The 144,179-nt window shown below is 37.1% G+C and overlaps 8 protein-coding genes across 10 annotated transcripts in view; 3 read left to right on the top strand and 5 right to left on the bottom strand.

Moving 5' to 3' along the window:
• Positions 1–7,011: 7,011 nt before the first annotated feature.
• On the bottom strand, positions 7,012–10,856 carry LOC145780634 (uncharacterized). The gene is made up of 6 exons (XM_082592259.1): positions 10,532–10,856; positions 9,507–9,659; positions 8,729–9,416; positions 8,356–8,597; positions 8,096–8,268; positions 7,012–7,888 (listed from the first exon to the last, which is right to left on the bottom strand). Exons 1-6 carry the CDS (start codon positions 10,661–10,663, stop codon positions 7,012–7,014), a joined length of 2,265 nt encoding a protein of 754 aa, XP_082448385.1. The 5' UTR covers positions 10,664–10,856.
• On the bottom strand, positions 10,677–16,663 carry LOC145780633 (uncharacterized). Its single transcript, XM_082592258.1, has 7 exons — positions 16,649–16,663; positions 16,293–16,386; positions 15,598–15,707; positions 15,438–15,506; positions 11,245–11,391; positions 11,100–11,159; positions 10,677–10,685 (listed from the first exon to the last, which is right to left on the bottom strand). Exons 1-7 carry the CDS (start codon positions 16,661–16,663, stop codon positions 10,677–10,679), a joined length of 504 nt encoding a protein of 167 aa, XP_082448384.1.
• Positions 16,664–34,031: 17,368 nt separating this feature from the next.
• On the top strand, positions 34,032–47,564 carry LOC145780882 (transmembrane protein 145-like). Its single transcript, XM_082592535.1, has 13 exons — positions 34,032–34,096; positions 34,827–34,904; positions 37,247–37,333; positions 37,514–37,616; positions 39,754–39,849; positions 40,206–40,277; positions 40,567–40,635; positions 40,840–40,920; positions 44,625–44,797; positions 44,998–45,170; positions 45,494–45,614; positions 46,339–46,620; positions 47,080–47,564. Exons 1-13 carry the CDS (start codon positions 34,070–34,072, stop codon positions 47,194–47,196), a joined length of 1,479 nt encoding a protein of 492 aa, XP_082448661.1. The 5' UTR covers positions 34,032–34,069; the 3' UTR covers positions 47,197–47,564.
• Positions 47,565–56,646: 9,082 nt separating this feature from the next.
• Positions 56,647–86,509, top strand: LOC145780880 (uncharacterized). The gene is made up of 25 exons (XM_082592531.1): positions 56,647–57,085; positions 57,455–57,636; positions 63,114–63,183; positions 65,752–65,845; positions 67,106–67,299; positions 67,724–67,885; positions 69,239–69,307; positions 69,434–69,532; positions 69,699–69,825; positions 69,975–70,245; positions 70,397–70,581; positions 70,796–70,854; positions 71,152–71,311; positions 71,532–71,615; positions 76,075–76,292; positions 76,432–76,560; positions 78,409–78,551; positions 79,365–79,454; positions 80,166–80,312; positions 80,650–80,733; positions 81,430–81,528; positions 83,502–83,586; positions 84,152–84,197; positions 84,583–84,662; positions 86,249–86,509. The coding sequence occupies exons 1-24, from the start codon at positions 56,981–56,983 to the stop codon at positions 84,657–84,659; spliced, it is 2,979 nt and encodes a 992-aa protein (XP_082448657.1). The 5' UTR covers positions 56,647–56,980; the 3' UTR covers positions 84,660–84,662; positions 86,249–86,509.
• On the bottom strand, positions 71,850–75,609 carry LOC145780884 (protein STPG4-like). The gene is made up of 6 exons (XM_082592537.1): positions 75,443–75,609; positions 74,820–74,928; positions 73,717–73,867; positions 72,930–73,087; positions 72,661–72,749; positions 71,850–72,189 (listed from the first exon to the last, which is right to left on the bottom strand). Exons 1-6 carry the CDS (start codon positions 75,607–75,609, stop codon positions 71,895–71,897), a joined length of 969 nt encoding a protein of 322 aa, XP_082448663.1. The 3' UTR covers positions 71,850–71,894.
• Positions 86,510–95,885: 9,376 nt separating the features above from the next.
• Positions 95,886–111,589, bottom strand: LOC145780888 (claudin-4-like). 3 transcript variants are annotated; one of them, XM_082592542.1, is made up of 4 exons: positions 111,304–111,589; positions 102,863–103,024; positions 100,473–100,603; positions 95,886–97,026 (listed from the first exon to the last, which is right to left on the bottom strand). In XM_082592542.1, the coding sequence occupies exons 1-4, from the start codon at positions 111,527–111,529 to the stop codon at positions 96,895–96,897; spliced, it is 651 nt and encodes a 216-aa protein (XP_082448668.1). In that variant the 5' UTR covers positions 111,530–111,589; the 3' UTR covers positions 95,886–96,894. The 3 variants fall into 3 exon arrangements, with proteins under 3 accessions (XP_082448668.1, XP_082448667.1, XP_082448669.1); XM_082592541.1 differs by lacking the exon at positions 100,473–100,603 and adding an exon at positions 100,277–100,425; XM_082592543.1 differs by lacking the exons at positions 102,863–103,024; positions 111,304–111,589 and adding exons at positions 103,224–103,382; positions 105,733–106,233.
• Positions 111,590–130,987: 19,398 nt separating this feature from the next.
• Positions 130,988–133,010, bottom strand: LOC145780632 (uncharacterized). The gene is made up of 4 exons (XM_082592256.1): positions 132,795–133,010; positions 132,257–132,352; positions 131,709–131,888; positions 130,988–131,197 (listed from the first exon to the last, which is right to left on the bottom strand). The coding sequence occupies exons 1-4, from the start codon at positions 133,008–133,010 to the stop codon at positions 130,988–130,990; spliced, it is 702 nt and encodes a 233-aa protein (XP_082448382.1).
• Positions 133,011–142,832: 9,822 nt separating this feature from the next.
• Positions 142,833–144,179, top strand: part of LOC145780886 (glutathione S-transferase 1-like) — a 3,204-nt gene continuing 1,857 nt past the window's right edge. Inside the window, exons 1-2 of the mRNA XM_082592539.1 lie at positions 142,833–143,074; positions 143,557–143,704. Of these exons, the coding sequence (XP_082448665.1) occupies positions 142,875–143,074; positions 143,557–143,704 (348 nt within the window). The 5' untranslated portion in view covers positions 142,833–142,874. The remainder of the gene's footprint in view (positions 143,075–143,556; positions 143,705–144,179) is intronic.

The raw sequence follows: 144,179 nt of genomic DNA, 5'->3' as shown, positions 1-144,179 counted from the left end.
AAGAAATTTAAACTTTATCAATCGATGAATGTTGATATCACTGCTGTGCCATAGCAGCCATCAAGGCTAGGTAACGGCATAGCCTACATAGTGGTATTATAATGAAGGAGGTAGTTTGAGTTACGATAGCAGTCATACCTTATCAGGGAATCAACAATAGAGTTTGACGATGATTCACATTACCCAACAAAAAAAAGGCCCTTTTCCGTTGTAATGCATCAAATGTTATATGACATACAATGTTACACAAGACTTGATGTTCACGTAGCCTACGCTATAATGTTTGGGCAAATGGTGAATAATTCTAAATGCATTATTGAATGCAACACGCAAGCGATTAATTCACGTTGGTGATAATTTTCCCATGGTGACATGCATACATTGGGGTACAATATGAACGGAAGAGAACATTTTTAACTTCACTGGAGCTCTTGTAAAATTTTAATTTATTGGTAAAACAGTATAATGATCGTACTTGTCGGTTTATATCCTTGTCATCACACATTGCCGTGTCAAGAAATACACCCAAGTATCTGACGCTATCTACAGATTTGATTTGACTTCCGTTGAGCCGTGAAATTGGATTTAAATTTAACTTTAAGTGATTAGTTAGAAAATACATAGCAAACGACTTTTTGCAGTTAAAAACGATCTCATTACAAAGTACATAATCTTCGCACACACACAGTATATTGCAGTATACATGTAGTATAACCGTAGCTACATCTTTTTTGGAGCACCCTGCATGTATGCACCCACTGCTCCAGAACTAAAAATGCTTGGAAGTTAACATTTTTTATTCTTTCCTACAAAAATTATCTTTTGCCAGCTGAAGCCAGCTAGCAACCCTGCATGTATCACAATACAGAAGGACAAAGACAAAATCTCAATTCTATCACAAGTATAAATGCCCACTGGATGGCAAGTATAATTCAGTTCAATTCAAATTATTTTTCTTTGACAGAATGCAAAAGAAATGATATTGTAAAAAAGAAATACAGTAACAAAACCAACAAAAGGAAAAGGTGGCAAAACCTTAATGGATTAAGACGTGCATGAAAGGATCTAATATTGCGGTATATGCATCGATAAATATAGTTAAGCACGGCCACCAAACCTGACACTTTAAAACAAGTAGATGAATTAGTTAAGAATCAGTCGCCTCCTCATTCCAGAAACAATTGGAGCGCCAATTCTTAAAGCAATGAGAACACGACTGAACCTAACATTACAAAAACAAACAAATACACACACACATATTGTAATTATAACCATTGATCTCGCTCAAGCCATAGGTGCCACATTTACTCTTTGCTACACATTACTGAGCATCACATATAAAGGACAGCGGACCTTTATTTATAGATGAATTCCATTCGGCGACTTTTTGCCATGGCAAAATGGTCAATTACCCTCTCGTTGAAATCTTTGGTTTCAGTTATTAAGCGATTTTCTATTGACACCATGGCTAATGCAGAAAGTCTTTCAGTACACAACTACACATGGTGCTGCGGGAAAAGGTTTTAATCCTTTTCAGTGATGAAAAGCAACGTTCTGGTTCTGCTGTTGACATTGGAGTGGTAAGTAGAATTTTAGCTAGCTTTATTACTTCAGAAAAAGTTGATTGCATTCCTTCCAGGTTTAGCAACGAAAGCAGCTGCACAAGTCCACTCACTGAATGCATGTCATTTCTAGAATAGAGAACAGACAGCTCCGGTTTGAGCTTGTCTTTGATTAACATAGGGTATGCTTCACAACATTTTTCTAAAGCTTTTTCTGGAAACTGTCTTGCATATTGTGAAGCATTTTTCAAATTAAATAAAGTGCTTGCTTCAAGATGATTGGTGAACTTGAACCTTTCTTGACACTGCATTAAGACAACATCACATACTTCTTTAGCATCAATGATTTGGGATTCAGGCATTCTCCGTGTGGGTGAAGGTGACTCATTGTCTGCAGCAATGCCTTCCCTTATTCTTTGTATTGCTGACAGAAAATTATCCAGAGAGCACTGCACTTTGAATGACTCAAGCTCCACAGACTGCAGCTGAGCAAACAGTATGTCAACATGAGGCATGATTTTCGAAAAGAAATCTAACCAAAACACAAATTTTGGATCTATGAGCATTCGTTTTATACCAGCAGCAGCAAAGCCAGTCACCGAAGAGTTGCTTTGTTCCAAAGTTGAGCAGCATTCTATAAGTGCGTCTTTTACCTCCGATACAGCATTCACCGTCCTGCTTTTAAAATTCCATCGTGTTGCTGATGGGCGAGGAATACGCCTTTGAGCAACTTGGTCCAAAGCAGCCATTCTTTGAGGAGATTTGGAGAAAAAACTTGGGATTCCCGAAAGACTGTTAAAAAAGACTCTGACACTGGTATTCTGCGAAGTGGCTTTTTGTATAACCAAGTTTAGCTGGTGTGCATAACAATGGACAAAGTGTGCATTGCTATATACTTGCTTGATTCTTGATTGCACACCATTTCTTGCACCACTCATAGCAGCAGCACCATCATAAGTTTGTGCTACAAGTTTGGATGTATTGCTCCCAAGCAAAACTTTAAGTTCCTGAAATAGGATTGAAGACAGAGCTTCTGCTGTCTGGTTAGCAGGATTAAAAAAACCCCAAAATCTTTCAACAGGCTTCCCATGACTTTCATACCGTAGTACAATCACCATCTGTGTCTTCTCTGAGATGTCAGTAGTTTCATCACACATGATTGCTACAAATTCAGACTGTGATATTTCTTCTTTAATTTTGCTTTTGCAAAGCTCAAGAATCGTTTCCAAAAGCTCATTTTGAATAGTTTTGGATGTACCTTTGAATACCTTTGCAGAATTAAAATGATTTTGGAAGCGTGAGTCAAGATTGGAAGCAAAATCAATTAACCCCATGAACACACCAGGATTTTTTGAGCCTTGACTTTCATCATGTCCCCTTAATGGCAATTCAAATCTGCCACAAAATTTTATACAATCTATAATCTTTGACAATACTGTTCTGTTCTTCGTTACTTCTTCATTATGTTTAGTAATGGAGAGTTGATATCCAGAATCTATAAGTGTAGCAATATTAACTCTGCCAAGCACTGAAAGACTCAAAGTATTGTTCATGTGGAAAGTTGATCTACTATGCTTCTCTGTCTTTCTACTGAGATGTTTCAGGTCTTTCACACCTACTTTGGTCCAGGAATGTTCTTGATCTCCACCAAACAGTAAACAGGGAAAGCAAAAGAAAGCATTTTCACTGTTGCAGCCACACAGCCAGTCATGATCATCATACACATTTCTGTTAAACTTCCTTGCATAAGGGTTACCTCTACTGGTGGATGATTGGGAAATGTCAAGGTTTGGAGTGGGTCTTCCTTGTGCTTTGATGCTAAGTTTTTCTTGCAGAGACAACTGGGAAAACCTAATTTTTTTCAATGACATTACAGAATTATCCATTGTATATAAATTGCAAAATGTTCCAATTAAAGTGTAAATTATTATAGCATAAACCTGTTAAGACAAATGAAATCATTGTCAATTTTTTTAAATGAAGGTAGATTCAGAGTCAAAATAAGAGTATCCATATATATATGATATTTTTTTTTTATTTATTTGCATCAGACTCAAGATGAAAGTAGAAACAAAGCAGATACTCAACTCCGAAGAGCTGAGTCGTAATGTACCAAATACAAAGATTGAGTGTAACAGTCTGTTCGCATTAGTTCATATATCCATTGGTTGGAAGACAAGTTACAGCGGGTTACAAACTGATATAATTTTTTACAAATGAAAGCTTGAAAAATGGTGGTATTGTTATCAACGAATGCAGAGGTGATGCTGCATCGTCTCTGCAGATTAAACAACATTCTGTAACAATTATTGTATCCAACACGTAAGCGATTACTACTGGATAGAAGATAGTTACACCATAGTTGACAGGCATATAAAGGCATACAATAGGAACGAAACAACACATTTTTAACAGCAATCAAACGTTTGGAAAACCTTGCTTTTAACATGTTTTCAAAACAATACAATGACCGTAATTGTCGTTTCATGTCTTTATCATCAGGTAGAAGCGTTAATTATTACTCCAATATATTTCAAGGGTCTCAAAGCAGATACGATTTTTATTTAAATACCGTATTATATATGATCGGATTATAGCCAAATTTCAACATCTAGGCTTTATATAAAACACCAACAGTTTTGTTGCAATTAAATATAATGTCATGAGAAACTACATACATTTGACAAACATTGATGAGTTTCTGGAGTCCCTTGACACTTGATGCAAAACAACACAAGCCTTCAGCATACATTAAATGATTGAAGACAGGAGTTGCCAATGCAGCAGCCAACAGAAAGACCGTTTAATTCAGAAGATAAATCATTCATGTAGATGCACTTCTGCAGCATACCGGTACTAGACCTAGAGGGCAGACACTAGTGAAGCACCTAACTTAACTATCTATCACTCCTGACGGATCACTGAGTGGAAACAATTATCGTTCCTTGCCCTAGAAAATACTATACCAACCCTCAGCAGCATGGAGTCACATGCAAAGATCAAAACTGGGCAAAGATCAAAACCCTAACCTTATTCCTAACTCTAACCCTTACCTTAATTAACCCTACCTAACTTTAATCCTAACTCTGGCAACACCTGATTGTAACTATGGCAACAAGTGTGTAAAAATAGCCACTTTGTAATAACAATAATAGGATGGATAAAGAAAACCGGACATAAAAGAAACCCATCCTCAGGCAAAAGCAGGTTTCGATGTGGCCCAGGAGAGCAGGTGTTGAGCTCTTTTTATGGTCAGACTGCACATCACAGTCACACAGTAGCCTAAGACGATTGAGGTTCGAGATCCAGTGTAAGTTATTGTTTCTTGTCCTAGCACTATTGTTTCTTGTCCTAGCACTGTTGTTTTCTTGCCCTAGTACCGGTACATCCTATAACCTGTTGAATACCCTAATCCTACAGCTATCACATTTACAGTCATGTCTCATCGCTACTCTGCGAAACAAAACTTAACTTTAAAAAGTCTGTAGAATTATTCGGTTAGGGGGGGGGGGGGGCTGTTTTCCATGCAGCCCCAACAGATTCAAAAATTGCTGTTACCGGTATGTATTCTGTAAAATACCAAAAGAGGTGGAGCTTCAAGGATATTTTTTAGCCAATCAGAGCACTTGAAATCCAAAATCTGGGGCTGCAAAGAATGGTAGCCACTTTAACAAGTCGAAATTCTGCCACTGAAATTGACTAGGATGAAACCGCCAACCAATCACAAGCTACGTTACCTGTGACGTCATTACGTGAACAAAATGTCTGCACGAGTGCGCTTGATTCACAGCTGATCATTCACAGATCCAACAATAATGTCGAATTACAGAATTTCAGCAATCAGCAGTAGAGTTGTTCCAAAACTGCTGCATATCGTACCAATAGCACAAATAAACTTTTTGAGATCAATTTTCTTCGTTGATTCCGAATATGCTGTCGTTTTTTGTATAGCACTTCAGGTTTGTATTTTTATGTGTCAAGTCGCAAACAAATGTTTCTAAATGTCACTCAGAATCACAACGCATGGTCAAATCCGCATTGTACAGGCTTGAGGTTAAAGTCGTCGCTATTATGTCAAATTGCGTCGCATTTGCATCGATATAGGTCAAATTTAAACACTGAAACTGCCTGTTCGGTACTACAAATACCAATAACTTTATGCAATTACTTTAATCAAACATATTTCGAGCTGAAAAGTGTTAGTCTGCGGCAAGATTTAACAGTTTAGCTCAATTAACTCCAACTGCCTTTGTCTAAATCAGGGGTTGCCAACCTGTGGTACGAGAAGGTTTTTCCGGTGGCACGCGGGTAGCTTCCGTTTTTTTTCACAAAAACGTGGATTCACAACTTTATATTTTGTTCATCTGATTTTGTTTACAAAAAACGATTGCTCTTGATAGATATCATCTACTGTTTTATAGCTTAAGCTACAAATAGCGTGGAATAATGCTAGTTGTAAGCTAAAACTAGATCGGAATAAAATGTTCAATAACAGTTACAAGGAATGTTCTCCAATGAACTTCTGACTCAGTATGGCCTCTTCATATTCAACGCTAGTTTCCCATGCTGTTCCACAGCTACTGATTTTCGCTTCCACGTGGGAATGCGAGCAGCGATTTTCAGTTATGATGAACATCAAGTCAAAAAAACGAAACCGACTAGGTGCGCCCGGAAATGACTTTTGATGCGCTGTTAGCAAATTTACACCGGGCATCGACCAATTGGTTGACAGTAAACAAAAATCTCATTAAATTTAGTTGTGGTGCTTTAGGGTTATTTTTGTAAGCCAATAATATTCTTCTGAATAAAATATTATTCGATTAAATTAGTTGTTCTGCAAGAAGTGGTACGCTTGGCAGTACAGAGCGACCAAGTGATACGAGATCGTAAAAAGGTTGGAAACCCCTGGTCTAAATCCTGGCTCAACTTTTTGTACCTGTACGTTGTGTAAATATTCAATACACTGTGGTACTTCCACTATTGTTAGGCCAGATCATCATCCATGTGTCTCTCCTCTCGTTGCCTACAGTAGATGAGACCTGGCATTTGTCTGCATTAACTTCCTCAATATTTAATATGTCATCGTTAGCAATTGCGCTATTTGTGAATTCATTTGAGGCTTTGGGCACCGGAATCAATATATTTGAACTAGCAAATTCAATCCACAACACTTTCTATTAGGCTGTTATTTAACACTAAACATACATACGTGCTGAGATTTGTGGCCGTGTTAGCAACTGAAAAAATCAACTTGGTGTGAAGGTCACAGAACTGTTCAAAATGAAAGTTCAGTATTACAGTTTTCAAACAAGTGCTGTGCTTGCAACGTGCAAAACAACTCGGCTCCAGGTCCCCTGCGGTCACAGACACGCATATTATCCCTGAATAGGGGGGTGTCGCGAGTGCCAGTCGCTCATTGTCGCCTGGTTTGATTGCAAACAAGTCAATTCTATGTAGTTGCTTTCCTCATTGCGTCCAGAGATGTTGCACCATAAGCAGCCCTCATTGCATCTGCATGCTCTCCATAACGGTGAGCGTAGGGGTTTGGTTTCGCACGTTTTTGTGGCAGTGGATCACACGCAACATTTCTATCCGATCCGCGCTTTCGTTTTGCCTTCAGAGATTTAGGCCGATTATCCTCCCTTCCGATTGTCAATCCAGCGTCTTGACAGATTGATAGAGCATCAGCTGTTACTGCATCTATCCGAGCGACTGCATCATTTATAAATGCGTGGTCGTTGTGATCGTGAACACGATACAGAACATTACGCACCCGATCTACAGATGCATTAACATCCCGCATAGATATCATGGGTGTGGTAGGTGATTCATTGCTGGGTCCAGGGGCGTCGTGGTTTATGGATTCAACATTGCTGGAAAATTCGAAAGACGGTTGTACAACACTTTCTGGAGAATCTGATGGGCAAGGCACCGCTAACTTACCAACCACGTCGGGATCGAGCACAATAAACACAGATTTGGTGTACCACGTTGGGAAGGATTCCCAACGGACATTTGCCACATTATGAATAATGGCAAACATATGTTTGCAAGGAAGAAAATTGAGTTGAAAATTTTGGCATGTGCAGTTTGGCGCACAGTTGAAACTGCCAAAGGTTGTTCTGTAGCATACTTCTGATGAAGTGCTTTTCACAACAAACGTATCTCCATCTTGAACAATGGAGCTGGCGGTGACGTCTTGTGATGAAATAATACGATTCAAACAATCGTGAATGAAATGTTTGGGCCGATTTTTCAGGTAATCGGGAATCGAAGAGTTATAAGACCGATAAAATTCCGACGAGAACATGTTTTCTTGTTCGTACCTAAACATTGCAAAGAACATTACCTAAACATTACCAACATTACCTAAACATTGCAAAGTTCGTAGCTAAACATTGCAAAGTTCGTAGCTAAACATTGCAAAGTTCGTAGCTAAACATTTGCAAAGATAACAGAATTATTAACAGCAGACAAACATGCAGAAAGTGACAACATTCAAGGGTTACTCTAGAGTCTAGAAAGTCACTAACCGACGTTTGTTGTCAGGGAGAAATTCCTTGTGGAGAAGCGTTACAAGAGCAGATAACGACTTATCTCTTCTGGTGCTGATGTATTCCTTCAGAGTCCTGTTCTGTCGCTCTACTCCATTGTTGGTGTGAAACGTGATGCTGACCTTGTCAGAACGGTAAAACCACACCCAACGCTGAAACCCACCATAAACAAGTTTATTATTTCATTGAACTAGCCTACTATTTATTTGCATTTAGGGTGGTTTCAATTGCACACCAACCTTCTTTTCTGTAAGCCAAACATTTTCAATATAATTCCGGAGTTTCGAATTGCTGACCCAACAATTGCTGTCCTTCAACTCCATTAATGTTTTTTCGAAAGACTGTTCGCTCTCAGCTCTTGCTAGTGCTCGCAAGTATGTCAGTACAATTGCTTTGTCATCACGAACGCCATTGTCACTTTTCCTCATCCACCTTTCCCAGGCTTGTTCGCGATGAAAGGCACAGAGTAAAACGGAGCAATCTGCGAAACAAGAAGTTGTTGGCACTGAGCGGTAAAGTGCAGTAACAAGTTAGCAGTGACGATACAAACGCATGAGCAATGGAAACAGCACACACACACAAGTAATGAAAATGTGAATGCAATTCACTAACTTGAAAAAACGCTTTCGATGGCCTTGATTTCCGCCTCACATTTGTCGGTCATAAAAAACGAAGGATTCCAGTCTTCCGACCACCCTTTTAGAACAGAAAGCGCTTCCGCTATATCCGAAGCTTGTTCATTTTGAATGATAAATGTAGCAACAACCTGGTAACCAACATTCGTTTTGACACAAAGAAAAAATAGAGGAAGGGAATACTTGGACGTCTTGTAAGTTGCATCCAAAAGGCAAGTGCCTTGGCCGTAACGATGCAACAATCGTCTTTGCCAACCCATTTGGTGAACAAATAACAAACTCTGGGCGCATTGCATCACAGGAAGTCCATCAGAATTGGTGCTAATCGACTGTGAACCCCCTGCAACGTAGGGTCGAAACAATATATTGTCGTGAGGCCCGCATGTTTTCTTCCACTCTTCAACTAAAACGTGCAAATTTTCCTGATCCATTTTGGATACCTTTTGCTTCGTATATGCACCAAAAAAGTGATTCTGGATGTCCTTTTTGGTGGGATTATACCGCCGATTAGTTTCAAGGGGCATTTCAACATCTTGAAACAGTACATGTTTAACGTACGACTTCAGACCACGTTGAAGTTCTGGAATGCTACATATTCCGTCCGCCACCATTTCATGTATTTTACCAATTAGCCTTCCATCAATTCTTTGAAGAGGCCCTGCATTCTGCAACAAAGTTGATGGTTAACGCACAAAGTACCTGTTACTTCATCATAACCAAAAAGCCGATCACGTCATGCAATTATGTAAACCAACCTCTCCGACAACATGGCCACTGTGGTCATGGCGATCAGGAAATTTGATGCTCCAGTAAACCTCTTTTTTGACATTTTGAGCATCACCGGCTAACGCATGTTTGAGGCGTTCACAAATGTCACGGCGTGATGCAGAGACAAGAAATGAAGAAATCTGAAGCAAAAATAAAATCTTCTTTGTAAAACAATGATTGATATAGCAAAATGTCAAGTACAAGCGTCGCCAATATTAATAAGCCTACTGTTTGATGTCACTTACCGCCAGGGTTGATCTCTAAGTGGTCAAAACTGGTTTTGACCACTAAGCGGTTTAAACCTGGTTTTAACCGGTCAAAACTAGGTTTAAACTGGTCAAAACCCAAAAAAATATTTTTATGTAGTGAATGGTCGGCTACCTGGGCTATTTAGGAAATATAAAAGTAGTTGTGACCGTTTTGATATGCAGGCCTCGAAATAGCTGGCGGCCATGGCCGCCTGAACTTTCATTAATTGCCGCCAATACCGACCTGTCAGGCAAAATTTAATGGCAAATGTTTTTCATAAAAAAAAAATTTTCGAATAAATTCTTGTACTTCAGTTGGCTGTGCTAATTGTTCATCGTTCTACCAAGCATTTTTTGGTTCATCAGAAACTTATTTTTAGAATTTGAATTTTCTCAATAATTAAAATACCCGTATGTCTGAACAAACAACTAATCAAAGCAATTTATTGACAGTGCGCCTTATAATCGGATGCGCTTTATGGTCAGCAAAATACGGTAACCAACTGATTGAAATATTAAAAATAAACAGAGAAATTGAATATTTTTTGTTCCAAATCCAGCATTTAGGTTATTGTTGATCAAAACAAAATATAGTTGAACATCATTACTAAACATGGAGGGTAATATTTTTAATTCAATTGAAAAGCTACTTGAGTCATACACTAAAGGGGTTTTGACCAGTAATAGGTGGTCAAAACTGCCCGGTTTAAACCAGGTTTTAACCGGTTTTAACCAGGCGGTTTAAACCGATCAACCCTGCTTACCGCAAACTCAGGAAACTTTGTAACTTCCTTAGCATGAATGCGTGCTGAGCAATTGAACTTCTTTGAGCCTTGCGGGCACAGGTTCCTACGGGAAATGTTGTGATCTGATAGCTGTGAAAACATGAATCGCATAACTGTTCACACTTCAATGAACCTGAAAATTTTTATACGACATTTGAAGAACTCTCCACTCAATTGATATTACTTTTACTGCTAAGTGGAACAACCAGTGGAGTATCCTGGTTGATTTTCCTAGTCATGCAATGGAGGGAGGGTCATAGCCAGTGTAGGGGTGTCTGGGGGCATGCCCCCACATGAAAATTACTCTAAGAACGAACACGCTAGGCCTACTCGTGCCAGAAATAACTTACACGTTTCGTAATGGGAATATCCCCACATAGTGATTTTTGTTTTGCATGCAATTTCAAATCAGCATGCCTTGGTCCCATTTGCGCTACTGTAGTAAAAGAGCGGCGAATAGGCAAATTGTATTATCAACGCATACTGATTGGTGAACTGTTGATGGTCTTGTTGGACCCTAGTATATTGCAACTGCAACATCACAAACCTGTACTAGTGCATGACTTTCACTTTCAGTATCATCACTTTCCTTTACTTCTGTAGAGTTCTGAAAATCACATAGAACATTTATAATGACACAATATCTTTTTAACGTTTTTAATATGCTCTTTAACCTTACTGTAGACATTCACCTGACAGTGATGGTTGTGTACATCTACTTTAGGAAAGGTGATACAACATCCAGTTGTACTTGAACTTGCTTTGTTTGTTTTTAAAGCCACTCGGAGTTGTTTGTTTATGTCCCTTTTGGTTGTGGAAGTTTGTGTGGACTTGGACACCTTAAAAAAGCAAAGTAGGTGGAGCACACTAAAAAAACTGAATGGTAAAATTAAAAAAACAAAAATCTTTCTTTTGTGCTGCTAGAACATCATCATTTAAGCTGTGGCAAAGTAGGCTACCATATCATACTGTAGTAGCGGTTTGATTGAAGTCAACCAACATCATTTAGTGTTTAGGTTGAAGATGCTGTATAATGATACAAGAAATGAAAGAATGTGAAGATAGCCTACTTGTAAAGTCACACAATAGTATAATAATCATTCGCTATCTCCGCTTGCAGCAGATTGCGCATCAACATGGGTGGGTGCAACCTAGTTCGTACCCTGAACAGTTCGTACCCTCAGTTCGTACCCTGAAAAGATCGGGAGAAAAAATAAAACAAGCCGAAATCGTTGATTGCAGTTTAATAGCACAAAGCCGAAGTCGTTGATCGGAGTTTCCGCAAACAAACTCGAGGATTAGGGTTAGCGGAAACTGCGATCAGCAAGGTTGAGGGCATTAGGGTTAGAGAGCATAGATTACTCGATGGTTAGAGTTAGGGTAAGCGGAAACTGCGGAATAATGTTTGCGGAAACTGCGATCAGCGAGGGTTAGAGCATAGATTAGCCCACTCTATGGTTAGAGTTAGGGTAAGGGTTAGCAGAAACTACGGAAAAATGTTTGCGGAAACTGCGATCAGCGAGGGTTAGGGTAGAGCATAGATTAGTCTATGATTAGAGTGAGCGGAAACTGTGGAAAAATGTCTGCGGAAACTGCGATGAGCGAGGGTTGGTGTTAGGGTAAGAGTTAGCGGAAACCGCTATCAGCGACTTCCGCTTTTTTTTTCGATCTTTTTAGGGTATGAACTGTTCAGGGTACGAACTAGGTTGCATCCAACATGGGTTACTTGACAGGGTTCCATGTGATTTTATGAGCCGTACTGTAGGGTGGTCCTCAAATGTATGGTAAAATTTTAAAGTTGGAAAAGTTTGGTTCTTACCCTCTCATTTGGTTCCTTTTTACTAAAAAACAGTTCACTAAAAGTTTGAAGTATTTTGATAAAGGTTTAGAGGTGCCACATGACCAGTGAAAATTGACAAAAATACGAAAAATTTGTCAAAATAGGTAAACCGCCTAAATGTATGTCTTAAAAACAAAACCTCAGCAATATACAATGCACTGCAGATACAAATGAAGAAAAATAGGCAACAATCTTGCCATATCCGGCAGTAGCAACTACTCCAGTCTGTAGTGGGCTATAAAATATACTGTAATGATACGCTGAGTGAATATGATTATAAGTTAGATCACACCCACCTAGAGTGGACACATTTACAGGTCTCGTATATCAAAATATAATTCAGTCTGTGGACTTTAAGTGGTTCTCAATATTCTTATTATTGGAATTTGGAAGATGACGCAGAATATACTGCATTTGATCTTCATCCTTTGTCAGCAAATTGTTAAAATTTTGCACCTCTTTCAGCAAAATCGTTGATCATATGAAGAAGACCACTAACAATGCTTTTTTCTCTCTTATAACTTTTATCCAAATCCCATGCTACAACTTCCAGCTTTAGAAAGTCAGTATGGCAAATCCAAAATCTGGCACAATCGCATGGTGTTGGATGTGACAAAGTCTGATAAATCTTTTGAAAAGACATTATCTGGCAATGAAGAAATATGCTTCAATGGTGGACTACTCATTCCTTTATTGGTCAAGGCAAAAACCATAGCTTCTTTTTCAATACTTGAAACACCATCATCAAAAAATACAAGGCCAATGAGTTCTTCACTTATGTACCATAAGTGCATTGAGAATTTTTTCATTGCTTCTTTGGCTATCGCTGAATCATGTAGTTGATATTCCATTAGTCTTTTTAACAATTGCAGATCATTTCGTGGGTCGCACGTTGTTAGAAAAGCAGTAAACCAAGATTAGAAGTATCCATTGCAATGCGTATGCACATTGCAATGGATACTTTCAACACAAAAATGACAAATTTTTTGAAACCACATTGCTCCTTATTGGTCAAATCAAACTGCATTCTGAACAGCCAAATCTTCAATGCATATATAGCAGTGGCCATCCATCTTGCCTGATGAAGGGCGCCGGGATAACAAAACCGAATGCCATGTGGTGGTGCTCGATTAGGAATTATGATAGATAATTCAAGGAACTCTTGATAGTATCTCTTGATTGAGTTTTTTCCAACTGGTCTTTGCAAAAACTAATGATTTCATCAGAAGTCATCATTTTCTAGATTAGCAGAATTCATCATTTTCTAAGGTGATATAACAATTTTTGTCAAAACTATCTCATTTTGCTTTAAATCCCTTGAAAACAAGAATATCCTGTCAGGATGATGACCCAAGACATGTTAAGAACGCTCTTTGCAACACAAGTTCTAGAATATGGTGATAGCAAGCCAAATGGAGCAAGTCCTTGTTTAATTCTTTTGCAATTGAGATGCAGGCACCGGACTTAACACCAATCTTTAACACATACCATTACTCCATTAGCTTGTGCACTTCCTGATGAAGACTGCAACTTTGGCACTCCAAGCAATTTGTTAGTAGTCATTCCAGTGACAATTACTGGTAACCGTTCAACTTTTTTTGTTATTAGTTATATCAAGAAGGAGTTTTCCATCCCAGTGATCTGTGAATATAGACTATAGAGTCATCAACAAATTCATCTCTAATTTTTATGGAGATCCCTTGCCGATGAACGATTCTTGCCCTACGTACGGTATCATACTGATGAGCAATTGAATGCTATTTCATCAAGGTCACATCCCAACTGCTAGCTGTTGCAGCTAAAACAAATGTCGCTTACTGATCACTTAGGGCAGTCTGATTTAAAGCAGATGATAAAGCCTTGTTCATGATTTTCTGAGGCCTCTTTTTGGAGTTGATGCTTTTTCCGTATGAATAACATCATCGTTCATTTTTTCACAATCACAACTGTCTTCGGCACTACTGCTAAAAGCTTCAGCAGTCTTGACTTTCTTCCACAATAGCTGTTTTTCAACGTCTGATTTAGCTTTACGTTTAAGCTATACCTTCTAGACTTTAATTGCATGCTTTTGTCGTGGCGCAATACAAAGTCTTTACTACCCATTTTACCTTGTTGATCTGGCAATCTTTGCATCACCAAACACTGTTTATCTTCTTCATTGGTCATGATGGAAAGAGCATCTTCATGTGCATTGCGCAATGTCAAATAGTCCTAAAATTTCATGTTTAAATTTGTTTTCTTTTTCAATTTGTGGTTTGAATCTTTTTTTGAAATCTTTTTGCAATGATTTCCATTTCTGAAACAGCCTTTCTAATTTCTACTGCCCATTGAACTTTGGTAACAAAAACACCAACTTTCTTAGCCAAATAGTGAACAAGTGCCACTGCTATGCCTTGTATTGATACTAAATAAAGTCATGGAAAGTTGAGGAGTAGAAGCCACATGGTTGTGTCATACTGTGATGGGAAGATTAACTTCGTTTATAGGAAACTACTTCTTTAATAGGTGCATTGGTGCAATTAAATAAATGAATACAATTACAGCCACCGGCAGACAGATACAGGCTGCCTGCAGTAAAGCAAAGATAATTCACTGAAGCAACATAGGGCGAAAAAGTTTGATTTTAACCCTATTTTCAGTTTTTTTGCATTTTCTCAAAAATTAAAGCAGTTAGAGCATACTTTCCTCCTGAGTACAGATAGGAATGTGATTGCTTTGCATCTTTTGACACCAAGCACAGTTCTCTATCTCATTTGGTTCTGGAGTTACGTAAATTTGAGCAAAAATTTCCCGTGACCCCCCAGCTCGATTTTCAAGTTGATTGTGGCACCCCTAAACGTAGTCCAATGGGTCTCAATTTTTTATAGGTTTAGTTTTAAGTCATTTGGAGACTTTTCAAAGGGTAAGACATAGCAATTTCAAAAATTCGATTTTGGGGACCACCCTACCGTACTGCTTCCATGCTGGCTCAAGGCGGATTGGAAGTTACCTTATAATAAGTTATATTATAATATATAATAATATTACCTTATACTAATAAGTTACCTTATATTCAGGAAATTCAGCAATTTTCAGAAGTTTAACTTTGGCATTGCACTGATTTGTCACCATGACCTGTTATGAAAACCATAGGATAAGTTGATTTCATATACTTGAAGTAATGTAAGCGTGAGGCACTATGTACATGCAACGGTATGGTATATACCTGAGTTCTTTGCTGTAATTCAGCTTCTTTTGGTCGACATTTGAACTGGACATATTCCAACTTAATGTATGGTGTATCCTCTCGCCAATAAATCTTGCTATTTGACATTTCTGCAATAATTTTAGCATTGTGTTTGGCATGTTAAACAATTACCATTATAAAAATGTTGCATATCAATGCACTCGATAGTTATTTTTTAAATGTCATAACAAATTATTTTTTGTCATTAATGTGTCCAGAATGAAAAAGATGCTATTAGTTGCAATACATACCGCCTGTACCGGTATGTTAATGAACAGGAAAAGGTGACATGGCCACAAAACTCTGTCCATCCCATTAGCTCAGTGGTTAAGTTTCCGACTCAAGACCAAGCGTTGCTATCGGACTCTCGGCGTATGTGCGCTTGAGCAACGCATCAAAAGGACAACTCTGCGTTCAGAAGAACCTAGTGGATGCTGCGCAATCCATTTGTTTCATGTTTTGATTGTCTATGCGTAATGTGGTGACAGCAGCAACGCTCGAATCCTGCTGAAAGCACTTCTCGTTGAGTCAAGATGCATATCAAATGATTTGTAAATGGACACAATTACATCGATGGTCGCAAGTTAGTACATGGACCGTGGACCCTATAATATTTGTAAAAAAATAAACCCCTAAAATTCAGTATGAACTTAGTAGTTTCTGTGCATTCATACCATATGTATGTTTCTGTGCAACAACAAGTTCTGTTGCTGTTTTGCCTTCATATTCTTCAATGGATTTCATGCCATCTTCCATAGAAGTGAACCACTAAAACAATAATAATTGTATGCGCGCTAGCAAGTAAACACAGTGCAACCGCACGCCATATAGCTGACAAAACAAGTATGCTAAATTATGGTCTAGAATTGACTACAGCATATGGTAAATTATTCCAAGTTTCGACTACTCTATTGGCAAAGGAACATTTATGGCAGTTAAGTTGAGCAAACTGCATAATGTAATTTAATTCTACATCACCACTTTCTGTTAAAATATATCCTGTTAACATCTAAGTGACTAAACTCCTTACCTGAGTTTCATTCATGACGTAATCTAGGCTACTTCTAGAACGCAAATGAAACAAAATAAATTGACTTGACTTGAAACAAAATAAATGAAACAAAATAAATTGACTTGACTCAAGTTAATGCAAGTGCAAAATGAAGTCAATTTCGGAAATTTTCGGTTGCAGTTAATGGTTTTCGCGCGTTTTCAATTTCGGGTTTCGCGCTTTTGACGTCACAGAAAACGTAGCTTATGATTGGTTGGCGGTTTCATCCTAGTCAATTTCAGTGGCAGAATTTCGACTTGTTAAAGCATAGATATCTTAAATATAGATATGCAACTCAGCAATCGTGGAATTATCGTCACGCTCGACTGACTTTATGGACACAATCAACAATCAAGGTTGCCAGCTTGGCTAGCGTATCTATGGTAGGCTATTATTGTACGGTTTGGGCTTGGCGAGTGGTAGCTTTTGAGCTCCTTTGGAATATTTTTGATGGCGTATCATATATTTCAAGTTTTCACAGAATAGCCTACTATGAAAAATCAAGACAATAATCTTTCTTCACGTAGGTTATGCAACTTCTATTTCATGATCGTTGGAACTATCATTTAAGCTTATTTCCAGTGACTCATTAAAGCTTGTTGTAGGCAGTTTACAAACCTGAGATAGAGAGGCGCCGGAACGATTTTAGGGTGAGATATACGGTAGCGATAATTGTCAAACATTTTCAGGGGTTGTCGAGGATTTTCAGGGGTTGTCAGGCATTGTAGAGTAGCTACTTTCAGGCATTGTTGGGAATTTCCAGGCATTGTCGATCAATATCAGTGGTTGACAGGGTTTGGTAGTCATTATGGAACATTTTCAGGCATTGTCGAACATTTTCAGGAATTGTCAAACATTTTCAGGGGTTGTCGAGAATTTTCAGGGGTTGTCAGGCATTGTAGAGTAGCTACTTTCAGGCATTGTTGGGAATTTCCAGGCATTGTCGATCAATATCAGTGGTTGACAGGGTTTGGTAGTCATTATGGAACATTTTCAGGCATTGTCGAACATTTTCAGGAATTGTCAAACATTTTCAGGGGTTGTCGAGAATTTTCAGGGGTTGTCAGGCATTGTAGAGTAGCTACTTTCAGGCATTGTTGGGAATTTCAAGGCATTGTCTAGGATTTCCAGGCATTGTCGATCAATATCAATGGTTGACAGGCTTGTCAACCATTATCAGTCATTGTCGGAAATTTTCAAGAATTGTCGAATATTTTTAGGTGTCAGGGGCTCTCAGGCATTATAAAGTACTTTAGATTCTTTCTGGCAGGCATTGTCGGCAGTGGCGTAGCTAGGGAATGTGCCGCCCGGTGTGGATTCAGATTTTGCCGCCCCTTCAAGAAAAAGCATGTGAAAACAGGCCCGATTTAGGGGGGGCAGAGGGTGCAGGTACCCTGGACCCCCGACTTTTAAAGGGCCCCCCTACGTGAAAAAAATGTGATTTTTTTACTATTAGCTTTTGTGGTTTCTGCAAAATGCTGTGCAGTGCTGGATTGATGCTACTGTAGACGTCGAGGGGGTGTTTCGCGCCGTAGGCGAATTTTTTTGCACGGGGGGCCCTGATCTAAAAGTGCCCGGGCCCCCCATTAGCTAAATCCGGCCCTGTGTGAAAATGAAATGCGTTTTTTATCAGATTATAATCAAAATCAAAAATCGTAGTCTGAAATTGCCGCCCCCAGACGTGCCGCCCGGGGCGGTCCTCCCCTCCTTCCCCCCCCCCCCCCCTAGCTACGCCAATGATTGTCGGACTTCTTCAGGCATTGTCTAGGATTTCCAGGCATTGTCGAACATATTCAGTGGTTGATGGTTTGTTAGGCGTTGTCGAACGTTTTCTTGGGTTGTCGATCATTACCAGGTTTTGACAGGTTTGTCAGGCATTGTCGATACTTATGATAGCCAGGTCATTTAAACGCTGCTGTGTTTGTGTATACCGTAAATACGTTTACAACCTACGCAAAATAGAAAGGGATCATTCTGCTGCGCATGCAAAGCTGGGAATAAAAATGCATGAAAATGTTCGACAATGCCTGACAAACGTGTCAAAAACCAATAATGATCGACAATGCCCGGAAATCTTAGACAATGCTAGGAAATGCCCAACAATGCCTGAAAGTAGCTTAATCTAGAATGCCTGACTACCCCTGAAAATGCTAGACAACCCCTGAAAATGTTCGACAATGCCTGACAAACCCGTCAACCACTAATAATGATCAACAATGCCTGGAAATCCTAGACAATGCCTGGAAATTCCCAACAATGCCTGAAAGTAGCTACTCTGCAATGCCTGACAACCCCTGAAAATGCTCGACAATCCCTGAAAATGTTCGACAATGCCTGAAAATGTTCCATAATGACTACCAAACCTGTCAAACACTGATATTGATCGACAATGCCTGGAAATCCTAGACAATGCCTGGAAATTCCCAACAATGCCTGAAAATAGCTACTCTACAATGCCTGACAACCCCTGAAAATGCTCGACAACCCCTGAGTATGTTCGATAATGCCTGAAAATGTTCGACAATGCCTCACAAGCCTGTCAACCACTGATAATGATCGACAATGCCTGGAAATCCTACACAATGCCTAGAAATTCCCAACAATGCCTGAAAGTAGTTAGCCTACTCTACAATACCTGAAACCCCTGAAAATGTTCGACAACTCCTGAAAATGCTCCACAACCCCCCAAAAAGCCGACAATGCCCGACAATGCCTGACAATGCCCGACAATGCCTACAATGCCTGACAAAGGGTATTTAGAGGTACCCTCTGTGACTGTGATTTGTTTTCAATCGCCAGAATCTCCATAAAGCAGTCCATGCGGAACGAGAATGTGACGTCATCACAAGCAATCCATACGTCAACTTGAAAACGAAGAAAGTTTTATTTAAACAAAAACCAAAAAAATATATTAAAAATAAAGTTGTTTTGCTGTGCCAAGTTTGAAGTCAATGCATACAGCCATAGCTACGCTGTTAGCCTTCAAACATCTTACGCACCACTGAGTTGCATATCTATATATAAGATATCTATGGTTAAAGTGGCTACCGCAAAGAATGTTGTCCCAAAGCCATGTTTCCAAACAAATTTTTAAATATTTTAATTTTCAATCCGCAATCCATAAGTGAAAAAAGTAATCGGGTCGGACAAACACAGAGGAAAACATATCTTCCCTTTTTTCTCTTTCTTTCAGGGGGGGCTGCAGCCCTGCAGCCCCATGGCACGAGCCGCCACTGGATCTATGCATACAAGCTCTTGGTTTGCCAGATCATATACAGTAGAAATGGTTTTATTTTTATATATAATGGTGGTGTCATCTGCAAACATAATTGCAGTTTCGTGTTGAAGGCATTTACGAAAGTCATTTACATAAATCAGAAATAAAAGAGGGACTAAGATAGACCCTTGTAGGACACCCAAAGATATGTTGTTAACATTAGAAGATAGTGTGCCATTGAAAACAACTCTTTGTTTTCTATTACTCAGGTAACTTATGAACCAATCATAGGCCACGCCTCTTATTCCGAAATGATATAATTTATCTAGCAATATTTTATGGTCAATGGTGTCAAATGCTTTAGATAAATCAAGAAAGATTCCTAATGCAAGATGGTTCTCATTGAGTATACTGGTGATACTTTCTATTAGCATTGAAGCAGCATGGCTTGTGGAATGATTTTTTCTGAAACCAAATTGATTGTTATAGAAAAAATTGTGTCTAATTAAAAACGAGTATAATCTGTTGTAGGCTACATGATTCTTTCTAATATCTTTGAAAAAACAGGTAGTAGGCTGACTGGTCTGTAGTTGTTTGAATCTTTGCAGCTACCCTTTTTAAAGATAGGTATCACCTTCCCCAACTTAAATGAATTTATGAATTTTCCACTCGTTAAAGATAAGTTAAATATATGAGTTAAAGCATGCAGTATATTGTTTGGGGTTGACTTTACAACTATGGATGGTATTTTATCGATGCCACTGCTAGTTTTTGCTGGCATAACATGAATAATATTGTTTATTTCATTTAAAGTAGTTTGATAAATATAAATTGTCTCAGAGCATGGAGAATCAAGATATGTTGAAAATATTGTATTTGATTTGGGAATTTTTTTGTAAGGGAATGGGCAGCACAGGAAAAGTGATCATTGAAGTGATTTGCAATAGTTAATCTGTCAGTGACTGTATTATCATTTATTTTGATGCCATGGTTAGTCTTAGACTGGGATTTACCTAATAGATTGTTGATTGTTTGCCAAGTAGCTTTCATATTAAATTTTTGCTTTTCAAATTTAGATTTATAAAATTCCTTCTTTTTTTGTTGAACTGTATGAAAGTATAAGTTTCTTGCAGAGGTGTAGTTCTGTTTGGAGTGAATAGTTTTATTGGATATGTACTTTTTAAACAAACGCTCTTTTCTTCATAATAGATGTACTAGTAGTTCTTTATCAAACCAAGAATTATTCTTTTTTAAAGGTGTTTTTTGTAAAGGAAAATGCTTATTAAATTGACTAGTATATTCTCCTATGAATAACTAATAAACTTCATCAGCATCAGTTTGATTTAAGCAACAAGTGATGTCCACATTTTCCAGAGCATTTGAGAAATTTTGTATGTTTGAGAGATTAAATGATCTGGTAGGCCTATATTGATGACATGTAACTGAGGGTTTTCCAATGTTTGTACAATGCATAACTGGGAAGTGGTCTGAGATTGCATTAATTAGAATTCTACACCGACTTTCATTACCTGTTTGCACATTGGACCATATTTGATCTAAGACTGTTGCACTGGTGTCAGTAATTCTGGTAGGTTTATTAATTAGTGGGTAAAAAGAATTTGAAAACATTAAGTCTGTGAAATTGCCTACATTGATGTTTTCATAATCCAATAAATTATAATTAAAATCTCCCATTATGTAGCATTGTTTTGATGTACCTATGTTGTTAATGCACTCACTAAGAAGATCAAGAAATTCCAAATTTGACAGCATCCAATGCAGGTGTTCGATAAATGCTACCACTGATCACTTGTTTGCCACCAATAAAAATATCAACAAATAGAGATTCGAATACTTTTTCTTTCATAATGGTTATGTCATCACGCTTGGTATACATAGTGTCACTTTTTAAGTATATTCCTACCCCTCCACGGCGACTGTTTATCTGAGCATTTGATATGAATGTATAGCCTGGTAGGTTTAAGTAAGGACCTTTTGAATTAGGCTGAATCCATGTTTCGACAAGAGAAATTAAATCAGGACTAATGGGTATAGACATCAGCAGGGCCTCAAGTTTGGAGAAATTATTTACATTGACTATGGACCGAGCGTTGATACATAATGAAGAGAAGACTGGCCCCAGTGAGCAGTCCATTTTTAGTTTGTTGACAGTTGTTGAGTCTAAATATGTTTCAGATATGTTAGGCATAAAAAGGTCATCTATGTCATTGTTGTTTGTGTGAGATATACTAGCAAACATATCATTCAGATAGTCAGGCTTGAAGGTAAGATTTGATACACTGTGGCTTCCAACCAGTGTAGCTAATTCAGTATTGGATAGATGTGCAAAAGGGGGATTCCAGTCGCTGCACAATGTACATGTCCATTTTTTTGTGTCCTGGTAATTTGCGCTTTTTTTACAACATTTGACATGAGCTTCAATGGGATAAGTTAAGCAGTTAATAAACTTTTGATTTTTTCTGATTGTTTTTATGCAATAGTTACATTTTGGTTTTGCATTCATGCATAAAAACTTGAAAAAATAAAAAGGTATAAAGTAGGGTTGGTTCAAAAGCTAAGCTTTTCAAAGGTTCTAGGGAATGCATCAAGTAAAAGGTTCCTGAGTTTGGTTTTACAGTCATTTATAATAATATGTCATATGGTTTGTTTAGCTTCAAAATAGTTGAAAATCAGCATAATGTTATTAATAAAATAGTTTAAGATGACTTATGGTTAAAGATTTTAGGAATGTCTGAAAAATCATCTATGACTTGCCTTTTATTATCCCAGAAGCACCACACAGTTCCTTTGGATGTCCAGACATCCTTGAAGCCAAAGGCATCTCTTGCTTGACGAAGTAGTGCAAGACGTCGCTTGGTCAAGGACTCTGTGATTGACAGTTTAGGACCATCATCAGTTTTCAATTTACTTTTGCAATAAAAAATTTCATCCCTTGTCATCCTTCTAACAAATTTAATAATTATTGGTTTATTTATATTTTTTGATGGCAAGGGGTGGCATGCATCTATGTCTCTCACTGTTAGACAGTTTGTTGGTTTAATAATTTTATTTAACTTTTTTACTACATATTCAGAATAATCAATGTTACTTTCCTTGTTTGGTGTATCATTGCATCCATGCAATATGAGGCAATTGCTTCGCCCATACTGCTCCAAGTCATCCAGCTTGCGATCCGTCCTGTATGCAGACTGTTGGAGGTGCCAAACTTGCTCTTGGAGAGCATAGACCTGTTTGGATAGCTCCGACAGCTCCACTTGTTGAGCCTGCTGCAGCCCATCTGCAAAAGATGAAGACACAGCAACAGCAGGGGGTGCAGCAGTGGTTAGGTCATTATTGTATTTTTGTTCATACCTTTCTTGTCTTTTCAAAATCTCTTCCATGCCTGTCAGTATCTGATCCATCTTTGCCTTGCTGTCCTCAAAATTCATGTTGCAGTTTGATATTATTTTTGGGTTATTTAATACGATATTATTAGTGAAAGGTACAGGAACCTATACAACACTCTGCTACTCCAGCATTCCCTTATTCAAATCAAATGAATAGGCCTACACGACACCAGATTATGCAATGTCTGAATCTTAACACTGTGAATTCAAGATGAAAAAATTAGCGGTTTTCTTCCTCTTTCGTGATCACACGAGGAAATCTCAGACATGTCCAATGTTTGATTGCTAAGAGCTGTATCTAACGATGTAACAACAATCGTAGACAAGTTTGGATCGACTGAAGTTATCACAGCTTGTTGAACCAGTTGATATAACGCAGTTTTGTTGTTGTCATTTTTCAAAAACTCAGACCAGTTGAGAGGAAGACGAGTATTAGGCCTACTTGTGACAGCCACGTAACATCCAGATCGTTGCTTGTTTCTTGCAGAAGATTTGATGTTATTTTTCAGATATACATCGTAGACAATGTCAACACGATTGTACTTTGCTGCCTTGTCAGTAACGTAAGGGATAACGATTTAAAAAATGTATTCTTCAAATGTTTTCACATTACCTCTGGGTTTTATTATTTGCATGAGTGCTGAACCGTCTATAATAACATAGACGTTGCAACTTGGTAGGCTACAGTACATTGTGGACATCCAAAACGTTCTAAAACTGTGACGAGAGCCGGTTTTGTTGTAGATCTCTAAGAACCGTTCGCAAATAATGCTATAGCTGAGTACAATGATACTTCGTGCTTGAAGAACAGGCCAGCAAGCATCTTTGCCACAAACATAGCTTGAAACAAACACTCTATGAAGAAGGGATGATTTATGTTTGACTATGGGTTGTGTGTTCTTCTTTGGTGTTCGCGTTTTGCCGAACAAGTCTAACGATACTTTGGTTATTGGTTCTCCAAAATTTTCATCTTCAAGAAAACTGGAAGATCCAAACGATTCAAATTTTCTTTTCCCAAAGTTATGAAGGTTTAGAAGCTGTTGCACACCTTCATCATTGGAGGCTTGCCTTGAGCACATTGTCAAATGTTTTCCAGACGAGTCGGTGAAAGAGTTGCCAAGCTCTTCAAACGTTTGTACCAAACAAATCAATTCTTCACGAAACCTCTTGTGATAACCTTTACTTTCTTTGTGATGTAGCCATTGGAGTTTTTTGTCACTAAAGCCAATTTCATCATGAAATTTTGTCACCGTTTCTACAATCATTGGTTGAGAAATCATTTATCGTTTTAAAGCTTCTTCGTTTTGACACAAATCTATAGTACCTCCTTTACCTTTAACAACGGCATTGCACTGCTCATGATTCTGGTCAAGTGCCATTGCAGAAAACCTCTTACCGGATTTTGTAACCACAAACTTTCCTTCAGCAAAATCAGGCAAAATGTGTCTTCAAAGTGGAATCAGTTTGCTCAAATGCTTCAATATCACGAATGTGAACTGATGATTGTCCAACGAGCATAAAGGTTATGATTTAATGCAAAAAACCTAGGGCAAATGCTTTTCAGATACTTGCAGTAAATTTTCCAATTTTGCAAGTGATGACCCCGATAATTGCTAACCGGACAGACGTGTGCTAGACAAGTTCCCCCAGTCCCAGCATTGACCTTCGCTCATCACGGCTCCAACGCTCACAATGCCTGTCCTGAGCAAGCCTGTTAAGCGATGGAACTTCAGAATGGCTAACTGGGAGTGCTACAGCCTTCTCAGCAACGAAGCCACACAGTATATCCCATCCCCACACAACAACAACATGGAAGAAGCCTACCAGGACTTTTGTGATGCAATAACATCAGCGGAAAACACTCCATCCCCGCGGCCGACAAAAGAACGACATGCCGTGCTGGGATAAGGAGTGCGAAAGCCTCTACTCCGACTTCCTCCACGCCCCCCAGGGCAACGATACCAACCGCTCAGCCACAGCCCTGTTAGCAAGGCTGGACTCAAAGAGGAAGGATTGCTGGGCAGAAGCTGTTGAATCAATCGAATTCACGCACTCCAGCCGCATAGCATGGAGTACATTGAACAACCTATCTGGTAGATCACGTGCCTCTCGGCAACAATGTCCGGTTTCAGCAAATTCCATCGCCTCACAACTCGTGGAGAATGGGAAATACAAGTCGAGAGACCGTGAATCAGACAGATCCGTCTTACAAGAAATGAAGGACCTCTGGAGGGTAAACGCCAGACGGGAACAACATGTCGGGTGAGTTCACCCCGGAGGAATTTTCCGCCGCCCTCCAGCACATAAAATCAGATAAAGCCCCGGGCCCTGACCACATATGCCCGGAGTTGATACTCCATGCTGCTGCCTCCTTAAAGTCCTGGTTGAAAGACTTTCTTTCCTGCTGTTTGCGCCACCTGAGAATTCCCAGAATCTGGAGAAGAGCCCTTGTGGTTGCAGTTCCTAAGCCGAAGCCCCCAGGGGATCCGAAGAGCTATACCCCCCAAACTCACTGCTCTGCATTCCTTTCAAGATCCCCGAGAGACTCATCTACGCCCGTGTCGAACCAATAATAAATCCGCAGCTCCCCCGTGAGCAAGCTGACTTCCGACACGGACGATTAACCGGTGTCCGCTAATTTCATCGCAGTAATTTCATCGTGGTAATATCATCGTGGTAATTTCATCGCATGGTAATTACATCGCAGTATATCACATCGTCAGGTAATTACATCGTAGTATGAGAGCTGCGTAAGCTACCAGCTGCGGGGCGACGGAAGCACCGTCGGCGAGGCGGCGCCCTGAAAGGGCCGGCTCCGGCAAGAGCACGGTCGTCGGGACCCGAAAGATGGTGAACTACGCCTGGGCAGGCCGAAGCCGGAGGAAACTCTGGTGGAGGGCCGTAGCGATTCTGACGTGCAAATCGATTCTCCGACCTGGGCGTAGGGGCGAAAGGCTAATCGAACCGTCTAGTAGCTGGTTCCCTCCGAAGTTAGGGTTAGGGTGGGTGGACGTTAGGGTTAGGGTGGACGTTGACGAAGACGATTAAATTACTGACGATGTGGTGTCTTGCGATGTAATTACAATGCGATGACAATGTATGCGATGTAATTACCATGTGATGAAATTACTGCGATGAAATTACCACGATGAAATTACCACGATGAGATTACAGTGAACCCGATTATCCGTAGATCAGGTCACACTTATGACCCAAGACATTGAGGACAGTTTTTCGGCTAAGAAGAAGGCTGGCGCCGTGTTTGTTGATCTCACGGCTGCCTATGATACCGTAACCGTATGGCATAGCGGCCTTACCTGCAAGTTACTCCGTCTGCTTCCTGACAGACACATGGTCCATATGATGATGGAACTTGTGTTTGTGCAAAACCGCAGTTTTACCCTCACAACCGGTAGCGGTCGTCGAAGCAGACTACGCCAACTTAAAAACGGCATCCCACAGGGCCCAGTCTTGGCTCCTCTCCCGTTCAACATATACACCTATGACTTGCCCTCCACCATTTCCAGGAAATATGCTTACGCAGACGACCTGGCACTCCTGCACTCAGCGGGAAATTGGCAGTCAGTGGAGAGGATCCTCAGCCAAGACATGCAAACACTATCAGCATACCTCCAGAAATGGAAGCTACAGCTCAGCAAGGCAATGACAGTGTCGGCGGCCTTCCACCTTAACAACCGAGAGGCACAGCGTGAGATAAACATCAACATTGATGGGGAGCGCCTGCCCTACTGTGCCGAACCTACTTATTTCGGGATAACTCTGAACAGGTCACTCACGTACCACCGACACTTGGAGTCACTGCGCAAAAAACTATCTATCACTGCGCCAGTCGCACTTTTGAGGCGATTGGCGGGTTCCGGCTGGGGAGCTGATGCCAAAACTCTTCGTATGGCTACCCTATCCCTTGTTCATTCCACCTCTGAGTACTGTGCACCAGTCTGGTGACGTAGTTCTCACACCAACCACGTTGATACCGCCATCAACGATGCACTGTATAGGCTACTGTGACTAGATGACTGCGCCCACTCCGACGGACTACCTACCCATCCTAGCAGGCATCCAATCCGCTGAGCTACGTCGTAAAGGAGTCACGATTTCTCTCGCTTGCCGCGCTCTGGACCCCGACCATTCCCTCCATGCAACATTCAAGCAACCACCACCTTCAAATCAGCGGCTAAAACCAAGACGCCCCTTTGTGCCTGCCGCACAACAACTACTTAAGAACACAGAAGAACTTGGTTTAAGTGCGGAACACTGGACGAACCACATGTGGAACGTCGTTCCCATTGGGCTTTGTTCGGTCCTGGTCCAAATTGAGACAAAGGCCATTCGCTTGTGTGGTTGTTCAAGGTGGTCGTGACTACGCGAGGGCTACGCACGCACTCTTGGCCAGCTCCATGTCCACTGCGGTCCAATAAGATCGGAACGTGCAGATTCAGGGGAACCGGTTGCAACGGGCTGCCGGGTGCTCTGCTCATTGAGGCCCTTTATTCCTGACTTTATACCCGACGCCGATCCCCGTCCACCAGGGATGTCCCTCGCAAGGCTTGCGTGGGTCAAGCTTAACCGCCTGCGAACTGGCGTCGGCCGTTTTTGTTCGGACATGCACAAGTGGGGCCTGGGTCCTTCACCAGAATGCGAGTGTGGTGCCACTGAACAGACTGCAGACCATGTCATCCACCACTGCCTAACCCACCGGCCTCCACACGGTGCGCATGGTCTGAGGGTCCTGGACGACGAGACTGTTGAGTGGCTGATAATTTCCTGCCCTCCAATCTAGCCTGGAAAGATTTGCTCATACTCCGATGATGAGTAGTTTTTTGGTAGTTACATTTATGATAGGCCTATCACTAATCAACCTGTATAAAATACTGGTTATTGCCTATCCACTATACTAACCTGTACGAAAAACATCTAAAAAAAAAAAAATCACAAAACAAAATTATGACGTCATTCATGATGCAATGCTGACGTCATATTTGAAGAGGGAATTATTTTAGCATTGGTAACTTATTGTAACCAAAAAAGTAACACCAACAACAAACAAGCGACTACAATAATAATAAAAAAGAATAAAATTAATGTTATGACGTCATTAATAACATAATTTTGAGAGATTTTTATCTCGTGTATTTTGTAGTGGCAGTCAGTCCAAATGAAAAAAAATAACGTATCTAATTCCATAGAAATGCCCTGAAAAGAGCTTAAAATTGATTTGGGGGGAATCTCCGATTTGGGGGTGATCACGTGGCCCAAAAAGTTGCGGCACCCACTAAAATTGAAGTTAGATTCATCAACTACAAAAAAATGCAAAAAACCAACGTGTAACACGTTTAACCTAAAGATGCTCATTTTTGCCCCTAAGGGCCTGCACTATACATTTTGGTTGTTTTTGGCTATTTAATAATGCCTTTTCTTTGAGGGTAGTCTACATGCTCACTTACTAGTAGCCTAGGTGTATATTTAGCCTCATTAACCAAAGCAGGCCAGTCGATAATTCAGCAAATCGCAGATACGTTCTGCAGAAGTTAAACGTAGAAGAGATGGATGATCATTTATTTTTGTTTGGATGCGAAACAAAACGTGAAAAGTACGAAAGATCTTAGCCCTGTGATTGATTGATTGAGTATTCTGGGACTGGTAAAGCTTTTATGAGAGCTTAATCTTGGTAGTTAGTTTGGCATAGGCCTACTTGTAGGGGCTTTGAACCACTGACGCAGTGCCAGTCACCAAGGTTGGTGAACAGAGTGAAGTTTCCGTTATTGGAGTGTTTTTGCGGGGGAATTATTCTATTAGATGCCGCTAAATGAAGAGCAGTCCTGAAATGCGTTGCTCAATCGCACACACCACGAGTCGAACCAGCGTCGCTTGATCTTAATCTTCATCGTTCACCAAGTCACACATTAATCAACTGAGCTATTGGGGCGTAGCTAGGAGGTCGTCGAGGTCAGATCGTAGAAGGTCGTCGAGTCTGCATTCTCTCATTCATACAAAAGCAAGTACTGTAGCCAATCGGATTTTTAAAATGGCAAATTAACAAGAAGAAAAAGGAAAAAAATTAAAAGAACAAAAACGTACGCAAGTAATGCAAAAAAGAAATAATAATGACATTGGAAATAAAATCAGGTAGCCTAGATTAGTGGTTGGCGCTTCTACATCATCATCATCATAATCCATCGTCGGTTTGTTCCCCACTAGTGGGGGTGGCCGATTGTTTCCGCGCAGCAGTTCTTGCTTATTGAAGAAGTGTTTTTTGGAAGTTTTGCTAAACAGTTTGTAGCCTTTTCCAATTCCATGTGCTTTTTTTATATTTGCTGGTAAATTGTCCTACACCTTAATTCCAATATATTTTTAACTTTTTTGAAACATTTTGGGTATTTGCTTATTGAGTGTAGGCCTAAAGCGATTTGGAACTTGAGAGTCGGGACTCGGGTGGTATGCGAGTAGATGATACGTGCGTGAAAAGATCATTGAAGTTCTCTGGTAGTTTGTTATTATAATGTTGAACGTAGATTGGCTTATGTCTAGTTAATCAGTAGAATCTAGGCTACATGTAGTCAGTGTTGGGCGCGATAACTCATTTTTCAGTTAAGCGATAACGATAATCGATAAACGAAAAATGCCTAAAGCGATAACGATAAACGATAAATCAAAAAAAAGTTAAGCGATAACGATAAACGATAAAATTATCGCCGATAATGTCCGATAACGATAATTTTTTATTTTTTTCTTGATTAGCGCTGCCCCATCCCATGCAGCACGAACTGTTTTCATTAACATGACGAAAAGTCGAACATAATATACTGTAAAGGGACAAAACTTTTTGTAAGTTATGCATGAATAGAATCGCAACAGCGGCAGTGGGTATCGAATCTTCAACCTCTTGATCCAGAATCAAAGCACTGAGGTAACCGCCGTGCTTATAATTATACCTTCAAATACCAGTTGGATGCTTTTATCAATTGAGTTACACTGCCGCTTAGTGCAGTAGGCAAAATAATTAAATCAAATGAAAATAGCCTACCATAAAAAATTCCTAACTTTGTATTTTGTTTTCTGCTTAAAGGGCTGTTTACAGCAAAGTCAGCAATAATTGAAAAAAATCCAAAAAACGCAAAATGCTTGAAAATTTATCAGTAATCTTAAGCGTTATTGGTAGTAAAAATGTGCATACTGTGAAATCCATCAAGCTTGTCAAATTAGATGTGTTTGTTTTAGAACAATAACATAATTATCGTAATTTACTGATAATTTCAGATATTTTTTTTGCTTTCTTTGTGAACACTATCATTAAAGCAATGGTAAAACGCTGAGTTGTTGAGATAAGAGTTACAATATAGGCACTGTACACTTGTACAGTATTAGTGGGAATAAAAATATTTGATTGTGGTAGGCTATGTCGCATAGGTAAATGAGAAAGGTTATTCTGTATTTAGTATAATTTTACCACGCAACTCGATGCGCCTATTGTCATGCAAAAACTACTAGCCTACAAGATGCACAAAATGTGATGTCTGTCTGCATGTCAAATGCTTCAAGCAATATCATGTTCCGCAATAACTTCTTTCAGTGATGTTGTGTTACTTTAAATTGTTGCATGCATTTCATTGCATTGCAATTTGCAACTCTAAAAACTATTGTGTTGTCAGGGCCGTCGCTGCAGGGGGGGCGTGCCCCCTTCCCTGACCACGACCTGTGCACACGCACTTCAGGCACTAAAGAAGAACTGATTTCAATTTTAGTTTCATTAACTAGGTGGCTATAGTAAAAATATTACTTTTCATGGTCTGTCACCTTGTGTGTTGATCCGAAATAAAATTTATCGGCGATTATCGGCGATAATCAAATATTGCCTTTGGCGATAACGATAAACGATAACTGAAAAAATAATTGAGCGATAACGATAAGCGATAAAAATTTATCGCCGATAATTATCGCCGGTAACTTATCGCCGATAATTATCGCCGGTAACTTATCGCCGATAATGCCCATCACTGCATGTAGTATACCATTATCTTGATGGAGTGGCAGTAATTTTGTTATTGTTTCAAATGAAATGTTTCTGTAACGATTTTAATTAGAAAAACAAAAAACAACAAGCGAACGTTTTCGGCTAGTCATATAGCCCTTTTCAAGCCTATAAGAAATATGTCTGTTTATGGTTTAAAAGAGTTACCTCTTTACCCAAATTGGATTTTAATTAGGCTACCTTATTTGCATAACTTGGATCCTATTCAAGTATTATGTTTTAGTTTGCAGCTTGCAAGTGCTGACAAATCAAATCACACTGCGCAAATATCCTTGTGTCACTATGTAGCTATTTGACTGCTTTTTGACCCATCAGCAATTATTTTCTTCGAATGCCAATCCTGATCGTTATTCAGTGTCTTGGTTTCCGTGGCGGCACAGCATCTTGTAGTTTCGTCACCACTACTTGCCAGGTTTGGAAAATTTTGTCATTTTTACTCATTAATTAAACGGCTGTTTCATTAGAAAACACTTTAGGACTGAACATTCTTTGAAATGCAAATTGAAGTTGGTAGGCATCCGGTGCGCGAAAGCTATTTTTTTCAGCTAATACTTTTATGCAACCGAATATATTAATAGGCTGAGTAGTAGCCTACTGTTGTAATAAAACAATGGACGAACGAAAAACTGATGTAAAACTAAGCAATAATCCTAATTTGCAAATACACGCAGAATCATGATAGCCTACTTTCTTGTGTTCACAAAACATCATCTCATTCTCCACCTCCTTAACGACACTGGTGGTGCTCAAGAGCATATCTCAAATTTGAGTGTCGCGTATTGACAAAACAGACCGAAAACCACTTTTACGGTGTTATTTCAGTCGTATAGCATATTTGCGTTTTAGTTATTAGGCCTACAGTTAAGTTAAAGAACGGTAAGCTTTAGCTCATTTGGCTTTCATTACCTAGCGTTAATCATTATTATTTTCTTTCAGCAACCACCTGTTTGACAAATAATAGTAATATATCTGACTAACGGTAACATGTAACAATTTGTCAACCGAGCAGTCTTCAAACCTAAACAATCTAAGTTGGTTATCTAACTATAGCTGAACAAAGAACACCTTGGTCTGATGCTATGCATAAGATTCTATTAATTCTGTTGTTTGTTTTGACTCAAGGTAATGGGTTATATTTGGAAGGAAGATTACACACGATGGAGGTAAAGCAGCGTAGCTTACTTGTGTTCATTCAGGAACAAAAATTACCAGAGTGGAATTTTCTATTTTGTGTCAATGTGATGTTGTAAGCCATTGCAATTGGTTTTAAATTTCATATGCAATAGAAACGCTGTTATGTATGAAAAAAAACTACCTCTTTAATATAGTTTGTAAAGTTTTGTGTTTTGCATTGCGCAAACACGTTAATGGTTCTTAAAAGATCTCAATCCTAATCCTAACAAAGAAAGAATTAAATAGACATTATAGTCTACTTCTTTAACTTAATCATGTGGAGAGACAGCAGTAATTTTAACTTAATGCCAGTAAAAAAATAGCTTGAAAGGGGGCCATTGCCCACTGGTCAAATGTTTATGGCAGTTTATAAATGGTTGGTTAATTTTGAATTTTTATTTTCTGACTGAGAAAGCTTTTGATAGATTATTTCTGCAAGTTTCGCATACTTGTAGAGGCTTTAAACCACTGGCCCAGGACCGATTGCCGAGATTGACAGAATCAAGTTTCCGATAGTTGTTACCGGGGAATTACTCCATCCACTAGGTGCAGCTGAATGGAGAGCAGTCTTGAAATGCGTTGCTTAAGCACACACCCTGAGAACCGAACCAGCGCCGCTTGATCGTGAGTCAAAAGTCAACAAAATAAAGAAAGTAGGCTATAGCTTCTAGTCTACATTCGAGAGAGGAGGGGGGTGGCGATACTAATGCTTTCATGTTAGTCTACGCATTACTGAGCTTTCCCAGCTAGCAAAAAAGATGTTCAGCCTGGTATTGATTCAACAGCCTCCGAGGCTCTGAGTTATACCAACTATCAAACAAGCAATCGTTTTCTTTTGCGTCTATTTAGACTGGCATACAGTATTTCGGGTGCAACAAAGCAGACGGGTGGAGGCATGGAAAAATTTTTAAGTCACAGAGTTATCTAAGAGAGACTATGATCGCCAACGTCTGTATCAGATCAGGCACATAATCATCATCACCAGAGTTAATCTTTTATTTTTAACATGTCTTGTGTTGTCGTCGCGGTATGCAACCGACATTCTTTCCAGCGTGGCGCTGCAGTTCCGCGTGGCCACGGAGCCGAGGGCATCTGAATCTGACTATACTTATACTTAAGAGAAGCAGATAACTATTTAATCATCTAATCAGCTTCTCTTGTATCTTGTACGTTTATCCAACGCATATTTGCATGAAATCACTGATATTTGTGTGGACACTGCTGAAGAAAGCCAGCTAGCACAACAAAAAAATAAAGTAATGGCACATCCTGAACGCTCGCCTATAAGTCAAGTCGAACCTTGCAAACGGATCAACTTCTTTGAGCATTATTGTCAGGACCATTTGTGATTACTGGAGAGGCAAAGTATTGTGTAATAAACTCCTTTTGCAGATGTACAACTAGTAAACATTCGTTTGTGTAGGTTTGTGTACTCGCATATAAAACAAAGGGCATTATATTACAATTTCTTTGTAATAGAATTTATTTTACATTTTGTTTTAAAGGATTGGGCATTTCTTGGACGATTTTGTTTTCTTTCTGATATTGGGAAAATGCGTTTCAAATTCACCTATCCGCTAGTAAGTAATTTAATACAACTAAAACGAATAAGTGAGCATGTACATTGAGTTTAGTGATAACAAGTTGATAAGAAACGTGTGGCGGTTAAACAAAGTTTGAAAAATATGTTTTTGTTTCTTTCTAAGTCTAAACAAAATCAGCCTACGCTTTCAAAATTGTCTTCAAAGCTTTGATATGTGATTCATTTATTAGAGAAACTGTTGCATGTGTACAGTAGGTGCATTACAGTTATTCGCAATTTGATTATTGCAATCAAATAGCTTACCAGTGAACAAAGTAAAAACATATTGAGCATTCTCTTAATTTCACACAAGCGTGCAAGTGTAGCTGCATAGCCTGCACCAGGGTTACTCAACTAATGTTAATAAAGGTCCAGTGAGACAAATTGAATGCTTTTTAACGGTCCGGTGAATAAATTATTTCATACGCAACCCCGAAAGTTAAAGTATCAATGCTTGTACTGAACCTTTTTTTAGGTAAAATCTAAGTCCTCTAGGATTTTTGACAAAGTGTTGGGGTAAGCCCCCAGCTACTAGGATAATTACAAAAAAAAATGCTTTCTCTCAGTAGAAATCTGTCTAAAGAGGCCCAGAAACGTGGCAGTGAGGTTATTCTTCCGAAAGCCTGAGGTCCACCATCAACACTCAGAAGGTCCGGATTCGGACCGCGGTTCGCCAGTTGAGTAGCCCTGGCCTACACATATCCAGTACACTTTTATTTTGCTTTCAGGAGGACTGTTGCCACAAACTATTGCTATATTTTGACGACAATCATCAGTGGCCGACAGTGTACAAAAACAAATCGAAGGTAAATGTGAGAGTGATAACGTCATGTTTACAGGCCAGAAGCGTAGTTTTATGCTTAATCCAGAGGAAACTTAACTACAATGGGGCTTAATAACAACATTTGTTTATGCAATAAATTGCTATATTGTTAACTCAAACAGTACCAAACTTTATATTTTATTTGCTGGTGAGAAAAAGAAAATTTGAACTTAGCTTTCCAGTTAGCTACGCAGCTATTTCTATCATATCTTCATGAATTAGCATAGGAGCGTGTATGCTGACGCGTCCAGAGCACCCCCGATATATATTTATGTGACCCACACAGGTTTTGTCAAGGGACTCAATATAGTTGCCATTTCATTTCTCTAAGTTAACATTGGTAACCTAATTAGATATTTAAAGAGAGGCTATATCAGATATCTCACTAATCACTTACTCAATATACAAATTGATATTGTTTGTCCAATAAACAAACTTTCAATAAAATTTACTTTTTGTATGTTATTCACTTTTTATCTGTTAAAATATGTTTTATAGCTTACTTTCGATTTTTTGGCTGTACCCCTAAATAACCATAACAGCTTAATTATACGTTGTAGCACGTTGGGATAAATAGTTGCAAGACAAAAAATATGCTGTATACACTGCAGAGGATGAAGGCTTGCTTTGTTGTAAGTGTAAAAAACACAATAAACGACCCATTGCTTCATATAACTTGTATCCAACATGTGGCAACGTTTCATCAACTATACAAAAATCAAACAATGCAGGTGAAAGTTTAACTTTGCAGTCAAAAGAACAGTCCTTCCTATAGAATACAGTTCAGTCTATATTTTGTAGTTTTTTCTTTGTTTTCTAGAACAAAATCGATTTTCCTTCTCTGAAGTAGCTATTAACTTTTTGAAGGGCTTCAAACTTACTTTCTCTGTTCACAAGGACAACTAAATTGATAACTGAAGTAACTTTGCTTTTGTGCAACCCACAGTCTTGAGTGGAAGTGCTACTCAAACACATTCAACGCCTGGTTTTGTTCTCGCTTGTTCTAGAAAAGACAATAGCACTCGTATATTTTAAATTTTAGACACTAATACAACGGTACCCAATTGGCGTGTCGACGTTCTTGCTTAGTACTCTTGGTTTATTCGGCCTACTTTACTAATTCCTTTGAAAACGCAAGCAGAAAATTCCATGAAAGGAATTTTAAATTTGAGGTTTCGTTTTTCTAAACAGTATGAAAAGTTGCTTATTTTGCTATCACTTTTTGTACAAACACGCCAATTCAAAATTGTTTATGGTAAACCCTGCAATTTCTGAATAACAATATAATGAAAATAGTTGGCAAGCTCTTTTAAGTATAATTATTATTATTAATTTGCATCAAACCAATAAGTCCATTTTAATTACCATACATACAAAAGACAAAAACAAACAGTCCAAAAATAATCACAATTACCCAGTTAACACACAATGCTGTTGCGGAGAATTGTTAACGGGTAAGCTGTGAATGGCACATTTGAAATACGACGATTTGACAAGAGCGTCAGAATTGCAGAGAGCATTTATGTAACAATTTTTGGAAATAATAACCTACGTAAGAGCGTAACTTATAGGAGAAGTCTCCTTTATCTTTCATGGTTTAAAATTTGTACTTATTTCATATATTTTATTGGAATAATAAAATTTACAAGCGAAGCCAGCACACTTGTGTGGTGAAAGTGAAGGTGAATTTATTAAATTAACGACGCATGATACCTTGGTAAGCTACTGTTTTACTAATAAAACTCTAGCAACTGCAATTTATCATTTCGGCTTTGCATTTGTGGTAGTAAGCTATGGTAGTATGGCGAGTATCTTCCAACCATAGACACCTCCTTCGATCACTTGCTAAAGCGAATGTTGTGTAAGCATTTTTAATATTCGCTCAGATTTAGGACAAAGGCTATTTTAATGGCCTCATTCCCGGCCATCGTCAACAGCACACACGGGTCCTTTGATTTATTGTACTTTCATTTTGTGTATACTCACTTACACCAAGATTCTGGTCATTGTTTGAGGTTGGGTGTACAACAGACAATATCATCAATGATTGCACCATATTCCGTTATCAGACAGAGCTGACGATCGTTGCATATGTTGCACTATGAGACTATAAAGACCGGTTGCGCTGTAGTGGTCTCTGTGTATTACGGGATGACGTCGATATTCTGGGATGGCAGATGGAAAGAGTCTCGGCTTCCAAGATTTAAACAAAAACGGCTGAGCTAGACCAATAACATTGAAAAAGTAAAATGTAAACTTTGACTACATTTTAGTTTCTTTTGTACCTTGAACTGATGCAATTCAGAAATGTTTTTACGTTTTCAGGACTGCTACCAAAAAGAAGCGATTCTTGACCCTGCCAACAACCAAATAATCAATCTTACAACAAGATCTTCGTGGAGTGGTTGCACTGTATGAACTGTAGGCCTAATATCAAAAATTTTTTCAGTTATTTAAGGATCTTGTCTAAACGAAAGGTCTACTTTTGTGTAGGCTATATACGTTATACTAAATTGCCTGAATTGACGTGATACATTGTAAGGTCTAAAGCGAAACATTTAAAATTAAACTCTTTGCTTTCATTGAATTTAGATAAAGAATGAAACCGGAACAAACATGCTACACTGCGAAGGAGGGAGAAGTTTTAGATCTATGAGGGAGCGCTGGTGGTACATGGCCATTAGCAATTGCAAAGGTGATATGCTACCATATAAAACGTTTCTTATCGGACTGGTCTTATCTTCTTCTTCGTGTATAAATCTGTAACATGGTTGTTTCTAACTTAGGCGTTCATGCACAGTTTTAAAAGTTGTTGCGGTTGCTACGTGAAGGTGATCAGCTAGGTTATTTAAAAAAGTGAGATGCTGGTTTTCAGGTGGTCTTTTTCTTTGATTCTTTCACGAAAAACTGTGTGTTGTAATTTTTCTTTCCTCGTGACATGGCCAAAAAGCTTGTTAATGATTTGACGATGTTGTTCAAGACAGTTCTGGTTTGATTGGTTGAGCCTGCACATCTTCATTTGGTTTGAGGCAGAAGAATGATGTTTGTTGCGTTTCACGTAAAAACCACGTTTCAGCAGAGTTGAAACTCTCGCGTTTTTTTGTTTGACGTCCAAGCTTCACATCCATACAGCAAAACAGGAAAGATAATTGAATTGAATAAAAAAAATGCTTATTGTTATCAGTGATGGGCATTATCGGCGATAATTTACCGGCGATAATTATCGGCGATAAATTTTTATCGCTTATCGTTATCACTCAATTATTTTTTCAGTTATCGTTTATCGTTATCGCCAAAGGCAATATTTGATTATTGCCGATAATCGCCGATAAATTTTATTTCGGATCAACACACAAGGTGACAGACCATGAAAAGTAATATTTTTACTAGCCACCTAGTTAATGAAACTAAAATTGAAATCAGTTCTTCTTCAGTGCCTGAAGTGCGTGTGCACAGGTCGTGGTCAGGGAAGGGGGCACGCCCCCCCCTGCAGCGACGGCCCTGACAACACAATAATTTTTAGAGTTGCAAATTGCAATGCAATGAAATGCATGCAACAATTTAAAGTAACACAACATTACTGAAAGAAGTCATTGCGGAACATGATATTGCTTGAAGCATTTGACATGCAGACAGACATCACATTTTGTGCATCTTGTAGGCTAGTAGTTTTTGCATGACAATAGGCGCATCGAGTTGCGTGGTAAAATTATACTAAATACAGTATAACCTTTCTCATTTACCTATGCGACATAGCCTACCTCAATCAAATATTTTTATTCCCACTAATACTGTACAGTGCCTATATTGTAACTCTTATCTCAACAACTCAGCGTTTTACCATTGCTTTAATGATAGTGTTCACAAAGAAAACAAAAAAAAATCTGAAATTATCAGTAAATTACGATAATTATGTTATTGTTCTAAAACAAACACATCTAATTTGACAAGCTTGATGGATTTTACAGTATGCACATTTTTACTACCAATAACGCTTAAGACTACTGATAAATTTTCAAGCATTTTGCGTTTTTTGGATTTTTTCAATTATTGCTGACTTTGCTGTAAACAGCCCTTTAAGCAGACAACATAATACAAAGTTAGAAATTTTTTATGGTATTTTCATTTGATTTAATTATTTTGCCTACTGCACTAAGCGGCAGTGTAACTCAATTGATAAAAGCATCCAACTGGTATTTGAAGGTATAATTATAAGCACGGCGGTTACCTCAGTGCTTTGATTCTGGATCAAGAGTTTGAAGATTCGATACCCACTGCCGCTGTTGCGATTCTATTCATGCATAACTTACAAAAAGTTTTGTCTCTTTACAGTATATTATGTTCGATTTTTCGTCATGTTGATGAAAACAGTTCGTGCTGCATGGGATGGGGCAAAGCTAATCAAGAAAAAAAAAAAAAATTATCGTTATCGGACATTATCGGCGATAATTTTATCGTTTATCGTTATCGCTTAACTTTTTTTTGATTTATCGTTTATCGTTATCGCTTTAGGCATTTTTCGTTTATCGATTATCGTTATCGCTTAACTGAAAAATGAGTTATCGCGCCCAACACTGATTGTTATACTATTCTATTATAACTTTGAAGTGTAAATTTTACCATTGCAGAACGCCATTGTACACTTGTACAGTAAGCCTGCTCATACTGCAAACCTTCTAATCAATACACTGCAGGAATCCAGTACAAATAACAAAAACACACTCTTGCATGTTTAAAAGATTATGGAAAACCTTGTCTGATACAGTACAAATAAATAAATAAAATAAAAGCTAGTTCGCGCCTTGTAATAAACTCACTCATTGCACATTCAGGCGGCGAAGAAAGAAAAATTATTGATATCAGATATGACTTGAAGCTGACAAATGGTCATTCATTTTGGAAAGAACATTTCTCTGCTGATAAGTGTGGTAAGTGTTGGTTTTATGAAACAGATGACTTGATTACATAGGAAAAATCCGCTGCCCACACTGTCAGCTTTGTACAGCGCTGAGGAGCAACGCTTGTCTGCGATGGATAGGCTATACAGCGCTACATAAAATACACATTAGGCCTATGCTATTATTTGAAAATTTATAGTTCGCAACAATCGTGTTGTTCTGATGAGTCTGGTTTAGATATTTCAAGCAAAGCAACCTAATCCAACGATAGTTTATGCGATAAAACTCAACGTTGGGAAATTTGACTTTTTACTTTATCTGTTTTGCCAGATAAACGTTTTCATGAAAATCTAAATCAAGATAAAATCATTTCTTCTTTATCACAGGAGTTTTAGAAACTGACATATTTTTCTTATTGGTATTTGTTGGAATGATGGGATTATCTATTCATGTAGCAGGTATTTGAAATGTTTTAAAAACTATGGTAGGTCTAACTTGTTTGATAATTGACTTGAAATTGGTTTATGTTCGAATACAGCACAAAATTACTGGAATCCTAAACTTTAAGGTTTCATTTGAATTTTAACAGCGGTGAGCTTACGTCGCTCAAATGAAAAGGGGTGACTTGCAGTTGATGCTAAAATAAAATAATCAAATACTATAAGTAACTAGTATTTACGGTATTTTTATTAGATTACATTTTAACACAAGTAGATATTCACCCTTTTAACAATGTTTTTTTTACAGTTTTTCTTTTTGAGAGACAATTGCTCCACATAACATATAAGATGTTCATGGTGTGCCTTGCTTTGGAAGGTAAGAAATAATAGGGAGTTTTAATTTTAACCAACGGTATTGAGTGTTAAATTTTAGAAAATGAAATTAAATACCTTAGGCCCGAACTGTTGTAGGCTGTAGTGTTCGCCATATGAAGATTGACGTTTTGATAATACTCTTAGCCCTATCTACTCCACTCCGTAGGGAGGCATTTGCCGTTAAGCTTGCATTTTGTTTTTATAGTTTTTGGACTTCTGATGTTGTGCGTTGCTCTTGGTACATTTGCAACAAACGGAATAGAAAATAACGCCCTGGAGATAATAGGTGAAAAATGTTTTCTTATTTCACTGGTACTGATGTAACTTGAACTCTTTAATGTAAAACAATTGTTCGAAGCGGAAGCATGGGACCGAGGCTCCAGTTGGACTAATGCAACAAAAGTTTTTGCTTCCTTTTTGAAAGGTTGTTAACAAATTGATTATTGTATCAACATTTCAGATAAAACTAGGTTTCTTCATACAGATTTTAAGCCAATTTGAAAAATTTGCAAAAGGTAGCAATAAATTTTGCTTGGTAAACATTGAGTGGTAGCCTATTTTAAAACTCATCCATTGTAAATTCTACTATTTGCGGGAGTTTTTTTTTTAAGAAAGAAGGCTACTGAAAACGTATGAGTAGATTAATTAAGGAAGATAAGTAATTATAATCATTTGTTAACGCATGAATAAAAATAGCTGATTGGAAGCGATGCCATTACACCACTTGATTTACCTTTTACACCATTTATATTTCTGCTTTTGTAGCTGTAGCCAATATTGGTTTGTTATCGCCATGGCATATTCTAAGATAATAAATTAAAAAAACAACATTGCAGAAGCTCTAAGTTGCCCAGATGAAAATGATGATTATATAATAATAATAAAAACAGCATTTTATATAGCGCTATATCCACAATGCAAACTAGCATGTAGCCTATAGGCTACTCCTGGACGCAGTAGGCTACATGACAATGGTGGTGAATTACACGGTACTTTCAGTCATAATGTTTAGAAAAATAGAATGTTTTCAGGCGAGTTTTGAATTCGCTTAATTTTCAATTGCGAGTTGAAAATTTTAAAAAGATCAGATAAATTCAAAAATAGATTCACATTTTCTGAAGAATATGATCTTGCATCCGCAATAGAAAAAGATTTCATTTGTGTATTGTTTTCACGTAATCTTTTCACTGGCCCGTCACCTTTTTGGAGCATTGGTTCCACATATCCTATGATTGGTTATCTGAATTACGCAAAAAAATTTTAAGCTTAAGCGGCAGTTTTTTTTACTAAAAAAACCCTGATACAGTAGCCTACTGTAGTGTATAGGCTATGTTACAATCTTGTATTTAATTAAATTATCACTTGTTATGCCTTTAGCTTTTGATGTACGGTATTGTTTTTTCTTATGTTAGTTCATCTAAACTAGGAGTCACCCACCTCTTTTGCATGCGGGCCACTTTAGCACTAAGGTTGCGGGCCGCACTAATAAAATTTTAGGTAGTTTGACTCTTATGCTAGAAAAGAATGCATTTTGTACCCAGTATCCAGAGTTACATGTTGTAATATTAATCTTAGATTACCGCAGCAACAAAATTAGTCGAACAACGCTACTGCCAGGCCAAACCCCTTTAACAACACTTTTGACTTCTTTAACAATGCCTAATAAACGAGGCTTCTTGTTTGGCAGACTTGTAGCGAGGCGAGCGGTTTCATCAGAATATTCATCTCTAAGCAAAAATGGTGTCGTCACTTCGCTTCACAAAAGATATCTTGCAATTAACAGTTTCAGTAAACAAGGAAATGTTTGACACATCGCAATACAGGCAACAATAGTGACCTGCAAACATATCAGTGAAAAATAGGCTCCAATAACAGGGAGAAAGAAACCAGGCACCATGAAACAAACGCTTGTGGAAATCAGCGAAAAAAACGTTTCCATCGTAACTCATGAACAGTTTTCCCTCTAAAAAAGCAATGAATTGGTTTTTCATCCTTTTTGTGAGAGTGTCTAAGTACGTCTTTCTTTGATCATTAGACAACTGTCACTTGCGGTGCTTATCAGCATGGCAGGAATTGTTGATTAACAGCATTTTGCAGTACTAAGCTAAATATTTTCATAATACAATCAGAAAAAGTCTTTAAATTTATATATAATAGCCTATTTGGCCAATTTATTATATTGAGTTGGCACACCGACCTGTTTTGCCAACAAAAACTTGCATAAACGGAACACTGCTCATGAAACACAATAACGGTGAAACGCACACTAGTGTTTACATGACATTTACAAACTTAAAATAAGCAACTCTATACTCACAGATAATTTCTAAATTCGAAAATAGACGTTTTAATCAACCACTGGGACAGTGTGGCTGGACATCGCATTGGAATAACTTTAAGCGACCCCAACCTAGAACTGCAATCTGATTGGTCGGTCGGTGAAATCGTATGCAAAGCGAAAAGATGCTTCCCGGAAAGTATTTTTTGCCATCATGCTCTTTAACTCCTTAAGAAAAGTATTTTTGGTTATACTTTTACGCTGATACCTTCCGCGGGTCGCACATAGCAGCGTGGCGGGCCGCCAGTTGGTGACCCCTGATCTAAACCATTTTTTCAAATGCTTGAAATTGCTATGTGGCATAGCCTACATTGCCGAAAACGTTTACAGTTATTATTTTTCTATTGTCTACAACAGGCCTGTGCAACCTTTATTACAGGAGGGCCAGATATAAATAACTGGGTGAAGCCGCGGGCCGCACGTTTATTTAACATGATTTCTAGGCTAGTAGTTGCAGGCACAAAAAAGTAGTTTTTTTGTTATTCATGTTGTTCTTATGGCGTTATTAGGGGCTATCTTCTTTCAGAAATAATAAGTTAAGACACATAAATTTCTGAAGAAAACTGCTATTCTAATTTATTGTCACACCGTCTTTAAACGAGATCAGTGAGAAATTTGCAGCTGGTTTCTTTTCCCAACGGCATTTTTCCAAATTTAGTTTAATGGAAGTGCTCGCAATTCGAAGTCCATTTTCCAAGTGTTTGTCTGTCAGAACCGATCGATAGGGTGATGTCATGACGTCCATTTTAGAAAAAAATGTTCGCACAAATACGTTGAGCCAAAAAGAGCCATTTTTGAAGCCATGGATTTTTTCAAATGTGGAAAGTCATCTTAGTTGAGATGTTTTCGGTGAAAATCGCCAAGATTCATTTCTAAATACTTTGCTTTCAAATCCTTTTTTCTCTTGAAGATCAATAAGTTCAAGTTATATCTGCTGGTGCTTTGTCAATGTCTATGTTGAATGGCGAAGAGAACATACCAAACAAATGTTCATGAGATTTGAAGTCCTTGAAACGAGCCAAAAATTCATACAATGTTTTCAAGTTGGTCTGCAAATTCAGTTTTCTCAGGATGCATTCCATAGTCTCTCAAAGTTGGAAAGTGAAAAATATTTCCTGTCTGTACATGAGCTTTTCAAAGTCGTAAATTGTTCATAATGCCTTTTATGTGACCATACATTTTTACTTTCCACAAATAATTAAATACAATGGATTAGCGGTGGCCGGTAGAAGATTTCTAAAATGGTTAACAGAAGGTGTGAAATCTACAATAATCCGCTCCACAACAAATTGTTCCCACGTACCAGACTAAACTAAATTGTAAACACGTTGCGCGGGCCGGACACAATTCAGAATTGGCACATCTTCGCGGGCCGCATTTGGCCCGCGGGCCGCACGTGGCACACCCCTGGTCTACGACATGATAAGCGATAAGCTTCTTCAGCAAAGTAGGCTAATATTTTTACATGAATTTGTAGCCTATTGTCAAACTGTGAGTATAGCTTACGGTTCGATTCGATGTGTAGGCCTAAGTTTTATTTGCGTTACAATCCAATGTTTATTATAAACTGTGTTTTACCATCTGATCTAAAAACAGCTTCTAATCTTATAAATTACCAAGGTTTCAGTTTTCTCAACCGTTTTTTCTTTTAGGAAAAAGCTTTGGAGCATCAGCAGAATTATTGTTTCTGCTACTGCTCTTGCTCTTGGGAAAAGGATTCACAGTTACAAGAGGCAAGCTGTCTTACTCTGGAACGATTAAAATGTCAGTTTTTATCACAGTCTACGCCGTTATTGACATTATCCTTTTTCTTTACGAATATGTGGTAAGTATAATCTATTAATAGCTCAAACTTGATACTTTCAGCCTACTGCAAATTTCCTTCAATATCAGGCCACATAGCGGTATTCCATTTATCAATTAAAATTTAGCTCCCTGAGTTTCGAGTTTGGCAGCTTTTCAAAATTGTGAAATGTGGCCAACTTGGATGAGTAAACGTTCAACCAAATATTTGTTAATTTATAGTTTTTTGATCCTGGCTTAGTACTTTACGTTTACGAATCACCAGCTGGTTATGGATGGATTGCTTTGAGGCTGAGTGCTTGGATGTGGTTTACATATGGAGTGATGTTCACATTGAAACGTTATCCGGAAAAAAGTGGCTTTTACTATCCCTTATACTCATTCTATTCCTTCTGGTAAAAAAAAACTTATTATTAATGAAAAGCAAACTGTGTTGTAGCCTATGCATTTGCAGTTTGTGAATGTCGCTTACAATAGGCAATAAATTGCAAACATTGTATCATTTGCGGTTAGTTAGAGTTGTATGCTATTTTAGAACGTGTTTTTATACCAACGTAGCGGCTACACTTGCTTTGTAGGCTAGCCTACTTAAAACATTTCACTTCTTTTGTTACTTCAATGCTTTAACATATTTTTTATTTAGGTTTCTTATTTTGTCCTCTCTATCCCATTCTGATGCTTATTAAATATGAAACTTCAATGCAAGTGTTTCAAATAGGTTTTTCGCGGTTCCAGCAATGGTTTTAGTGGCGTCTCTTGTCATACCAAGGTACATGAGGGCCAAAGTCGTCAATGGAATGGAAAGACTAATTGATTTTTTGGCATACGCTGTTTTTCTGGTATGTTTGCAGCGCCGTAGATGTGAATTTCTGCTATGTATTTTGCTAGCAAAAATAAGCAGGTACACCAGTGATTTTCAAGCTTTTTGAGGATACGGAACGTTTTCAATCAACTATGAAAACCCTTTGAACGGCTAAGAAGGGATCGAAATTTACTAGTAAATTTTGCAAAGTGACTTTTGGATAACGATCTATTGATTTGAGTGCCCAAGTTTCAATGCTTTGTCTCAACATTGTTATATCCACGTACTCCTAAAAATGTCCACAGATTTCCTGATGGTTCGTGAACCACGGGTTAGGAATTATTGGATTCCGACTTTATGAGGTTAATTTTGTCTGAAATATAGATATTTTTATTATACAATTTGTGATTGGAAACTGAAATGAGTGGTAGGCATTTTGTCTCTATCAGAATAGGGTCATCAAGTTAGTCATCTCACATTAAGCAAACGAAGATAAATAAATTTGAATGATGATTATTATAGGAAAAAAAGTACAAAGTAGGATATGATTTCACCGAAACAAGCAGCACCAAAGTATTGTATCTAAGTGAAGTTCCAAAAATAATTGATTGAAAATTATTTTGCAAACGAGGATTTCTTAAAGCCGATCTTCAACCTAAGTTTTCAGCATATCAGTGTTAGATGGAGTTTGGCAATTTTTTGTTAATTGATACCGTAACCTAAAGTGTTTTAATGAATGGAATATTTTGGCAATATTGCAGAGCTTAATTCGGCCTCAAAACGCAAAGAAAAACTTTCCGTACCACGTTCGAACTTCTCAGATTGGTTTTGCCAGCAATCAAACCACGAATAGTTCGTCGAATTTCCGGCACAATGTCTACGAAAGTAATGCAACCGATATTCCAGTGACCACAAGAAATCCAAGTGTTTTTGATGTGTTTACCGTCAACACGGATGTATCCAACAGTACAGTAACTTGTACGATCACAAACCGCATGTCCAATACAACGCATGGAAGTCCAATTATTTGTCAACAAGTCGGGGTAAATATACTGCAATCCATTAAACTACACTTGTTTTTAGCTTTGAAATATGGTTTAATGTTTCAGTCATGTCTTCTTGAGTGACATTTATTTTCCTGGTCCAAAAATCTCGGTAAAAAATAATAAACAAATTGTCTTGTTTGGCTTTTGCAGTCAGCAGTATGCAAATTTGGACATTGCCGAATGATTGTCAGAGATACAGTAATAATCCGATCCACTTCTGATCGAGAGTGCTTCAAAATGTTTGGCATTGTATGATTTTGATAAAACACGCGAATGAAGTATGCTACTGCGGTGTGAAATGCTCGTGGGTAAAATAAATCTACCTATTTACTGCAACTTTTCTTATAGCTACCCTGAACAAGAAAATTTTCTCACTTTTTAACGCAACAAAAACTTGCTCTACCTATCAATATCAGGCATTATGAGCATCTCTTTTCAAAACCTATGCTTTTTCAGGAACCAACACCGCCTCCTCCATATTACGGTCATTCAATGTCATCTAAAACCCCAGAAATTTGTGAAAAGACTTGTCTGGAAAGTGAAAACATTTCAATGGAAGTTTCCGATAACTAAACCAACCTACCGCTTCCGCTGGCCTTTCTTTGTTTATTTGTTGTAGGCCTACTTGTAATTATGTGACGCGTCAGCGAGTGGTTACAGCTTTGCTATAGCCATGCTTAGCCTACGCCTGGTGGTTGAAGATTTAGATTAGGCTAAGTGAACGGGAATGCAAGGAAGCCAACCTTTGTGTCCATTTTCAGGCATGGCTTCAAATATCATTGCCAAAGACACAGCCGCATGCTATTGAGCGGTGTCGAACCGGTTCCCTTTCGAGTACCATGCCGGGCCAGTGTTCTCACCACTCAGCTATGCAGCCGCCGTCTTTCTTGTGTTGACCATAGAAAATGTTTTATTATTCTGTAACTAGGGTCTGGGTGGAAATTTCAAAGGGTCCTCACCAGGACCGGATTTAGCTGATGGGGGGGGGGGGCCGGAGGCACTTTTATATGGGGGGCCCGGGTGCAAAAAAATTTTTGCGCCTACGGCGCGAATAACCACCTCTACAGTAGGATTAATCCAACGCTGCACTGCACAGCATTTTGCAGAAGCTTCAAAGGCTGAAAGATAAAATAAAATAACACAAAATCACATTTTTTCACGTAGGGGGGCCCTTCAAAAGTCGGGGGGCCCGGGGCACCTGCACCCTCTGCCCCCTCCCTAAATCCGGGCCTGGTCCTCACATCTTCTGAATTTATTCACCAATGAGCTTCTTGGGCACTGGGCAGCTGCTCACCTGCTTCATGTCTAAACCATATTGTGTTTGCCTGAGAGAAGACAAAGCAGGCAAGCAAGGCTGTGGAAAAAGGTAAAAATATTCTTACCCTTGAATCCAAACATATTTCAATTCAAGCACAGGCTTGAATTGAAATAAAACTTGAACTTGAATTTGTTTCTGTCTTGACTCTTTGTTGCTAGTGTAGATATTTTAGTGTAATGTTTACTAAATGTTTATCATCGACTTGGCTGAGGGTGGCTGCTTGACTCGAAGACCGTCATGGTCACTTCGCAGCTTCCCGTTGTGATTTACTTACTTCAACGATGCAGGGTACGTTTGTTATTTTTCTTTGTTTCAATTGTGTTCGTTAAGCGTGCTGCATCATTTAATGATTTTGCTGTTATGATATTCCACAACAAAATAAACCATCAATCAATCAATTAAGTTAGCAAATTTGTTCTGTAAATTGTTGTGTTTTTTTTCACAGTAATGTTGTTAATGCACGAGAGTGCAGTCGATTTCATAATTGTGTTTGTCATAATTGGCTAAATGTCAGAAACAATATCGACGTTCTATAGGCAGCTGCACTTATCGAACTTTTTAGTAGGCCTAGTTATACGATTCCTAGACATCGAGCCTGGCCGTGCTTTTGCGGTCAACATGGCGAAATTGGTGACGAAACTCGTAATTGCAAATGTAGCCTAAGCATGAAAAGTGATATTTTGACGTAGTCTAAGCTGTAGTATTGTGGAAGCATTGTGTAAATTTTGACTATCATTTGATTTTGAACTGCTGCTTACTACTGTAAAGTAATTCAACCAACAATAATCTGAGTTACAGAAACCGAAAAAAATTCATAACTGTTATTGTTTTTGTTTTTTTATATGTAGCCTATTTATACAGTGAAATGTTGAGCCAAAGAGAGCGCAAAAATTGAATTTTGCCTAGGGTGCAAAATAGCTTTGCGCCGGACCTGGACAGGACACACCGTTTTGATCGAAAGACCGTATATCGCTCACCCCGATAGCTGAGTTGTTTAAGTGCCCGACTTTGTGCACAAAGAAACCGCAAGTTAAATTAGCGCGTTTCGACTCCCGCGGTGTGCGCTTGAGCAACGCATTTCAAGTGGAAGGGAGGAGGTGGATTAATACTTTAGCCCCAAATTTAGGATTCAACATTGTAAGATCTGGTATAACTTTTGAAATTTTTCATCCAAACCCCCTACCCAAAAAATACTTTTTAGAAGAAGCATTTAATTATGTCACGTAAAATCGCCTCATATAGAGTTTACATAAATTTTCGGTTGTGGCATTTGAAGTTTAAATAGGATACAGCCGCAAACAGTTTTTTCTGGTTTAGACTTTATCGTAAAACACGTCACAGTGGTCGTTTCGATTTGTACGCATGACTACAGCCTACGACATGCGTGAAAGCGTGACAGAAAATACATCTTGTATTAAAGAAACAGCATTTGGGCTACCACACTAAATTAATAACAAAGTTGGATCATTTACATAGTTTTCAGTTCAACTACATTAGCCTAGACCATCAAAATTTTTAATTAAGCTACATTACAAATTACTTCCAAATATACCGAATCAATTACACGTTTCAATTGTAAATATTAAATGTTTCAGTGTTTCTGTTCATCGTTGATCTTTTACCGTTTGATTTTTAAAAGACAAATAGCCTAGAATTGCATTTGATAAAGATTACCTGGCGCAATGCAGGCTAGGCAGTGGCGTAGCTAGGGAATGTGCCGCCCGGGGAGGATTCAGATTTTGCCGCCCCTTCAAGAAAAAGCATGTGAAAATGAAATGCGTTTTTTTTTATCAGATTATAATCAAATTCAAAAATCGTAGTCTAAAAGTGCCGCCCCCAGACGTGTTGCTCGGGGTGGTCTGCCCCCCTAGCTGCGCCACTGAGGCTAGGTCACTTTTGCACCTCAACTAACAGGTCAACAAACGCAAGCTTTTGATATCACGCGATCAACATCCAATGTGATTGTAATTGGGACCAAAACTTTCTTACAATTATACAAGTTATACAACAACAAAAAAATCTCAATTAAGTCACAATTAGGGAAAGGCGCAAAGCGGACATTTGCTTTTTTTAAATCTAAAAAAAAAACACATTTTTTCCCTGTCTTTTAAAACTACTTGCATGAATATAGCCTACTAGGCTACAGAAAAAACGGTAAACCCTCGTGCCACACTCGGTGACCAAGAGGTTCAAATAGTTTCTTAGCTCTTTCTTATAAAAAACTCGCTCAATTAGCCTAAATGTGATGACATTGTGGTGTTTTTTGAAAATTTACTTTTGAACATCAACGGATCACTATTCACCAAAAAATAGCTTATTCTGCATATTTCATTTTACTCATAATTAGCCTACAAACTTTTTAAATTTTTTTGGATAGGCCTAGCTTGCTTGGGGCAAAAACGCACACATCGATATTACTTGTAATACAGCCTAAGAAAACAATATTATAACTTATTAAGAAAATGAAGTATCATTCTATTTGAATAAGCTTAACTGAAGATGATCTAGCTTCTAGCTGATCGAAATCGATATTTAGCTATATGTGATTAAACTGACTCGTGTGAGAATAAATTTCTTTGCAATATTATATTAGCGTGGAAATTGTTTTCAAACAGATTAATTCTTAGACCTGTAAACAGCAACGATGCATGTGTCTTTGCTGTTTAGAGAATGCAAATAGTTACAGTGATGCAAATAAGCTTAGTTGGATTTTATTTGAATAAGCATAGGCCTACTGAAAAAGCTGTCTTTACGGCGGCGAAAGCTTCATTTATAATTAATTTACTGGTTACCCAACCTAAGTGTTTTTACGTAGCCTATATAGGCTATTCATTCTAACAAGTTCACAAAAATTTGTTTAATCTTAACAACTATTTGACAAAATGAACTAAGTTATGAGACCAAGCGGTCATAGCCTACTGATGACAGCCTGTGTCCGAAAAATATTTTTTGTAAATAAACAAAGAAATAAAAACATACTCTGGGCAGGTGTTGTTACATGACATGTTACCGTATTTCAAATAATGCAATAGGTCTGTGATATCAGATTTGTTTGCTCAAATAGGACATGTTTATCTTCGGACAGAGAATGCCTCTGAATAGATAACCTATTCTCGGCAGTTTTGTACAGCCACAATTTTGAAAGGCAATTCAATTAAATTTATTTTTCTTTGTCGGAAAACAGCAGTGCATCGGAGCAAAATCAACAAAAGGAAAATGTGACAAAACCACACAATTTAAAGACGTGCATGCGATGCAAATTTAGAGGTGACGAAGAAGAAAGTAAATTAATTAAGCACGCAACCGAACAAAAACAATGGTTTGGAGGTGGGAAAACGTCATTCAACATCAGCTCAGTGGTTACGCGCTCGGCTCAAGATCACGTGGCGCTGGTTCGACTCTCGGGGTGTGCGCTTGAGCAACTCATTTCAGCACTGCTCTCCATTCAGCGGCATCTAATGGATGGAATAGTTCCCCGGCAACAACACTTCAACAATCGGAAAACTTCACTCTGCCAATCTTGGTAACCGGCCCTGCGTCAAAAGCCTCTACATAGAGTCTACAAGTATGCGAAACTACCAGGAATAACCAAGGCTTTGGCAGTCCGAGGATAAAGATTCAAAACCACCAACCAACGTAAATTGTAATAGTAGCTTTGTAATAAAACTAAAACACATTTTTAGGGCTGGAGGGTAGCAAGATAAAATTTTGGAGGATTTATTTCTCTTTAAGCCTCCCCGACCCTAGCTACGTCCCTGCCTGTGGTTACCGAGACTGGCAGAGTGAAGTTGTCTGTCGGCAGTAGGCTATAAAACTTTCCTGTCGGCCAGTTATGTTTTTAAATGAAATGAGCATTGTAGGCCTAACTTGTTATAGGCTATTGGCTACAAAACTTGGTTTGATAAAGTGGGCCGCGTTTGTTTCTAAATTCCTTGGCCGCTCCAGTTTGCTAATCCATTCCTCCTAATCAAAACTGCCAAATTTCCCCCAAATGATCTTGGAGTTTTCTTAAATTTGATACAAAATTTCCTATCTGGAAACAATGCTCAAGAGGGCAATTTGAAGAACGGAAGTTTTGCTGGAAATGAAAATTTTGCTGTAGGCTTCAGAAAAAAATTAAAAATTTGGCCGCCATTGTAGATATGTAATTGAGATTTTAGGAATTTTGCAGCTGTAAAAATATCTTAGCCTAGCTGTAGCGGTCGTGAAACCAATTAACCTTTATTGTAAATAAGCATTGCCTCAAACAACTGAAGATCGTTTTAGAAAACAAAAACAATTTTGTCTGCTCCGATAGCTCAGTTGTTTAGTGCGTGACTGCGTGAACGAAGATGCATCAAGATCAAGCGCCCAAGCGGCGATAGTTCGATTCTCCGGGTGTGCGCTTGAGCAACTCATTCAAAGGACTGCTCTTCATTCGGCGGGACCTATAACACAAGCCAACACACTTTTTGTGACAGCATGGTAAATGCCACTCTAGGGTATATATCTTGGGTGCTGAATTCAAAAATTACATCAGAGTTTTTGTATCACATCAGAATTTTATGATATCTGAATGCTGTTTTGGTAAAAATTGGTAAAATCAACCCCCTGATCTATATTGGTAGACTATGGCGTTTCATGGAATTGACCCATTTTTTGTCAACAAGGTCTGCGATAAAGTCTAAATTCATCACGATAAAGTCTAAAGTCTACACAAGAGGTACAAACATAATATTAATGAAAACATTGAGGTATTTCAAGACCTTTTTTAGTTTTTTAAAAATTTTATTGAAGTCTGGTAACTTGAACCCAATAGACTTTTTGCACAGTTAAAATCACCAGAGCGTGACGTTTGAATTACGCGGAGTCCGAGGGTTAAGAATCGCTTGTTTTCTACGGTTTATGAAGACGTTTCTTGTTATTGCAAGCAAGCGTGAGGTCGCTGGGAGGTGAAAGTAAATTTTCTGTGTTTATGAATTAATGTAGGTTATCGGTACACTTCAGTTCTTGTTCGTTTTAATCATAGTGTTGGCTAACAGACTAGGAAAGGCAATTTAGGACGGCCATTGTGGAGCGTGTTCGTTTTGACCGGGAATTGTGGATCACGTTAGTGGTACCTTGTCTTGCAACATTTTATTTTCATTCTGCATAACTGGTCACAGCGGTAAACCATAATCTCTTCGTGGGAAAATTGTAACATAAGATTCCCGAATCCGTTCGTCTGCATGTAATGACCGAAAAAGAAACACTCCTTTGAAACGTCTATTCAAAATTGTATTTCTGTAAAATTAGCCACCTGGCTGTCGAAAATGGAATGCAACGCCGTACACCACTAAAACTTGTCACTACAGAACAGATTACTTGGATAAAAGACGGAAATTTTGTCCAGCTAGCAGCACTAAGCGAAACAGTTAAATTTGCGACTAACTTCAAGCAGCAATTTTACGAATGATCAGAATAGATATCAATATCTCAAACTCACGTACGCAGTACTGTGACGTAATAGTCAAAGACATTGTCACGCAATTCAAACAGGTGTTCAAAGGTGGTGATGCCATGTTTCATGTTTCAGTTCAGTTCAGTTGTTTTTTTATTTTTTTAAATGTTTAAACAGGTTTGACACAAGTCTTACGAACGATGGTGCAATTTTGGCTCATTTTTAGGAAAAATTCCATGACGTAATACGCTAAGATTCAGTAGACCTGAACGGTTTTTATATGACGTTTGATTAGGTGAACAATTGTCTGGAACAATAACATATGCAACAAACCAACCACACTTTATTGGTGATGCCAAGCATAGTTACTGCTATCACTGGTATTTTCCTGTCGAAGATGTGAAATTGACGAATTTTTTTATGGCCCGCTCTCTACATGAATTCGATGGCGTGCAATATTCGTGTATTCAACACTTCGTCTTCACTCATTTGAGGCTTACCTAGGAACGGTGAGATATTCAAATGTAGACCAATACCATGTAGGCTAGGCTAAATCTTTTTCTATAAAAAATCCTTTTTCGGCTATAACAGCATCATTGAAGTGCAGTTCATTAGCAGCTATTTTCTGCTTCAAAAGGTGAAAAATCCACTCCTCTGACATATTTCTTTGTCACTCACATTACCACTTTACCAGTGTACAACTGAGATACAAACATAATACCCCCATTTCTTGGATCAACTCCCACTAATCTAATGCCTTTGCAGTGTTCGTACTTTTATAGTTCGAGTACGTTTGCGACTGACGGTGAAGTGAGGATGGTGTTTCGAGACGTCCTTCAGTGTAGTCGATGATGATCATGGTGTTTGAGTAGTCCTTTTTGAAGTCTGGCTTCATGGCTGCTATGATAATATCACGATGACGGAATATGTTCAAACTAATCAACCTTATATACATGAGATGCATTCAAATTCAATTCAAATACATGAGATGAAAAATACGTTGTACAGTACGAATGCAGTTCTAATACCAAACCTTGAGCCTAAGTCTATATAAAACAAACCCAGGCGAAGTTTCATCAACACCAACAAAAGATCATCTTCCACCGCTAGTCTATGTAGCCTAGATGCAGTGCTCCTGTATCATTTTGAGATATTTTGAAAGTAGCATCGTCATCAAGTTCTGCATCAACATTTTGATTTGCATGCTTAGCTTTTAAAGCTGTATAATACAGGAAATTCTTCCCATCTTTGCCGGGCAAGATCGCTTTCAATACAATTCAATTCTGTCAATTCTTGCTACAAATCGGCTGCCGAGAAACATATTGTTGATTGGATGGTCTGAATGGCTAGCGTGGAAGCTACACCGTTATGGTTGGCGAATCGCAGCTGCTCGCTGTACTAGTGAGTGCTCAGCCTTGTGCTGATAGCCGGGAAGAACGCCCCTTTCTTCACAACTGGTCGAAGGTTAACACTTCTATAGCCTAAGTTTACAACTCAAAAGAGTTTTATTTTCTGGAAAATTATAGGCTACTAAAACACTGATACACGCCTGTAAAGACCACAAAACAACAGCTTAAGCAAAAGTTAAATAATTTATTCGCCTGCAAACTACGCCACTAACCTTATTGCAGTATTGCACAGCATTGCAAACAGCGGCTAGTCGTTCACGACTCCAACGTCACGCTCTGTTGGTTTGTTATGCAAAAGGTCTATTCTTCAAAGTTTATCTGCTAACACTAAACGTTCACGTCCGTGACAAATTTTCAAACACTATTGGCTCATAAGATCTTTATAAAACGTTAACAGTAGGCTAAGAGAAAATTCGGCTAAAAGCTAATATTATTGGAAAAAAATTTCGTGCACAAATCTCAAAAACCGGATGTGATGGGTAAAATCTGATGTGATTTTTGAAATCAGCAACCTCAATATAGCCTATTTAAAATCACATCTTACATTGCAGACACAATTTTTTTTTATCTTTTTTGTTGGCCTGTGGATGGAACAATTCCTCGGCAACAACACTTCAAATTTGGAAAATTTCACTCAGTCGTTGTCGTCGTGTGAGCGTCTGGGGCCGAGGGTCTATCCTTTTAAAACCCCAGATTCACAGATTTTAAATCAGTCAGTCTCGGTAATCGGCCGTGCGTTAAAAGCTTGTACAAATATGTGAAACTAATAGGAATAACCTATCAAAGCTTTGTCAATCTGAGGATAAAAATTCGAAACCTTACTACAGTCTCTATATTACTAGTCTGTAATATTACAAACTAGTAATGTTAACCAAACCAACAAAGGTTGGTTTTGCTGAAGTTGCAGAAATTCTAAATTTACACATAAGGTCATCTGGCAACACTTCAAGTTACCAGTTTACGATGTCTTATGGTTGAAAGGTGGTACTGTAGGCTACGGTACTTGACTACTTGGTATTGCAGAGTGTAGTTTGTGGTTTGGAGTCTTTTGACTTTCTGAGTTGTGAGACTTTGTGACTGAGTGAGTCAGGGATGTGACTGTGGTTGCGAAAATCCTCTGTATGCGTGTGGTGATTGATAGTGATTCGGTGTGGTTCGATCTTGATATAATTTCTTTCAATTAGTAGTCATGACAGGTCTTAGTGTTTGGGTTTTAAAAGCACGGTATGCAGTTTTAATTTTGAATCGTCTATATTTTTGCCCCTTCAAGTTTAAGGGTCCAAACAAATCGCTTCCATCTATTAAAATTGATTCCAGTGACACAAGACGACATTTCTGCAGTTTACTGTATCCTATACGTATTAAAATATTTTTTTTTTTGCTGCAATGGTTTAGCCTAGTTTGTTAAAGTGTGTTGTGATGTTTATGAGTGTTAAGGAAAAAAGAGTAAGGCTTAAACAGGAGTTTAGATTGCGGCATGTTTTAAGAATACTGAAAAATCTTTCGCTAATTTTTTAATTAGTGTAGTTCATTGAGTAAAGATAACAGCTTTTTAATAATAGTTCAGCTCGAAGTGATTTTGTTCAATCTCAATTTGTGGTTTGAAATTTTTTCACTGTGTGGTGAACTACCGGTAGCTTAAGAGTTTGGTGCCATTGAAAATTCAAGTGTAATAATTGTAATCAAGAAGCTTGAGAAAATTAACCCATGATTGATACCTTCAATCAGAAAGTAACTTGTTTGAAGAGTCATCTACATGTTAAACTTCCTATCTTATTACAAAATCGAAAAATGGTTGTGTCAGATAACGGCGGCTGAAAATCTATGAGACCGAAAAAATTGCCTGTGTTATATAAGAATAGATAATTAATGGATAGACAATGGTTAGAATGCTGAAGTATGCAAGAGCAGATTTATTTCTTAGTTTTTATGTGTGGCTTGTATAGCCTAATTAGTTTATTTCCAGATTTTTTTTGGTCTTCTTTAAAATTGCCAAGCTTTAAATGACCAAGCTTTTTGTATCTTTGCATTCAATCAATAATATAATATTAGTTGACCAAAATGTTAAACATACCGTATTCAACAAAATTGCATGTTTCTCAAAGTAAAAAAAAAGTTTTTATTGACGGCAATTAAACCTGGTTATGTTATTTAGGTGAGAACAAGGCGGATAGTTACCTGTAGTAACAGGTTCAGCCATCTGCAATCACCATGGAAAGAAGTCAACAGTCCCAAAAAGTCTTTATTCACCCATCAAGGGCTCATTTATTTCAGAAGCCACCTGTTACAGATAATGCTAATCACTCCATAGTTAAGGTGCGTAACTGCCCAAATAAAAAAAATTCAATGGTTTGATATTGTAATGTGTTGTGCTGAAATACAAAGACATTTTGATGTCATGCTTTCATCTGTTGGTGCAAAAACTTTTAAAGTGATGTTAAGTTGCATCATGGTCGTAAGCCATTCAGCCATAAAATAATGTCAATAGTGGTTGTTCACTAAAAACCTTAACAGGCTGTTGCACCCTTATTGGGATCATCAGAAGGTTCTTAAGTATTGGAATATAATGAATTCAAATAATGAACAGAATTGTTGTGTTGAACCAACGCCTTTTCAAATGTTGAACCAGGGCTCGCGTTACTCGAGCATGCAGCAAACTGTGAATAACCTTATTTTATATGATAGAATGTGTCTCGTACATGGAACAATCGCAGAGATCGACCCCAAGAGAAACAAACGGATGACCTTTTAGTATTTGGTTATGCTTCCAAACTATTTCCTCCAAATGAACAGTCATCTGCAATAGCAAGAAACAAGCATCTGATAGCATGGAATGAAGATTTTTCATTAAATTTATTGATAGACAGGTATGTACCGTATATGGTTTTGTAAAATGTTTTTACATTGTCGCTTTGGTTTTATTGTATTTTTGATCAAAACTCTTTCTTCTTGAAACGATGTCCCGAATCGGTTGGTACCATAAACTTGGTTGAAGAAATGTTGTGAACTGAAGTAGTTGGTGGTGAGTACTACATTGTTTTTTCATTTATTAGTGTTAATCTGTATTATTGCATTGGTTTTTACTTCTTACACTGGTGTCTTAGACTCTTGATAGCAACTGAATGAGTTTTTTGAAAGTGTTAATATCATATAAAACCAACCTGATGATAAAGTTAGTGTAACTAAAAGAATTAAGCTGGAAATGGCAAGAAAGGGCAATCAGATGAAAAGTTTGAAAATGTCTTGACATAATTATTGGTACTGTAGTTGCTTAATGCTTATATTTTAGTTATGATACGTTGTTATGTGTAAGTTAAGTATTTTATAATTTGTTTAATTTTGCAATAGCTTACTTTGTGAAACAACTCATTGTTATTTTATGCTCTATTGAAGAAGTTACTCTACCAGTGATAAAAAGATAAAAAGGCAGTTGCTCATTGCATAAGCACTCAAGGTATTGTGTCAACAAGAATATGTATGTTTGCGATGCAGCTCTTTTATAAAAAATAATCAAACGTACAATGTAACTGTTTTATAATAGTTATATATACCAATAAAATATCTTATAAAAAAACAAATTAGGCCTACATAGTACCACCGAACCCTTGTTGTAGCGTGCTGTATAATTGTCATGTGCACCAACATTTTGGCCATTTTGCTCCCCTGTTTTAAAATTCTGATCAAAATCATTTAGTTTTGAGGAAGTAAAACATGTGTGAAAAATTTAACTGAAACTTATTGTGTTAAATGCTGTTAGATATAAATGTACGGTAGATTGTACTAACAAGCTTACTCTCTGGTGACTTACCAGATCAAGTAGTACTTTTATGAGCTGAACCTGAAAAAGATTAATATCTCTATACAAAATTTAAGTACCATGAACTCTAGATCTCTACTTACACTGAGAAGCTGTTACCAGTCATCAAAATGGATGGTAGACCAGAAAGGCCTCCAGGAATTAAGAATAAACAAAAGATAAAAAAACGGTTTATTTCCTTTGATGTTCATTGTCAGTCCATGAGGAATAATTTAATCAGTCAGTTTTGGGTATTCTTCAACTTATTGATGTAGTTTGTGCTAAGGTAGTATCAGTGTTGATTCTACAACTCTCGTCGTATCACTATCAGTGATGAAATCATTGCCATTTTAACTAAGCTTGATCTCTAATTAGAGATTGAACCAGGCGTGATGCAGCAAGTTATACATACAGGTGAAGTTAGCTTATCATGTAAGTATTTTGCCAAGCATAAATAATGATACATTCAACGAGATCCAAGATTTTCTGGCTTGGGTTTGTAAATTGACAATCCTTATGAAAAATTATGTAAATACAAATGTGTGCAATAAATAATTATATACATATTATATATATACAATAAAATACAATAAATAACACTACAAAAATGAGTTCTCAATGCCAAGCAAAAAAGAAGCAGAACGAATCAAAGTAAAGATAATGACTGCTTTATTTGGGATCGTCAGGTGGTTCTCAAAACATACAAAAAATAATAATATGTATGTATGTATAATGATCTGGAATGTAAGTAACTGGATTACTCTTATTCGTCTCCTGCAAATAACATTGACTAGTGAAGGATGAAAAACTGTGGTGCTTCGGAATGCATTCATACAAGTGATACTGTAATTTGACATAACACTGCTTCTGCATGTAGGTAACCAAAGTAAACAGTACTTCAGGTAAATTGCCCATTCCGGAACAGGTGTCCACTGTCCAATAAACACAACACTTCAGTGTTGTCACTTTGGCATTTGCGAATGTGAAGTTTTCTCTGTGACAATGTACTTACAGTATTTTGGCATGGAACCATTTTGGTGTTTATTCATCATCATCATCATAATCCATCGTCGGTTTGTTCCCCACTAGTGGGGGTGGCCGATTGTTTCCGTGCAGCAATTGTTTTAATCCCTTTTCTCCATTTCACTCTGTCCCTTGCATCTTCCTCCTTCAGTCCGAATTTTTTTAATTTATCCTTCACTTGTTGTTTCCACGTTCTTCTTGGACGACCGCGTTTCCTCTTCCCATCCACCTTTAGATCTAGTGCCTTTCTAAGAAAACTTCCTTCCTCCCTCCTTATCACATGTCCATTGTCCATACCATCTTACTCCATTTGCCCTTGCCAGTTGGTCTATGGTCTCTCTCATCTCTAGCATATCCAACAATTCTTCAGTCCTTTCTTCCCTTCTCGTTTTCACCCCACACATTGCTCTCACCATTGACCTTTCCGTTCTTCTCAGGATTGCCAGTTCACTCTCTCTCAATACCCATGTCTTGCTACCATATAGCATTGCAGGCCGCACACAGCTCCGATATACTTAATTCCTTTCATCCTTAGTGAAAATTTTCTGCCATGCAACATTTCCCCACATTCCCTGAACTTTGCCCAGCCCAATCTTGCCCTTGTTGTCACCGCTGTTTCACATCCACCACTTCCATTTATCCGATCACCCAGATAACAGAAGTCTGTCACTGTTTCGATGCCATGGCAGAACTCATCATCATGGCCTTCCACTTCATTCCTTCCTTTACTGCATTTCCCACAAACAAAACACTTCGCCAGTCTTGTTGCGGCTCTCTTGACATTAGCACATCTTGCATGTACCCACTTTCCACATTCCTTGCATTGCATTGAATTTCTCATCACTCTCTTGCCACATATTCCACAGGGATCTACTTTGTTCTCAACAACTGTTCCTTCTGCTCCACTCACCATCACTTTTGTTTTTTCAAGATTCACCTTCATACCCTTGGTTTCAAATGCTTCTTTCCATTTCTCAAACTTTCTCTCCAGTCCCTCCATACTATTACTTGTCAAGACCAGGTCGTCTGCATACAAAATTTCACTCAATAAGCCCTCCCTCACTCCTTCAGTTACAACGTCAACCACAATAGCAAATATCAGAGGTGACAAAACTGATCCTTGGTGTACACCAACCTTCACAAAAAACTCGTTTGAATAATTTGATCCAACTCTCACTTTTGTTCTTGCATCCTCATACATAGACATCACAGCTCTCACTAATACCTCCGGTATACCTCTTTTCCTCATTGCCCACACCATCACTTTCCTTGGTACTCTGTCAAATGCCTTTTCTAAGTCGACGAAACACATATATAGTTTTCTCTGCTTCTCTCGGTATTCCTCCTGCATTCTTCTCAATATAAACAGAGCATCCACTGTACCTTTTCCTGGCATAAATCCAAACTGCATATCATTTAATTTCACCAATGTTCTCAACCTCTTTTCTAGTATTTGCTCCACAATTTTCATTCCATGCTCTAGTAGTTTTACACCTCTATATTCATTTGGATATTTAAGAAGTGACCATTTTGGTGTCAAGTTTATTGTATTGAACGAACAGTTGGTTGCAATGGCACACCAGGTTTTAGATTTATTAATGGGAATATACCGATCACACACATTACCTGTCCGATGTCCATTAATAAAATAGAGACTACTATTCTGTCATATCCAATCAAAACTTCCACTTCTCTCGGAATACTTAAAGTTTAACACTAAATTGTGCAATGCCAGACGAAAATTGCCAATCTCGCAAATGCTAAAGTGGCTGCAATGAAGTGTCATTTACCTATCTTTAATCAATCTATTTTTCTATCTATGGGCAACCTCTCAACGAGTCAACATAGGCCTATACACTTTTGTTGATTTTTTGTTTTGTATTAAAAATAGAATTATATTTTCGCATTTCAACCTCAGTCAATATACATATACAGACGAAATCGGTTAATAGTATACTGCTTAAACGTATCAATCGTTTATTTGAATCAAAACCTGAAATCCCAAACCAAATCCAATCAAATGTTAAGTAAAAACATCGGTTAAGCGTATACCGCTTAAAAGAATAAGTCGGATAAAAGCATCAGGATTTGCTTCTAGTTTGCCTACTTCATTCATTTAATCGTATAATTGTACCCGTTAGCGTAAAGAGAATGTCACTTTTTTGCTTTGCATAATTGTCTGCAATGTTCAAAGGCGAAATGAAGCAAAGGCGAGACAGACGCATGCAATCGAAACAAAGGCAAGTGTCTGTAATCCCAGGCCATAATCTTATGTGCTAGACATCGCACTACAAAGAACCAATTTTCGCACAGCTGGGCTTCATTAAAACAGAAGAGCACACAAAAGGAATACTGTAATCACACTTCCCAATAAAGAAGTTTAAATGCTTTTGCTGTCATCTGTCAGCGACTGGTCTTCCAAGGAAAGGACATGGACAAATTATTTCGGCTTGAGAGAGAAGTGTTGGAAAGCATGTCTAAAAGTTTAAACCAGAAAACTTTGGAGAATTTTTTTTAAATTGCTGAAACAATGTAACCTACTGTTGTGAAATGCAGTGCGTAATTTCACTTGTGCAGTTGAAGAACATTGCAAATTAATTAGTTTACCAGACAGCGCAAAAGACTTGACAAAATAACCTTTGCGATTCCAAAACAAACAATGAGTGTGAGCCGTGTTTTTCTACCATACCACAATTTTCGTAGGCCACGTTCCATACTCAAAACTACACAGCTGGTACTGAGCTAAAAATAGCCCGCTTGAATCAAAAACTTCAACGTCGAAGTTCGCGTTGTGACGTCACAGAGATCGGTGATATGAAAGATTGCCGATTTGCAGTCCGATTGCTGCAGTTTGCAGAAAAATGCTTTGATCGTACATGCTCTCCCAGTCAGCAAAGCTGATCTTTTTTACATTGTTTCAACGTCTGCAGACGATAAATCAATGTAAAAAGGACCAGTTTTGCTGGCTGGGACATACAGCGTAGTGGTATCGGTATGAAACACAGAACTAGGAAACTCTTTAAAGTTTAACCAGAATTGTAAACAGTTGTAGAAAGTATCAGTTGTAATGTGCGTTGCAGCCTAGTCAGCACAGACATCCTCTCAACAATTACGCCCATTCACAATAAACCTTTTTTTAGTAAATTGGTTAAACGAATCAATCGTATAATCGTATCAAAACGTCTGGCAAATAGGTGATTCGATTAACCGATTTCGTCTGTATTATATATTTGTTTTCAGTGGTAAACATCTTGCAATGTTGTTTATTTTCCAGCATTGTTTTTTATTTTTTTATGCGTACAAGGGGTTGACGTATCTTTAGATTTGCTTGTGTAAAAGTCATCTATTTGAAGCACATGGGTTCATTATCTCATCTTTGTGGCTAGCGATGCTGCTGTGATTGGTGCCAGGCTTATATTGTCCCAACTCCTAACCATCTAATTCGTGTATTTTTTTTTGTGTTTTAAAATGCATTTTTCTCGTTTGCGTTTGCCTTTAAAAAACTTGGCGTATGTTGGCTAACAGATATGACTGTCGAGCATCTCTTCACAATCTATCAGATTTCGATGAAAATTCATGGAACAGAACGCATCAGGCAAGATATATAATTTATATTGTGTTGAAGAATACTTTTTGTTTTTTGCATTTGCTGGTTACATACAGGGTGCGGACAAAGTCCTTGGACTGCTTTGAAGTGTAATATTTCTAGGGTCTGCTACTATTCGGTGAGTCCGATTCGGTGAGTCCGATTCGGTGAGTTCCTAACCTCTAACCCTTAACCATAACCCCAAACCCCTAACCCTAAAACGACAATGATAATTAGGCTACGGTACCTGATAATTTAAAAAAAAAAATTGAAAAAATCTCCTGTTAAGAGATTGGACTCACCGAAACGGGCCATTTTGATATTTCTGAGTGCATAAAATTGTGAAATATTTTAACGGTGTATTGCCAAGACAGTAACTAACAATCGTACAAAGTTTTATTGAATATGTCCCCCTCTGGCATGAATAACACGCTCAAGTCTACTTTTGAAACTCCCTACCGCTTTACGTAGGGTTTCTTGGGGTATTTTGCCCCATGCTTTTTTGAGAGAGCACTTCAACGCCTCAACTGAGTCATGGGATGAAGCACAGGCATCTGCCTCCAAAATGGACCAAACACAAAAGTCCACTGGATTCAGGTCTGGTGATGAGGGCGGCCGAACTTTTTTGCTTTAGAAATGAGGAAAATGGTTCTGACACCATTCCTGGGTTTTCTTGGACGTGTGGGTCTGTGGGATGGCGCACTGTCTTGTTGGAATGTGAATGGCTTCCTTTGTTTGTCTTTTGTCAATCTTCTTATTTCAAGAGGTCAATTTCTTTTTATCTCAAAAAGTAGGAGGTGTAATTCCCAAATAAAATAAGTTTTCATCTTTGATGTTTGTTTTGTAATATCCTGCATTGCGGGAATATGGGAAAAACTTTATACTTGTCAGGAAAAGTATTATGAAGCATTTATTCACTATGTGAACACTGAACTGAGCAGTGCTGAAAAACTCCACTTTAAATGGAAAATTTCTTCATTCAAGGTTGGTAGTTACTAGCAATAGTCAACATGGGTGGTGGGCATTTGAAAGGAACATTAACCTAAACCTTTTCTGACAAATGAACTTACTTTTGATAGCTAAAAAATCAGTGATAAGATCTCTTGCATTACGTCACAAATGATCTGCAAGAAGCATCAATGACAAAGTGTCTAAGACCTTACAAGTTACAACACACGAAAGGAATACTTCTGTTTCAACATTTATAAAGCATATACATCGCTGTTAAGTTATCAGTTAAAAAACATGTTTAAACAAGCTATTGTCAATAATAGCTTGCATTAGTAAATTACCACAATCAAGGTAATGTGTGTTCTGAATACTGCCGTCTTGTTTTTGCCAAAATTTTGTCAACCCATTGAGTGTGTACAAGAATAACCAGTCCTGGTATACTAACATTATAGGCTAACTTCCATAAAAGGAAAAAGAGATTAACTCATCTACATTATGTCATGTATCAAATTGCATTAATTCAATGTTTGTCAGGTCTACTGCCACAAGCATGCCTGATTGCCTGAGACTGAAGAAGAAAGTGACACAACGCAGGGCTATGCAAAAAGCATATGCTGCTGCCAAGCACAAACAATTAGTAATTTCAGCACAACCATAAAACCATTTTTACTAGTTTAATGTATTTCAAGAGCCCTATAATGAAACTAAGCTGCAAGTTGTAAAAAATTTGCAACTTTTCCAGAAAAATATAAAAAAAAACAAAAAAACGAGTGTTTTTTTGGCCCAAGTTTTTTTTTTTGAAAAAAACACGTTTTTTTATAAAAAAACGGTTCGTTTTTTTTTGCATTTACATCTCTAATTGAGATAGAGCACTTTGAATTTTGGCAACTAGTAGGATTTTGGCGGTGAGCACAGATATGTTTTCATTTTTTGGCAATAACTATTTACCTTGAACGATTTTCAAAATGAAAACATGCAATTTAACCAATATAGGATTTAATTCCTTGGGTCTTGAATTGGTAAAATGCATGTTTTCATTGTGAAAATCGCCCAAGATAAAAAGTTATTCCCAAAAAATGAAGGCGCAAAATTTAAAAATGTCTGTGATCGCCTCCCCAAAATCCTACTAGTGGCCAAAAATTCAAAGTGTTCTATCTAGGTTCCCAATGAAAATATTTCAATTTCTTTTGCTTTTCTCAATATTTTTTAAAATGTATAAAAATGTGTAAAAATCAGCAAAATCTGTTACCAACTGACAAGTGGTTGCAAGGGGTGTTTGATTATAAATAGAATTACCCATAAATCATGAGTAAAATAAACAATTTTATTTTCTCGAATAATTGGCTTACATATTAGGCTAATGACTGCTTAGTGTGTTACTGGTTATCTTGATATGTTGTATCACTTGCCTAGCGCCTACTGCTACACTACTGTGTACAGGTTTAGATTTTTCAGAAATGGTAACCGAAATCTTTGTGATTTCCAGCTTTCAATAAGACACATAGATTACTTCACATAATATGTAATTTTGTTAATTTACATATACCCGTTTGATTTGCTTGTTCGGACTGACGGCAACTGTTCATTTTTTCCTCATACCATTTGTTGAACTTCAATGACTTGCAGTTGTCTGAGGAAGAATTCAAATTGGAGGAACATTTGAATGAGGAAAGATATCGCTCTTTGTTTGTGGAAGAGCTGGAAGAAGATATCCGTCAAGGTTATTTGATGTTCAATTACTTATTTTTAATTAGTTTTTGCCATTAATTAATTTGTGATTGAAAAAATAATTTTTACTTCTAGTTGAAAAATGAAAATTAAAAATAATAAACATTCAGTTGTTTAGTTGAAGAATTAAAATGAAAAGTGCATTTATTCTGCTTTTGACTATCACATTTGTGAAAACAAACAAATATACCACGCAAGCATTATTTTCAATAAATATGTTGGACAAAGGGTTTACAATAAATACTATTTACAATACAAAAGGAGTGTTCAATGCCAAGCAACGCAACCAAACAGAAAAAAAAAAGTAAACATAGTTGTTTCTCTTCTTAAAACCTAACAATCTGTTTCATCCTTATCTGGATTCTCGAAAGGTTCCTACTCAAATAGAATAAAAATAAGTTCGATTTGAATAAGAACCTTGCTGGGATCCCAATAATTATAAGGGTGGAACATTCTAAAAGTTTAATATAAAGGGGCGTATATTTACAAATGTGTCACAAATTTGTCTGAATTGCAAACTCGCGTGGACTGCTATGCAAGAAACACTTTTTGTGTAGCCTTAGTCACTTTATGATTTACAGTTTACAGAATCAATCAAGTCTTATTCAAATAGAATCACGAGCATAAAAAACAAAAGAAATGGCAGTTAGAAAGACATAGCACACACCAGTTCTCTTATGTTACCGTAGCTAAGTAAATTGATAAAAATCAGTAGGCTAGTTACTTACAGTCTCACAATACTGCAAAGCTGGGCTTACTGGTCCGGCGAATACTTAATCAAGCTAAAGTATTAATTATCTAATTATGATAGACGACATGATAAACAACAGCATAATACTTACTTAACTACAGCAGAATAATTGACTCATTTACTCAACTCTAATTCATAACAACCAAAAAGAGAGAAAGTAAGCTATGTCCAGCAACAAGCCATGCCTCAGCTGAAAACGCATAGAAAACGAATTTTGACCAGAATTGCCAAAATAAAATGACATAATAAAGCAAAAAGGACCATGATAGGTCACAACAACTGGGCTTGACTGAGCGCGCAAGACATCAGAACAATTGAATTTGTGACAAAATGTTTTTACTGATCTTTTTGTCAAAACCACTTTTATTGCTGCAAAAGTTTAGGATAGCTCTTAATTAGATTTGAAATGTAATAATGATTCATGTAGATTGTAGAGGGTATAGTCTTTTCAATGATGCTGCATCAGCTGTACAACAACTATTTTTCTTTTATCTTTTATAGAGGAGGAGCTAAAAAGACTCCATGCTTCTATTGATGGGAACTCTACTCAATCCGGAAGTTATGGAGAGGTGAAGTATCAATATGATGGTGATGCAGGAGAGCAGTACGATCCAACGGAGCCTACTACGAATGAAGAAGATCAAAAGCCTTTTATTGCTCCAAGTTCCCTTGCGATTCCTAAAGAAATGGAAATTGTATGACTCCATCATTATTTATATGTTATGTTTCACTGCGTTGTTCAAATTTTCTTATAGGTAGTGGTATATATGCAATTTGTAAGTTACGCTGATGGTAACACTAACAGGAACGATTGAAACAAGTTTTTTCGACCAAGTGATACATAAATGGTTTGTAAAGGTTAAGTTGCTGTGATTACTCACTACTCAGCCCTTATGTGTTGTTATTATCAGAAGCTTGGTCTAAAAACTGAAATAAAAAAATATACCGTAGCTAATTCGGATGTTTTTGTTCGTTTATTTTGAGTTTGTGGCTGTGACAGATATGTAATGTATGCTATGAGTATGTAATGGCTTGCATTATATGAGTTACCACTGACAAGTCTTCTGTGCAACTAAAGTTAATGCTGTAGAGTAGACTGTCAACTGGGATGCTTTGCAGCCAGCAACGGAGAAGATGCATGCCATCATTGAAAAAACTGCCAATTTTGTCAGCAAGCAAGGAGCCCAGATGGAGATTGTGCTCAAAGCTAAACAAGCAAACAATTCCCAGTTCCAATTTCTACAATTTGGTCATTATCTCAACCCATATTACAAACACGTGGTAGGTATTATTTTTCACAACCATTTGTTTGTAATGTTTTCCTTATTGTGCTATAACTTTTATATGATAAATCAATGTGTTGAAAATACATGCTTTGAAAATCCACATTCAATGACCAGTACATTTATTTGTCAGTAAAGTTTCAATGACAATTTGAATGAATAGAAGTTACAGCAAACTGTAGCCTGAAAGACTTAAGCCTTGTTCACACTGACAGGCTTGTGCTGTGCCTTGTATTGAGCGGAGCTTTGAGCATTGTGAAAGCAGGTTTACATTGTATGTACCAGACAAGGCTCCAGGTCCTGACAAGCGGGTGTTGCTAGTGGAAACCGTCACGCTTGACTGATATACTCAAACATGCAGTATACTACCAGTGTTTTATATAGCCTATATGCATTTCAAAATAACAAAACACATTCTTCATATCATACAGTTTTCTCATGTTAAGTTTTGCTTTACAATTGTAGTCTCCACAGCTTTGGTAGATGCAGGTTTAGTTGCCTAGTTTAAAGAAGATGACACTGACATAGTATGTATTGTAGATACTAGCCTAGCGTAATCAACCAGTCACAGAACTTAGGAGTGCCGGTACGGTATATAGTTTTTAATGATTAGCCTACATGTTTAAAAAAGCCTGCTGAAGAATTTAAAATTGCAAAGTAGCTTTTCTTCTACCATGTAAATGTATATGAAATCTTAGTCACCCTACACTTAACTTGATTCTGTATTAGTAAAAGCCTAGGCCTATTTCATCTCTCCACTCTGCAGTTCTAAGCCTCATCATGCAGCTTGTATACCTGGAGGGCAGACACGAAAAAAGCACTGCACTTGCAAGGAAGGTTAGATAAAATGACATATTTTGCCTCCTATCTCAAGTCAAAACCTTTTATGGGAGTAATTTTCATTTAAAGCAGTTTTTGTGATGTCACAGCACTCACAAAGGTCCTGCTTGCCTTTCAACCCTTGTTTACAAATCTCGCGTTCTCGCTTGTGACTTGAGCCGAAATCGCTCCGTTGCAATTCTCGCTCAACCGTACAAAGAACGTCTCAAGCGACCACGTCACAAGCCGCGCAGTGTGAACAGCCGCACTGAAAACCATTGGAGCGAGAACGTCTCAAAGAACAGCACGAGACATGGCACAACAGTGTGAACGACGCTTTATCGATCATAGATATGGATTGGATGTTATCCCAATTTATCGCTTTGAATCTCTTTAAATTGTAATACTTGCATTTTCATTTTTTCAGTTGAAGCTTCACATAGAAAAAATATATTGTCACAACTTTAGCTATGCTACTTGATGAATGTAAAGTCAATGCTGCAATACTTGCATTATCTTCACTTGCTTTCAGGTGAAGCGGATAAAAGACGGAAAATATACTCCGGGAATTCTTCAACCTCCTGATGCTGGTGATGAAGAAGTAAGGGAGTTGTTTGATATTTTTCCCCCAACATGGTTCGATAGCCAAAGCGTTTTGCGTTCCAGAAGTCTTGTTTTGATAAAGTTAGATATGTGTTCAGTTGACTTGACTGTTATTCATTAACAGGATTCAGATTCCAGTGATAATGAAGGTGGTTACTTGCATCCCAGCTTATTCGCCGCCTCTCATAAGAAGAGCAAAGAGGAAGAACAAGAAAGAACAAAGGTTTACTTTTACAATTATTTTGGTTGCTCATCCTCACACTGAGAAAGTATCTTCTCTAATTCTTCATCTTGGTGTTTCCAAAATCCAGATGCTTAGCTTTAATTCATCAGCGCAGCTTTACTCTTTGAACGCTTTGTACTTCATTCTCACTAATTTCTCTGTTCAGGCAATGCGAACAGTCGACCCCGACCATCCTCTGGCTAAGCTCATTGAGAAAGGAAGGCAGGCGAATGCGATGAAGCAATACCAAAAGATGGCACAAGCTGTCTACAATTACTATGCCCAGCAACACGGTACGCAAGATTGTCATTAACATAATAATCCAGCAGTGTATCGTCAATTCTCCAATTGATTTTATCACTAGGAAACTTGGTTGTAATTTAATTTTGTTAGCAAAATAATGCGCTTTGAATAACTCAAAGTTTTATGGATTTTGTTCTAGGATCTTCTGAGGTCAAATCAAATGTTGAAAACATTGAACCTCCTCCGTTGCCATCTTTCATGAACATGTCTTCTCTTCCATCTTCTGGAGGAGTTTCGGAAAGTAAACTTTCTTCCAACCTTCCTCCCATAATTCCAAATCCAACTGATACTGGGTCTGATTTTTCATCTCAAAGTGCTCCTATAGGGCTTGCAGAAGCACCTTGGAAAGAAGAGGTTCACATCGTGCCTCCACCTCCAGATCTACAAGCTCTTGTGGAAGAAGTTGCAAAGTAAGACATTAATTAACAAGACGTGCCTCTAATCATGCATAAATTTCATCATCTGGTGATTTTTTTGCCTTTTTTCAATGTCGGTTTGGCATTGCTTTCACGTTGATATTACGCTTTGCAACATTGAATCGATCATTTTATTTCTCTTAAGGAAAGTTGCCATGGAGGGAAGTGACAGTGAGAAAGCATTGATCTGCCAAGCAGATTCTAACTACTCATTTCTCAACCCATGGCACGAGCTTCATCCCTATTATCAATTCCGAAAGATGTCCTGGATTCGCATGCTCTTTCCTCCTCCTCCACCAGATGTTGATGCTGCTCCTTCAAAACCCGAAGGTAAGTACTGTATTTTTCTTTGATCCCATGAGATTTCCAGGTTAAAATACATTTTGTTGGTGTGGACGACATCAATTTGGGAGTGAACAACCGGTGGCTTATCCTCCCCCACCAACATAAGTACTTTGTGCAGCAGTTTATTTGAAACAAAACCTGTCAAGCCAATTTATGCTATCTAAATGACTGGTATCTGTAACTGTGCCGTCATTTCTAGACGTAATGGACCAGGATAACAAGTCATCGGCCGAACAAAGCCCTGACCCTGATAACACAGTAAGTCTATTATGTGATAACACAGTAAGTCTAATAAGTCGATAGCAATTTATTCTTTTTTTTTAACTTTCCACTTTAAAGTTCAGTGAGTGAGACAGACCTTCGACGAGTTTTTTGTCTTGTCTTGATCCAGTTTTTTACTTATCCAAACAAGGATGGTCCGCTAAAGTCTATTGAAGACATTGAATTAGAAAATTAGTATCTCATTCCATTTTCTAACTAATTCTATTTGCTACTGCGTTGATGTTTTTTGCAACGTAATTTTTTTATGTAAAAGTAACATAATATTTTTTGTAGGATGAAACACTCAAACTGCCAGTGCCATCTGGACCTATCTCCTTTTCAATCAAGACGAGGAAGGATGGACCTAAAAAGCCTCTTCCGTTGCCCCCATCATCCACAACGTCCGTGCTTGGTGATCCTGACAGTGATGAGGAGAATGAATCTCCGGAGCCAGGTAGGTCTCATGGGTTGTATCGCGAGCTAGACAACAAAATCCGTAATTTTTACATTGATTTAACGTGTGCAGACATCGAATCAACGTAAAAATAACGAATCTTGCTGTTTGGGCAGTCGAAATATGTCAACTGCCTGAGAAATATTGACAAACCTTTCCTTCGAGAAGCTTCCATGTTTGTTTCACCAGCGCTGATGTGATGTCGTCATCTTTATTGCAGAAGTCGTTGAAAAGATCGAAAAGCCAGCTAAACGAAAATTTACCGACAACTCCCCAGACCTGACCCACACAACTCAGATTCTATGTAAGTTATTACCAGGGCACCCAAAGTTAATAAGCAAAGATATGTTTTCCCTTTATTTAAGCTTATGCAACGTTTACAAACTAAGTTTCAAGAGATCTGACACGATGAGAGATTGCTTGTTTATAAATATAATATAAAAAATATAAATTCAGAAATCAGAATTTTTTCATTGCACATTTTATTCATATGATGCTAGTTTAATGTCTTTCGACATTACAACGAGACTGTATGATTTGAAAAAGTGTGTATTGGTAAAGTTGTATCTATGGCACAAGGCTGTCATCTAACGGTAACAGCAATCGGAAAGAAGGTTCCGTTTTTTCTTCCCATCTCATGGACCGTTTTTGCTGACTGCACTCTGCCGTGTTTCACTCGTCGATGTCCCGCCGTCGGCGAATATATTCCCGGTCCTAGTGATTTGCGGCTGTTGGGCTCTTCGTTAAATCGTGGCGTGGCTGACCGGAAGCAAGAAGACATGGCCAATCTTGTATCTGGCACAGCAGGGTTGTATGTACCAGGTGGTGGGCCATCTGTGATTTCAAAGATTCTTTTTGGAAAGCGCTCAGATTGGCTCCTGGATTAAAAAGAATGTTTATCGGTCTGCTTACGTTTTGATAGAGTGTGTCTGTCGTGGAAAACTCGACATTGAACATTTTTCTCCTATTTTGAAGACAAGTTAATTAAGATACCAAGAACCCTTGAGACACTAAAAGTTCAACACATGATTCATCAGAAACCATATTTGTTGTGATGCAATTATACATACAACGATTTGTAATTAGATCAAACTAAGAGAACGTTTCCTATTGGCCAATTTGTATGAGAAATTGCTTCATTACAAGCTAAGACAGTGTGGCATATTGTCGGCTAAACATTGCGAAAGAAAGTAGTGAACAAAACATAATATTTTCCTTGAACATAATACTCCGTTTTGCTGTTCTGGTAACATCATCTTACAAACTGGTGGAAGATAAAATTCATTGCCACACACTTGCAGCGCACAATCGCTCTTGCACTTTGTTAGCTGTGAAGTGAATTGAGTTACCTGAACGAGCTGCTGGGGGTCGGTTGCGGGGAAAGCTTAGGCTCTCTTTTCACGTTATATTGCGTAGGTGAGGTGTCTAAGTCTTTATCCTGAATGCAAAATGATGCTTTATGAACCTATTTACGAGAAGTTGACGTTTTTCGAGGGTAATTTTGGATGTGTTTTCTTTTCAATAACATTATGGTCTAGTTGTTAAATTTGAATGTAAAATTGCAAGAAATATATTGTTGTATTAACTGCTTTCAGCTCTTTTCCGGTCACTATCCCACCTTAAATCCAACCGGAATTACATTTCTTCCCGAGTTGTTAAAGCTGTACGTCGTTTTCTTCTGGTCCATGAGATCAATGAAGTTATTGACGTGGTAGAGTCCAGGGATCAACATTTCACCTTTGCGCACCATCCCCGCCTCCCCTTGTCGTCCTGGACCTGCCCTTAGTGCATACCCGAGTAGTAAAGTCGTCATTTACATTGATTCAACGTGTGCACACATTGAATCAATGTAAAAGTAACGGATTTTACTGCCTGGGTTGTCACGCCTTCAAAACACAAGCGCAGGTGACATCACCATTGTCTACTTGCATACAAACTCCACCTTGGCATGCTTCGCAGCTTCCTGCACGTATACATTTTAAGTTAGTTGTTCATCAATGATTAAACACTTGAGTATGTTATTCGCTCTGAGGATGCGCATTGCCATGGTGCGCGAAATGTCAGTGAAGCAATACACCAACCTGTTTATTGTTGCTTTTACTTTCAATTTCATCAGATGAACGTTGCAACTAGTGCTAGAAACGATAATTGTCCTGATGAACACCCAAACTTCTCAGTATTCAAACACTTAAGGAGATATCACAAAAAAGATTTATGTTGGCTACTGTTAATAGCAATTTCGTTTTGCTTCGTTGTCACAATGTAATGTGACAGCTTTGTGCAACACTCCTTATTTTTCTACTAGAGCCTGAAGCGCGTAAGAGAGTTATACGTCATGTAACCAAACGTAATCTCAAGTTTATAATCAATACTATCATTTCGTGCGACAAGAAAATTTCTCTCACCAACAAAGCTACTGTGCAGTGGTATGGATGAAGAATTGATTCGTCCAATGTGGTCCTTGCATTCGTAATGGCCAGGGACCGGAGTTTCTCTGATAAATGGCCGCCACCACTCTCTATTAGATTTGCTTGGCTCATAATCATCTCGTGGCTTCTATGAATGAAAATAACTAAAAACTTACGGTTTTCTTTCTGCTTTTCATCACGACTTGTCCAATGCTACCAAATTTATCACTTTTTGAAAGGCTTGCTACAGTTTCAGTAATTTACTTCGGAATACTCATGTCATCCATGCTATGCCGTGATGTATAAGGGAATAAAATGCCGCGACTAAACTTGTTGAGGCAATTGTAGTGTAGTAAAGTGATAAATGCCTCTTTTCTGCAATCTGCATACTGGAATTACAGATGCTGTATAAAGCTAATGTTTCCAAAATAACTACTTGTGTATTCTAATAAAATAATAAATGGTGTTAATACTACAAAAAATTACTCAATGCCAAGCAGAGCGAATTACATCAAATGCAGTTACCAGTCTCTAAAACCCTTTACAGACTGTTTCACTGTTAGCCCTCTGTCTACCGAAAAAAGTATGCAAGTTTTGCCGTTGAGGTCAAATGGCCAAATTTTAAATACTTGTTTTTGAAAAAAAATCAGTATCGCACCTGCTACATGTCCTTAGAAATCTCAAAGCGAAGTATGTTTTGGTGTCCATTGGACCTCACGGTAGACAGAGGGTTTGTTGGGATCATCAGAAGATTCTTATTTAAATAAAATGTATTAATTATTAAAAAAAATTATTAAATAAAATGATCCCACCAAAGGTGAAACAGTCTGTAAAGGGTTTTAGAGACGAGTAACTGCATTTGATGTGTATTCTAATAGTAATATGTAAACTATATCTTTTTAATTAAATTGTCGTTTTTAGTGACGGAGGAATTTTAAGCGATTGATTGACATCAATTTTACATCAAATTACATATTGTAATGACATCGTGTTGAAGACAATGAAAAAAATCTTCCCAGACTCCAAAATCCACCATTTCAACATTGTCTGCAAACACTGAATCAACGTAAAATGACGGATTTTGCTTTCTTGAAACTTACCTTTCTTCCTTTTGTGTATGTGGAATAGCATCTCGCTCCTACTAGATAATCTAGTCTTGTAGGAGAGTCAAAGCGAACATGGCTTCGATGTATAGACGGCTTGCTATACCTAGACAAACGAGGCATAATGCTTCTAACGTTGTTTGAGAATCTTCTATCAATTTTTTGTTGTGATTTGCTCCAGTTGGCGGGATGACCCACACAAGGAATTTGATCTTTCACCCACAAGGGCAGAGAAGTTAGCCAAACTAAAGTAGCTGTCCATATTTACATTTATTTTACATCTTGTTTGGGTTTTATCCTAATTATATAGGCAGCTCAAGTTTGGTTCATGTGCTTAACTGTCAAGCCTAGTCGAATTTGTTTTGTAAGCTATTCTCATCTGGCACATTTAACATTTCCAATCGTTTTCTGTTTATTTTATCATATGAAGTTGCTCCCGAAAGCAATCCAACAACCTTATAATCTTTTGTAAACTGCGTCTTTATGAGTGCACTCTCTTCAAATGAGGAATTTTTTTTATCCGGGTGTTGGTCAAGACTGTTTTTGTACACTTGACAACAGCGTCACCGGTGGTTGCATAGCAACAGCGGCGACAAACACCCGACCATTTCAAATATTACCTGTCGTGGACCCGTCTTTGGCTGTAGCCGAGTGAAAACGTCTGACTCCTTTGAATAGTCCCAAAGATACTTGTGACGTCACTGAGAGCCTTGGATACTGATCTGCTTGCCATGGAGCTGTGGCTTTGCTGATATTGCACAGGGGGCGTAGACACAGTGCTATCCATTTGGTTAGCTCAGGTTTTTCAAGCGCTCAATGCATTTTTTTTAATGTTGAAATATCTTGTTAAAGCTTTGTGACGTCATACACGAGTGAGGTGTTTGCATAATGTTTTTTTGTGTGAAACAGTTTGTCTGTAAAATTTTTACGACATTGGTTTTTAAACTCTTCAGTACGTGAGCTTCGGTATAATGCCAGCGTTTTGTTCAAGAAATCACAAGCTGAACGTATGAAAGTGTCATATAAAACTACTTTTCACTATTATATTTGAGTTAGACAATGGATTTGTGTTTGTGCAATGACTTTAGTTTTCAGAATGTAGGAAAATCAATCAATAATGACAGGTGGAGTGTTCAACAGAAAACTATGGAACTTGGTTGAAATTTAAAAATTGCCATTCCCTGCAAAAGGCTTTCGGCATCTTATAGTACTTTTTACGCGATAACCATCAGAAGTAATCTTTTTGTTTCAGCTTCAACAACAAATCAACCACTTCCAGCAGTCCTTGCTAATACTACCGCTTTACTACCTGCCAAACCCTCTACATCTCCCCCGCCCCCTACCCAACCTGTGTCTTCATTCACTGCAGTGACACCTAGCGGCGAATCGGCTTCCATTTCTGACCTCCGAGAGAAGCAGGCCGCGAGACGCCAGAGAGCATTGTTGTTCCTTAAAGCCAAGAAAAAGCAGGTTACGAGTCTGCTAAGCCTAAACCATGAATGGCTTGTGTGCTTGTATTAAATCTGCTTTTGACGTTAGCTAAAATCGACTTACAAAGCTCCTGCTACCTCTTGAACATCTGGATCAATGTCATTTTTTTGATTTTCAGAGTTCACAAAGTGCCAAAGCGACAGACACTTCAAGTGCTACTGAGAAAACTGCCAACGATTCTGCCGCATTGGCCGCCATTGCGTCGGAGGATATTTTCGATCTCACTACTGATCAAGACTCAGAATCGGTGATTTATCTTTGATCATTGCTGAAATAAAAAAATGTTGTTAGTATGACGTTTCCATTCAACGCAAGGATGTGTGAGTTTTGGTTCTGATTTTTTCGCTCTGAAAGTAAAGGTTTAGTTTGCAAGTACGACAAGCTACAATCACTTATATACCTTGTGCTTCTGAAAGCTTAAAGTTTATCGTTTTATCGATATCGATTTCTTCTGTATCGTTTTGACGATTTCTTCTTATCGCAAGTGTCATCATCATTAAAGATAACGATTTGGGTTAAGTGAACGAGAAGGTTAGGAAGCCAATGTTCACAATCACATTCGCCTTCAAGTATGCCTTAAAGCAGCGTTTCTTAACCTTTTCTGACTTTAGCACCCCTGTAAACAGGCCTGGCCAGTTTAGCACCCCCTAACTATCATTGACATAAGACTACTACAGTACCGACCAAAAGTTTAGTAGGCCTACAGGCCGAAATTTTAACATGCCTTCAGATCGCTGGAGATATATTTTGTAATGAAGTCTCTTGTTGTTTAACAAACTGAGCAGTTGTTTTAACGAAGTTGATTCAGGATTTGGTATTTGGCTTTCATTCACCAACAGAAATTCAATTATAACCATATGTAAGTGAATCAACTCTCTTAAAACAACAGCACCGTTTGTTAGGCGACAAAATATACAAAATATACCGCCAGTGATCAAATAGCATGTCAAAATTTCGACGCCGCCATTAAACTTTGGCCTGCACTATTGAAAGGAAAACGAAGTACAAATTGATCATTTTGTTTATCCTTCAAAACTACTGTCGTCATTGGTGATAAAAAAAAAAATAGGAAAACCCGAGAATAGTAAAAGAACATGGACAAACTTAAGCATATTTAAGTTACCCAGCTGGGTATCTAGTTACACATGTATCAATATGATTTCTGTTGTTGCTTATGTGTGACCAATTTCTCTATTCGAGGCTTCGTGTTTATCAAAGCCACTCTCATATTGTGGAGCAACTCATGTTGAAGGCGGCTCCGGCCATTGTTTTGATTTGGAGCATGGTGGAGAACGCCTTTTCACACAGGTAGTTAGTCGGAAATAGGACGATCAATTCCATTGCTGCTCGTGCCAATGCAGGATGTGCTGTCAACTGGTCACACCAGAAATCAGCAAGCGGAAGGACGAAAGTTTGTCCCGCAACTCTGATTCACCTGCATGTCAATCATAGCTTCTCCTTTAGTCTATTAGCCTATGATCACTCATGTCTGCCAAGAAGGCTGCTGTATCCACTCTGGATACTTTGCCATGGTGGTTTCTAGAAGCGAGAGGTGAGCAACAATATTACAACAAAACACCCACCAGATAAGTTCGCACAATCTACTCAGGATCAATTTGAGTATTTGACTGGGAGATGACTACAATGACAGCAAATCATGTAGACTACTTCGAAACAGCAATCATTGATATGACAACTGCTGAAACTGGCAGAATAACAAAAAAATGCAGAAAATAAAATGGCATTTTTTGATATTATACTGCATGCATTTAGCACCCCCTACAGTCTATTCCAGCACCCCCAAGGGGTGCTAGCACCCCCGGTTAAGAAACGCTGCCTTAAAGTGTCTTTCCAACGACACAGCCACATGCTCTTGAGCGATGTCGAACAAGACTTTCACCACTCGGCTATGCAGCCGACTAGCGGGGACTTGGGCTTTGCAACATACAAGCAGATGCATCGTACGTGAAACGTTACTTGTGTGATTGACCGCAGTTGTTCTTAAAACAGAATCTTTTAAAATAAATTACAAAAAAAGAATTTGCTTCACTTCAAAGTAAAAGTATCATGTTATTTGATCATTGTATTTCTATAGAAACCTGCGGAGGTTCAAGTTGCGAAGGAAACCGAAGATTCACCGAACATCTCCATCTCTAAATTAGAGATTCTTCAAAATTTAGGATCAATTTCTCAAACCTCTTCCCCCAGATCTTCTCCTGGAAGATCGCGAAAGCGAAGGTGATTTGTCATGACTACTAAAACACTAGTGCAAAGCAGCATCGTAGTTTTTATAAGTGGCACAAGAGTTGTTTGTGCAATTCAAAGGCTTGCAGTCTTTGAATTGCTTTTAATTTAGCAGCATTTCTCTTCACCATTGCGATCATGGATGACTCATAAGTGGACACGCCGCAATACCACATGCATATTATCTCGCAGCGAAAAGCCTGTTGCAGTGTAGAATTGAACTTACCAGTCATATGCTCGCATGAACCATCACGTTGAGGTTTTCATTGTTGAATGTTGCACTCTCAGTCCCAAGTTCGCTGTGGCTGACTACAACTTTTTTCTTGTTGTTTTGTTTTTGCGAAACTTTGATTTCACGAAAATGGTAAAAATCCTATTTGCATGCATTTGTTTTTGTGCCTTTGTAATATTCTAACAACTAAAGAGAAGTTTAACGCCCCCGACACTTCAATCGCGCCGAAACTCAAGAGTCAAGGTTGTTTAGGTCATTAATTGTAGCATTTGATTGCCATGGGCTAAGCAGTTCAGGGAGAAATGCCCTGTACTGTCTTTGGTAGTGAAAAGATTGGCTTTACGTACTTGTGATGAAACCACTGGCCGGTCGTGCAACATGTTTTTTTGTGCTTCACAATTTATACTACTTGTAGAGTGATAGACCATCATTCATTTTATGCTTACAATATGAAGGTAGGTAGAGTAGTAGCAGTTCACGTATATATCAATGAAGGTTCTATGTTGTGCGTGAGAGACATTTTTTAAAGTGAATGATCTTTTAGTCATTCATTGTGTGTTCCTATTATTTTGTAGTCGGTCACGCACGAGAGATTCCAGTTATCAACGTCACTCAAAGTCACGTGACATCTCTTCTTTGCACACCAAATCGAAATTAAGTTTCAGGTAAGATTGAAATGTGATATTGCTGCTGTATTTTACATTGTTAGTCAACAATATTGCACCATACCTCCACAGCTGCGACGTTCATCTGATCAATGAGAAAATAAAAGCAAAAACTTGAAAGTTGTTTTATTGCTTGCCTTGCACTTTTTTAGCCGTACTGATCATTTCGAAACCTACATTTAGCTAATCTAAATATAAAAACTGCCATTAAAGACCATATTTTTGAATGCCAATGATACTCAAGCAATAAACCGTCTTTAGAATGTTATAATATTATACGTAAATGTGCTACCGGTACCGAATTAGACACTAAAACCCACGAGTCTTTGCTCATAAAATGCTGTTATCCTCGGCTCAATAGGCAGTTGAGTTGCCTCGTATCTGCTCAACTCCCAGACCGTCCTGTGATGTATGTGCCTATTCCCTTTGCTATGTCAGGTCATTCTTTTGCATTCTTATTTTATTTATTTGTAGATCAGTTGTCCAGGTGCTTGACAAAAGCCAACATGCTGCTTAGCTGCAAAACGTTCGCAATGTCTGTTTTTTGTGTGTGTTATGCTAAATGCCCTGTTGTTGATTGGTTTACCTGCGTAGTTGCAAAGTTAGACATTAAAATGTATGTTTTTATAAAACATTTCACTTGAAGGTTTTTTGAGTTTTGGCAAACCCTTAGCAAGTGTTAATATTGCATTATTTTTGCATATCTTTCAGAGCATTAGACTCGCCATCACGGTCACACAGCCAGTTAAGCTCTTCTGCGGATGAGGAAGCTAGTGTGCCTAGCGCTTATCGTGTTGAAAATATGTCTCGTCGTGAAGTCGCTAGAGGAAACCGTGCGCTAAAGAAGAAACGAAAAAAGTGCGTTGCCAATCGATATCGCCTCCGATTAGTGGCAAATTGTCAATAGAATATTGGTTCAACACGAAATTGTGCTAGTGTAGACACAGGAAACATTTTTTGACTAGCGTTTGAAAAGACAAGTTAATTTTCTCCAGAAGTCATTATTAAGCTTATAATATAGTTTAGAAACCAAACTTTTGTTTGAAATCATACTTATTAATTGTTGTTGAAAACCTCATGGAGATAGTGACACTCATCGTTTATTTGATTCAGCTTTAAACTTTGAACCTAACCTGACAACAGTCGCGTTTTATTGAGAAAATGGTCTTCACGCAAACGAAAATGTTCTTTTCAGATCACCGCGGTCACCACGCGACTGTCGTCATAGCAACCGCAGTCATAGCAACGATAGGGGCTCCAAACATTCAAGCAAACGCAGGTGAGTGTATTTGACTTGTTCTTGGCTCAAATATGAGAAACTTAAAATAATTGTTCTATCCAAGCATTGATTTGTCTACCCCTTCCAGACGACGAAGGCCAGTCAAGTTCTAAGAAATCATTTTGGTGATGTCCTCCGGAACTTAAGAATCCTCCAAACTTTTTATCAAAGGAAAATGACAAAACTTTACTTGCTGGCTTTAACCACAGCAAGTCTGCTTAGTATCCAAGTTTGACAAGTCTGGCTATAGTCCGCCCTGTTAGCTCAGTGGTTACGCGCTTGACGAGATCACGCGGTGCTGGTTCGGCTCTTGGCTGCTTCGTCGACCCGGCCGTTCTCAAAATGTTTTTTTATTTTTCTGTTTTGAGATGTTTTTCTAATACAAGCAAACTGGAATTTTGTCCTACAGCAATTTAGAGTAACTTTCCAGCAGCAATTCACCTTTGGAGCAAGGTCGTTCTTAACAAACTTTTATTTGAATTTGTGTACGCTGCTTAAAGTATGACACGTTCTTGTGATATCAAGTCACAATATAATGAAAATGGCCCTGTTTGTAAACAACCTAAAATTTGTCATATAATTTACTATTGCTGAGCATCTCTTAAATACACCACGTTCTCATTGCTTCATTAAAGCACAGCAAGTCTCATCAATGAGATTTTCTTATGCGAATTTTACGTTTGTTTGGTGTTGTAGCCGTTCCAGTAAGCGTTCACCTAGCGGCGAGAGAAAGAGGAAAAAGAGAAAGAAAGAGAAAAAAGAAAGAAAAAGGAGGCGGAAAGCAAAATCTGAGAGGTATTCAATAATTTTTATTATAATATTCGTTATTTGAACATTAAATTTACAAAAACGATTTCGCTTCGGTTGTTGTTTTGTTTTGTGCTGGAAGAAAAACTTTTTAGAATAAAAAATTAAAACTTTAATGGAAACTAACAATGAATGATAGTGAGTATAATGATGATAGTTAATTTTAATTGTAACCAATTAGCGACGATTGAATACTTCTTTTCATACATTTATGGATTCAAATACTTCCACATGCATCATTCAATTTACGTAACTTCACATATTTTACACACAAAGTACCAAACATATTAAACCTTTTAAAGCAAAATCAATTTTTTAAAATTTTCTAGTATCTTGTGTATCGTGCTGGTCCTCTTTGGTGACCATTCAAAAATCAATTTTAGTCTTTTTCGTTGATATAACATCTAAAAGGATTATTTTATTATTGAAATTAAACATATTAACGCACTGTGCGTACACGCATACGCAAGTTTGTACGCACATTTCGTTAATATGCATCGTGATATTTTATTCGATTAGTTTTCTGACGTAGTATTTCTTGTATTTCATTATTATTGTATTTCTTGGAATATCGAAGAAGGTTTAATCAAGATTGATGGTATAAATAAATTCCAGTCCCTTTCGCGGTGACTTGGTGAACGAATATTAATGTCGATCTTAGATGGTCTTCAGTTGTCCCATGTCCATTTCAAACTAAACCTGTCTCTGGAATCAAAGTAGTGGCTTTAAGACTTAATTGTTGTGATTTAAAAATTGTAACTTTTTTAACACTTGATATCGACTAAACAACTTACCATGTTATTTTTGTGACTCATTTGTGGGACAGAATTATTATTAGCTGGGTGCCAACCCCGTCCCTGGCTATTGGTTGTCAATGTTTAGTCGGCCAGTTGAAGTAAAATAGCTTTCAATGTTAGCTTGTGGCAGTGTTAAAATAGAGTGATTTTTCTTCACAACAGCAATTACTTTTGAGTCGCTAATTTAATGCGTCTTGAAAGATATAGAGCATTTTCCAACAATATTTTAAAACTTTTCTATTATTTCATCGTTTCGATTTGATATGAATGCCTTGCACAATGGGGCAACTTAAAACTTGAACACGTAAAGTCCATTTGTGACTTTCATTGCCAGCTGTTGCTGTCAGGGTTCCCCGTCACGTTTCAATTAACCTCCGCAGGATACGAATTTTCTCACGTCAAAAAACTTTTAAAATGTCATCTGCACACCAGGAAAAAGAGCTTCTAAACCAGTGTGTAGTGTATATCGATTGATTAAAAAGATCAATTATATCGTGATTATCTCCAGTTAACCTTTTCGAAAATGTAAGTTCACGCAAATATGTGATCAATGGTAATTTGCTTTCAACATTTTTGCATTCGATATGTTGTAGCTACAACTTCAATGAGGTTGGAAATCAAGTTGTGTCATGTTCATGACGTTACAAATCCCATTATGTTGGCACTGCGCAAGATTGATGTGTTTTGCCCCTTTTAAGACAACGATTTTTTCCCCACCAACAGAACCTGACTGACTTTGCGCTCTATAAATCCTTTTCAACAAAACAGTCTGCTTTTACATTAATATTTTCTCTGCATCGCGTGCCTTGCGTTTCTGGTCGTTTATTTTTTCATCAGCCTGTTTTGAGCAAACGCAAAAATAGTTGCTTGTGTCTGATGGATCTTTTGTCTTCATTGTAGCCGCTGAAACACCCGAACAGAGTTGCACAGTCATCGATTGTTATAGCCTACTTCGGTTTACCGCTAACCTATAATGTGATGACTACATTTTTAGCCACAAAATGGCAATATCACCTTTTTTATCTTTGCCGAAATTCAATGTAAAACATCAGACTTAGCAGACTTGTATCAGATGAAAGTCAATTTAATTATTAACTCCTTGTATCGCCTCATGGGCATCAATTTTACGACTGGATTGCGACTTAATTTCAAATTATTTTGCAGCAAAAGTTCTGAAGAAGACGAAGATAAAATAGACAATGAACATTCTTCAGCTGAAGCTGAGGAGGAAGTTGCGGAAGATCGTGAGGTAAGAAGTTCGAAAGACTTCAATACTTCTTGAATTAAATCTCTGAAGAGTGATTTAGGTAACGTCGAGCCACATCGAGCGGTATGTCAGCACCTTAAGCATCGGCGAAGGTGGCGAAAGTTTGAAGGGTTTAAAACCGTTTATTAAGAGTTTTTTTTTTAGCTTGCCCTGCCATAACTTTCAATAAGCTAAACAAAAACTGACATGTAATTATTGTCATTTATTAACTTTAGACAAATAAAACTTAACAACCAGACGGCATTTAACATAATAACATGAAAATAAACTGAACATTGCTAACGTTTTCGGCCATACTCAATACTCATGTTAGCCCTTTTCAATGTTATTATGTTAAATGCCGTCTGGTTGTTAGGTTTTATTTGTCCATGGTTAAAAAAAATCACTTCTCTACCAAAATTATATTTACTTTGTATTTCATTTTAGAAAACATAAGCATGTTTACGTTTCTTTGCTCATGTAAGATTTCATAAATTCTTAAGATCTAAGTAATACATTCGTACAGAATTATTGACATATTTCTATCAAAGTTTATTATTTTTAACAGGACGGTGAAGTTTCAGGCTCAGAAGGTGATGAAGTCTTCAATGAAAGTAAGAAAAACAATTCCGGTTAACCGAACACTTTCGTTAACATTGATTTGTTATCATGAACCAAGTTCCATGAGTTTGATAAGTAGAAGAGTTTGATAAGTAGAATTCACCTATGGTGATACCAGAAGGGACTGTACAAAAGCATCACTGTAACAGCCTATTACCTGACATCATCACTGTTAAAACGATCACGTAACACAATCGGTTGTACATCAATTTAAAATTCACAGATGAGCGGATATCTTTTTTCGTCATGGATTGATTGGTCTTTTGGTTATAGTTACGCAGCGTTTTGATTGCGGTGTCTATCAGCATATCAAGTGTTTAATGCTTTAAAACCCAATCGCTTCTCATGTTGCTTGCGATATATCGCTTGTTCTCGCAGGTAATTACCACAGAGCCTCTCCTGCCTGTGACGTCATAAAAGAAGAACCAAGCGAAGGTGAAATTGTGAGCGACTGATCGGTGGGTGGCTCTTTCATTGCAAGATATTTGTGAACTCAGTCGGAAAATCAGCAATTTCTTACATTGATTCAGACGTTAAACCAATGTAAGAAATGACTGATTTAGTTGCTGGTAAAAGTTCTTGTTATTGTGTTGGTTCAATGAAAACCCCAAGCCAGATCAAGCTGCTCCATGAAAAGGTCGAAAATATATTTTGATGGAAATCGAAAGCAGCTCGCACTATCCGCTCGTCAGCTCGACTGGATCTGTTGTGTCATTTAATTAATTATTCAAGAAGCGATTTAATGTCGCTGTTGCCAAAATTTTCGATCACTCATATTACGCATCTAAAAATTATCTGCTTGGAAAATACGCAGAGATCATCTCAATTACTCCCCATCCAAAAATCAGTCCTTTTTTACATTGATTCAACATACACTGACGTTAAATTAATCTAAAAAAAGGACTTGCCTGGGTTAGCACATATGCTTCGCCTGTATTGTTTTCTCTTTATGTTTCCAGAGCTCTTGACAGTTAGACGGCTAACCTTTCTCATCAGCATTAACCCATTTTGAGCTTAACCCATAAATTTAACAGGCATCCCAGTCAAAAAAAGTTGGCATTTTATGCATTCACATCTATGCGGAATGGTTTGATACTCAATTGCTTATCAGCTGGGCCGTTGGAAGAATAATTTGGGCCTGGTGCTTATGAGATTCTCGGTCCCCAAAGCGACACTTCTAAGAAAAACGCACTATATTCAAGGAAGAAATGGTTTCTTCAAATTCCCAGGCCCATTGGAAAAGTTACGGAATCCTAAGATCCCCAGCCTGGGTTCAAAAGTACCCCTTAGACCCCTCTTTCAACGCAACTGCTTATCAGACGATCACTTTCTTGCATTTAAATGGGGCCTTGATTTTTTCTTTGTAAACAAAAGGAAGGACGTTGAGGAAGGTTTTATTGATAGCCTACCACCAATGGGGAATCCCCTCCTTGTAGAAGGTGTCACTTTTGTTAGAAATACTTTCTCGTCCTTTCAACGCTTAGAACTTTTTTTTACTGATTCATGAGCATTTTTTATAATTTCTTTAAACCAGTTATGGCAAGCCTTGTGATTCCAATTCAATACATAACGTTTCTTTTGCATTAATAAGAATGATAATGAACGCATTTGTAAGTTGCTATAATTCAACAATGGAAGACCGGAATGTAGAACTACTTTAAGTCTAAATTATGACTAGAGAAAAAGCAAGTTAAATTTCTTTCAAACTAGTTTGATCTTGTATTTCTATGCAAACACTCGCGTTTGTGTAGCGAAATTAAGCAGTTTTTTAAATGAAATTTTTTTACGCGGCGACAGACATTGACCATTATGCAACATATTTTTGGTGATAATAACTTAAATAGTTTTCAAACTCAGGTCTTCAATTACAAGTAGATCAAATAAAGTTACTCTGGTGCACATGCTTGTCTTGTAAAGGCTAAATCACCAATGCAAGTAGATCAAATAAAGTTACTCTGGTGCACATGCTTGTCTTGTAAAGGCTAAATCACCAATGCGGAGCTTGACTTGTCACTCGTCTTAATTATTGATTTTTTATTAACAGGATGGTGACAAGCGTATCAAAGAATGCACTCAGTGGATATCGTGCCAAGAGCTTCTTTTGCCTGGCCTGTGTTACTTCTGACAGAGGTCTGATGATGGGAGAGTTTAGGAGTGGTCACATTGTTGTTCGTGCACGTTTTCTGTTGGTGAAATGTTTTGCGTCAACCAACCAGCTTGTCGATTATGCCTCACAATGAGGCTTCCCGTGCTTTTGCAATCGCTTGAAATTTGCTCTCTTTTCATAAAATGTTTTACGCATCGACTCATTGTGGTTTTGTATTGGCACCATGTCTTGTTGGTGAGGTGCTGGATTTGTGATCACGCTTTTGTATTTGTCGAAGTGCGGGGGAGGGTCACTAGTCCTTGCACCCGTTGGCCGACATTGCCTTACATGCGAGATTTTTCAGCATCGGTTTAAGACGACTTCGTGTAAAGACGACTTCGTGTTTGATCATTCCTTGCCGACTTCGCCCAGGAATGTCGCCGTCCTACTGATGGCTATGTATGAGCGTGTATGCTGAACGGCAGCGTCCGCTACAAAGGCGTCATGCGACATTTGAACCACTATTTAAGCTGTTGACAGCGGAATGTACGAATATGTGATCCAGAGACAGACCAAGCCAACAATCAGTAAACCTGTTAAACTTCAGCTACTGTAGCCTAGGCTACCTCCTTTTTTTATGATGGCTTAGCGTAGTTTCAAATAAGATTTTATTAATATACGATACAATAATTAGCTTACCAAAAATAGGTGTGCTGGGGTAACAGCTAAAAATCTGCACATACGAATTAATGTTAGGCTACACGTTACACTAAATACAGTAGAGAAGGAACAACACAATGCAGACAAAGTTCAAGTGTGGTTTCAAAAAAGTTTTCTTGACTTGAGCTAATAGTTTACTTCAAAGAGGTTAATCAAGCAAATGAAGTAGCCTGTTACTCTGGCACTGGGCCCTTAAGGGGGTAATTTGGGCCACGGATCAATAATATCTCTGCCACGAAACACACCGGAGGAAATAATAATACAAATAGGAAAACTATCGAGTTAGGCCTAAGAAGCATTTTTCCTCCCAAAGCAATATGAACGGTAGCCACTTTAACAAGTCAAAATTCTGCCAATGCGAATGACTACAATGCAACCGCCAACCAATCAGAACATGTTATAAGAGGCTACCGTCCAATTGTGACCCTTCTAGCACTCATCCAGAGAGTTAATGCTTGTTTTGAACTTTATTTGGTAATTACAGAAGAAAAAGAGCAATAGCAGTGGTGGGAATCGAACCCGCGTCAATGAAATGACTACTTTCTAACCCTAACCCCTAAGCCAACCAGCTGACAAAAAATCCATCACTTAATTTGCTTTCTATCATCTTCTTTTCGCCATTTTTTACGTCACTTAAACCGTAGCTTATGATTGGTTGGCGGTTTCATTCTAGTCAAGTTTAGTGGCAGAATTTCGACTTGAGTGGCTACCAATATGAACTGGATGCAAACGCACTTCAACAAAAGTAACCAACATGTAGGCAGTGTTTTCTTCACTTTATTCGCAACCTTGAAGTAGTTTCGAGCCCATAAAATCATCCTAGATCTTGGTCTAACAGTCACCTCTGAAACCCCCCCTCCTGTCAACAGTAACACTATTGTTGACATCTGGAGACCTTAAGATCTACAACGCTTTTTGGCAGTGATCTAATCTTGTTTTTGATTGTTTCTAGTACTGTAGGTCTAGTAAAATAAAGTACGAGCTGAATTGCAAAACATAAAACGCACTTACAAGACATACAGAGGATGTCACTTTCATACTCATCCGAAAGTCAATGTCTGGTTGTCATTAACGACGATACCAGTAAAAAAGTTTTTTCCATGACAGGATGTATTTAAACACAACCAGTCTTTGCACACAATTACACTTTCTTTTAATGTTGTTATTCGTCTCGCTTGAAAAGAAAGGGTATTCTGCTGCCATATCGTTTAAACAAAGATAAGGGACTTCTACGTTGGAGAGCACGACTGTTGCTTATACGTTTAAATATATCAGGAAAGGGAGACCGGACTTCCTTGTGAAACTCCCCATGATTAACATTTAGTCGCTTGAACAACGACAATATATCTGAACTGGATCTTTTATCTTCGTCCAAGTCTAAAGAACTTTGCTGTTTTGGAATCATGTCTTTGGTTGTCTTTTCGACCAACTTATTCAAGAGGAGAGACAGATCTTGTTGATCAGTAGGATTTTTTTCATCATTCTGTGAGTCATTTAGGGGAGAATCGTCTTCTGAGCTAAAGAGTTGCTCAAGGTCTGTGAAGTGATTAGCGTCTTCGTCGTTATGTTCCAATGACCCGGCGTTGTAAAGCTCTGGGAAAAGTAGTAAGATTTTTTTCATAATACCACTACATAGGCTACGGTACCAATACCATTAATGCTACCAATACCACATCTTTTACTAATAGGTTACACCAATAGGCCTACCTACAGTCCGTACAATTACGCAGTTGGATAATCGTACGGCTTTGCAAACAATTAACAAAGAAGCAGAAAGATTTGAGCTACAGTGATTCTTCTCTTATCATGTAGCTCAAAGTTGAGCAAGGCACTTTAAAGAGTTCATCATTCCCAAAATCGGCAATTGATGGAAAGTAGGCTATCGTTTGGTGTAATTCAATTGGGTTTTCTTTAATAAAGAGTTACAAATTCTTTCGTGGTTTGATTAAGTCGAGCAAGATGGGGATTGCAAAAAACATGGTCTAGCCTACGCATCTTGTTCCTATTCATTTTCTTCTGGTGTAGCCTCAACATTTCATACGCTTTTTATTAAATGTTTCTCAAGTTTTCTGATATTTTAAAATTTAATGTTAGGCTACCGAGAAAGCTTGTCACATCAGAGAATGACTTTTGCATTTTCTTTTAGAACATAGTCCATAATAATATCAATGAACGTAAAGACAAATGGGGTTTATCCTACTTTTAACGTAACAGATCATCTAAAATGATGCAATAAAGCTGATGCTGGTTTTAACAAGTTGGTGGATTGACATCATTGTTTTAGCCTGGTCGGCTAGCTACCTTCAATTTCCGCAAGACTTTTCAGTAAATCTTCTTTGTACTTCAGATCATCGTAGTATTCAATTTCGTTCATCTGTAATAAAAGTGTGCATTCGCAATCGTAATTCCGCTAATTCACTTGCCTTCATCAGGCTTTACTACACGTCCGCTGAAAAGTCTATTTATCGTTCGAGCGAGCCGAACCAGACACTCCAGGTAAGAGGCAAGCGCGCTAGCCATTTAAACCAGTGTTTTTCAACGTTTTTTTAGCCACGGGACACTTTATGCATTGAAGTAATCTTGCTGAACACCGAATAAAATTTTAAGTTGATGCACTAAAATACATAACACAATAATTTATTCACTTTTAGTTTTTCTCAATGAGTGGTCTGTTTGGATAAGCACAAAGTTGATATTAGGGCAAGAACTGAAAAAAGGCAAACGCAAAACTTTTATGATTTTCATTTTCGACCAGTGTTCCATGTTCCATGGAACACTATAGTCAAGTTAATAAATTTCTTGCGGAACACAATTCAATTCAATTCAATTTATTTTTGAATTGAACACTTGACGATCTTTCATGGGATACCGGATTGGTCTGCGGATACCGGTTGAAAATCACTGGCATTAGACTAAACCACTTTAAACTTTTTTCTGACTACCTGTTTTATCTAATTTATAAGGAAATTACAGTATTAGGCTATATTTTGATTGAACGAGTACTTGCCCAGTCTGAGGAGTTTATGTCTTCAGGATATGAATCATCATGGTAACCTGAAATAAAAGTTTTGGAATTCATATTTTGCAATACAGTAGGCTAAGCTTAGTGTAGGCAACAGTGGTGCTATACTTTGTCTATTACATCAGTAGCAGTAGCTCAATATTATATCTCCAGTAGTATTATTTATTGAGATTGGCTACAAGATAAGTTTTAAAAGTAATTTTGATGTTAAATTGATTTAGCTTGAATCAGGAATGCAGTAAATTTCTGGCTCAAACAAATAAAGTCCAGCGACAGTAAAGCTTCGCATTACTAAAGGCCAACACGTACATGACCAATGGTCCAACAGTAAAAAGTTTTACGTGTTTTTAAAGCATAGACAGTTTAAAATTTAGAAATACGCAACTGTTACTTTCAAACGATATTTCAATAATAATTGACAGGTTATCTTGCAATATTTTGGAAAAACTGAATAAGCTATAACTTCTACATTCTTATCAAAACGTAAGAGCTTAAAATGTAGAAGTTGAACCCGGGGTTGAACTCATGTTTAGCAAACGTTTCAAAAACTATATTGTCTTTATCTTCAGTGCTATAAACGTAAGCTAACAAGCTTTTTGCTAATGGTCATCATTTTTTGCTTTTGCCTTATGTAATTAGAAATCATATTCTACACTTCTTAACTTGACACTATCCAAAAGTTCTTGTAGTTGTGGTACATGTCTACTGGCGAACATTATAACGTCAGCATTTCAAAAGTTGGGTTACCATTTCCAGCAATTTTGACAGAGTCCTTTTTTATGCTTTGTTTCTACATCTTACGTTTCCTCATCTTTCTTTGTACTTTTTCACAAACTTTTCTGCATTCTACCCGTGGCCTAAACACTTTTGAATATGTGGAATAAAAATAACAATTTTTCAATAACTTTAAAAACGAAAAGACCGAAAGTAAATTAAAAAACTTCTTATACCAACGCCAAAGGTTATGAGAATTACAAAATGAGGAATCATGGTTTCATCAACTCACCAATTGTCTTATGCAACGTGGGTAAAAGTAAGAATGTTGTCAGAACACCAAACTTCATTTCAAAGTAACTGTTTGAGTATTTTTCTTATCAGCAATATAAATTATTTTCCTAAAATATAAAAAGTACTACTGCACTTTTGTAGAAATTTGTTATTTTGCCCGCGTAGGGCGAAGTTAAGCCCTCTTTCTGAGCTTTGCTGTGTTTTGATAACATCAACCTTGATTGCTTCTGACTGATCGCAAAAAAAAACAATTAATTTTCTTTTGCAATATGGCTGGCCTATATTCAATAGCTGTTATTATTTGTCTTTGGAAAATATGACATTTGTTCCATTCCATTGTTTCAAAACAGGAAAAATAATTTATTTGTGCCATTATATATAATTACTACAGTGTTATGTTATTTTCTAATGCAAACAATGCAAAACTATCTTTTTCAAAATTTTATTAAAATCTGAACTTTTAGAATAATCTAGCGCTGTCTATATTGAACGAAACGTGTTCAAACGGTGGTTGTAAAGTTTTGTGAGTAAATTGGCAATTTTGAAGGATCCTTAATTGCAGTTGAAAAAGTGCCTTTGTTGTCAAGTTATTTTAAAAAGTATTTTTGCTTAAAAAAATTAACTTTAACTACTATTAATAAATATGACATTTGTACAATAATCATACAGCTATTGTATTATTAATTTTAGTTATTTATTAGCTTTTATTTTGCACTAGAGCTGGTAAAATGTTTACACATCTCTACAAAAAAGTATTTCAATGGCCTCAGCTGCGGTTTAAGTTACTTCTGCTTTGGTTAACCATGTAGCCTACACCAATTTACATTTACATTTTTAGTAGTGTCGGCTATTTGAAAGTGAATGTGGTGAAGCCACCATAAATCTCTACATCATTTCTTCCATCTTAATTCCGGTTCTTCTAAAACTAGATACTTTTTTAAAAGAAAAGAGAGTGAATAACTTTTTTAATTTTCAGCATTCTGCTTTGGCTAAATATGCTGTTTTTAATATTCAAAGCAGGATTAACATTAAATAATTGTACAACTGGTTTTGGTGAGCTGCGTTATTTATCATTTGTTTAATTTTTTTTAATGATTCTGTTCTTAAGAATATGAAATTTCTCTTTTGATGCTAAAAAGTAACAGACGAGCAAGAATGTGTTTAACTCTACAGTGGTTACAGCTCAACACTATTACCTGCGGCACTCACTCTCGCTTTGCCAAGCAACTGACGGTCTGGGTGCTCTGCCATTGCTTTATAACGGAGCATCATGACAGTTTGAAATAAGGTTTTGCATGAGACATTAATTTGAGGGTTAATTTCGTATGACAGCAAATTTATTTGTTTGGGAAATTGTTTGGCATTTTTTTCTAATAATGATGGGTAACAAAAACAAATTACTACTAAATTATGCATTTGGTATATCCACGACCCTTTATTAGGTTGAAAGCAAATAAATCCGAAACAGATGTTATGACATGGTATGACGTAACAACATGACGTAGTTTGCACCAGCCTAAAGTTTAAAGGTGGGTTTTAATTTTTGCTGAAAAAGAGGAATTTCTGTTCTTTTTGTAAAAATGTTAATCGCTTTTTTTAAGTTTTACCTTTAAGCAAAAGGTAGTAAAGTAAAGATTTAGCTTTGTTTTAATGCAAACTGATATTTTATTTTCCGGATTTTATTCAGAAATATCCTTTATCAATTTTTTTTTGATTTAGTACTTCACGACCGAAAACCAAGCTGTAATAGTTGAAACTGTTGTATGCTTGCCCAAAAGGAACGTCAGTCACGATCCAAAAAAAAAAGATTTCAATTAATAATGCATTCTATTTATTTATTGATCATTTAGTATTTGCTAAGTATTCCAAACATCGTGTCAAGTGTGAGCCACGCTTTTGCCTATCAAGCAATCACACTATGCTATGTATGCATGTTCTACTGTTTGTTCTTCTTTGCGAAATTTAGCTGGTGGCCAGTAATGTCAAAACAAAGAAAAAGCTCATAGGGTTAGGTAAAATTGGCTATAAAAACGTAAAGTTTGAGCCCTTTTTTTCCGCTTTTAGGATATTAGACGTTAAGGTACGATACTTACATTTACAACATACGTTTTTGCGCATTTTTAAAATGTAAAGTGACACAGTTCAGTAACGTTAGTTTTGCGTTATCCTATTGGCTTAGTGTTGGTGCATTGCACCGAGTCGCAGCTGTGCTTGATTAGTTCGTGCCTCCCTGTAGCTGTGAGTAGTTCGTAATTATTGCAGCAAGACTTGTTTTTTTTTCGGGCAAAAGAAAAATTGGAAAATTAAAACTAAGCTCTCTTTTAAATGTTTTCGACTGATTTAAAGAATCTTTGTATGTTTTTTATTTTGTTTTTGTTTGCCTACAACAGTCGACATTACCACAGGGAAATCTAAAGCTCTTTCTAGATATATTATGCGCAAATAATGCTATAAGCTACATCCATCTGAGAATCATCATAACACACAAAGGAAATTAATAACGTTATGTAACGTTTGCGGCAAGGTTTTATTTTAAGCTTTTTATATTAATAAAGTTTTCAAATTTATTACAAACATAAGAAACAATGACCAGTAGAAATACAAATTTTTGCTGATCTTGAAACAATCTAACTAAGGTAGCCTATACTGAAATAGGCCTATCGCTTCTGTCGAAGTATTAGATCAATACTACAAAAAGTCTAGGCTAATTGTAGTCTCACATTTTTGTGTTTTCATACAAATACTCAAGATCTAGATCCCAAGCATCACGCCGCGCTAGTTCGACTCTCGGGGTGTGCGCTTGAGCAACGCATTTCAGGACTGCTCTCCATTCAGCGGCACCTAGTGAATGGAATAATTCCCCGGCAACAACAATTCAACAATCGGAAAACTTCACTCTGTCAATCATGATAACCGGCCCTGCATCAAAAGCCCCTAAAAGTATGTTAAACTACCACAAATAACCAATCAAGGCTTTGTCAGTCCGAGGGTAAAGATTCAAACCAACCAACCTACTCATACTTAAGCTTTTAAAGATAGAAAAACTGAAACCCAAATATAGTTAAAACTGCCGAAAACATCTAAAAATGTTGTATTTCGGAACTTTTGCTTCTTTTCACTTAGAATGGCGATGTCATTTTGGCAGCATCTCTCAACCAAATATGAAGTCGAAGAAACACATTGTACGGTCAAAGTACGATGTTGTTTGTGAAGTTTTGCTGACACCTAGCGGAAAAATAGTTTAGTCTTGTATGAATAAGTAGTTTTTTTACAATATTTTTCCTTTCTCTGATTCTATCATGATCTATCATGATCATGATTCTATCACTTTGATTCTATCATAATCTATCATGGTCATGATTCTATCACTTTGATTCTATGATGATCATGATTCTATCACTCTGATTCTATCATAATCTATCATGATCATGATTGTATCAATCTGATTCTATCTGATTCTATCAGAACTTAAGATAGTTTCAATTTTTGTCATGTGAAACAATGAAGATAAAATAGCTTACACTGATTTCAAACATCAATCAAGTTCATCTACGGAACCTGTAATAAATGTAAGTTCAAAATGTCTTGAAATGATTTAGAAACTGAAACAGTTGGTAAACAAACAACCGAGGCTATAACATATTGTGGGATGCTACAACTGGTAAATATAGTGTTTCAATTCTTGATGGTTGAAATGTAGACTACACTAGAACCAACTGTTATTTATTATAGGTTAAGTAACTTAAATATCCAAACCACGACTTCTTACAGTCTGAGCAAGGGAAATTTCTGTTGGTTTCAAATTACTAAAAATCTCTAAACGACCTGGCAACTGATCAAGTGATAGGAGGCGAGTGTTGGTCCAACGGCAGTTCATCGAACAATATTTTATCAACCAATACTGGGTTGGAATTTAAACTTTCCCGAGGATTTGGGATTGCAGGTTACTATTTTCGGGATTTGGGTTTTGTGGTGCTGATAGATTTGGAGATTGCAAATTATAAAATTGAGATTTAGGAATTTGGACTTTGAAAGATTAAAGAGTTGTGTTATTTGGAGATCTGGCGAGAGATCAGAAGAGAGTTGAAAAAGCATACAAATACCACCTATTCAAATCGAAAATGACTCCCGATACAATGTTCGAGTTAGGGATTTTTAGAAGTACGAGATACGAAACTACCTTCTCAGTGTAAGGTGCGTTAAATAATAGTGTTGCCAGTTTTTGTGCTTCAGCATAAATGTTATTCTTGACTTGCTTAAAAATAAATTAATGCTTGTTTGTCAATTCAGTTTTAAAATTTGCCAACACAAAATTCCCAAAAGAAATTGCAAAGTTAATTTATCATCTCATCATTGCAGTAGTGTAGATGTTCAGAAAAATTAGGTTAAAACCTGAAAAATTATTGAATTATTAAATAAGGTATTTTTTTGTTTTATTCAAGCTTTCCAATCCAGAAAATGTGGCAACACTTTTTTATAACACATTTTACTTCCAGAACTAAGATTGCGTAATTCGCATTTCCAGATACGTTTTCGATTTCCCTGGTACGAGTGTAGACATAAAATCCAAGGGATAAAACTTTTTCTCACTAACTGCCGCCTTAGTCTCATCTGTGACATTATTGGGTTAAAACATAACACGCAATGCTCTCATCTGTCCTCAAATGACAATGCATAATTTCACAAGTGAATATCCACATGACCTCTTTTAGCCTGATGCAGCGACTTCGCTGTGGTAGTAGAACAGTTAACCCGCAGCATCACTCTAAAACAGATCGTTTGGATCTATACTTATGAACCAAACAATGCTCATGCTGCTAAAAGTGAAACTCAATTGCATACGTTTTACAAAGTCGTTATTTATTTACAACGCAGTAAGCACAATTTTTATCGAATAATTCTTTGGAGTTTTTTAAGTTTTGTAACATCCAAAAATGCAACTATAGTGAAGTACCGTAGCCTACAATTGATTGTATAAGTCAGTATTTCACGAATCGTTTTATAACATATCCCTTCCCATTAAAAATACATTGGTTTCAATTTCGAGATTAATTTCTATAAAAAGCTGTGACTTTTTTACTGACTTAAGATGAATTTTCGTATGTTGAAAGGAATAAGTTAACTGCAGCAAAAATGTCAGGCTCAGAATTAGTTTTGATTGGAAATGTTTAGCAAATGCCTTTTATGCATGCAACAAAATCTTTGAACTCATAATTTAATATTAACATTGTGATATCACCAACAGCATAAGCGATTTTCTAGTGTAGTAGGCTACATGATTTTTTTTGCAATATTGCATTATTGAAAACAACATGTGTTTCTCTTGCTGGTTTTACATGAGTTAGTTTATAACATTTCACACGCTCACTTTTCATTCTCTGTTGGAGCATGCAAAGATATCACAACAGAATTGTTGCAATACTGAATGTTCAGCATAATTTGTAACTTTGAAAGTTTCTAAAAATAATCTAAATATACAGATCGGAAGAGTCCACAATTTAGATATGTTTACACTGGTAAAAATGATTTTAAAACAAATACTAAGCTCAACTATAACTTACGGCATGCACTAAATTGTGGTACAATTTGTAGGACACAAATGTTAGCAATGCAGGAGCCTACAGAAGATTTCATTTTCTACAGTACACAAATTTCTCTATACGTTATTTAACATTAAGTTAAGTTTAACAAACAGCCAAAAGTGAAATTCTAAGAAAATAAATCAACATAAGTCGAATCCTTCAAAACTGTTAAATTTTTTGCATGAAGTTTTCACATTTTACGTCAGTACGAAGTCCATCATATAAGTCAAACGAAAAGTATGTAATTTCAACTGGAAACAAAGTGCAAAAAATCACACATATTCAGCAGCTCTTGTCGCAGGTTGAGCTGCCGGCTTGTAGTTGTATCGGTAGCCTTCGTCTACATCCTCTGTGCCTCCGCAGGAGCAGCAAACCATCAGACCTCCAGCGATGAGAGCAAGAGCCTGAAATATCAACAAGAATATTGTTTTACATCTGTGCGTATTTGTATTCACTGTGTGTACTGCGAAATGCGTGACTTTGAAAATACAGCACGAGAGTTTTAAGTCGTGTTCGATAATGCAGATTGTCAGTCATGTTTCTTATTAACTATTCCACCAACAGAAAGTATTGTCGTCGTGTGAGGCTTTGGGGCCGGTGGTCTACCCTTGAATCACCTCAGATTCACGATGTTCCCGGACACCAGCAGAAGTCTCTTCTTCTTTAATTGCCTCGCCTGAACCAGGCATCGACGGCCTCAGATGAATAATAATTAGACCAAATATTCCTATTATATGTTCCATGGATGATTGTTTCTGTCGTGTCGTTAAATTGTTTCAGATGTGTTTGTCTTTGTCTGTCAGGTGCCCGCTTTCCAAAAATTTTACCAGTTAAAGAGAGATGCTACAGTTTTTGCTTTCGTATTACATGGCCGAAAAATTTATATTGCCTGGTTTTCATATAAGAAATTAGACTGTAAAATACTTTATTTCTCCTGTGAATTGGTGTAGACATGTGTGCTGGCTTCTATTTAACCTGGTTATCGGAGTTGTAACGCGTGTCTTGGTAAATATGTGCGTGATATTTGTTCAAGTGGATACGTGCACTGGTGAGTCGACGTGAAGGTTTTTTACAACTTAATTCACATATTTTTTTAGTTTCATTTTCGTGTCTCATTTCTGTTGTCAAAATGCAGGGTGTATCAAACTATAGTAAATGTGTTTGTTTTAGTTTATGACTGTTGTTTTACCAGTAGGCTAGTTTAAAATAATAAATGTGGTTTCACAATGAATTGTAATAATGATTCTTCGGTGAAGGTCTTAGGTTTTAAAGTTTTTGCTGCAACCTTCTCGAAAAGCATAAAAATCAAACAGTAAAATATTGAAAACAACAGAAAAATAATTTGTGCACATCTTTGGTAATTAAAGATAGCTGCAGTGGGTCAGCCAATAGCTCGGTTTTAAAGTGCATTTGTGTTACCAATTACCTGATATTGTTCAAACTTGCAACAAATCATTAGAATCTCACTAGACAGAAAGTGCAGCCGTTGAATCGGTGTACGACGTTTTTTTCGTAAACAGTTGTTTGTAAAACAATTGTTCGTAAACAATTGTTCGTAAAATCAATTATTCGTAACACAATTCTTCGTAAAGCATTTCTTCGTGCATGCAATTGACCGTAATACTAATTGTTCGTAAAACATTTACAATTCTTTACGAACAATTAATTAGGGTAGCGTATCTGCTAGAGATGTGCTAGATGTGACGTGTTGTAGACGAGCAGACAGGCAGACAGAGTGTAGAGTCCCTGATTCAGAATGGCAGCGAAAAAGGAAAGCCAAAACTTTTGTATGGTGGCCACTGGCCAGCTTTATTACAAAGATTTTAGTGCACTTAACGCACAGGGGCAAGAAACTACTTATTGGAAATTTGAGCATTTTCAAAGGAAATGTCCTGCACGAGTAACAACAGAGGCTCCGAAACAATTTTTGACTGGGGGGGGGGGGGGGGGGGGCAGGATTATGAAAAAGGGCACTTTTGTTCCTGAAAGGCCAATTTTTTAAAAAATTTTAAGATAAGATATAGCGATAATGCTCATCTATCAGCTCACTATCAAGTAATGATACAAGTGTCCGGTATACAAAGAAGGACATCATGCTATGTTGTAATGATGTAACCTACTGTGTTACAGAATTTGTGCTGTAAATATTATTTTGAGCTTTTGATTGACAATTTCAAAAATATTTTCATTGTCGAATATCTCGAAAACTAGAGCCAATTCGAAAAAACTAAGTGCATTTTCGGCATCAGGGGCCTTGAAATACTTTAAAATGACTCTCACCTTTGTTTGTGCCAAAGTTTTTTTGTTGGCCTATGTTATAATTAGGCTAAAAGCGAATAGCGGAAATTGTTATATTGCAAAATGTGCAGTAACTTACATGACTTTAAAAGGGCACCATTGCTCCCTGTCCCTGCATGATGCCCCCTGCCCCCTACTTCCGGCACCCCTGAGTAACAACTGAAAACTTGTTTACAAACAATTGACCTATCACCTGTTTACGAACAATTCACTATACGAACAATTGATGTATACGAAGAATTGCTTTACGAAGAATTAATTTTACGAACAACTGTTTGCGAACAATTCGCCTATAACCCGTTGAATCAACGTAAAAAACGGTTGATTTTCTGTCTAGCCCACAACACAAAAACATTCATGCAATCTCTTTAGATGGCAGCAAATTACAAAAATCATTATTTTAACCTAATTAAAAACGCCAATTTAACTTAGCTTAAAACTTTCGAATTTAAAACTTCGTATTACAGTTTCAAAGGCTTTTTTAGTTTGATTGCTTTTGTTTAACGTAAAATCAAAATACAAAATATTACATTTAAATAGGGGGTACAGGTCATCTGATTGAAATAAAACAAAGTGTTGTTTACAAAATTGCTAGTAAAGTTTAAAATTGGTCTAGCCTTTCCCTATAGACGTGGCCCCATCTTCCCCTGTAGTTTGCAAGGCACACTTTAAGTCACAACTCATTAAAATATTCCAATTTAGCTAACGAGTTGAGTGAGCAATTTGTTAACTTCGAAATATTGCGTGATTGTCTTCGCTTTTAAGGGGACACGGAAAACATTTCTATCCCTTAAATAAGCTGATGAACCTTGCGTGAAATGCCGTTCAGAGAATAATTTGGGCCAGGTACCAATGAATTTCCCAGACCTCAAATCAAAACACCTTGAAGACAAATGCACTATATCCAAAGAATACGCCTTGGTTTCTTTAAACTCCCGTGCCCCTTACACGGGTCGCTAAAATCATGTCGATCCTGAGTTGAAATGCACCTCCTGGACCCTTTGTCAATACTACTGCTTGTGAGCCAAATGCCGCCAATTAGGTTAATAAATTGGGCTGAGGGTGCGACAAAATTTTGCAAAAAAGGAAAAAATAATTATCGATTTTTGGACTTGACTAAATGCTCCACTGGACCCATCATTATCGACCACGTAAAGCAAAGTAGGCCTAGATGATCCACAGCAACCCATGCTATTTGCTTGTGCTTGGAATTTGTGAACGCAGTAGCTTACTTTGCTATGTGCAGGTCTATTGCAAGAAACATCAAAATTAAGCTCAATGTGGCATAATTGCGGAAGACAAAGTCACACTGCCACACCCGAATTATCAACAAACGATTGGTCACGCTTCACTTACTCCCGCGATCCAACCCACGTAAAGGCCAGAGCCAAATTCATAAGCAAAAGTGCTGGAGCCTTGGTTGAATTGTTGGTTCTGTTGGTATATACGAAAATCATCTACAACACCCACAGCGTACCACGAGCAAGCTGCTATAGTCAAGACACCTGTTGGTAAAAGGTTTGTTAGTTTTTAAATTTGTTGCAAAACCTACCGAAGACACCCAGCCAATGTATAAAGCTGATCCAAACTCATATTTAAAAGTTTGGTTGAAGGCAGTCGGGCTCCAAAACTCGTAAATAACATCGGCAGCGTACCAGCTCACAGACGCAAGACACAGAGCACCTAAAAAGTACCAAGTGAGATTGCAAATCAAAATTACATTTGACTCTGATTCGTTTAGAAGTGGCTTGTAATCACGTTTTCAGAAAATTTCGCCAAAATCAAGTAGCTCTTCACTTTGAGTCACCACACCAGTTTCCTTCACAACCAAGGTGTAGTGCAACTGAAAGTTCACGGTCGATTTCAAGAAACTTAAATCTTTCCAGCTATGTTGAACTATAGTTTTTGATAATGGAAAAAAAATATGTTGTTGGACTTGAATTGCTTGGAATGCTGGTGTTGGCTGAATAGTTTCAAACAGCTGTTTTTTATGCATCAGCATAGATAGGCTACTTTTTCTACAATTTAGTTTAAAAATTCAATCAAGTTAATTGACTTTGTTCCTCTCTTCGGAAATGCTATAAACAAAGATCAAAAGCCACTTCTGCAAATTAATCAAGCATGCTTGTCAAATTTCATTAATTAAATCCACACATTATATCAAGACTAGTTGCAGACTGTTTATTGTTTGCTGATGTAATTTTCCTTCTTTAAGTATTTTTTAACTTCCCATCGGTTGAAAGCGAAGTATTGTTATTATTAATGAAAATTTGACTAAAAACAATGCATAGTTTTAATGAAAGAATGGTAGATATATCAAACCAAATAAAATGAAAATATAAACCTTAAATATTAAATAAATTTATTAAAATGAAATTATTATTGATTAAAGTGAAATGAAATCCAATGTTTATGGTCAAAATTTTTAGTAAAACAACAAGCACTTTTAATCTTTTTTATTGCAAAATAACTAATGTAATTTATTTCTAAAAACACTTAGCACATCCTACTAATTATTAAACGCTTATTGTAAAGAAGACATAAAGTTAGTAACTTATAAAATGTCCAGGTATAGTAGGCCTAGTGGTTTACTTTACATCATAAAATAAAACAGCGATTGCATTGAATTTTGCTTTTGTTTTATAATAATGCTAAGGCTACTTCAACAATGTTGCAGCAGAATAATGTAGAAAATTATACCATTATATTTTATCATAGTATAAAATGAAACATGTGTTTGCTTCGAAAATGCAGCTAAGAGTATATCGAAGCATTCTTTGCTCTTATCAATACAAATCGAAAGTTTGAGGTTAAAAATTCGCATAAAAGGTACATTAATCAAAATCGTTGCACTTTATGTGGCTTGAAATATTTTTGTTGTTGTACCAAAGTGTTTCTCACCCGTGAGGAAATTATATATAAAACAGATGATCGATAATCTCCAGGCTCAACCTCCCACACAAATAAATTGCTAAAACATGATCATGCCATGCAAATGAGATGGTCTCCAAAATTACAGTGTTTGTGATCAAACAATTTTGAAATGAACAGATTTAAGAAACAATGATAACACAAAACAAAAAAATAATAATAATAATCTACAGTACAGTAATTTTCCATTTTGATGCTAACATATGCTGGGCTTTATAGAGGTAAGAATACAGTTTGACAGGCACAAAATTTGATAAACAATAGGCTACGTCCTTGCAGTAATAAATTTGCATTGATAAAAATGGCTTCGCGTGCGTTCATATTAAAAAAGTGAACGTTTTCTTTTCAGTTTTCAGCCATGAACTATTCTAGAATACAGGTCGCACGTTGCTCTATAAACTTTGATAGTCAATAGCTAAGCAAAGTCACTTCATAAATAAAAATGTTTCGACCGTTACTCTAAATGCCAGGAATTGTTACAAAGAGATAAATGCCAATCTGTAGATAAGCTACAGAAAATGTAAGACAATGAAATGTGAAAGATTGATTTGCTCAAACATTGTTCAGCAGCAAGTATGGTGCAGATGTTAGAATTAAATTTAATTAGGCCAACTTAAAATCAGACTAAAGCCAGTGAAAACTTGATGTTTTTTTCAACAATTGCGTACAAACAACAGTAAAGAAATACAAGTAACCTATAAACAGTATAATGACAAGATTGTTGGAAATGATGCGTTGTCTAGACTTTCTTATGGATGGACCTGTCAATCCTACTCACTATGCTGTACAGACTGTCATACATTGATAGCAAGATTAATCAGCAGACCTATGTTTGCACAGCAGAGTGCGTATAGCCAGGGGTGGTTTGAACAGCAAACAAACTTTCTACTGATGCACATTTTAGTCAGTTATTAATGATTTGAGAGGTTAGAAATGCAAAAACAGACATTTCATCAAAATTTTTTTTACTGTAGTTAAGAATGTTCATCTTCATTAACTGCTGAAGATTACCTGCCAAGAGCATCAAACCTCCTGCCGCACGGCAAGTCCAGATTTTATTCTTGGTACCCTTCATGGCAGTGATGCAATCCATTCCTACGACTCCTGCCATAACGCCGAAAACAGCAAAGGCGGTGGCAATGCACATCATCGCTCTTTGACCTTGCAGCTCAGCTGAACATCGTTGCGTTTCCAAAAATCGACGTAAAAAAAGAAAAGAAGAAAAACAAAGATTAATTTCAAAAAGATGATTTCACTATGTTGTGGTGCATTTGGTTGCACCACAATAATCCGTTTTTCTTCTTTTCCAAAACCTAAAACCTGCAAAGGTAAGAAAGGTCAGGATGTTGAGGTTAGTTGGGCCAGGTTGTACCTGCCAGAAGGGAAAGTACCCCCCCGACACGGGATGTTATAAGCTTTTGTGGCTCAGGGAGTGCAGCAACACATGGCATGGCGATGATGGCGCAGACGACGGCGATTACTTCGAAGAGAGTGGAGATGCACATCATGGCTCTCATTCCCTGGACTTGCGCTGAAATATAAATTATTATTATTTTTTTATTTGAAGGGAACTTGCATTCAAAACAGACCACAAACGTTTATTTTTAAGAAAATATCATAACTTGTCATGCAAATATCAAGTTTTAACTCCACTTAGTTTTAGTATGAACACCATCATCATATTGCTTTGTAAATTGATAAATTACATCATAATATTTTTGTGGTACTAGGGTAAGGTAAGGCATTGGGAGAACATCATGTACCGGTGCTTACACAGCAGCTTGGTCGATGCTGAATGAACGATGAGTTTTTGTATTTCTTTCCAATCGCAAATTACTTGAACATGCACTTTAAATACTTGTACAACTGTACTCTGCATTATACAGTAGCATAAATTACCATACTGTCGCATATACCACTTGTATGCGCAATGTGGTACATTACTACTTCATATGCAAAATATACAAGGCGACCTATCACATCATCATAGCAAAAGTTAAAAAAGGTGCAAAATGAAATATGAAAATAAAATTTGAAAAGCTTGCATGGGATCAAGTAATGAGCTCATCATCATTTGTAGTGAAGTAAGCCAAGGTCAGATCATAGATTCGATTTATTCATCACCATTAGCCACATTTTATTGCGTACGTAACTGAAAACAACCCGTATCAAGACATCCAAGAGGAATGACAAATGAATATAAATAGGTATTAAGGTGGTGTACTTTTGCAGCTTGTAATTCTACTTTCACTTTAGACATGTAAAATTGTACTTTAACGTTGAACCTTACAGAATGAAAGCTAAAAGGGAAGTACTACTCAATATTTTATAACTTTGTTACAAGTTATCGTTAAACTGGATCATTTATTATCTCAACATGTGAAGTTTATTAATTCTAATTTATCACATGTAAAAAAATTTTTACAATTGCAACTAACTTTAATCAATATGTTCATTTTAAAACTTATTGAAGAAACTCTAACCCTCACAATGCTTGAGCGATACAAGAGCAAACAAGTTGAATCTGGGTGGGTGTGTGTCTTGTAATCGCGCGATTCTCACGTCTATTTTACAGAGAAATTCGTTGCGTTATCATGAATTTGCTATCTTGCCGTTTTGGTTAACCGTTACAAGATGCCCGTTTGTTTGTCCTGGTTAATAATTTACTCAATTTCAAAAATTGAAACTGGTTCCTTTTGAGCGCCATAGTTGAGCAAACAAAGTATGAAACATGAACGCGTCGCGTTGTAACTGTACCACAGAAAGAATTTGCCAACTTCAAAATGCATTCATATCTTCTTCAAATATCCAGTTCTTTTTGGATTAGCCTAAAAATGTTTAAAACAGTTTCGATATTCACTCAAGCGTGGGTTTCATATAATTCACGTTCCTACAACATATCTTTATGTAAGCTGATTTACTGTTTCCTAATCTTTTCAGTTAATGGCATCCTTCTAGGCTTCTGGGGAATTAATGTTGTTTGACACAAAGAGGTAAATTAGCAGTAAACGTAACCCGTCTACCCGCTTCTCTTTGGGAATAAGCTACGTTTAAATTAAAATCTATTTGTAAAAGTCCACTGTAAAGCACGAAATATACTTCAACAAATGTATCACTGATTGCGTTGATGCTGAGAGAAGGCTGGCCAAGTAATTGCATTACAGCTTCCAACGAAATCTTACGGTACCACGACGACTTTATTTGCAAAATGCCTTATCTCTTTCCAAGCAGACACATTATCCACATGGTGGGTAAAGCTTGTCGGTATTAGAAGCTTTATTCTCACCACTGGCAATTTAAGGCAAAACACAAACGTAAAAATGCGACGCCCTACCAACAGCTGCAGAACAATCCAGAGCTACTTTATCCGGTCCAGATCTTTACCAGATTGGGTACGGATCTGAGCAGATCTTTACTAGATCTGGGCCAAATAAAGTGGCTGTCTGAGAAGATATCTCATTCTAACTTTTTTGTCTAAATTCTGCAATGTAAAGATCTACAGTCTACAATGCAACTTAATGGGACACGTTAGACGAAGATTTTCAATACGAAGACCCTTTCTTCAAAAACAGGTACCTACACTACCCTCGGCCTCGCAGGTATTTACTGGATAGCATGCACTTGATTGTTGTTGTATGAATTTACTTTATGCCATTTTCAGCTATTTTCACACAGTTTTATTGGGCAAACAAGGATCCACTTTTGAGAGTAAAAAATAACCGGAAGAACGGAAATTTAAGCACTTACAACCGTAAAAATGTAATATTAAAATATGACTAAGAATATCATTCACTTAACAGAGAAATACAGCAATATTTAATGTCTCCCAGCACCAATATTATAGTAAAATACGAAATATAAACATTTGCCATAATACTTACGTGGTATAGCTATCAGAGCAGTGTCGTAGGTGTCGCACTGGAACTGGCCGACGTAGGGCGATGTGCACCTCACCCATAGGCCTTCAGATATGTAGATCTGCATGACATTCGCTTGTGACGACTGAACACTGTTCCTTTTCCACTCCCGGAAGCAAGTTGAGAACATTATGCCTACTGTCGCCAACAAAGCAAAGCCAAATGCCAAGTATGTTACACCACCGGCCATAGTTGAATTATTTTAATTGCTTGGAAAAGCTTTTGAAGACGTAGTTTGTTTTATAGTTAAATTTTCTGTCAAACAAAAATTACTTTTCTTCAGTAAATTAAGGAAATATCAATTGAGGTATCCATCTAACAGCTGGTTTCTAGGTTGTATCAATTGATTAAGACTGGTAGTGATTTTGCTTATGTTTATGGTAAGGTAAAATCCCATACTCAGTTACTGAGCCTCGTGGAATGAGAAGATAAAGTTGAAAGCATACTATCGAGTCATCGAGTCGACTGCTCCCATTTTGGTGTCTTGTTAACAGAGATGGGCGTGATCTTGATCTTGATCTTCAAGATCACTTTTTTTTGGTGATCTTGATCTAAGATCACTTTTTTTGTGTGATCTTGATCTTGAAGAACAATAAGATCAAGATCACTATAAAATTGAATTTTACTTCCTAGATAGAGGCATTTTTTAGAACTCATACTGTACAAAGTAGTTAGTGGCAACTACTAACATTAAGCCACTGTTAATATGATATGTGCCCAACAAAAGACGATTTAAAGTCTCCATCTAATCTGGTCAGTGTTGCCATTTCAAAATTAAAATTTTTTTCTGTGTTGATCATAATAAAGAAGTCAACTTCCGTGTACTAAAAAATGATTTAACTTTGATCACAATTTCCATGTGTGAATTTTAAAGAAATGTTTGCCTTCTTTGACCCAATTTTAGATGTTTCAAAAGTCTAGAATGGTAGTGTTAAAAAATCTGGGTTCTAGCCGACTTTGGTCATGTAAAGTGGTTTATTGCAGCAAATCAACCAGACCAAGACTTGGTTAGGGTCTGAGTATGGAGCGGTTTGTCGGACCTCAAACCTCTGAACTTTTTTAATAGCAGACAACAGTATCAAGGTTGCCAGATGGGTAAATGGTGTAATAAACATTGACATAATACAGTGAAAGTTAAAACTACTTAGTAACACGAATAAAAACTCCCACACGAACCAGACAAAAATTTGGCAAAAAATGATGCAGTTCAAAGTTTATTTTTATTTCTTTATTATAAATAAAAAGTATAAAACTAATCGCAAATTTTGTGACTTTTTCAGTACAACTGTAATTAACCTCGGCCTTGGGTGTGACGTTGCGATTCTACGCAAATTACGTCAGCAATTGATAGGCCTAATAGCAACAGTCACTAACTTATTACAATTCTTAGGCCAGCGATCGAGTAGTTAAAAGTAAATGTTAGCAATACCAACTATATAGGCCTACCTTTGCAAAGGTTGCTTATAGTAATTATTTTTTGCAACATCATTGATCAAAAACTTCCTTTTTTTTCAAGGACACAAAAAAGTGATCTTGAAAGTGATCTTGATCTTCAAGATCACGATCTTGATCTTGATCTTCAAGACCATTTCCGCTTGTTAAGATAAAGTTGTAATAACATTGTAACAAACAATAGAGCAAGGGTTTGCAGAAGTTTATTCAAGAGGTCGCCATCATTATTATTATTTATTTGCCAGTAGAAAGTGACAATTCATCACTTTTTTTTCTTTTTATTTTGTCGTATCCAGGCTTACACCTGGTGGTTGGCTTATACCTGATCGTAAATCAATCACTAGAAAGTACATCAATTCAATGAACATATTACCACTTAGCTCGAAATAGAATTAAAGTTAAGGTCAGAGCTTGAGTCACGCAAAAACAATTTAAAGTGATAATATGGCATCTGATTAGTTGCCTACTGCTCCAATACCACTAAACCAGGAACACTCCTTTCAAGTCAAGCTGCCAGTTTTTTCGAAGTTGCTGAAGGAAACGCGACCGAGAGAAAGGAACTGGCCAACGTATTCTCGTTAGTGCCGAAGACTTAGTATCATTAGAACCTTATTTTCTCATTCCTCGATGCTTGGATTCAAGTATGGGACTCACCTTTATTTCTTATCAGTTTTTCGGTAATACAATTATTATTAGGAAGCTATTTGAGGTTGACCTATGTATGCTTTTGCATTATTTTTAAGTTTTTCCCTTCCTCGGCACTTAGTATCACAATGCATGTCGTATTTATATTAGTTACTATTTACCTAAAAACCTTGACAGGCTATTTCATCTTATTGTGATCATCAGAATATGCTTATTCAAGTAAAATTATGTTTATGTTTTTCTAAACATAGGCTACTGTTTTAGCAATTTAGCCCTTAAACAGCTACCCAGACAAGAGCTTCACATGTCTGACAGCTTTTGGTCGTTGTGAATAACATTTCTTTGTGATGTGTTTTCTCGATTTAAAAGGTGGAAAGAAGAAGTCTTATAGCATTTTGGTGATATTTTTCGGGTAGGTTTCATAAAAAAATTCTTTGCCATCTTTCTCTTTGTTACGTGACAAAAGAAATTTACTGATACGTAAGATGGAAAATTAATGCAAACAGTCTACACCCACGTTGGCAAACACTCTTTTGTGACTGCAGGTTTACGAATGAGTAAATAGGTCTGGGGAAATTGAAGATGGCGCAATGGAACAAATTGCTAACGAATTACGTCATTGATGGTTGATTCAACATCTGTGACTGTGATGTCACAAACTCTGTGGTTATAAAAAATGTGTTTTTGTTTAAACGTGAAGCAATTTTCTCCAAGCGATTCAGAATTGTAAAAGCACTGGACTAAAACATCAAACCATCCGTTTTAATAAAGTAAAAAAAAAACGTTTCCTATATCACAAACTGGTGTCAATTTTCTTTTTCAATCGTTTCAATTGGTGAAGTTGTAAAATACAAGCCTGGCACCACTGTTTATGGATTTGGATCTTAACAAAATTATGCTAAAGAAATCGATCACTGTTTGGGTTCAACAGCCTTATAAATTAGTTACATTTTTTCAACTACATTTTAGATATAAAGCAATTTACCGTCCTACCGCCGAGTTACAATTTATTGCATAAGCTGAAAAACACAAACTCTAAATTCTTTTCAATAGCGTGGTTTTTGTTCAGTGTCAATGTATCACAGGAACTGTTTTTTCTACATTATTTTAAGGGATGTCAACAGGTTTATTGAGAAATTCAGCAGCTTCAGTTACTTCATCTGTTTGCTTAAAAGCGAATGATCACGAGATGTTTCCAAGTCTCGCCCACTGTATTTACAACTGATCTTTAACCATCTACACGGAACACTTTTATAAAATGATGTAATTTGTGTGCTCAATGAACATTTTTACGCATTTTATTGTATTTCAACGTATTTTGGATAAGCTGCAAACAATAACGCACAAAAATTCAAGCAAAAAAGTTGTAAACACTTGATAACCTGTTTTGGTGTCCAATGATTATCTTACTTGACATTGAAAAGAGACATCAGACAGTAAAATCTTTTTCGACATACCAAAAACTTTTGTTAATCACTGTAAGAACGAATATGGATACGCCTTATAGATCGTCATACTGAAATGAAGTCTTGTTGATTCAAGTAATTTAGAAGTAATAGTTGTCAATTCTTTTTACTGACAACTAGTCAAAGCAAGAAAAATTGATTCACACCGACTAAAAATGCATCAAGAGCGTTTAGTTTCAGTTTCAAACATACAAAAGTACAATGATGGAAATATCCAGTTTCGAAACCATCCTCTCAGCTGGGAAAAATTTTCTTGTTATTGCTAACTAGTGATAATTTTGATTATTGTTGAACTTGCAGGTTATAAAAAAAAACAACATCAGAATAGTACAAAAAATATTAACAATAAAATAATAACTTAGTTATCTGTACTGTATAATGTATATGTTAGTTTTATGTAGGCCTATATTTAATAATTGTTTAAAATGTATATTCAAAAGGGCTTAACCAAAGTCACGCAACTAATGATATGATATCTAGCTAACATATTGGTTAATTTGAAAGCCAATTTAAGAAATTCAATACATTTCATTGCTGGTGTATTTTATTGCAATTAAAACTTATGACTGACAGTATTTGCAGGCTACAACATTAAAAATACCTGTAAGTAGTGACTGTTTTACTGTGCAGTAAAACAAAACAAAATTTATTATAATCAAAGATATTGAAACATTTAAACCTACCCATATTTAACATTACTCACAAACAAGATTATGTTGTTTCAAAATTAAATTACAAACTTAAAATGTTTTAAAATTTACTTTCACAGTTAAACTATTGAAAATTAATTTATGCATACAAGATACAGTAGCCTAATAGAGATGCAATTAAATATCACTTCAAGAGACATTTGCAATAAATACACAGTTTTAAGTCCGAATCCGATTAAAACTGCAACGTTATACTTTTCAATTGTCTACATGTCCAATTATGGTCAACGGCCAAATATGTTGCTATTTGAGGAAATTTCTAAGAGTCTGAATTGTTACAATCCTAGCTATGACAAATCTGTCATCTTCCCATTACCAGAAGTAAGTAATTTAAGCAATATTTGCACCAAGACAAATGTTTGGCTTATTTAGCCAGAGATTAGGTATGTGCGTTAAGCACAGTTTTCACAATAATAATGTAATATGTGACACTTTCCAACTGCACCCTGGAGGGAGTATCGTTTGGTGCAATTGCATGTTCCATTTAAAATATCAAGAATTTTTTGTGGATTCTATGGTGTAAGCTCTTTATTTGACGTGCCAATTTAAATTTTAGTTCGTTTTGTTTTTCGCCAAGTTTAATTGTGCAGTAAAATATAGCTTTTGGCGAAAGATCCTGCTATACAAACAACCTAACGATTGTATGATGAGACTACCTCCAGGATGTAGTTGGAAAGTTTTACATATTTTACATTATTATTGCATAAATTGTGCTTAACATACATATCTAATCTCTGGCAAAACAAGCCAAACATTTGTCTTGGTGCAAATATTGCTTATTTTACATACTTCTGTACGTGAGAAAATGACAGATTTGTCATGGCTATGATTGTAACAATTAAGACTCTTAGAAATTTTCCCAAATAGCAACATATTTGGCCGTGTTCTAGTAGGCCGTGGTTAAACATTCATTAGGCCTAATGAAGCAAAATAATACATCTATATTCAAGCAGGCCTACTTCAAATATAAGCGGACATGTGTATTTTTGCATCGCTCAGTTAAAAAATAATACAAGGCTTCACCAAATGCACATGTTTTAATTTTAAAGCCACTCTTCAGAATTTATTGCAACAGCGCATCAGGATTTATTGTAACAGCAATACCTTTGTCACATTACATTGTTCGGTTCCTTTTTTATTTTGGCTGCACTTCGGACAACTCTGCTTTAACGTAAGCGGAGAACAATCACTACACTCATAAGAAACTTTTATCATGTTTAGAAATCTAATAAAACAATTATAATAAGGAAATTGAAACCTACCAGGTAGTCCTAGGATGCTCTCGTCGAATTGGTCGCAATTTAATACGCCTGGAACGGGGCTGATACATTGGATCCACAACCCTTCGTAAGAATGAATTCCCTGTGCACTAGTCTGTGATGACACTGCAGAGTTTTGTTTCCACATTTTAGAAGCGAGAGTGTACATGATCCCAACCGTAGAAAGGAGGGCGACGACTACGCCAACGGAATAGCAGGAATTGGCCATTGTACTTGATTTCGTTTTTTAAAGACAAATGAAAGCACTTAAATGTTTTCTAGTAACAGGTTTTCTACAAAACATAATGGAGTTTGCAATATTTTTCTCCGATCACTTCTTTTCAGCCCCACAATGACAGCAATGCAATTAACAAGTCATCAAATAAACATTTTAAAGGTTACCGTTTTGTAACTTTTTTAATGTGATCGATTTAAATCATTTTTTAAACAATTTTGACCTTTTTTTGTATGGAAGCATCAGATGTCTAGTAAAGTGATGAGAACCCCAGCACAACGCTCAGAACAGAAGGCCAGTTCGACACCTGTCAAGAGCACGTGAATTAGCAAGATCCATAATGGCATGCTTGGAAGTTCTCAGATTAGTTTCCTTACCTTCCAGTCCAGCTATTCTAAATCTTCATCACAACTAACCACTAGTTTACATCAGGCTTCCTTTATTTCTACCTCATCAGCTCAGATGAAAAACATTTGACATAGAACAAAGAGTAAAGAAAACGCAAAATCAAGAACGATCATGCAACTGTTGGGATGTGCGTCTAAACAACACACTTCTATTCACATAGAATTCCATTCACATACTCCCAGTGAATGAAGTAACATACAGATAACAACACCACATTATCAACACGCAAAAACTTCACACTTTAAACTTCGGTAAGTTATCCATAGGTTCAACAAGTACGTAGGCTAAGAATTCCAGAGGCAAACTCCAAAAAAGGAAACATTCCAACAACCAATGATCCAATCCATCAATTGTTTTAACTATATGCTGAAGAATTCTTGTCAAGGAACGTATATGCGACACTTTTTTTGAGACGTTTTATAGCGTGTATTCATTATTCCACTGTTACGCCTTGCAAAACAACGACCATGTATCTTTTCTATCTTACACTTGCTCTAATAATACTAACATAAATGTGGCTGTACTGCAGCTCTGTAACTATTGTAGATATGCCTTATTTTTAGCACATTACTGTACTTTGGAGGCAGTAGGCTACAACCGAGCACAGCAACTGTTCTGGCTTAAAGCGTTTTTATTGAACCAAAGTAGCACTAAGTTTAGTCTCATTTGAACAGCCCTAGAGAGTTTGGGATTGGTATGGTTGTGCATGCACAGGATAGCACTTCATCTTCAATAAATTCTCGCTCAATGTTTTCACTTTTTGTGCAGACTTGAATTTATCTGATATTGCGCAAAAAATATCTAAAATGGCTGAAGAGTTTGTAACTTTTCATGACAATGTTTTTTCAGTTTCATTAGAGTGTAGGCCTACTGTTTAAGTTAACAAAATCTGTGTCTTCATCTTCTTCTGGTGCATCGTATTGTAGCAGGCAAACTATTCCATCCAGATGATGCCTTTAATTACCTGTGCTTATATTCAGAGTTGCAAGATCAGTTTCTCCAACTTATGGTCTGTAGAAGGGCAGAGATGATGTGTCATAGTCGATATCTCATCGATAACACTGTTGAAAGACAGACTTTAAAGACCAATTTAATAAAGACCTTGCAAGTATGACACCTCATATCTATGACGTCAAAGGCCAAGATTTTCTTGTCAGTTGAAGCCTGTCAGAAAAATTATGTGTTTCACATAAAACACTCGATATTCGGTTAAAATGCACCTAACGGACTCCGTGTCATGTTTCCATTGGCAATGGGTCGTCTATAATATCAATTTTAAATTCGGGTGATATTATTTTTGTTAGTGGTAAACACCGATGAACACCAACATATAAAGAAGTTATTTTAACTTGCGATCTTGCATCATTTCTCTTTATTAACATTGCAACTCCACATCCTTTGCTGTAGATCTCATTCAAACCAAAAAAAAACTCAACTAAAACGATTTAAACGGCCTTGCCGACAACCAAAGCTATGTTAGAGTTTTGTAAGCTCATTTAACAGTTTTCCTCAGGTCAATGGAAACGCCTGCAAATCAAATCCGCTTAACGCCAAGTGGAGTTAGGTTTGGTCAGTAGGCTAAAAAGTAGAAGACTCCTCAATTAAGAACTTATTGAGATTTCTACCCCGAGATTCCTACCCCGACCCCTTTTCTACCTCATTGCCGCTTAAAAAAATTCAGCTTCTATACCCACATTAGTCGTATTGTAAAATCATCATTCATCTGAAAGTCAAACTGCTACAATGCTTCTTTACCAGCGACATCTCGATGACTGAAAATTTATATTTTAATTTTATTCAAAGAACAAAGAGTTAATAATTAATCTGTCGCGTCATTTGTTTACTGGGTAAAAGCAAATATAACTTTGTGATAGATTTTCAAGACAGGAGAACTGACCACATGTGCTAGTAAGTTACGAATTATTGTCGAATCAACGTACAGTACAAAATAATGATTCATTCGTTCTCCAAGCTGGAGTTTTCTTGGATTGTTGGAGTTTTTTTGGCTATGCCAACGTGACGGGAACTTTTTAATATAGCTTTGGTAGAGAGATAATTCTAAAGTACCACAGACAGACAATTGATAGCAACGGCATAAGATTGAATTGCATAATTCAAAAACAACACATAAAATAAAGATGACTATGTACATTCGAACGTTTTCGGCAAAACCTTCTACCCTTGTTCTGAAGAAGAAAATGATGATAACATCACTGTCGTTCAAACGTCTGAAAAAATTGCAGTGTTTATCTTTCCACCGGATAATGGAAATATCACTGATGAAGATTCAGGTGACGAAGGAAATGTGCAGCTGGGCAATTTACCGCGTGATCAGCTTACGGCTGAAGCTATAGTGGCAAGGCTTCGCACCCGGGTTCCTAACGCTCCAGCAAGAAAAAAGTCAAGACTACGAAAATAGGTCAATGAAAGCTTGCCCACGTCTGACATTGAGCTAAATCACACCGTATCACGGCCGTCTGTAGCTGATGTTGCATGGACACCAAGTGAAATTTTTGAGCTATTTTTGGATGACGATGCCAATGAACTTTTAACAACTGAAACCGTAAAGTACGCATCTAAAGCTGGAAATCACAATTTTGTTCTATTAGCTGAAGAAATGCGAGTGTTCGTCGGCGTATTATTGCTGTCAGGCTATTGTAGTGTAATAATAGTAATAATCATGCTTTTATTTGCGCTCATTGCGATAACATACAGTACACTGCGATCACAGATGCGATACAATAGACGACAGGAAGAAGCGAAGTGACATATAGTCTTCAGCTGCTGCACTCAGTCTTCAGCTGAGTCAGCTGCTCCCCTTAGTTAGGCTTGCCTTTAAGTGTCTTTGCCGAGACACAGCCGCGTACTCTGGAGCGGTGTCGAACCCACGCCCTTACGAACGTCGCGCAGACGTTCTCACCACTCGGCTACGCAGCTGTAGGCCAAGGCGTAGGCTTTATTGGTCAAACGAGCCTGACACGCGTAATGAATTGGTGGCACAATCCACAAGAAGAAACCGTTTCGAGGAAATAATGAAATTTTTCTATGCAGCCGACAATGACCTCTCGTGGCAGAAGATAAGTTTGCAAAGGTTCGACCGTTACTTGATATCATCAACAAAAACTTTCTGAATTACAGTTCAGCTTTTGGTCCTGGGAATATTTTAATCGACGAATCCATGATCCCTTACTTCGGCAGACACCCATGTAAACAATTTATTCGCGGTAAGCCCGTACGTTGGGGTTATAAAGCATGGGTAGCTGCTACTCCGCTTGATTACGTTTTTTCTTTGACTTTATACCAAGGAAAATTTCGAGCAATACCAACCGAATATAGGAACTTCTTTGGATTAGGGGGAGAAGTTGTTTTAGACCTAATGGATGTTATCGTGTCAAAAAATCCGAACGTAAAGTTTTCGCTGTATTTCGACAACTTTTTACGTCTCCACGACTGATGGAAGAAATCGAATCTGGAGGACACAAAGCAACTGGAACAATCCGTAGCAACAGGACTGAAAAATGCCCATTTTCCAACATCAAAGCCTTTGGAAAAATGCCTGGTGGTGCTGAAGAACGCTTTTAAAAAAAAGACGCAAATATTCTGGTTGCAAGATGAAACGATAACGGGATTGTATCGATCGCTTCTAATGAGCATGGGGTACAACCCATGAATCAACAAAACTTTTTTTTTTTTTGGCAATTATCATCCCTTTACACCAATGGTTCTTAACCTTTATTATCCTGCCAAACCCTTACGCTAATCTTCAAGGTTTCGTTGAACCACAAATTTTCGCAGAATCACAAAAACAAGAATCTACCACATTTAGTAGTAATAGCCTACACTACTGTGTTAATAAGACTTCTGTTGTTGTTTTTCTGAGACCAATAGTGAGACTCGAGACTTTGTATCGGAAACTGCTATTCTCATGTCACTTTCGTATGTAAGCGGGTTTTGTTTTTCTGTTTTAACATCGTCCAGAATAGAAAACGCATGCTCGCATGAATAAATGGTTACGAATGGCATGAGAACTTCAAGGGCAACTTTTGTAATAAGAGGATAACCTTCAATTTGTTGGCACCAAAACGTTTGAAGATTGTTGTGTTGAAGTTTATTTTTTGCACCTCGCTTTCTTGAAGCTCGATAATGTCAACCAAGTATGGACTGTTTATCTACTTTTGCAGTATCATAAGCAAATGGTTCTTCTTCTTGCGTTTGAGGCCGCCACAGATCACGTTGTTACATCCAGGCGCAGCAGCCAATGGATTGTGTATTCATCGAGCGTTGTTAGGTCCACATGTCTATCTTGTGGTCGGTATACAGGACATTGATAGATAATGTGGTGTGCAGTTTGAAAATCTGAGCCACACGCACAAGATGGTGAATCGGCGAGGCCCCACTGGAACATGTTGCTGCTAAAACGGCCCACTCCAGTCCGCAGGCGATTGAGCTTCACCCATTCCTTCCGGGGTAGTTCTGCTCCAGGTGGGGTGTTGGTATTGGGAAGGACTGTGAATTGGGTTGGTCTCGCAACTTCTCTCCATTCACGGTTCCAAACTTCGGAAATGTGGAAGTTCGATTTGCACATAGCTGCAGCATGTCGGGAGAACGGGCGTCGAGATTTCAAGCGCTGGGGCTTTTGGGAGTGCGAGGTTAGAACAATCTGGTTGAGGAGGTGGTCATCCTTTGACATAGCTTGTAGGACCAGACTACGTACGTGGTTTTCCCTGCGAAGTCTACCTGGGGCGATGCCTGATAGACCGGCAGAAAGTCAGTGGGAGTTGGAAGCAGGCATCCGGTGATTATTCTCATGGTGGTGTTGAGGGCAGTGTCAATTTTGGAAGTGTGTACGCTGCGGCACCAAGTGGGGGAAGCATATTCGGAGGTGCTGTAAACAAGTGCAAGAGCACTTGTACGGAGTGTGGATGTACTAGCACCCCAGGAAGTTCCAGCTAGGCATCTCAGCAGGTTGTTGCGTGCTGATAGCTTAGCATGGAGGGCTTCAGCATGGTGTTTGTAGGTTAATTGTCGGTCGAGCTTCACTCCTAGGTAGGTGGGACACGGATTGTGTGGGAGTGGGTTTCCGTTGAGAGAGACTGACAATTGCCGCGTAGATTCCATGTTGCAAAGGTGAAAAGGTGTGACGGTGGTCTTTCCCAGGCTCAGTTTCAGCATCCACAGCTTCAGGTAGTCTGCGATTTGGGCCATGTCATCTGTAAGTGCTTCCTCTACCACATGCCAGGACTTGTCAGAATTGAGTAGTGCCAGATCATCAGCATAGCCGTACTGGCGTGACGTAGTCTCTGGCATGTCACTAATGTAGATGTTAAATAGTAAGGGTGATAAGCATGATCCTTGCGGAACACCGTTTTTTAAGCGGCGGGGCCGGCTGCACTGCCGTCACTCGTCTTAAGCAAAAAGGTCCGATTTGCAAGAATATTTGCGAGAAATCGCACTACCTTTTTGTCTGGGATCATGCGTTGGTTGACGCTAGGCTTATCCAGTACCCATGCTGGACATCGCGTTTGTTCAGGAAAGGAGTAAGCTACTGAATTCCATCAATCAATCATTTTTTTCCTCATTAACGCGTCCGGGACGAAAACGATAGGCCTACTACTAACTACAATACAGTAGGCTAGTCGATATACTGCAGACCTACCAGCACGTTAATAAACGGAAAAAGGTGGCAAAACCTTAAAAGTTAGCAAAGCCGTCGTGCGCATAATTCTCTGATCACTTTCTTTTTTTGCAGACATGCTAGACTAAAGTTAAAAACAGATGAACACAACAAACGACATATTATGCCTGGCGCATGAAATGAACACTGTTAGAAGTGTGCTGTCTTCGTGCTTACTATTATCATTCTTTGTTATTACATATGTCACATTTAAAATGGTATCGCAACCATGAGCCTTTCTTTTTTCTAACATAAATATCTGTGTCTTAATGCAGTGAAAAAAAATGTAGGCCTACCGGTCCGATGCTGACTTATGGCTGACTACTGATCACTACCGCCGGTCAATACAAAGCCTTAAGCAAACCTGCCTACAAAAAAGTACAATTACAGTAAAGTAACCGTAGGCTAAAATATTTCTTCGATTTCCTTACAAAAAAGAATTTCCTGAAAAATTGAAAATAGAACTAACATGCAAAAAGCAAACGTGAGGAAATTCAAGTTTTGAGAAAATCAAGTTCTTCTTACCGATCGTTTTTACAATGTTACGTAATAATACTGTATATATTTTTGGATTCTGTGTTACATGCAGATGGCACCATTACATCACGTGTCAAACACACAGATGTTTATTAACCATCACGTAAGCCGCAATTAAGTTTCGGCTGGACAATACTTTCCAAAAATATTCGCTGATATACCATTCAGCAGGACGTGTGTTAATGTTTCAGAGGACGTTCGCGCCGAACCTCTGAAACAGCTTCGTCGAACCCCAGGCGTTCGATTGAACTCTGGTTAAGAACCACTGCTTTACACACTATTAAAGATGATATGTGATTTTCACGAATTTTTAAGCATCTTTATTTTTCATGTCTTGAATGAGTTAAAGGCCTACTAAATAAAATTTTCATACCAGAATTAAAATGCATAAACTGAACATTCAAGAATATATTTCAAAAAAAAAATTACCGAATAAAATTTGTTTTCAATGGCACTGGCAAGGCCCAAAATTCAATGTTTCATTTATTTTTCATTTTTTTCAAAATGACCAAAAAGTGGAAATCTGCTCGAGAATACGTCATTATCGACAGCAATAACAAAAACCACGTTACCACATCTGATGTTTTAACATCAGATCTGATGTTTTGAGCAAACTGTGTGATGTTTTGACGTTGAAATCTGATGTTTTGATGTACATACATACATAGCCTACAGTTAAATCGCCGGCAGTAACAGCTATTGCGCGATCAGCTGATTGCTAGTGTATAGTGATGTAGCTGTGCAGTTGCACGCTTCGCTGCTCACGCCCATTCCCGCTTTGAAAGCTGTGACGAAAGAACGCGCGCAATGCTGATCAGACCGCAATGGGGCAAAATTTTATTGAAAATCGTTTTATGGTAGCATGTTAAACACAAAGAACGTGGAAAATCGCCAAGTCAGGTTTTTCCTTTAGTATCCCTTTAAGAAAATCAAGGAAAACCACTAAACAAGATAAAACAAACGTAATTTCGTGCGAATTTAACAAGAAAGTTGCCTCTCCAGCGAATAACTCAGCAAATAACTCACTTAACGAATAATAGCTCAACAAGCAATTATTCACTGGAGGGGCAATTATTTGCTGGAGGGGGCAATTCTCCATATTTAAACCTGTGCTGTTTGATCGTGCCATTTCTTTGTTTACAAAATTTAAGTTTGACGTCAAGTTGTTTCATCAGACGATGAGCGGCATCAGTGGGTGTTTCCCTCAATGAACTTAGGAAAGTATTTTGTTGCGGATTTCAAATACTTTCGTTTTGATTGACTGTTCTCCATAAGAAAGCAGTTCAAAATATTCACATAACAATAGCAAACATGCCATGCCCAGGAAATGTAGGCTACATGTTTCAATAACAACAGACTTTCACAATTACTACATAGCCTAGTTCACTCTAATAAGTTTTCTGCAATTGTTATTTGAACTAAGTAATTTTCTTATGTAGGCCTATAGTGCTGTGGTTGGTGTAATTCAACATATATACTGTAAAGCTATTTTATCTTTGAAAGAATAAAATTATTGTTAAAAATAAGTGAGAAAGGGTTATATGAACCTTCCATTAAATATTGAGTCATTGTGTATTGTTGTGTTACTTACGTATAAACTCTCAGACGAAAACGTACATTGTACAGTAGAGAAGTCACACACCTTAATCCTACAGGCCATGGTATGCGTACAAAACAAAAAGCGACACTAAAAATATATCTACAGTCAAATTTAAGTTTAATTGCTGGGCGATCGCTTATCAATGCAAGGTGACGTTGTTGCCGTTTTGAGAGGCGTTTTTGCAAATATTGTGATTTTATACTCAATAACATTCGACAATAGTTTAAACAAGTTGTTTTCAAGTCTTCACATTGGCAGAAAGGGTGAAAGTTGTTTTAACAAAACGACACACCAAAGATTCTTGACACTCTTCTTGGAAACCTCTGGGGTGTGAAAGGAAAACCACGTTTAAAGTTATGACATTGTTTCGACGAGGCCAAGACCAGTGTCATCAATCACTGAGGATTTATCAATTAAAGGTTAGTGAGACATTTGCCTTTGGAAGTAGCCTACTTGTCAGTTTTCCAAGCGATAAACACTACCAAAAAATGTAATGCCAGTCTCCAAGCGGTTACTCTTTTCATGTGGTGGCATTATCATGCCATCTAGCGAGAACAAACTAAGATAATATTTACCGATAGATGAAGCAAATATAACTATATAATTGAAAATTGAATGAAGCTGTTCACCAGGCATTAAATTAAATAATATGAAATGTTCTACTGGTGCAAATTAAGCTGAACTATCACAAGATGTATACAGTGACAATCTGCTTTTATTCCGACGTTTTGTCTCTTCACTTTGTCTCCTCTCTTGTTGTTATTTAAGTTTCTTGTTGATCGTTAATATGTAGGCTAAGTCCTCCTTTTTCTAAATTATTTTAAACTTTGCGCGCGATAATTTTTGTCTAGAAGTTGAATTTTCATTTTGCATGTTTAGTTGTTTTCAGCAACATGGTCCTGTGTTTTGCCATGCTAGACAGGTAGTCACTACCTGGTCTAGCCCCCTGAAGAAGTCAGTCGTGTCTGGTTGACGAAACGTCGGAATAAAAGCAGATTGTCACTGTATACATCTTGTGATAGTTCAGCTTAATTTGTATCAGTAGAACATCTCATATTATTTAATAACTATATATTTATTGTATAATCAGCAGTTGCAAGTAATTTAAATAATTTGTGTTTTTGTACAGCCATTTTTCAAAACTCATATGCATTGCACTTAGCGTTTTTAAACGTTGCATGAAAGCAACTGCTATCTTGCGTAGGCCACTGCATACAGCTTCTTTACGCTAATGCTGTCACATCTTGCAGAGCAGTTATTTGTTAAAAAAGCTTCAACAATCGGAAACTTTACTCTGGCAATCTCGGTGACCGGCCTGCGTCAGTGATTCAAAGCCTCTACATAGTCTACAAGTATGCGAGACTGTCAGGAATAAGCTCTGCAAGAAGCTTTCCAAGTCCGAGGATAAAGATTCAATCAATCAAAGCAATATGTTTTAGATCACAAAAGTCTGTGTTATTTCATTAACTTTCTGATTTTACCGATTTCATCTGAAACATGATAAAACAGTATTTCTTGGTAAAGAACTCTGGCTATTAAACTTAGAGAGATATAATTTTTATTTTACTTCCTATCAGTGATTTGCATAAATTAAAAATTTCCAAGTTTGTCTTTAAAATTAAAAGCAAGCTATAGTCTGATTACTTTGAACCTTACTTTCAGGAAATTACTGAAGTACATTGATAATCGCACAAGACCACAAAAAAATAACTTTCATTTTTACGTGGTATCAGCTCAAGAAAAGGTCAAAGCGGTTCGGAAATTTTAGACCCAAAAATATGGAATGATTTACCCTTAGAAACGGTACGAGTTTAAAAACTTTCACAAAAAAACTTAAAATGCGTTATATGAACGAACTTTTTTAGCACAGGTTGCAACGTTTATCTGATGAGAGTGAACGTAAAAGCAACAACTACAGGTTGATTTATTGCTTCACTGACATTTCGCGCACAATGACAATGCGCATCCTCAAAGCCAATAACATAAAATAAAATTTACAAAGTTATATACTGCAGCGCGGTTGAAGTCAAGAAAAATTGAAACATGCATTATTTTAAAGAATGCTCAAAGATGTGTGAGCGGTTACTTTCTACGTTAAATTACGTAAAAACTTCCAACATTAAACATAAATTCGAAGCAGCGGAGACCAACAGAAATTCGAGACAAAATTAAATTACAATAACGTCTTCAACTATGTTCAAATAGGCATGAAGCCTGCGTGTCAAGACAATAACGATTTATAAGCTTTCGGTAATATATTTCCATCGTTTCGGTTGAGTACATTGCAATGTTTTGACGTAATGTTGATGTAGCAACTTTCTGCCGTGGTGCGTTGATAATAATTGGTTTCATTTTTCAAATTTTTTGTTTCTGACCAGTTAATTCTGTGATCTTCTAGCATGTGTGAACAAAGAGCTGACTTTTCATTTTCTATATTTTTGACAGCTCTGCGATGTTCTTTGACCCGGGAATTTATGCTGCGTTCAGTTTGGCCAATATAAACTGCGTTACAATCATTATACGGAATTTCATAAACAACACCACATTTATTATGAAAAGGGGTTGGGTCTATCTCTGGGTAGCCATGGGTCTTTTGGTAATGATAAAATATTGCCGATGGTTCGAAATGGTTTCATAGCGACTTTAACTTCGGCGCGATTCATAGCTCGCCTTGTCGACTCAGAAACTCCTTGTATGTATGGAATGGTAGTGAAACTGTTGTAAGTATTGCTGGTGGTTTGTTTGACGAGACGGTGGTCGAGCATTGAGTGTGCCGTCTTGCTATTTTCTTAAAAAATCCATTAAGTTTTAAAGTGTTGTAAATTTGTTTGTTTCCTTTTTTCTTGTTATTTGAGAACGTGATCAAGTTGTTGGCGCGGTATGTATTGAGTAATGATAGCCTACAAGTGTCCGGTATACAAAGAAGGGCATCATGCTATGTTATAATGATGCTAAGTAGGCCATGGGCCATGGCCGCTAAGTAGTGCTTGAATGACCGCCGGTGCTACCTCCTCAATCGGCCAAGTTTGGCCGCCGGTCTCTTCTAGCCAATTATTTAATTTCGCAATAGAATGATCGTGGATTCACTGTCGAAAATATGTAGTATCAAAGAGTGACGCAAAATTAGGTCAGCGAGTCATAATAGCCACTGTTGTATTGTGCGGGAATATTTGTTATTGATGGAATATATCCTTCTGCGATTATCAGCGCTGTAAGTCTTGTTTGTAATTCCCGACGTTTATTTTAACAAAGTGTTAATTCACATCGGCTGGCAATATTGTCGTTTTTATGTTGATTCGATGTTGTTGGACATTGAATCGTTGTTAAAAAGGAGAACTAGGTTAGTTGACATCCGAGGGAAAACATTGTTTGATCATATTTTACAAAAATTATGCTTCTTTTAGTAATGTCCTTCACATCATTGAAATACTTATTACCTTGCCGTCATCATCAACACGTGTCGAACGTTGTTTTTCGTTGCTAAAAAGAATTCTAGGAGAGTGGCGAACTTCTTTAAAATCAGCCACATTGGAGACACTCGTGCGAGTGTCGTTAGTTAGCAGTACGTACAGGATTACAATCCCGATAAAGCAGTTATTGCGTGGTGCAATGATTCTATTGTAGGACGTCGCCTAGGCCCAGACTTCAACAACGCTAAGTGATCATTTTAGCATTGTTGCAAGTTTAATTCTATTTACTTGTGCTATCGTTATTTTTATTTTGTATTTTGGCTTCCAAGCACGCAGATTTGGCCGCCGAGAAGGAGCTCCCGGTAGGCCACGATGGCTGCCGAGGAAAAAAACGAGTTTCAAGGCCTGTACGGTGTTGCAAAATTTTGTGCCGTAAATATTATTTTGAGGCAAAAATGAAAGATTATAATTAGGCTAAAAGCGAATGGCAGAAATCAATCAATCAAGCAATCAATCGTTTATTTATCAAAAAAAACCCCACAAAAGTGACATAAAACAATGATACATACAATGTTTAGGTTTTGTTATTGATAGGGAGACAACGAAACGACCATACGGTCAACTAGTCAGTTGCCTCCCTGGAAAGAATAATTTGAGTTATGAAACTAATCAACGAAGAAATTGTTAACAAAGAAATTGTTATATTGCAAAATGTGCAGTAGCTTACATGACTTCAAAAGGGCACCATTGCCCCCCCTGCCCTCCATCTGCGGAAAAAATAAGGGCACCCCGCTTCCGGCGCCCCTGGTAGAGAGTTTGTCTTGTTGAACCATATAGGCATACAAAGCCGAGTAACGTAATCAAGTTTAATATCTTAATTTTTTAACATGAACATCATCATTTTTTAATGGATTAAACAACGAGAACTCAACTATAGAAAGTTGTGGGTGGTGTTGCTGAAACAATATTATAAAAATTGTTGATTTCAACTTCAAACAAACCGTGCATGCCATCTTGTGGAAGCTATTTTCTTTTAGTGTTATCGCTTGGAGTTGGAATGAATCATCGAACAGAGGATGACAAAGCAGCTGATTCAACTTTGTGCTGAATTTTAGTTCCAAAGAGCAGACCATTTTATTGTGAGAACAGTCGGATCCGAGAATTAAATTTCCAGGCTCAAAATTAAACTTTCAATCACAAACGTCAGCGTTCCGGTTAGAAAATCCAATGTTCTCATTACAAAAATTAAATAAAACGAATAATTTTTCATGTTTATAAAATTTAGACTAAACAATGCCATTTAAGTTTTTTACTTCATCCATTTAGAAAAAGTTGATGTTGAAATTAAAAGTTGGTACAATTCATTTTAAATCCAGTACAAAAGGTTTAAAAGATCAAACAGCAACTAAGATGTGAATGATCTTCTAATCCTATGTACAGTAAGCGGTGTCTACCGTTTGAACTACATTCTAAATATTTCTGTTTTTCGTTCGACTTTTAAATGATTTCGTGGCAAAACGTTAAGTCATTCTTTACAAAAGCAAAGGATTATACTTGTCTTGGCATCTTCAAAAATTTTTTTTGTTCTTTCTATTATCTTTTCTTTCAAACCCTTTTATACAAACAAATGCTACGTGATTTGTTTATGTTTTGTTTTCAAAAATGTATGATGCTGACCTTTTACTTGATAAAATTGCGAGAATAGAAAAAGACAATGTAATATCTGTTTTCTAAAAGCTTTTAGTACTGATAACCAAAAAAATTGCACTGCTTCTTGGGGTTTAGTGAAATTGTAACGCTTGTTTTTGACCTGAATGAAACCTTGTTGCAAATTTAAACAGTTGTGGTTAAGGATTTGGTTGCATCCACCTAATAATTTAGTTGGTAGTTTGAAAATTTTTGTAGGTTTGTCATTTTTTTTTCAGAAATTTTTAATTTGTATTGCTTTTCCGGTTGTAGTTATGTGAATTGGCCGAGAAAAAGCTTAATAAAATAACTCCATAAACATGATTCTGCATACACAACCTGGTAAAGGGTTCAAACGTTAATGGTTGAAGAAGTCTGCTAGCTGCATGCTTTATCTCACGACGAAATGCCATCTTAAGCTCTAATGTAAAGCTGCCAAGTTGCTAGTCGGTATTTGGGCGGAAAATTGTTTAGGACTGTAAAAATATTGTATGGGTATTTATTTTTTAGGTTAATGTCGGTCGTTGGCTACATAGTTCTACACATTTGTACAAGATTGTGTGTTATAAAATGTCAGTTAAAACTTCTTGCTCATAACTAACCAATATATTTATAACTATTTATCAAATTTATCTTACAATTTTTCATTTTATGCAAATTACAGATTTAATTCCTGATGAGGACACACGTACGTGTTAAAAACGTTTGAGTTATAATGTTAAATATTTTGTTTTGTGTGTAACACATTATGTTAAACCTACTAAGGTTATTTTGTTTTGCTTGTCTATGGTTCAAAAACAGCAAACTCTCTACCAAAGCTTTAACTAATCAATAGTAAAACACTGCAAATCATGAGAAAAGATTAAAAATTTACTTCAGTTACTCAAGGAGTTCATATAAAATGACAATTGGAAATTTACCCGAGCATAAACAATTCTACAGTAACTGAACAAGAAGTAGGCGTATGTACATACTGCAGTTGTGATGAAGCTGATTCTAAAACACTACATATAATAATCTTTCAGTACTCTCAGTTACAGTTGTACAAAAATTCATCATGTTTGTTGCATATCTAAAGATTCCTCATGCTGAAATTGGTTTTACAATTAGCCTACCGCATAAATTGTTTTTGTGTAGCATCAGTAGTCAGCACTTTTCAAACGTTAAAACAAACCTTAAAGTGCCTTTGACAGGTAAATAAATTCGCTAAATTTACCTAAGATACCAAAAAGATGACACTAACAAACTTCCCTGACCAGCAAATCGTAAAAAATATCAACAGGCTACTAAGTTACACGCTTGCAAACTTTCGTTGACATCGGCGAATCTGGCACTCATTCAATTGCAAAAATAAAAACGGCAACACCGCTGTGACGTCACAGTAAGCGGGAATGATACATTCTTTCTCTGTGATGACTTGGTAAAGTATGGTACGACTACTGCAAAACGTGAATGTGTGGGGCTCTGTTGGTCTAAAGCATGTGTAAATTAAGAATTACCGAAATGAAAAAGTGAACTTATTATTACTATCAGGTTTCGATCAATTAGGTTGAGTTTACTTTTATCAAACAGCATCTCAATTCAATTGAAATTGCAGTTTCATAGGGCTACAATTTTCATACTTTTTTATTTGTCCTAATCTGCGTATAGCCATTTGCAGTGTAACAATAGTATCTCACAAACAGTACCTTTAATTTATGGTTGAGACAATGCCTACAACTTGCTGTTTATGTGACATTGTCAGTGACAAACACCGTGTGCTTTCTTTTCCCACATTCCCACAAAACAAGGTAGGCTACAGAGAAGAAAATGGTCAAAGTTTTCTTCAAGTGTTCGAAAGTGGATGAGCCATACAAAACTAGTCGTATGTGTTCACTTCACTGAAGATGATTTTGTTAATACCACTCAAGTAAAAATGCCTACAGGCATGTGTTGGAGTGTATACTACAAGGTGATGATCTCGGAAGCAACAATCGGATTGTGATGCCGTCATGCATTGTTTGGCGAATCCGAAACAATTTTCCAGATCCAGATGGCCGTTACACAGGATTTCAATGTCCAACTGAAGGCACATTATGAGAGAGAGAACTTTTATTTATTTATGAATAGTGAATACGAATGATGATTCGTACGATTTTTTCATTTTTCACTTCAAGTATATTTTAGGTTTTGTAGGAACGCATCCAGTACAATTTTATTAAACTGCAAAAAAACAACAAATCTTCGAAAAAAGCAACCGCTTGTACCAACTCCGACCAAACTGTGATCCACCAATTCCATCTAGGAAGCGTTTGTTTCATCCGTTGCTAACGACGTCCACTTAGGATGACGTAATACCACCAAAGTCGTCCCAGAGCAGTGAAATATGAGTTTCGCCTGTGGTGACGCTGCGGAACAGTCGTTTGATATAAATTACGCCCTAACCAGTCGAGCTACGAGGTTAAGATTAAAAAGTTCGCTAAGTGTAATTCTGCGCTAGGAAATGCTTTAAAAAGTTACTATACTTGGATCCAACCTGCCAGGGGCACTTTAAGTTAAAACAATGGTTCGCATTTTTTATATTGTTAAAAAACTCTTCTGCACAAAGCAACTAGAGTTAGTTTGCAGCTTCAGTATTTGTTTTCCTTATTTTTGAAACAATAATGGGAGTTTTTTTTTCAACATTATGCACCTCAGCAATGTTTAAAATCAATAGAAGGTGCAATGGATTGATCTGAATTTAACTTTCATTTACTTCACTCCCTATAATGCTCTAAGCAATTAGGCCTTGGGCACTTTAACAAACGTGTGTAGATTACATAAAAATAATTAACTTTTTTTTAATCCAATCATGCAAGTAGATTAATAGTAATAACTCTTTTGCTGGTAAATATTTCTCGAAATTACAGGCCAGCTCGACCAGTGCTCTTCAACAGGGGTTCCGCAGAAAATGTAGTGAGGTTCCTTAAGTTTGAAGGTTCCCAAGCGTTCCTCGTTTTTTTGAGAAATTGATTTCTTGCTTCATTCTGAATTGTTATATTATCATGCCACGTTCACACTCCAAGCAGGTCAGTTAATAAATTAAGAAAACTCCTTTTTCTAGTTTTGTTATCAACTAAGCTACTAAACTCCGTTTCAGCCAAGTAGCTAGTGGGATTTTACACAAGAACTGTGCCTGGATGGCCAGATATTAATAAGAATTATTGCACATAACGAAACGTAAAAATGATGCAAAATTCTCATCTGTCTTATCCGCACCACGATTGTCATTCGCATTACATTTTTTTCATCCGCACCAGAGCGCGTTTTCCCACTGGTTGAAAAGCATTGGAGTAGTTAATTAGCCTACAGTTTCTCCAACAGAAAATATATATTCCTTCTCTACACTGTAAACACATTACAAGATCCTAGAAAAGTACAAAAAGCTGCAAATCATCACCAAGGCAGTGAAGCAGCAGTAAGAGCCGGAATGATTTTAAGTGTAGGCTTTAGAATTGTATAGAGTGCGTTATAAGTTATAACTAGGGCAACCATTTTTTTGACCTAAAAACTTGAAAATTTGACTTTATAATTTACAAATTTTGACCTAATTTTGACAATAACTTTCTGCGTTTACAACCCAAATGCGAAATACAAAGCATATTAGAAATCAAACCGTTAGATAAGGATATTTTCTTTTTCTAATGAAATAAAAGAAAAATGTGGAAGACTCAAGGACACCACAGCTAACGAACAGGTAATGAAAGTCACTCGAAAAACTGCAAAAGATAAATACGGAGTGTCTTTAAATCCCGAAACTACTGAGAGAGTTCTGCAGTATTATACTTCAACATCAAGTAATGTTTGACATTATCGCCTTTGAAGTTCCTGTCTTCTGTCATTCCTCTTTAGGTGTTGAAGTAAACTCAGAAGCGTAAACAAGCAGTGTACTACTAACTTTGGAAGAATTTGATTGTTCAACCTTAGGCATAATTATAGGCTAGCTAAAGACAAATTTGAGAACATCAGCAAGCTAAAACTCAATACTATATGTATAATGGTTTGAGCATTCACCTAACCAAAACCACCAAAGACCACGTTACCTGCCTTCAACGCCTAGCCTACTTATTCAATCGTCAGTATTGGGCGAAACAAGATTATTACCTCAGAAATTGCAACAAATGAATGATTACGTCAGAATAGCAACAGAAATTGCAACAAAAAATCAGTATCTTTAATATAATGTCAACAGAGAGAAGAAAAACTACGTTAAAAGAAAATTTTGACCTAACCATGAAATTTGACTTTTTTTTCGACTTAATAACTTTGACACCTCTCTTCGTGCTAAGCCTGAAATTTAGTTTATGGACGTTTTATAAACTTTGAAAACTTTGAAAACGTTTTATAAACTAGGCAGAAAAATTTTGACTTTATTGACTTTTGGTTGCCCTAGAACAAGTTCCAAGTCTGATATTTCTCGGTCAATTCTTCACTCATAATCAAAACAATGTGAGAACATCTGCGTTGGTCAAATGTATAGCGAACTAACGTTTTCAGGCGTTGTTGTTGTCGTTTGGTTCATTTTAACGATAAATTAGGTTCTCTAGGTTTAACACTTTACTTACAAAATTAACTAACTTGTTGCAATAAAATATGTTGTTACTTTTTAGACACAGCGTTCGTGCATTTCCAGGTGTTCCACTTATGCGAGAAGTTTTACTTTCAAAGAGTGTCTTTTTCAATACAACCCAGTTAGCTGAAAGCCTTTGTGCCCCAGTCTGCAAACAAGGATGTTGTTGAATACTGAAATGTTTGGGTGTTCATCAGAACAATTATCGTTTCTAACACTAGTTGCAACGTTCATCTGATGAAAGTGACAGTAAAAGCAAAGAAAAAAAAGTTGATTTATTGCTTCACTGACGTTTCGCACACCATGACAATGCGCATCCTCAGAGCGAATAACATACGAAATAAAATTTACAAAGTTATATACTAGTTGAAGGCAAGAAAAAACTTTTGAAACTTTTTTGGCCAACCCTGGGCCAACCTTTAAAATAATATGTGTTTCATTTTTTCTTGCCTTCAACCACACTGCAGTATATGACTTCGTAAATTTTATCTTGTATATTATTCGCTCTGAAGGTGAGAATTGTCATTGTGCGTGAAAAGTCAGTGAAGCAGTAAATCAACCTGTTTTGTCGCTGCTTTTAGTTTCGCTTTCATCAGATGAACGTTGCAACTAGTACTAGAAAAGATGTTGTTTATAGTCAGCTTTGAGTTGTAATAAAGCGACCTAAATTTACTAAACAAAAGCCATATAGGCTACTACACTGTTTAGCCTTTGTTAGTTATTGTTTTTTAAAACTCTGCAACTTGTCAAAGGTTGCAGTAGACCTGTATTTTGTTATCTTTTGCAATTTCTAAGCTTTACTGCATGAGCTGTTAATTTTTATTATAAAATGAAAAAAAAATAACGATTTTATCTCTAGAGATATGCCGAGATTTTGCCAAGGTTTGCGTCCTGGATGATGAAACCAAAGACTGGCTGCTTACAATTAGCCTTCCAGCGTAGTCCGGGAACATTGTGAATCGGCTGACACGACGATGATAACGCCGAGATTTTGTAACTTGACGGACAATAGAGGGCAGTCATAGCACACTCTGTAAAAGTGGCCATGTTTACATAGCAAATTATATGAAAATGGCTGACTGATTGAAAATTCATTGGCTGAAGTGTTTGTGGCTATATATTTTATGCTCGTGGAGTAACACAAATACAATAACGTTTGACATAAATTATTTCATGTGTTTTTATTTTGCAATTAAGTTAGATTGAAAAGGAATGATCTTGGTAACAAATAACTTATCAATTTACCAAGATTTATACTCAAGGAAAACGTTTCTTTTTATATAAATAAATAAATATCAACAACGTTTTTTTACCTAAGAGCAGTTTTAGATTAAAAAAGTCTTACAAAGTAAAAAGGAAAATAATATAAAATATACAAAAATCAGTAAAAAGTTATAAAAACTAACATTGTATATAAATGCATAAAAACATCACAACAACGTAAAAAAAGCGGCGTGAATGAACATCAAATAAATATCTTTTAAATTATAAGCTACAAATCGAATATTACATTAACTTCAACAATTAGATGGCATCCTTGGTTCACTAACTAGCAGCTTTCTGGAACAAAAGAAGAAAATAAAAATGTGTTGTACATATTTATAAAGTCTCCGAGAAAGTTATAGAATTGCATCATAAACTGGTAGTTTCTGACAATCTCTAAGGAAACGCTTGGCAATTTTGGCTGAACGCAACCAGGGCAAGGAGGGTAGTCACTCAAAGGTATGATGTTGACTTTCATGCAGAAATTTTCTTTGATCTGGAAGAAAATAAGCAGATTTTAGAAGTCGTTGCAGATGATTTTTTAACTTGAAAAAATATCATGATATAGTGAGCCCAAATGATGGCATAGCTGATGGAAGAGCGGATCCGCCTTGTTACATATTGAAGACTGTGGCTGAAGTCCTATTTTTTATTTTTACTCTTTCGTAACTTCATAAGTAATGTGAGCCAGGAAAAGATGAGCAGCGATGTAAAAAGAGAAAAATGATTTTGCAAGAATTTCAGTCAAACAGTTTTAACAATGGTCTGCAAAATGTGATAAAATTCCGCAGTACGTGCGTATCTCTAAGCAACCATAGCTTTGCCTAGACATATGGCCAAAAAAAACTGCCAAGTTTTTATTAAATAACTGCTTTTTTCAAAAAAAAATAAAGTCTGCTATATAGGCTATTTAGACAAAACACAGTTGGTGGAAATGTTACAAACTTAAATTAAAGACAATTACCAAAAATATGTTTCAAATTTCTACTTCAAAGGTAATGACTCACATGAGCCTCAAAATGTGTTAAAAATTGTAAGAGAAGATTGGCAACATCTTTAAATTGATTTTCAGCTATTCCAGACAACGTTCCTGCTGGAGATGCTCTTGAAAAGTGTTGCAAGTAGTAATTGAAGTCTTGCAAACCGTTCAGGTTTTGCTCAAATATCGAATTCCAATTGTCGGTATCCTGTGTAAGCAAAACAAATTTCTTTTAACAGCAAGATATACCGAATGAAACTTTATAATTTTGTGCTTTATGTGCAAGTTGGAAACAATTTTTACTGGATTTTAAAAGTGGGCTAAAGTTAATAGTTCTGGAAGTTACCTTTTTATTCTGGAAAAATAAAGGTTGTTCAAGTTCTAAAATTGTTATTTCAACATTTCGAAAAACAAGATTGGCAGAAAAGTCACTGCGAAAGCATTTTAGACTTTTTGAAGTACCGGTTTCAACAAGTGAGCAAGTAATCATATTATCTGAGCAAGTAAAGTTTTACATATTGTTTCTCGACAACCGATTGTCAATTAATGTAATTTGATGAAAATTTCTGATCTTACCTTGAAATCAATAAAAGCCGGTAGAGTCGTAATCTGAAGATTGGTTGTTGACACTCGGCAAGCTTCAATACTCGTGCAATCCATTGATGTAGTAATCTTAATAAAAATTTGTAACATGTTGCAATGTTGCCTTTGGCCATTACTTTTCGATATTAGTACTTTAAACGACTACTTTCGTTTAAAACATTTCTTAGCTTTTTGTATTTCACCGATATAGCACAAAATTAAAATGAAATATATTCTGACGTAAAATGCTTTGAGTGGCATTATGCAAACTATGCTTCGAAAATAAAGGTGTTTTATTGTTAGTATTACGGAGTTCCAAAAAAAATAACTCAAGTTTATTAAATATTTTATTTAAAAAATAATCAACAACAGTACGGTAATTAACATTGATAGCAAGCTTTCTCGGGGTAAAATCCCACCTTTGGGCACTAGGCTATTCTATTATAGTTTTGGAACCGCCTATTATACACCACCGGTCCAACAAAGATCATAGAGTTTTGAAAAAGGAACTTTTAAGAGGTTTTTGACTTACAAATTCTGTTAAAGCATCGTCAATAGACATTTTCATCACTGACAGTTGAGCGTCCATTGAAGCAGATCTTGTAGCTTTGGTGAGAATTTGAAGATGAAGCGGAATTGCTGTTGTTGAGTGGATAATACAAACTACAAGACAAATAAGCATTGCCGACTTCTTAAAATAAGACTGCGCAGACCCCGTTGTTGTTGAAACTTGAAATTTAAAAGCCATTTCTTGGTCTTAAAATTTTTATAGACAAGCGGTATCTTTCTTGATGATATGTTTAGCTTCTTTCGATAGAATAAATTTTCTCACGTCCTGTCCTGTCTTATATACATTTTCCGTCTGGCTTCGAAAAAGCCCCTTGATAAAAACAGACTTTTTTCACTTTTTTGTGGGAGCAAAATCGCGACTGGTGTGTAAACTAGCTGTAATGCTTGTAGATTAAGAATGATGGCCAAATTACAAGAAATGTAAAATTTAGCCATCTATTATTATCCATTAACGTCTTTCAGCAAACAACAGAGTAAAAGGCTGCCATTAATAAGTCACATCGACGAAACAATGTAGGCTAGTAGCTATTTTCGTTCATTGGTGTCTTTTTGTTTGCTGAAATGATTAAAACACGACTACAGAGGTGTTTTAAAAAAATCATAACCAATTCAATTTTAGTTAAATTGTGCAGAAATCAACTGTTGAAACAAAGTGGTGACGTTAAAATTTAAGGACTAGACCAGTGGTTCCCAACCTTTTTTATCCGGTGGACCCTTTTAGTCGATATTCAAATTTAAATTCCCCCCCTATAAATGTAGTTTGTTAAAAACTCGTTTACATTAATATTTTAATCTAAGACTTGGAAGATAAACTAAACTTTCACTAGTAATAAGCTGTTTAGCTTGTAATATCCCTTTTCATACTGAAATAATTTAATTAATTAAGAACGTTGCTGAAAAGTATTTTATTCAAAAAATACATTTAAAATATTAGAATCAATCCATTTAACAGTCTGTGTGAAGCTTGTGATTTTTTGTTTCGACAACTCATGAATGTGGTGGAAGAGTATTGGAAAGAGCACAACGAATATCATTCTCCACGTCTAATCCGTTTCTCTGTTTTGTTTTCATTTGCAAAAGTTGAAAAACCTTATTCGCATAAATAAGTGGAAGCAAATGGAAGGATCCTTCTCTGCCACTTTGGAATAGGAATTATACATTAATGGCCAAAATCCAGTGACTGATTTTTCTCTGAATAAGTCTCTGCAAGAATTCGTTTTGAGTTATAAAAACTCATCCGAAAGTTTTTCCATCAACAATGTGAATGAATTTCGTGTTAAATCAAAATCATCGTTATAAATTTCAAGAAAATATCGAATGAATTCCAGTTCTAATGCTGTGAGATGTTGCAAAATCAATTATTTTTCCAACTCTTGAAAAACTTGTTCTTTCCCGTCAACAACCAGCACCGATGACAATTCTTTAAACATGTTCAATTGTTCATTCTAACTTTTCTCTTTCAATTATCAAGCCTGCTCGTGAAAGCTTCCAAAACATCTTTAAATGCTGAGCGGTACTGGCATCTGCTCTTGGAACGGCCACCCAAGCCAGGGTGGTCGAAAGGTAGAGGCCAGGCAAAACGTAGACCCTCCGCGACCAGGACAGCAGAGCCTTCTAGTACCTTAAGACAATCTCCTAATGACAATGACATAAATTAATCACTCTCTTCCAACCTGCCTTAACCCAGAAGGAAGCAGTAGCCTACAGTTTGTAAATTCACATGGTATCAATATGTCAATGACTCATGGATACAGATAACCCATGTTGATGCGTAATCTGCTTTGAACAGAGGTGGCAACTGAATATAATGCCATATACTGGTGTTTTTCCCTTGCGGTTTCAGATTTAGCTTATTCAATGGACCAAACATATCAACCAAATAAGCAAGGAATCTAATCCATCTGTCATCATTCAGCAATGAAACAAATTCCAATTTTATTTAAAGGTCAAAAAATAATTTAAGCTCGTCTCTGAGCTCAAACACTCGCTTGGTTACGTTTCCTCTTGAAAGCCATCGAGTATTTGCATGAAAAAGAAGTAGGCCTACGTGATGGTAGGCTATGCATCCATGTCAGTGCACAGTTGCTTTCATCAGGGTGGTCCAAGACTGCGAACATGAAGGGCCACATTAGGGTCTGAGAAAGACTTCACGGGCCGCATAGTGAGAAATGATAACGCGTTGCTGAAAGTAAAAACGTTGTTAAATAAAAACTTAACTAGGTTGCGATTTTGAACTTCTTTTCTATAGATTTCGATCTGTTTTAGCTACATTCTTACTGTTCGCAGGCTATGAACATTAACAAATCTTGTCGCTGACAAAATACAGTTGCAATGAAAGGACTGAGTTTGCTGTTCTAATCGACCTAATGTTTTGCTGCACGCCTAACTCACTTTTTAATCTTTGCTTGCGACTCAAAAAGTGATTTTCAGCTAGTAAAAAAGATACGATACATAACACGTCAATAAATTAGCAAACCAAAACAATTTATTGCTTTTGCATAATAATACTGTCGATCTCTGGTTTAAATTCAGTGGTCGACAGACGTAAGCAGGCATTCAGGGTTTCATCAGTCATTCTGTTCCGTGTGTCGCTTTTTAATCGCTTCATAACGGGGAAAGTGCTAGCAACAAAAGCAAAATATCAACGCACGTATGTGTCGTCACAAACCGACTTTGTTCCCTCATAGTTACCTATTGACCCGATTATGCGCGACTTATTTAGGGTTGTGGCGAATCTAATGCATTTATAAAACGTAGGTGTATTTTTAAACCTTGGATTTAGCACTGATAATTCCGGCATGCACAAAGTGTTCGCGGGCCGCACAAAAGCTTCACGCGGGCGCATGCGGCCCGCGTGCCAGGGTTTGGACCACCCTGGCTTAAATAATTAATCGGGAGTTAATCTAATAATAATTTCCTCGTTAACGCTTTTAGTCTAGGCCAATTTACTATAGGCTTAAAAAGGTTTACAATCCTCAAACCAAATTCCCTCCTGAAAATTGCAAAATGGCTCTGGGAAACTTGCGTTCTTCCCATGAAAAATTGACAAATGTGTGTTCGTGTTCCCTATGCTACCTTGGCCGTCGGATACGTTAAGAAATAAGAAAGCGAGCATGGCAAGCGAGAAGTTTTTTGTCAAACGGAGAATGATCGCTTTTCTGTTTTTGTTTTTGGGGAGTACGTGAACAAGAGGACCCGTTGCCCGTCTAGAGCAGAGTGTGGGACAACTATTGCAGTTTTTTTGTTATATACATTAAATTGGTTTGAATTTTATCCCACTAGCCAATAAATGTTATTGTGTATTGATATCAATTCAGTATTTAACTTAAATTGATAAAGTTTGTGTCAGTTTATACTTCATTAATCAGCTATGAATTTTACTTCATGCTAAATGTGAGTAAAAGTTGTATGCACTTGAAAAACTTTGAAGAATCGTACAGGCATGTTAGAAAAAGTCACATACAACACTTGCCTAGAAATACAGTACATGCAATCAATAACCGTCTACATAATGTAGCCTAGTGTAAAACTTGTTTTCAATGTTTGCATGTGTTTAATCCAATTCGACAATTTTTCTATATTGGATAAATATAGAGGATCACGACAGACCGGATATATTCAATTGTTTATCTCATGCCACCAATCGTGGCCTACGATACGCACCAATTAATAAAAAGAATCAAAAGTTTTCTATAATTTCAAAAGTAACTTCCTTTACTCTATCAAATCTTGCTGTTTATCGATATATGCTTAAAATGTATCGATCTTTGTTGCAATCCGGAGGCTACTTCTGAAGAAATTTGACGAAGAAGAAGAAGGTATAGCTCCATGACATATGTAGCTTTCTTTAGAAAATCATGTGTTTGAACTGTGGCTGCGGAAACTGAGTAATAGCAATGACGTTTCGATGACGCAACAATTGCATATTTTAAAACTGATGTCTTATTTTTTGATGGTTTATAAGCGCTTGTGACCAATGTTGCTTGAAAATAGAGCAATAAATCTATCCTAATCTTCTATGATGAGTACAATATCCTTCTGTGACTCAGCCTTTTTGAGATATTTAGTCTAAATGTGGGTTTGTAGTTGAAATTGTTTAGGCTCATTAGTTAAATAGTTATCTTCCAAAATGCCTTCATGGAATGCCAGGAATTGGGATATTCATTCCAAACCACTGAAATCGGCTACTGGAAAAATTGTTTGCTGATGTTTGTGTTTGTGCGTGGTAGAGTGGTTGCGTTTGCTTTATTAAAAAATATCTTCATCACTGCGATATCATCGGTATTGATGACTAATCACAGTTTGTTTACATAAGCACGGTTAAACACCGCTTGCTACAATTTCAAGACACAAAAATTAATTGGTACAACAAAAGCTTTTGACAGATCTTGCCATTGGGTGAATTTCTCCTTTCCGGCGAAACAAAAAATAAAAACACTAATTTTCAACTTTCCGTTTCAGCAAATTGTTTATAGACTGAATTGTGTTAACGACTGCATGAGCCACAGACGCAACCGAAGAAAAATTTAATGTTTGTTGATTTGTATTACGAAATTTCAGCATATAGGACTCGCTACTACATTACTATGGTGTCTCGATATGTGTATTTAAACTTTAAAATAAAAAGCAAACAATTTATATTTGTATATTAAATAACAAGGCTCATCCAACTGCAAAGGTATTAGGCTACTAGGGAAAAAGTGATGACGAAATGAAATGTTTGGAGTGAAAGAAAGCCACAATATGAAAATTTTTCTGCATGTCTGTTTGACTTTCGTGTTTCTAGTATTTGTACTGAATGTTTGTACAAAATGAAGATGAAAATAAGGAACGAGGATTGCCAACTATACAGAAACTATATCGGCACAAAATATCGGAATTTGTAATGTTACTAAAATACGTTTTTAAATTTTTTTAATAGTAGCCTACAACTCAAAACATTTTCTATTAACTGATCAGCTGTTTAATCATAAAAAGTAAAAAAATCCTTAATTGCGAAAAAGGTTTGCATTCAAATATTGTAGCCTAATAATCTGTCAGAAGAAAACTCCCTGCGGAAAATCAAGTTTTCCCTACTTTATTGCAACCTTGGCCTTATTCTATATCGCCATTATATCCGGGACATAGCATCTCTGATTTTAAGGAGAAAATTTCAAAATTTTAAGAAGTGACTTGTAAACCTTCTCGACATTGGAATGTAAAAAGTAATATCCAACATCCGCGGAAGTAATCAGGGATAGCACCGCATTTAATCTCGTGGATGATCATTGCTTATTTACTGTAAACTGAAACAGAAAACTTGCATGTCTAGCAGTAGGCTATCATACAACACACATAAATATTTTTTTTCAACACACCACATTGTCATGCATTATGCAAGGACCACTAATATTATATTATTTTAATGTTGTCGGTTTTTTTTTTAGACGAAGCACAGTAGAAGCATACCAGCAAAGGCTGTTTATTTTTCAATAACTCAAAAGATCTAAAAAAAGATATTCCTTGTCCAAATTGAAAACCACTCCCAAAAATAGAATATTGTATTTATCTCGTTTTATTTACATCGATTTTAGACGCAGGAAACTAAACAATAAAACAACGTTTTCTAAAATTACCGAAAAATCCCCTTTGCTGTGTTTCTCTTCGCATAACAGAAGAGAAGCGGCCTGTATTGGAATGTTGTTACGGTATTCAAAAATAAATAGATCACTTGCTGTAGTTATCCTGTCCTCATTTAGCAAAGTTTGTAAGCATATGCACCACATCTAGTAAGTTTGAGCTATGATTTAGGAATGAAAACTAAAGCTGTCAATTTAAAAACATCAGCTTTTAATGTTTTAAATAATGTTTACAATAGTTCATCAAAAAAACAAAAAAACAACATCGATATGACTTGTTAAAATATTTTTTGCTTGTTTTGTCTCACAATAACATACTGGATAGACGCTGTGAAGTCTAAATCGCAGTGTAGGCTAATGCTTTAAGAGTAATTTCTAATTTAAATAAAACGTGGAACGATTTTAAACATGAAAGTCAATCTCAAATTTTACAATATACCTGCAATACAATATAGGGTAACTTAATGCGTGGTAGACTACAATTCGTCACAGACAGTAAATCACTCCTTTATTTTATTGACTGAGCATTTGCAGGTATTGAATTAATGTGAAAAAGTGGTGTGCTGACTGGAGTGTGATTAAGAATTAATCAACTTCGTTGTGTTCAAAATATTAGATATTATGCGTTTGATATATTTTTCACAGAAATCACTAAAAGTCGTATTTGCAGGATAATTTAAAGCAGGATAGGTTTCGGCGTCAATTTTTAGGTGAAACCTAATATCAATACAGACAGGATATTACCTCTTTCATCGTCATGGTATTGGTTAGCTTCAAATGATAAATAGATTGTTTATTAATGTCACTTGTGACAAATCAAGGATTTCTTTTCATCTTTTTATACTAATTTTTCCAAGTAGATTGTTACACGTTGATTCTGTTTATTCAAATATTGGTAGCAAAACGCTTAGTCATCGGCTACCGCGGCTCGCTTTTGTTCATAATCGAGCTTAAAAGTCTAAAGTAACGTTGGTACGACATCAAAAAGCGTTTTATTGTAATTTTACTTCTCAAACTGATGATCTTCTTATCTTGCAAAGGATACACTTGTGATTTATGGGTGGCACAGTTGTAATTTATTTAATTTCTGTATGGACACACGATGGCAAGTTATGTCCGATTTAAAATCAAAATAACTCGATATAAACTTCCAGCGATTTGTCGCAACACTCGAACAGTTATAAATCTGTCAAATTCCGGTAGTCAGTTTCCACTCACGCAGAGATTTATCTCTGTAACTGATCATTGTTTTCTATTTCATCACATATTGGTTTAAAAAACGGATATTATCACTTTGTGGTGATTTTTGGTTTCCAAGCATGCTACGAAGATGATTTCACAAACACAAGTGGCTTATGTAACTTTCTATTGGAGTTTTGTAATTGAAGAATTGCCAGTTTCCTTTCCCACGGCTTGTTTTGTTTGTTTGTTTTGTTTTTCATATCTTTATCCTGCATTGCGGGAAAGCGGACTTGAGCGCTATGCATCGGTGTACGCCTTCCGACGTACACCTGACCCACGCTGCAGCCGACTGCAATGTCTGTTTCCGGTTATGATTCTACTTATGACTTAAATTTGGTACTACCCATTACTCGAAATCGATCACTGGGTAGAGGCAATTATCGTAAAGTTTCTTGTCCAGAGAAACAACAGCAAGTGCGGGAGGCTGGAGTCGAACATGCAGGCTCTCGACTGCGAGCCCAACGCGCTAACCACTCGGCCACTGCTGCAGACCACTGCTTCTTTAACAATCAGTAGGCCACGACAAGTTAGTTTTATCATTGTCATGCATTAAAAGTACAAAAACGTTCCCAAATATTCTCAGATATGCTGTGTGTGTAGTTTAGGAAAGTTTTTCTTACGTAATTTTATAGTTGATGATGTGCAATATGCAATACGAGAAGATGTAGACTAGAACTACATGCGCAACAACGCATTTTTAGAAGAGAGAGTAATCGGATGATTGAGTTTATGCATCCATTTCATTAGTATGTTTATGTGGTATGCCATTTTATTGTTAAACAGAGAGATTCAACCTGTTTTAGTTTCTAATATAGTCAGTCGTGAGAATTGACGAAATAACTTGTAAAAAAGTCAAAAATAAGTTGATCATATCCAACACCTTGTGATAGCTTAGGCTGTGGTGACCAGAAAAAGGGAAGACATTTATATTTAGATCCCTGATAAGCAATCGCATTTTATGTCACATTAGTTGTAGCCTAATCACTTTATTATAATCTTGAATTTACAATCATCTCTGAACAACAGCTCAACGTGATGCAAACATGTGGGCACGTTTGCTAGTATTTCAAAAATAATTGTATCCGCGTGGTGGCAGCAGATAGGCTTGAATTGTTCGTCTGATGTTGAAATTTAGTTCAACAAAGGCAACAAGACAACGCTCCATAATAATCTAATAATATAAGTTTTCCTAAATGTCCCATTGGATGGGGAGATTATTGAGATTAAATGTTGGACACATATTCTGCAATTACAGCTTGGGCAATCGTTACCCTCCTCCAAGAAACTCATGGCGCCCCCTGCAAATAGCTTTCCAACTAAACTGACCGAGTTTAGGCATTAAGAGCCGTTTAGATGATGATTTGGGATCGGTACTCAATGGGATCTGCAGGACCCAAATCAAGAAATTTCCAAGATAAACGCAGTAACTTACAGTTTATTCAAAGAATACGTTGTGATTCCAAGATTCCATACACTTTGGAAATGCTTCGGTCTCCTAAACGTATCCCGGGTCCTAGTTCAAAAGTATCTCCTGGACCCCCTGTCAACGCTATTGCCTGCGTTAAACAATTGTTGCCACAATTGTAGAAAGAAAGATTAATTGAAGATGTTCGGTTAATCTCAAAGTGAATAAATTTTAAAAAGTTTATTAATCTCGGTGTGCTTAGTATAACTTCATCAACTTCATGACCCTAAGGGCCATTATAGGCCTATGCCACCCACAAAGAGCTTCCAGTCACGTAGAATGTAGATATCCTTGAAGACAACGAGAACTCAATGAGGTCAAAACGGTGAGGAGAAGTTTCCACTGACAAAAAAGGGAAAGTCAAGTGCTATTCAATCAATGTCCGCCCCGATAGCTTAATTGGTTAGCGCGTCACTTCTGGAACGAAGAAGCTTCAAGATCAAGCGGCGCTGGTTCGACTCTCGGAGTGTGCGCTTGAGCAACGCACGTTAAGGACTGCTCTCCATTCAGCGGCATCTAATGGATGGAATAGTTCCCAGGCAACAAGACTTCAACAATCGGAAACTTCACTCTGTCAATCTCGGTGACCGGGCCTGCGTCAGTGATTCAAAGCCTCTACAAGTATGCGAAACTGCCAGGATTAAGCTCTGAAAGAAGCTTTCCCAGTCCGAGGATAAAGATTCAGTCAATCAATCAATCAATCAATCAATAAAACTTCACTGTCTAGTAACGAGGCTTAAAAAAATCGTCAATTGACCCTTCTAATGTTGCCAGAAAAGTCGGGCTTCGCGTCCCGTAATGTAATGTCCCCTGATTATTACAAGTAATTAATTGCATTACAATCAACAAGTTAAATTTCTTGATGAATTTTCAGAATTTTTACATGACAAGAATAAAATACAATGCACTTAAAGCATACTTTAACCGGCACAAGTACCATACTTAGTCTGTTTGTCTTGGTAAAACATTAACATGACTACGGCAGAGGAGGGTCGTTGCTTTAAAAAATTTGTGTTGACAATTGAAATAAGTTACTTAGCAACCTAGAGATTTTGAAAAGATTGGTTTTGAAAAGGTTATTCATTATTGTGTATTTGCAGACTAGCCTACACGCTGTTACTGAAATCTCAATTCTAATGTACTGCAACTTTCGCTGTAAAATCTTAACAATTAAAGCTTTGCTCCTATTAGAAAAGTAAGTTAATAGTTGTTGCAAAGAAAATGCACACGCGATGATTAGTCTATGTAATTATTGCAAGATAGCTAATATATATTTCGTTCATGTCCAGGTATATACAGTAGCTTTTGGCAGAAAGTTCTAGTTAGGTTAATTGAACAGGGAGGCCAGAAAGTCAATCTTGTGGTCACTTGTCTTGTTGCAAAGGAACAACATCGTGCTCTTGATGGGTGTAAAGTGAAATGCTTTTATGCATCGGTCTGACGTCTTTATGATGCTACTTTACCATAAATTATCACTAGCAAAGACATGAAGTGTTACTAACAAAAAGCAGCAAAAATCAGTTAGTTTTGAATCGGTGCTTTTGCATATCAACGTAACAGAGAGTATCGTTCCAGTATTTTTTCTACAAAAATTCAAATTTTGCAAGATAATATACAAGCCAGGACTCCTTTACTTCTACTAATATAACGTTCTCGCTCTTTGCAAATTTAGGTGAAACTTGTGCAAGACTTAGGCTACTTGATAAAATTTAGCAAAATGGTCATTAAATTCTACCAGTTTGAATTGAGTCCTCCATGTAGAACGGTTTCCATGACTTTAAAAGCTTTGAAGTTGGAAGCAGAAGATGTTGTGACAAATCCTTTAGCAGGAGCACAAAAAACACCGGAATATCTTGCTATGAATCCTAGAGGAAAAATCCCTTGTCTTAAAGATGGAGATTACGTGATTTACGAAAGGCAAGTGATAAACAAATTCAAAGCAATGATCGTGGTTTAAACAGTTTGTTAGCTGGAAAAAAGTCCAAAATTTTGTTGAATAAACGATGTTATTTTGAAGCAGCCTATACTAATTTTAAAACGATTGAGAATAATATGAACCAATGCATTAGATCAATGCTATTTATCGTTTGATTCGTAGGACTAAAAATGAAAACTGTTCAGTGTTCAAAACGTTTGTAACATGAGATTAGTTTCTGCTTGTTGGGTTCCGCCGTCAAAAATGAGATTTCCTTGACGATTCATGTGTAAGTTATTTCCATAGCTGTTACGCAAACTTTCACCAAGTATAATGAAACAAGTTTTTTGAAGGTGTTCTCCGGGACCCAAACCTAATTTAGCTTACTTGTCATTTTATGGCATGTAAATTGAAAGAGGCGATGTGAAGCTCTTTTAGTTGTGAAAAGTTTAATGACTAAAATTATTTTCTTGTGATTTTACAGCCGAGCTATTGCAACTTATCTTTGTAACAAATATGAAAAAGGAGACGATAGCAAGCGACTTTACCCAGTTGATCCAAAAGCAAGAGGCACAGTAGATCAACTACTCTATGCCAGCGAGGCGGTATTTGACGTGCTTTTAGGTTACGTGGTACGTTATGTTACAGAAAAGTATTTTAAATATTATCAAAAATAAGCACCGGATGCAGCTTGCAAAGGTTTGAAATCAGCAGCAGTACTTTAAAAAAACTTAATTTCTCTCATTGCTCTAATAAATCATCATTTACGCAATTTTTGAACCTTTGCAACTTTTTCTAATTAAACCATATTTGCTCCTATGCCATGTTTTATTGCTGTTGTAGCCATGCTATGGCCATAATGTTAACAATAAACTAGCTTTATCGAAACCTTTCATGCTCAATAAATTGCTCAACTAAAAAGAGAAACTAAGTGTTCATCAACAGTGAAGAGTGAATCAACACGTCCGCTTCAGGCCTTAGCTTCAAGAAGTGGAGCATGTTCTTTCAGAGTTCAATTGTATCAACTCATCTGATTGTTGGTGGTCCTTTGCTTCAATCTCATCATGAAAAACAGCATAAACGAGAGTTTATGAAAACAATAAAAAC

The sequence above is a fragment of the Aplidium turbinatum genome, chromosome 12 (assembly GCF_918807975.1).
Source record: "Aplidium turbinatum chromosome 12, kaAplTurb1.1, whole genome shotgun sequence".
NCBI lineage: Eukaryota > Metazoa > Chordata > Ascidiacea > Aplousobranchia > Polyclinidae > Aplidium > Aplidium turbinatum.
Note: the sequence above shows the minus strand (reverse complement) of the source record. Positions and strands in the feature narration are given on the sequence as shown.

Coding starts and splice junctions, on each gene's coding strand:
- LOC145780880 (XM_082592531.1), top strand. CDS start 56,981: ATGGAAAGAAGTCAACAGTCCCAAAAAGTCTTTATTCACCCATCAAGG. Junction 57,086..57,454: donor CTAATCACTCCATAGTTAAG/GTGCGTAACTGC, acceptor TTTATATGATAG/AATGTGTCTCGTACATGGAA. Junction 83,587..84,151: donor AAGTTGCGGAAGATCGTGAG/GTAAGAAGTTCG, acceptor TATTTTTAACAG/GACGGTGAAGTTTCAGGCTC.
- LOC145780634 (XM_082592259.1), bottom strand. CDS start 10,663: ATGCGATTCATGTTTTCACAGCTATCAGATCACAACATTTCCCGTAGG. Junction 8,269..8,355: donor TTTGGCTTACAGAAAAGAAG/GTTGGTGTGCAA, acceptor GGTGGGTTTCAG/CGTTGGGTGTGGTTTTACCG. Junction 7,889..8,095: donor CTCCCTGACAACAAACGTCG/GTTAGTGACTTT, acceptor TGCAATGTTTAG/GTACGAACAAGAAAACATGT.
- LOC145780632 (XM_082592256.1), bottom strand. CDS start 133,010: ATGGCTTTTAAATTTCAAGTTTCAACAACAACGGGGTCTGCGCAGTCT. Junction 131,889..132,256: donor CGGCTTTTATTGATTTCAAG/GTAAGATCAGAA, acceptor TTGCTTACACAG/GATACCGACAATTGGAATTC. Junction 131,198..131,708: donor TAACACATTTTGAGGCTCAT/GTGAGTCATTAC, acceptor ATTTTCTTCCAG/ATCAAAGAAAATTTCTGCAT.
- LOC145780888 (XM_082592541.1), bottom strand. CDS start 111,529: ATGGCCAATTCCTGCTATTCCGTTGGCGTAGTCGTCGCCCTCCTTTCT. Junction 103,025..111,303: donor GAGCATCCTAGGACTACCTG/GTAGGTTTCAAT, acceptor AACGATGTTCAG/CTGAGCTGCAAGGTCAAAGA. Junction 100,426..102,862: donor AGGTTTGATGCTCTTGGCAG/GTAATCTTCAGC, acceptor TTTTACCAACAG/GTGTCTTGACTATAGCAGCT.
- LOC145780882 (XM_082592535.1), top strand. CDS start 34,070: ATGCGTTTCAAATTCACCTATCCGCTA. Junction 34,905..37,246: donor TGTACAAAAACAAATCGAAG/GTAAATGTGAGA, acceptor TTACGTTTTCAG/GACTGCTACCAAAAAGAAGC. Junction 46,621..47,079: donor TTATTTGTCAACAAGTCGGG/GTAAATATACTG, acceptor ATGCTTTTTCAG/GAACCAACACCGCCTCCTCC.
- LOC145780633 (XM_082592258.1), bottom strand. Junction 11,392..15,437: donor CTGAATTTCCTGAATATAAG/GTAACTTATTAG, acceptor TGCTTTTTTAAG/GTGTCCAAGTCCACACAAAC. Junction 11,160..11,244: donor TACACAACCATCACTGTCAG/GTGAATGTCTAC, acceptor TGTGATTTTCAG/AACTCTACAGAAGTAAAGGA.
- LOC145780884 (XM_082592537.1), bottom strand. CDS start 75,609: ATGGATAGCACTGTGTCTACGCCCCCTGTGCAATATCAGCAAAGCCAC. Junction 73,088..73,716: donor ACTGCACAGTAGCTTTGTTG/GTGAGAGAAATT, acceptor CACTAAGGGCAG/GTCCAGGACGACAAGGGGAG. Junction 72,750..72,929: donor TAATTCCGGTTGGATTTAAG/GTGGGATAGTGA, acceptor TTTTGCATTCAG/GATAAAGACTTAGACACCTC.